Source organism: Equus przewalskii, chromosome X (genome assembly GCF_037783145.1).
Source record: "Equus przewalskii isolate Varuska chromosome X, EquPr2, whole genome shotgun sequence".
NCBI lineage: Eukaryota > Metazoa > Chordata > Mammalia > Perissodactyla > Equidae > Equus > Equus przewalskii.
Window position 1 is genome coordinate 108,980,688 of NC_091863.1, and position 112,429 is coordinate 109,093,116.

The 112,429-nt window shown below is 40.9% G+C and overlaps 2 protein-coding genes across 7 annotated transcripts; one reads left to right on the forward strand and one right to left on the reverse strand.

Annotated features, from left to right (window-relative positions):
- Window positions 1–14,681: 14,681 nt before the first annotated feature.
- Window positions 14,682–25,727, reverse strand: MMGT1 (membrane magnesium transporter 1). Its single transcript, XM_008508922.2, has 4 exons — window positions 25,282–25,727; window positions 21,419–21,471; window positions 19,386–19,489; window positions 14,682–17,748 (listed from the first exon to the last, which is right to left on the reverse strand). Exons 1-4 carry the CDS (start codon window positions 25,358–25,360, stop codon window positions 17,589–17,591), a joined length of 396 nt encoding a protein of 131 aa, XP_008507144.1. The 5' UTR covers window positions 25,361–25,727; the 3' UTR covers window positions 14,682–17,588.
- On the forward strand, window positions 25,564–95,363 carry SLC9A6 (solute carrier family 9 member A6). Of its 6 annotated transcripts, XM_070604829.1 has the most exons (19): window positions 25,564–25,795; window positions 25,910–26,037; window positions 26,422–26,584; window positions 35,068–35,292; window positions 44,734–44,933; window positions 46,328–46,405; window positions 46,692–46,768; window positions 47,075–47,187; window positions 49,444–49,549; window positions 56,142–56,277; window positions 57,805–57,916; window positions 58,208–58,296; window positions 60,819–60,932; window positions 66,533–66,644; window positions 67,584–67,737; window positions 73,353–73,383; window positions 75,658–75,737; window positions 88,734–88,839; window positions 92,669–95,363. In XM_070604829.1, exons 4-19 carry the CDS (start codon window positions 35,124–35,126, stop codon window positions 92,939–92,941), a joined length of 1,950 nt encoding a protein of 649 aa, XP_070460930.1. In that variant the 5' UTR covers window positions 25,564–25,795; window positions 25,910–26,037; window positions 26,422–26,584; window positions 35,068–35,123; the 3' UTR covers window positions 92,942–95,363. The 6 variants fall into 6 exon arrangements, with proteins under 6 accessions (XP_070460930.1, XP_070460929.1, XP_070460931.1 ...); XM_070604828.1 differs by having other exon boundaries at window positions 25,743–26,037; XM_070604830.1 differs by lacking the exon at window positions 25,910–26,037 and having other exon boundaries at window positions 25,754–25,795.
- Window positions 95,364–112,429: the final 17,066 nt, after the last annotated feature.

Below are 112,429 nucleotides of genomic sequence, written 5' to 3' on the forward strand. Positions count from 1 at the left end.
CTGGAGGGGAGATGGCCAGAGGTACGAGTGCATACCCATGCATCGGCAGTGTCTGACTCATTGGCTGCAAGGTCAGGGACTTTGAGGGTATGCAATTGAAAATTAGTGACAACGAGGTCTGGGGAAGAGGTATGTGACAGATCTATCTCAGTAGACATACAATGTGAAGATGTTCGTGTCTTATGAGAGTTCTCAGCAAAGAATAACCTCAGCAGAGCAGTATTTTAATAATCTAATGAATAAAGTATGCATTGTCTAGATATCAATCAGCCTCTTTCCCCAGCAGTCGTGTCATAATCTAGTGGGCTCAAGAACTAAGTGGCCATGTGGCAGGGATGGAGGTTATGCTCAGCAACATGGACTTCCACTCACCAAGGCTGATCTCACCACCATCACTGCTGAGTGCACAATCTGCCAGAAGCAGAGAGCAACACTGAGCCCCAACATAGCACCAGTCTCTAGACTGATCAGTCAGCTACCAGATGGCAGGTGATTACATTGAATTCCTTCCATAAAGGAAGAGCTAGTACTTTGTTCTTATCCAAAGAGACACTCTGGATAGGGATTTTCCTTCCCACCTGTTGGGCTTTTGAGAAACCAATATTCATAGACTGGAAAAATGCCTTACTCGCCATCATGGTATTTCAAACAGGATCACTTCTAAACAAGCAACTCATTTCACAGGAAATGAATGCAATAGAGCAATGTTCATGGAATTTACTGGTCAAATTACATTTCCCCTCATCCTGAAGAGGAATGACCTTTAGAAGACTCACGTTTCTAGCTAGGTGGCAATAACTCGAGGGGCTGGGGAACAGCCTCTAGGAGATAGTAATTCTCTAAGCAGTCATATGCATAAATACATGGTGCTGTTTCTTCCATCGCATGGATTCACGGGTCCTGCAATCAAGATAAGGAAATGGGAGTGTCTCCCCTCACTATTACCCCTAGCGATACAATAGAACATTTTTGCTTCTTATCCCCATAATTTAATGTTCTTCTGGACTAGAGATCTTAGTTCCAATGAAAGAAATGCTTTTTCTGGGGGATACAACAATGACTCCATTGAATGAGAAGTTAAGACTTCCAGCTGGCCACTTTGGACTCCCATCCCTCTCAATCAACAGGCGAAGAAGGGCTGTACTGTACTGGCTGGGTGACTGAACCTGAATATCAAGGGCAAATTGAATTCCTACTACAAAAAGGGCTATGGAGGAGTACGTCCTGTACGTCTACAGAGCTTCTTGGTACTCCCATGTTTTGCAATTAAAGTCAATGGATAGTGTCTGTATATCAAATCACCATGATGTACACTTTAAAAATCTCACAATTTTATTTGTCAATGAAGCTGAAAAAAAGCCAATGGATAATTATAATAACCTAATTGAGGCAGAACATCAAATGGTCAAATCATTCAAGAATGAAGATTTGAGTCATCCTCCCAGGCAAAGAACCATGAAGAGCTAAGGTTCTGGCTGAGGACAAAGGTAGTAATGTAACCTGCTGCAGAAACCAGGACTGTAATAGTATTTAGCCTGATGAGTTAATAACATACCCCTCCTCACGTGGGAAAACAAATAAGAAAGCAAACTATATTTTCAAAGGAAATTCTTAGGGCCAAAGCCAGATTTTACTGACAGAGAATCATAACATTAAAAAGCTCTACTTCCTTTCCTTAACCTCTGGAAGGCAATTCCCTTGAGTGCCATATTCTAGGAAACTACAGCAATATCCAGCGCCATTCTACAGCATAGCAAACTTGTCCTTGTTTCTCACGGATAGTTGTGATAACAGGATTAACTTTTTTATGTAATTAACTTTGTTGTGAGGATGGTGGGAATTTATTTTTTCTAGTACCTTCTCAAGGTCCTGAGTCTTCTTTTAAGCCTGAAAATAAAAAGACATTTCATTAACCAAAAGATGGCTAAAGCACCTATGTTGTGCAAGACATTGTGAGAGATACAAAAAGGAATTTATAATATACATGGGATCATAAAGTGAATCCTCACTGAAAATTGGAGGATACAAGATCAACACAAAAAAATCAGTTGTGTTTCTATATACTAACAATGAACAATCTAAAATGGAAATTAAGAAAGTAATTCCAACTAAATTAGTATCAAAAAGAATAAAATAGAAATAACCCTAACAAAGAAGGTGAAAGATTTGTATACTGAAAACTACAAAACATTGCTGAAAGAAATTAAAGAAGACACAAATAAATGGAAAGACATCCCATGTTCATGGATTGGAATATTTAATATTGTTAAGATGCCCATACTATTCAAGGCAATCTATAATGCAATCCCTATCAAAATTCCAATGGCATTTTTTGCAGAAATAGAAAAATTCATCCTAAAATTCATATAGATTCCCAAGGGACACCAGATAGCCAAAACAATTTGAAAAAGAAGAAAAAAATTGGAAGACTCATATTTTTTATTTCAAAACATATTAAAAAGCTGCAGTAATTAAAACAGTATGGTACTGGCATAAAGACAAACAAATAGACCAATGGAATAGAATAGAGATCCTAGAAATAAACCCTTATGTATAGAGTCAAATACTCTTCTGCAAGGGTGCCAAGACTACTCAATGGGGAAAGGAGTCTCTTGAAAATATGGTGTTGGGAAAACTGGATATCCACATGAAAAAGAATGAAGCTGAACACTTCATCTTACACCATAAACACAAATTAAGTCAAAATGGATTAGAGACCTAAATGTAAAACCTAAAACTATAAAACTCCTAGAAGAAAACATAGGGACAAAGCTTCCTGACATTGGACTTGGTAATAATTTCTTGGATATGACACCAAAAGCACAGGCAGCAAAAACAAAAAGAGACATATGCTGTGTGTAGAGAAAGTTTCTGCAGGGGAGGGAGTTCATAAGTTCAGCTTTTGACACATGGAAAGGGTTGAATTTTAAATTTAAATCAATAAAACTTAAAATTAAATTTAATCATTTAAAATTAAATCATTTAAAATTAAATCAATAAATTTAAATTCTCTTAGACACACAAGTGGCGATACCATGCATGCATTTGAACTTGAGTCTGGAGTTCAGAAGCAAGTTGTAGTCTAGGTATAAGTCTGGGAGTTGTTGAAATACACATCGTATTTAAAGCTCCAAGACTATGTGGGATCATCTAGAGAGGGAAGGTACTCAAGAGGAGAAGGTCCAGGATCCAGATTAGGGGACCTACAATATTTAGTGGTAGGAATGAAAAGAAACAACCAGAAAAGGAGAATAAAAAGGAGTGCCAGTAAGCAGGGGAGAAATCAGGGAAACGTGGTTTCTAGAAACCCAGGAAGGTTTCCATGGAAGAGTGAGTGAACAACTGTGTCAAATATTGCTGAGAAGTTAAAGGCAACAAGTAGCAGACACTGGGGACTTGACAAAGACAGTTTCAGTAGAGTAGAGGAGGCAGAAACCAGACTGTACTGGGTTAGAGGATGAACAGGAGGTGATGATATGCAGAGAGGGAGTGGAGACCCATCCTCTTGTTAAGCCCGTCATCTCCTATTGCCTCAGGAACCTGCTTCATCCTTCTAACTCTTGCAGCAACTGAAAATGGTTGCACCTCATTAGATTCTTTCCCTTCCACTTGCCAAAATGCTCATATCTCTCTGTTCCTCAAAGACATAATTATCACCTTCCTCCCTATTTCATTAACAGCAAGGCCATACTCTACCTTTTCTTAGATATGGAAAGATGTTGGGTTCTCTAGGACTTTTCACTTTGTTTTCAGACCCTGCAGCAAACTCATCTGCTTCATCAGTCCTCATTCGCTGAAAAAAATCAATCAACATATTCCATTAATGCTAAAAATGCAATCATCACAAAACTGGAAAGTCTTCACATGTGTATACAATCATGCACTTGCATCAATATAAGTTTTAATCATGGGGCAAAAATTTACCATCCCCCAAGAACCACTCTGTTCTCAGAAACGCAACTTCATTTTAATCCAGTCTATGTGAAACAAGGAGGAAGTTAAAGTACAAGGTGTTGTCCAAAGCCAAACGTGGTACCACCATGATTAATCAGAATGTTTGAGGAAGGAGAGGCTCGCATCAACCCAAAGGGGACAAACGCAGTTATCCACGGAAGAAGTACAATCCATTCTGCATCAGCCCTTTTCAGGGGAAATCATTCTTTTTTTTTTTTTTTTTTTTTTTTGCCCTTTTATGCTTTAAATTCATCATTAACTTTTTTTTTTAAGATTGGAACCTGAGCTAACATCTGTTGCCAATCCTCTTTTTTTTCCTTCTTCTTTTTCTCCCCAAAGCCCCCTGGTACATAGTTGTATACTCTAGTTGTGAGTGGCTCTGGTTGTGCTATGTGGGACGCCGCCTCAGCATGGCCTGATGAGTGGTGCCATGTCCTCGCCCAGGATCCAAACCTTCAAAACCCTGGGCTGCCAAAGTGGAGCATGTGAACTTGATTACTTGGCCACAGGGCCGGCCCCACCTCATTAGCAAATATTGATTACCCTTTACCCAATGGTACACATAGATGTTGAAGGGTAGGGTAGTTTGAAAATGTAAGTCCTCTCACTCCCAAACACAGAGAGATTCAAATATGTCCACCTACGTGCTGGGTGGAGGGGGTACTTTTCAATGTTGGGGATGAGGGCCAGAAGTATAGAAAGTCATCTTTAAGCTGTTATCATCCAAGGATAAGCAAAGACTATGCCCTCCATTATTTGAATAGAATCATGATAAACAATTTTCCATACCATTTCCATTTCCTATAATAGAAAAGCACAAAGAGAGTAAAACACTTCATTGAGCATTTACCACCTGCCAGGTACTATTCTGAATGCTTTACAGGTGTTAGCTCACTTAATTCTCTGCAGAGCCCTGTGAGTTAGGTGTGATTATCATCCTCATTGTTATAAACGAGGAAACCAAGGCACAGAAAGAGTAAGGAAAACTCTCATTAATTGAGGATTGGGGTGAGGTGGACTACCATTAAGCCTAGTTCTGTTGGACAAGGATTACTGCATGTTCTGTGCCTTAATACCAATGGTGTCTTCCATGAGTGGAGATATAACGTGTCTCCCCATCCCTGCCAGGGCGGAGATAGAGCCCCAAAAAAGAGCCACCCTTCAGGGCTTAGAAAGAACACACAAGGAAAAGTACCACTCGCAGGTCCGAGTTACAGCACCCAAGTAAGTGCCCCCACCAGGACTGGGACACAGCACCCAAGGAAAGCCCCCATACTGCAAAGCTGAGATAGGGTGCCCAAGGGAAATTCCCCTCCCCCCAGTGCTGACAGAAACACCCAAGAAAGAATGCTGCACCTGGGCTGAAATAGAATACCCAATGAGAAGTCCTCTCCAGGGCTTAGAGAGCTTAAGAGGAAAATCCCTCCCTCCAAAAGGACGGAAGTCCGCATCTTGTTGGAGAGGCCCAGCTGTGACTCAATGTATGGCAGAGAATTTTTGTGGTGCCAGAAACCCAGCCTCTAGAATTAGAGATGTAGTGCCCCAGGAAGAATCCCTTTGTCTAGGACTGAGATCAAACACTCAAGAGAAAAGCCCCTCCTTTAACACAGCTAAGATAGAGGGCCCTAGGAGGGCTCCTCCCCATCTCCACAGGGCTGGGACAGGGCACTCAAGTAAAAGCACTCACCCACCCACCCCCAGCTAAAACACAGCATCCAAGGAAGAGGCCCTATCCCAGGGCTAATCTATAGCCCCCAAGGAAGAGTCCGTCCCACAGGGCTGAGACACAGAATCTAAGAAACAGCCCCAAACCCAAGGGCTGAGATGGAGCAATCAAGGAAGAGACTCCCCACTGCATGGCTGATGAGCAAGCAAGGAAAGCCCCTTCTCCCCAACAGAGCTGCGATAGGGAGCGCCCACAGGCAAGTCCTCCCCTAGTACTGAGATAACCACCCAAGGAAGAGATCCTCCTCAATGGACTGAGATAGTGCACCCACGGAAAGTCCCCTCCTCAACACAGCTGAGAGAGAGCGCCCAAAGGAATGTTCTCCCCGTGCCGAGACAGTCACCCAAGGAAGAGTCCCCCACATGGCTGAGGCATGACACCCCAGGAAGAGTTCCCCCTCCCAGGGCTGAGATAGGTCACCCAAGGAACAGTACCACCCCCACGACCGAGAACACCCAAGGAAGAGTTTCCTTCCAGGGTGGAGATAAAGTACCCAAGGTAAAGCATCCCCACCCCAAGGGGTGAAATCCTGACCTTATTGGAGATGACTAGAAGCAACTCAGAGAATGGCAGTAAAGTTGCTGTGGTGCCACATCAGTAGAACTTTCCAGAAACCTGCCCTCTGAAAGTTGCCGGAAATATGCCTTTGGGGTATCTGGGAATGTTGTACACAGGAAAGTGTCTCACCAGAAGCAGTCTGATGTATTACTTCCCAACAGGGGTTCAAGGGAAGCTGCTGGCTATAGAGTGCTGCTGGCCACACTGCCCCGTACCAGCCAGGTGCCGGAGAAGGCTGTGTGCGGTGCAGAGCCCCGTGCTAGAGAAGCCTCCTGCTTCTCTGTCCTAGCAACGCAGAGCCAGGAGGCAAAACTCTTCCCCTGCAATGTCTCCGGCGCCCTCTACAGACAAACTTCAGTGACAACTGCCACAGGAAAAAAAAAGAAAGGAACCAGAACCATTTTCACAGATCAGGACAAACAGGTGAATCTGAAGCTGAGAGGCAATAAATAAACAACCAGCACACTGTATAAACAAATAAAAGAGGAAAGTCATACAATCATCCTAATGGATGCAGAAAATATGTGATAAAATGCAACAACTATTCATGGGGGCAAAATTAAAAGCATTTCTTATGGTCCAGAAAAAGAGACGATTGATAGATGATACAGATAGATCATAGATAGACGGATAGATAGATAGATCGTAGAATAAATCTTTTCCAGCACAAGGTAAACTATTGTTGAATCTGGTGAAAGAGTTAATGGTAGTTCTTTCTACCACTTTTGTAAACTTTCTGTAAATTTTACCAGAATAAAGTTACAAAAAGTAAGAAAACAAAAAAAAATTATTTGTTAAGAAGTGAATCTCCCACAAATCTACAGTGCATATTATTCCTAGTGGTGACAAATTAGAAGTATTGGAAGTATTCTTCGTAAGATCAAGAACAATAAAAGATGTCCACTATCACCACTTCTATTCAACACGGCACTACAAGAATCCTTAGCTTGTACCCTAAGACAATAAAAGATAAGTTATTTGGCCAAACTAAAGACTCAAAGCAATCTATAGACAAAGAGTTTAACAAGGAGGCTAGGTATAAAATCAACACATAAAAGTTAATTATATTCCTATATAACAGCAACAAGAAATTTAGGAAATGTAAGTTTTTAAGCTATTATTAAAATTAGCAAAACTATATAAGGAATAAATATGTAAATATATATATAGGAATATATATTGTATACATGGAACACATTTACAGAATATATATGATACATATATACATGGAGAGAGAGAGTGCATGGAATGAACATAACTGTGTAAAACAAATATGCAGACAATTATAAAATTTTATTGAAAGACATCAGAGAAGACTTACACAGAGCACTACACCACACATAGGAAGACTCGGTGTCTGCTTCCACCAGCTCTCAATTTAATGTATGAATCTAGCACAATTACAATCAAAATCCCAACAGGGTTTTTCAGGGAACTTGATAAGCTGATTCTGAAATTTATATGGAAAAGTAAATGCCCAAGAATAGCCAAGACAAACGTGAAAAAGAACAAACTGGGGGATGTGCCTTATTATCAAGACTTATTACTAACCTTTAGTAACAAAGACAGCGTGACACAGAGGCAGAGGTACACAAATTGAACAATGATACGGAATAGCAGAGCCCAGAAATAGTCCCATGAATATATGGAAATCTGATACATTTCAGAGGGTCATTGTAGATCACTAGGGAAAGAAGAGACTTTCTTTTTGCAGTGTATGGCCCTGGGACAATTGGCAATCTACATGAGAAACAATGCAATTAGATCTCTTCCTCACACCATATTAAAAAAACATTTCAGATTAAGTACTTAAATGTGAAATTAAAAATTAAGACTTTAGAAAAAAATATACAAGAGTATCTTTAAGATTTCAAAATAGGAAAAGATTTCTTAAAGAGGACACAAAAAATGCTAAAGATAACAGAAAAAGTTGATGCAATAGTAACGGTAATACTCTCATTTTTAAGTTTGATAGTAAGTTTACACATGTCCCTTTTAAGTTTCGTCTTACATATATGCTCCATATATTTTTGTATGGACCAAATATTACATTGTAAAACACTTGACTGCAAAAAGAAAGGTAGATAAATTATGGCAGAGAAAGAGGTCAGTATCATTAATAATCATGGAAGAAATAAGCCCAACTTTTAGCAGAATTCTAGTCTTACTAGTGAACCTGTGATTTAAAGAAATTATTATAAAAGCAAGGTTAACATTAAAGGAAATCATAAAAACAAAAAAAAAATCCTAGCAAGCTGTTATTTTTAATGAATGCTTGTTTCATCCGATGAATGCAAAGATGGGTCAACATTCGAAAATCTAGTCTTATAATTCACCATTTTAATAGGTAAAAAAAAATGATTATCTCAATAGATACCAAAAATGCATTTGACAAAATTCAAGATTCATTCCTGAATTTTAAAAACGATAACAAAGAGTAAGATACAAGGTTAATATACAAAAGTCAATTGCTTTCCTAAATACCAATGACAAACGGAATTTGAAATTTAAAAAAACAGTACCATTTACAATAGCACCAAAATGATGAAATACATATAAATCAAACAAAATATGCACAGGATCTCTATGTGGAAAACTACAAGATCTATATAAATGTAGAGATAGCCCATGTTCACAAATTGGAAGATTCAGTATTAACAGGTCAATTCTTCCCAATGTGATCTGTAGATTCAAAGCAATCCAAATCAAAATCCCAGTAAGTTATATTGTAGATATCGACAAACTGATTCTAAAGATTATAGGGAAAGATGAAAGACCCTGAATAGCCACCGCAACACTAAAAAACAAGAACAAAGATGGAAGATTCACACTACCCAATTCCAAGACTTAGTATAAAGCTGCCGTAATCAAGACAGTGTGGGACTGGCAAAGGAGTAGACATGTAGATCAATGGAATAGAGTAGACAGCCCAGAAATAGACCCAAACATAAACAGTCAACTGATTTTCGACAAGGGAGCAAAGGCAATTCAATGGAGAAAGCATAGTCTTCTCAACAAAGGGTGTTGGAGCAATTGTATGTCCACATCAAAAAAAATGAACCTAGACACACATCTTATATCTTTCACAAAAATCAACTCAAAATGGATCATAGTCCTAAATGTAAAATGAAAAATGATAAAACTTCTATAAGAAAACATAGGAGAAAATCTAGATGACCTCAGACTTGAAAATGAGCTTTTAAATTCAATACTAAAAGCATGATCCATGAAAGAGAAAATTGATAAGTTGGACTTTATTAAAATTAAAAACTTCTCTGTGATAGACACTTATATGAATAAAAAGACAAAACACAGACTGAGAGAAAGTATTTGCAAAGCACACAACTGTAAAGGACTTGTATTTCAAATATACAAAGAACTCTTAAAACTCAACAATAAGAAAACAACTCAATTCGAAAATGCGCAAAAGATCTTAAAGATTATTTCACCAAAGGTGAAATACAGATGACAAATAAGCATATGAAAAGATGTTCAAAATCATTTGTCATCAGGGAACCAAAAATTAAAGTAATAAGATATCACTACTACCAGAATAGCTAAAATTGGGACCTATTAGAATAGCTAAAATTGGGGCCAGCCCCATGGCCAAGTGGTAAAGTTTGCGCACTCCACTTTGGTGGCCTGGGGTTTGCTGGTTTGGATCCCGGGCACGGACCTACACACTGCTCTTCAAGCCATGCTGTGGCAACATCTCACACAGCAGAACCAGAATAGCTAATATCTAGGATATACAACTATGTACTGGGGCTTTGGGGAGAAAAAAAAAGAGGAAGATTAGCAACAGATGTTAGCTCAGGGTCACTCTTCCTCACCAGAAAAAAAAAAAAAAGAAGAAGAAGAATAGCTAAAATTTAAAACCTTATAATGCCAGTTGCTTGTGAGGATGCAGGGCAACAGGAGCCCTCATTCATTGCTGATGGGAATGCAAAATGGTACAACCACTTTGGAAGACAGCTTGGCAATTTCTTACAAAGCTGAACATAATCTATAATCTATGAACATAAGTAATTATGCACCTTGATATTTATCCAAGTAATCTGAAAAATTATGTCCACACAAAAACTTGCATGTGAGTGTTTAGAGCAGCTTCATTCGTAATTGTCAAAAACTGGAGATGTCCTTCAATAGGTGATAGACAAACAAATTGGACTATCCATACAATGGATTATTATTCAGAGATTTAAAAAATGAGTGACCAAGCCACAGAGAGACATGGCGGAACCTTCAATGCATATTTCTAACTGAAAGAAGCCAGTCTAAAAAGGCCACATACTGTACGATTCCAACTATATGGCATTCTGGAAAAGGGAAAACTATGGAGATAGTAAAAAGATCAGTGGTTAACAGGTGCTCAGGGGAACGGGAGAGAGGGCTGAACAGGTGAAGCACAAGGGATTTTTAGGGCTGTGAAATTATTCTATATGATAATGCAATTATGGATACATAACATTACAGATTTGTCAAAACGTATTGAACTTTAGGGCACAAAGAGTGAACCTTAATGTACACAAATTTTTAAAAAACCATTTAGGAGGTCAGGGGACTCCCAGGATAGAATGCAGACTGTGACAAAACAATCTAATCGTATTACAAATTTATGAAACAAACGTACTGAAGAGGGGTGGAGGGAGGTGCTGACCTAAGTAACTTTGGAAATGAGTGGAGTCTGTAAAACCAATGGCAAGAACCCTAAATAATCACTGTGCTCTAGGTGGAAAAGTCGTTTCCCATGGGAACACGGGTTCACAATTCTGAAACCACTTTACAAGTATACTGGAAGTAAACAATTCAAGTAAGTGGGTAGCAGATGGTGGGGACCAAGTTTCTCAGCATTGGAGTGGGAATTTACAGAGAAGCAAGGGGACGAGTTTAGAATGATTTACATAGTGACAGATCAAACATCGGTATGAACTCATGTTTCATTTAATAGAAATATAGATGTTACATACAGAAATGTTTAAACACATGAGCATATGCACACGCTAACATACACACATATATTCCCTTCCTCTGTCAGCTGAAAGGGCCTTGAAGCAAGGACACCTCAGTAACACTGAGCACAACTAGGGCTCAGATCTTGGTTTTTAATACCATTCTTCAATAAAAGGAACCAGGTTCCTTAGCGAAAAGGCTGATTCTAGGACTGGAGAAGGAAATATACAGGATGAGCCTGGAATATCTTGTAGCGCCAGAAAGTAAGTGCTCAAGACAATATCCACAATAATGGGAGTATGTCAAAGGGACACAGGAGTCAAATTAAAGAGCTACCAATGTCCAAAACTAGAACAATCTCAACAACAAAATTAAGTAGTATTTCATGATAACTCAAATTATAAAATAAATATCCATGAGCCCAAATGCATATAAATAAAGGATTGAATAAACTAATAAATGGGGGAGAAGAATCACATCCTGTGGAGAATAATTCCAAATAATTGATGGAGATACTCCATCCTCAAGGAGGTGGAGCATGACTCCCCACTCCCTGAATGTGGGTTGTGCATAGTTACCACCTTCCAAAGAGTGCAATATGGAAGCGGGGAGAAAGAGTAAGTTTACATTGGAGAAACCTGACAAACACTTCAGCCAGGTGATCAACATGAACATCGACAGTGGTAAGTCGTGTTAAGAAATATGTACCCTTGATATAATAATAATGGTATACGTAACACTTCAGTCTAATAATGAGAAAAACATCAGACAAATCCCAATAAAGGAACATTCTAAACAATACCTGACCAGTACTTCTCAAAACTGTCAAGGTCAGCAAACAAGGAAAGTCTAAGAAACTGCCACAGCCAAGAGGAGCCTAAGAAGACATGACGACTAAATGTAATGCGGTGTCCTGGATGGGATCCTGGAACACAAAATGGATATTAGGTAAAAACTAAGAAAATCCAAATATTAACTATAGTTAATCATAATGGATCAATATTGGTTCGTTGATTGTATCAAATGTATCATGCTAACGTGCTCGTAACAGGGGAGGGTAAGTGCAGGGTATGTGGGGACTCTGTACAATCTTCCTAATTTTTCTATAAATCCAAAACAGTTCTAAAAAAGTTTATTTAGAAAATACTATTTTTAACAAGAGGTAGAAGGACCGTTTAAGAGAAATTAGAGAGACACACTAACCAATGTAATTTGTGAACCTTGGTGGCGGCAGCTATAAAAGTCATTTTGGGGCCACATGGGGAAATCTGAATATTAAATAATATTGGATGGCTCATCATTTTCTTAGGTGTGAGAATGGTATTGTGGTTAAATGGAAGAACGTCCTCACTCTTACTAGGAGAGGCACACTGACATATTTAGGGATGTCACGATGTCACGAAGTGTGATGATGAAGTCTGCAACTTACCACAAATGATTAAGGAGGGGGGGGAAGCGCATTTGGAGAGAAGAAAAACAAAAACGGCAAATGTTAGAAATAATGAATCTAAATGAAAAGTATATTGATGTTCATCATACTATTCTTTCACATTTTGTATAAGTTTGAAATTTTTCAAAATAAAATTCTAGGAAAAAGATCAATAGGATTTTAGAATTGGACAAAATGATACTAAAGTTCATCTGTAAAGATAAACATGTAAGAACAACTAGGAAAAAATCCTGAAAATAGTAATAATGAGGTACGGACTAGCGAGGTCAAATACGAAAATGTATAACAACTTAATTAAAAGACTAGTAATTTTTGCAACAGACTGCAGAGCTCAGAAACCGATATAACTATATATGGAAATTCAGTGTATGAATGAGGATGGCTTTTCAAATCAGTGTGGGAAAATAGTTAATAAATGGGGTTGGGATAACCAGATAGCTTATTTGGGGGAGAAATACGTGGAATCCTTACCTCAGTCCTTCTACCTAAATAAATTCCAAATGAATCAAAGATTTAAGGTTAAAAAAAAAAAACTTAAAAGTACTGGAAAAATACATTAAATTTATTCTTAAACATAAAGAAGGCCTTTCTAAGCAAGGCACAAACCCCAGAAGCCATAAGGACTGATAAGTTAACTCCATAAATAAATAAAATGCAAGAAAATATCATTAAACATATGACAATGCACCAATTTTCTTAGCTTACAAACAGCTCATACAAATCAATAAAAAACAAATCATCTAATAGAAAACAGAACATGACCACACAGTTCACAGAAAATGAAATATAAGTAACCAATAAACATGAAAATGTGTTCCATCTCCTTCATTAAAATGCATTATAGCTTCATTTAGATGCAAGATACTATGTATTCACTTTCAGACGATCAAATTTTAAAAATCTAGTACCCAGGGTTGGCACGGGCCTCATAAATAATTATTCTTATACATTATTTGTGGAAGTATAATGGGCAAAGATTTCTGGAGAACAATCTGGCAACAACCACTGAACTGAAAATGAAAAACACCATTTGACCCAGGGTTCTATTGCTAGGCATTACCCCTGTCAGTATAATCTCATTACATGTACAAGTATGCTCACTGCAGTATGGTTTAGTAATAGTAAAATACTGGAAACCATCTGAAAGCCCATCAATGTTCGAACAGTTATAACACATTTGTACATTGGAATACCACACAGTCATCAAAAAGACTGAGGCATTTCTGCATATACTGATAACAGAAAAATCTTATAAGACACAGGTAGCAAAAAAAGCAAGGTACAGAAGAGTGTATACAGTCTGATTCCATTAATGTAAAACTTTTTTAAGTATATATTTGCTGGCAAATAACTTTTTTCCTGAAAGAATGTACAAGACACCTTAAGCTGGTTACGTTCGGAGAGAGGTGTTAGGAGGAGGAGGGAAGGAGGCAAGTGTTAACTTCAAGCCTTTCTGTACCGTCTGACATTTTTTGCCAAGTGCATATATTATCTTTCTTTTTTCCTTTTAAAAGAATACTTGATTAGTAGGTTATTTTGAGACAATCCTAGGTAGATTAGAATACTGGCAGTGCTATTTTTCAAAATACTGCAGATAAGTGCCAAGTTTTGTGATCAGAACTACCCCTTGGATTGTCTTTAGACTTTACACTTGCCCCCTGACGCTTTAATCATGATTTCCTGTTAAGTATCAAGTGACATTTTGTAATGGTAGTTGGGCTATCTAACAAATTTGTGATGGAATGATTAAACACTGCTACTCGAGGACTGAAATTCTTATACCCGAAAGGGTATTTGATAATTTATAAAATGAGCTTACACATTCTGTTTCAACTCTAAAAAAACATAAAACTGCAATAAGACTTTACATGTACCATAAAAAGTAAAGTATCCATTGAATTTAGTAAAACAGCATCACACTGGAAAAAAATACAGTCATAAAATTAACACTTACATTTTTCTGGGGATAGAGAAGCAGAAGAAAATGAGATTAAAAGTAAAAAAAAAAAACAAAAAACAAAAAGAAAAACCACTTCCAAATACAGGGTGAGACAATCATTTATTTATTGGACAGGGCAAGGTCATTTAAAGAGAGGAAACATATCCAAAAGAATGTGTTTAGCTTGGTGTTACAGGCATCGATGCTCACAACGAACAACACTACTCAATACATCATGGAAACAGGCCACATACAACCAGGAAGATGCTGCCATGCCACTCAAAAAGAAGCCACAATGCTTGGGAAACAATCATCAGGGAGTTACAGAGCATCATCATCTCCAATTCGCCGATCTGCATTTTCTGTGGCTGGGCCATTAGCCCATAGCATTTGGCTGGTTCCCTGGTTTTTAAGAAGTGAGTATTCCTATATCATAGAGAGCCTTCAATAGTAACACACTTCTGAATGTCACTGAAATCACAGTCAACTGCAGGCTTAACTAGCTCAAATCACTACATTTTTGGACTACACTAGGTAGTCATGGACTGTCTCACAGCATTATAAATAAAATTCTGAACTTAATCCATTTAGCACTGTTACGATACACCCAAATCATCTTTAGTCCTATGGTACATACTTGAAAAAAGAGAGCAGAAATTCACTGGAGGAAATTAAAGAAGAAATTTGGGAAGCTCACCTGGCCCGAGGTATACAAGCTGCTAACAAAGTTAGACATGCCTGAAAACTGTTATGTCAATTATTTGCCAAATTATTTGTCATTAGTTGTAGCAGGTCTTTCCTGACTGGGCAAAGATTTCAATACCTATTCTAGAGACTAGCCAAAATATTCTAAGTAGAAGTACATCACAAATGCTTGGTCATGAGGAAATCCTATTCGGCACAAGATTGACTGAGAAACCTGTTAGGTATCTCACCCTCCCTCCTCACATCCACTGCCTTTACCAACCACTGCCTTTCACAGCAAGCCCAGTTTCCAAGACGCAAAGTTCTCACTCCACATAAAACAAAACCATATTTGGGAAGCCAGTCCCAAAAGACCAGATATTGTACAAATTCATTCACATTAAATAACCAGAATAGGCAATCTATAGAGAGAGAACATAGATTAGTGGTTGCCCGGGGCTGGGAGGCACTATGGGGGAAATGAGAGGTGACAGCTAAAGGGTACAGGGTTTCTTTTGGGAGTGAAGGAAATGTTCTAAAATTGACTGTGGTCATGGTTGCACAACTTTGTGAACATACAGCAAAATCGCTAAATTGTACCCTTTAAATGGGTGAATTTTAAGTTATGTGAATTTTATCTCAAATAAATTTGTCAGAAAAACATATCAGGAAAGGAAGATAGCCCCAAAAGAGAAGAAAACAAGAGGCTCTTGCAAGTCACGTCAGACCTGAGGAAACACTAGAGAAGCCTGACGTAAGGAGCTTGATTCTTGCACAATATTTTGATTTAATTATCACCACTTTAACCCGTGAGTTCACATTTTTAACTTATTTCTACGTTATTTTAGGTTATCAGCAGATTTCTAACTCTGTTCTCTTAGAAAGCAGGCAGAGTCAGTATTCCACACACAGACTGGGTTGGCAAACAAAGCAAAACTGAACGACAATAAAAAGCCAATGACAAAACCACCTCGTGCTTTGGGGCTGTGTGTTAGAAGGCAGAAGAGAAGAGCTGAGGTTCATTCCTAATGGAAAAAATGCCATCAAGCGTAAGAGCATCTTATGACTCTTGCCTAAAACACATTTCCTTTTGAAATCTGCATACAGTTATTCCCTTTACACCTATTGTCATACCTGTACAATTCAACAAAAGCAATGTTCTCCACAAAGAAATGTTAAGCTTCCTGCAGATCAAAAAGCAGCCAAATTTCCCCAAAATTACTGTTTCTAAAAAAATCCTACTCTGTACCCCATCCTCACCTTCAGCAACATACAATGAAGATGGAAAACTCTAAGCCTGCTACAAATCAGAAGCTATGAAACAATTTCTTAACTGACCTTTTTAAAAACTTAAAGATATTAGTTCCAAATATATAGAACATATTTGGCCCAATTCCTTTGAAGTCTACCTTTAATAAGAAGTTTCCTTCATTTTTACTAATTCACTAGTTTAGTGTGCAATGAAATAACAGAGTTATTTTTGAATAAGTTAAACTGGCTAATGACATGGAATCAGTTGTCCTCAGTGATTACTATTTTTTTACACAGGCAAGATAATCAAATCACGATGGTCTTTTTGGTCTATCTTCAACTATTCTTATACTACAAAATCAATTAGGGAAATTTCTGACAGATAAATGAAGAGAACACAAGTAGCTTTACAACAAGTTGAGTTTGTTAAATATATTTGTTATGACAAAGAAGTTCTGACACAAAAATTGCTCACTGCACACAGAACCCCAGAGAAGTGATGAAACAAGACAGCTGATGTTAGAAGGTGTATGGGAGCAGAACGGGCTGAGAAGGCATGGGTACATTAAAAACTGGCCAGTACCTGCTGAAGCAGAGTCACTTTTTAGGGGGCGTAAGAAAAACTAAGTCACCATTTTAGTCTCCTTAGAGAAGTGCATTTGTTGTTAAGAACTGAAGGTCATTTTACTATCGTTCGTGCTGCAAAATGCAGTAGTCACACTATTTCCAAAAGAATCCTAAAAACTGTAGTGCAAAAGAAATCTAAGAAAATAAATAATTACGAAACCATCAACATTTTTCCAAGAAATGTGTTCAAAACAGTGACTTTTACAAAAGATGTGAATTTGTTTTAAATGAAAAAAAGAACTCTCTCTTTGAAAGATCAAAGACTCATTTCACAGATAACTTATACCGCATTAATGACTTGATTAACAGTGTACAAACAAGGGCCATAGACTTTTGTTAATTAGGTCTGAAAGATCAATATAAATACTGATAGGGGAGTGTTTTATACCCCAAACTCCAATATTCCAGCTCTGTGTCCTGTCCTATTATTATAATTTGTAAAAATCTTAACGACGCAGTGATTCAAGTTTTCGTAACTTCAACGATGTGTTAGAGGACAATGCATCTTGGTTTGAAGAATTTGTTGTATCCGAAGGCCGGAACAGTACTCGACCACGATGATTAAATACATAAAATGATGGGTGATTCCTTAACGTGTCAAATGTCCTTAAAAGAAAAAAAGCATCAGTTTTAGATAAACCTTTATAAAAGTGTATGTGACAACAAGCAGGCTTCTAAACAATTATGAATTTGCTATGGGTTATATTTTAAACTAAGTTTAAATCCATGAAATCAGCCTATCAATGGCATTTATACTCTATCTCATTTTTTTTCCTGTACAAGGAAAGTAAGAAACCTGGAAAAGCAACAAAAGCCCTCGAATTTTTTTTATGCAGCCATTCCTTCCAGGATGTCTATGACTAATAACACAAATAATTGCTCAACTTTAATCACCTCTGTAAATCTAACACTAGCCCAGGTCAGTCTTTTAAAAAAACAGTACACAGATGGCACTTTTGATCAGTCTCATTTGGCCCTCACTATTCAAGCCATATGATCATTTCAGAGATCTGTTTTCCAAGAATCTTTCAAGTATAGCAAAAAATTTCTTTTGGCCCTTCTGTACCTGCTGTTGTCCAAACTCACATATTTTGCTACCACCTACTAAATTCATATATTTTGCTACCACCTACTTCATCCCATTCTGTTTTACTTGCTTCTTTCCTGGCCCCTTGCCTGCGATTCCTAGTAGACTCTTTGTAAGAACAGCAGTGGGTGGTGATAGTAGAGTATCCGCTCTTCTATTCCAGGAAGATACATGTAGTCTAAAAAAAGTGCACAAACACCTAAGTGTATGGCTTTTAGTGTTGGTTTGTTTTTAAATATTATTTTCCTGGGGAAAAAAAAGAACTCTTCCTTTAATAAAAACTCAAACCTCAAAGTCAGCCTACCTAAAAATCCAAGGATAGCCCCACATAAAACAGGAAGCCTGAGATATGACTATTTAAAACGTAAACTAAAAAGTAGAAGTAAAAAAGGGGTGAGTTTCCTCTAAAACGTAAAAGTTTACTGGGACTCCTTCTAGGGAAATATTGCAAAGGGTTAAAATATTCAGGATCAAGAAGGTGGGTAAAGTCCAAAGATGGAATTGAACAAAGTTAAACATGATTTTATGAAAGTAAGAAATATGGAAAAGAAAAGTGAGTAAAGCTCATGAAAATAGCTTAGAAGACGTATAGGAGACATAAGCAGAATAACAAATATACATTAATCCAGGGATAGAAAAGGGCCGGAGAGCAGAGTTTGTTACAGACTAGGTTCAAGCAATAGAGGAAACAGAAAACCCCTTTTTCTTTCAAAGACTAAGCTGGGACAAGAGGATAAAAAGAAGAAAAAGGAAGGGAGGGAGGGAGGGAGGAAGAGCTGGAAGGAAGGAGGGAAGGAAGGAGAGGGAAGCAAAGAGACAGGACGGAGGGAGTGAGGAAGGAAGGGAAAATTTCTAAGGTAACATCTTCCTATATATCTATTTCCATCCATCTGTCCCTCCAACCAACCAACAAATAATTTTAAGCAACCATAACATAACATCTTATCCTAATATCAATAATCTGTCGTTCAACTTCCATTTTTCCTATTATATCAAACACTGCCTCAATATTTTTATCACATTAGTCATACAAACTGCATAATCAAGACATAAAAACAAAACCAACTTTCATGTACCAGAAAATATACATTTTAAATTACGTAAATGAAGCAAAACCCCTATGAAATTAAATGCCTATGAAAAGGGAAAGACTTACTTATTTTTTAGTTCTGAAGTGGCATCCATGTCTTTAAACTCCCCTGCAATATGAACTATACCATAACAGGTAACTGCAAAGGCCAGAAGTGTCTGAAGAACTATCTGTGAGTATAAAGATTCAGATTACTACACAACATACAAATATTGTAAAAATTTGCAATTTTCTCTCCATCTCTTTTTAGCCTCTAACAGGTATTTCTCCCAGATCCTATCAAGGAATCACTTCTCACTTCAAATGATTTGGACTTGGACACAATACAATCTTCTATAAATTCTGTGGATCAACTGTAAAAATACTTTTGGGTTTTGCTCAAATAGCAAAAACAGGTACTGAGCCATTCAGAACTCAGTTATCAACTATTACCTGCTTCCAAGAGCAACCAAGAATTGTTCAATGTATTATTGTTAAATATCATAGAGTATAGAAAGAACACCCCTTACCCACCACTCAGCTCAAGAAAGAGAACATTATCAGTACCTTTCAAGTCCCATGTGTCCCTTTCCAATTATATTCTTCACCCTCCCTCTCAACATTAACTCTTGTCCTGAATTGTGTATTAATCAGTTCCTTGCTTTTCTTTATAATTTTACCAGCTATGTATGTACCTCTAAAACATATATTGTTTACTTCTTCCCTTTTGAACTCTTTTGTGAGATTCATCCCTGTTGTGGTATATAGTTGTAGTCCATTCATTTTCATTGTGTTTTGTATTTCATTATATGAAAATACCACAAGGTATCCATTCCGCTGTTGATGGCTATGTGGGCTGTTTCCTGTTTGTTACTTTTACGATGTCAATATGGATATCCTTGTGTATGTGTCCTGGTGCACAGGAGTAGGATTACTGGAGGAGAGCACACACACATTCAACTTTACTAGGTAAGACCAAACTGCTTTCCAAAAACATTGTGCAAGCAAAAACTTGCAATGTTTGCTATTAACCAACATGGGATTACAGGCATATTTTATTTTCTTGATTGTGACTTTCTGTATTTTTCAAATCTTCCCATTTCTAAACAGAAGGAAGTTATTTTTAAATAGATATAAATGAATTTGTGTGTGTATGTATGTACCACAAAGCAAAGGTGATGAGAAAATGAGTTAATAGCCACATCTACCATATTTTTAATTATAGACAACTAAAGTCAAAATTAGCCACAAGCTATTACTCTAACTTTCTAAATTAAAACCTAATGTCATATGTTATACCAGTTTACATTCCTACCACCAGTGTACCAAGACCTATTTCATACAATGCAATCACAGGCACCATTAATAAGAACGTCATAAATCCATGAGTGTCACGAAATATGTCAAGATAAATTGCTAAGTAATAAAAAAGCTAATTATAAAACTATATACACATGCATAACTTTTTAAAGAAAAACTCAGTGTTTCAATTACGTAAAAGCATGAATAAAGATAATGTTGTTTATGCACAGGAAGAAAACTGAACCAATGATATACCCCAACCTGGTGGGAGTAGACTTGCTGAGCAATGGGGTCAGTTTTTTTTTTTTCTTAACTGTATTTTACTCTTTAGACTTACTGTTTGATTGTTCTTTTAAAGTAGAACTTACTACTTTTGTAATTTAAAGTTCAATAAAGATAAAAATTGTGAATGAAGCTCACATATCATTTTAGCTTAAAAAAACACCTCCTTGTTTTTCTTTAGTTTTACCATCTGTGTATATGTCCCTAAACAATGTTTTGTTAGTTTTGCTTGTTTTTATACTTTAAATATAAAAGGAACTTTTCTAAAAAACGAAGTCAAATAATCAACTTTTTATGTCCATCTTAGACTATGGAAGGAGTAACTTCTAGAAAGACTATTTAAACTACAGTTCTAGAAGCCAAACAGATAAATCTTTTGTTTCCAAATTCTGGGGTTTTACAATGAGCGACAAAAGGTAGAGAACAGATATTATTTCATATCTGGAAGATTTTTAAGAGAATAAAACCCTGTAAAACATAAGCTATGTGGCAAATTTTTTAAAGACATTTTAATGGAATATAAATGACCAACTTACATCTATTGGCAGTGATTCATCTTCCTTTTCTGTTAATCGCATATAAGAACGATCTATAAACCAGAAGCATACCATTAAGGAAATTGTAGCCCATTTTTCTTTCTTAAAATGCAAGCAAATCAAAATACCAAAGAAGCAGCTGACTTATATGCTACATAAAGTAATGCTAATCCCGGATTCCTCAAAAACCTCTATCTTCTAAGGCAGTCAACCTGATCTTGAACTATTTTATTTACATCATGACTGTTTTGTCGCTTTATAAAACAGGAGAAGAGTGAAAGGTGAGCAAGTATGAGGAAGAAATGCCTAAACATAATTTTTCTTTCATTACCACAGGAAAACTAGAATCCTCTGAAATTCTTTCACTAACCGGTCAATCACAACTTTAAAAATTAATAAGTCTACAGAAAATCTCAACCCTGAAATAGCACCATCATCACATAGTATGGACAAAGTAATATTGGTATAGAAATGTTTTTCCTGAGAGAATATGCTGGGGCAGAGGTGGAATAGGAGAAATTCCCGGGCATCAATTTCTGCTTCTATGATTTAATTATAATTCTGCTGCTGCCTTAGCCTCGGGAGGCAGCAAGGTATGAAGGAAAAGGATCAGGATCTGGAAGCTGAAAAGCCTAGATCATAATACCAGCTCTTGAATGTACTGTAATTGACTATATCTCATTCAATGTAAGACACTCTCATGGATTGTAACATGTATCTCAATTTCAGAGTGTTAAAATGTAGCAGGGGGTGTACGTCTCAGAATCAAAGAAATATAGTATCTTTTCACTGCCTAAGTTTCTGCAACAGTAAAATAGGAATAATGTGAGGATGAAAGAGATACATGATAGGCACTCTGCCATAACTAAGGTCACCACGGCAAAGATGAGCGCGCCACAGCACCACAGTATCTGCTGCCACAATCTGACGTGACACAGCCTCAAAGGTAAATACTGGTCTCTTTCCATCTTGAACGTTATAAAGAGGTCCACTACAGTGACAAATGCCACAAGGCATTCTCATCTCATGGGGAACATACAAACACAAAATCCTAATTCCAGAGGAACCTCACACAATCTCTATGTAATAATGTACTGTGGACTAAGAAACCCAAATTGTTGTGAGTGAACGTGTAGTGACTCTTAAAAGAGAATGTGTTTAGAAACACTTCTGAAGTTTTACCTTACAGGATTTAGCATAAGGACAGGTGTAAAAGAAAAATCAAACCAATACCAAAAATAGGTTTTGGCTAACTTCCCACTGCCTGTTCACTTCCCAGCTAGCTTTCTTCTTTGCACGAAGCCTAATCTCACTCTAACACTACCTTTAACCAGGCATTTCCTCTGTAAGACGAAGGGGTTGGACTTCAACAACCTCCTGCGCTTGGCCTGTAAAAATTTACAGCTGAAGCCTATTGTAGAAAATGACAAAGGATTTCACAGTATCCTAAGTTCCCCTAGGGCAGTGCTTCTCAAAGGGATGTAAATAGAATCACCTGGGGATCTTATTAAAATGCAGATTCGGATTCAATAGATCTGGGGCAGGGCCTGAGTTTCTGCATTTCTAACAAGCTCCCAGGTGATTCCCACGATAGTGGTCTGTTGACCACACTTGAGCAGCAAGGCTCTAGGATACTTTCCTTAACTCCTTGCCCCCGGAAAAAAGACTGGCCCCCGTCTCCATTTATCTCTACACATTTTAGAAATAGCATCTAGATCACTTTAAGTGTTTATTTCTGGATCCACTTGTTTCTCCACTCGACTTTGAACTCCCTCAGGGCATCATTGTACCTCTGGCACCTAAGCACAGCGCAATTTCAAACAATTACTCAAGACTGAATTTTATAAAGCAGTGTAGCACACAGGTTCTAGAGTCAAACTGCCTGTCTTTGAATCCTGGCCCCACCATTTATCATCTGTAATTTTGTGCAGATTTCCCAGCTGTGTCAGTGTCAATTTCTTCATCTTTCAAAGGCGATAATGACAATAATAGCTACCTTACAGGGCTTTCGGTATGACTGAATTATATGCTACATGTAAAGTGCTTACTTCAGTGCCTGGCAACGTGGTAAGCACTTAATTATGTCAGCTATTATTATTATTATCATTAAAGATTGGAGCTTTGGAGAAACTGTCACAGAACAGAGGAGACAGGGGAAACATGACAACGAAATGTAATGTGATACCATGGATTGATTCCTGGAACAGAAAGAAGACATTCATGGAAAAACTGGTGAGATCCAAATAAAAGCTAGCTTTAATAGTAATATACCAATGTCAGTTTCTTAGTTGTGACAATATAACAGGGTAATGTAAGATGTTACCAAGAAGGGAAACTAGGTGAGGGGTATACCGTAACTCTTCTGTACTATCTTTGCAACTTTTCTGTAAATCTAAAATTTCAAATAAAGAAATGTATTTTAAAAATAAAGCTGAATTTCTGTCAGGCAAATGTCATAATACATGTTTGTAAAAAGTAGTTAAAATAACTGGATCATTTTAATTACATATAATAAATGGAACAAAAGCTTTTATCTTAAAAATAATTAGAACTTTGAAAGAATTCACATTTTATTTTCTACTTTATTTCTATTTACTAGTTTTAGTAATCTAGCAAATAAAAGGCATGAAGTTCAACTTTGAATTCATCTCCTTCATTCAACAAATTTATTGAGTACCTACTGTGGGGAACATCGTGCTAGGCACTGAGATTACAGCAATGAACAAAATATACACTGCCCCTGTCCTCATGGGCTCTATAGGCTAGGACAGGGGTCAGCAAACTTTTCCTGTAAAGGGCCAGATAATAAATATTTTAGACTTTGCAGGCCTAGATACTCTATCACAACTATTCAACCCCGCCCTTAGGAAGCAGCCCTACAATACCTAAATGAATGGGTGTGGCCGTGCACCAATAAAACTTCATTGATGCACATTGAAACTTGGAATTTATATAACTGTCATGGATCATAAAAATGATATTATTTTGCTCTTTCCCCCAACAATTACAAATGTAAAAACATTCTCAGCTCACTACAAAAACAAGAGGGAGGCTGCATTTTGCCCACATGCCAGAGTTTGCTGACCCCTGGTCCAGGAGAGAAGGAAGATCTCAAAACAGATCAGCTGTCTCAAGACTGCACTGCATCCTCCGCTGGACTCCAAGTTTCTTCTTGACGATACATCCGATTGTATTTGTATAATAAAGTACTTTTACTTTTTTTTCATTTAAACTTCCCAATCACTCTGTGACACAGAAAGGGCAGGAATTAAAATCCACCTCAATGAAGACTCAGAGAAGGGACGTGACTTGCCCAAGGTCACACAGATTTAGCGGTAAAGCAAGTTTTTACGAACCAGCCCTCCAGACTTCCAGACCAATGCTCTTTCCTCTGTACCACAGTGCCTCCCTGACGCAAACGGTCACTTAACTTAGTCTCTGCCTGAACAGCCCAGGAATGCCCAAGATGTTGTCCATCTAGTTGTCATGGGACCATGAGCATCCGAGGTTCTCAATCTGACACTTTGCCTGATCAGCCCCACGCTGGATCTGACATCACTTGTCCAGCATTCCCAGACAGACTCCCTCTCTGCGCATCCTGCAGCCCGCCCGTCCCGCTCGGAGCCCTCTCCCAGACACCCCCCTTCGAACCCGGCTGCAATCTCAGGTGTCCCCACTCTCCGCAAACTCAGAATCCGAGCCTTCCATCGGAGAGCTCCATGCCGCTTCTCGTAGTCACCCCAAACTGTAAGGTGTCAAATGACCGTTCCTGGGACACTCGATCTGACAGTCCCACAGGGGTGCGCCCACACACCGCCCCCGGAGTCCCTCACGGGACCGGACCCAAGCCCCCGGGCACTTACGCTGCGCGGCGGAAAAGGCCGCGTGGGCTAGGGCAAAGAGGCCGATGCCCACCAGCCCCTTCCACAGCGACGGCGCCATGATTCCGGCGGAGCAGCAGCCCAACAAAAGCAGCGAAGGGCGGCAGAGCTGTTCCTTCCTCCACCGGCTGGCGTCCGCGCAGCGCAGAAAGATGACGTCACTGAAGCCCTGGGCGCGAAGCGCCTCAGAGGTGGAAAAACCGAGGAGCCGTGAGAAAGCGGAAACAGGAATGCCGGGAAGAAGGGGAAAGCGACAAGGAATAAGGTCCGCGAGTGTCCACGAGCCAAACCTGCGCCGCGCTGCCTCCCTGCGCGAGGCGGAGCTGAGCGGAGGGCGTCAAAGAAGAGGCGAAAAGCTGCCCGGCTGGGAAGCGGAGAGGAAGGGCGCCAGCAAATGAGCGCGGGCCGCGGGGCAAGGGGCGGGGCCTGCAGGGAGGCGGGGCGGGGCCTGCGAGAGGCCCGGGTGAGGCTGCGGAACCGGGGACTACAGGCGCTGGTTAGAGGCTGTTGGTGCTGGGTCTCTATCCGCAGCAGGGGGGTTTTTTTTGTTTGTTTTGCTTTTCCCTCAAGCTGTGTCCTTTGTTTCCTGTTGGCCTTTGCTGTGCTTCAGCCCTGTAGGAACCGGCACTGCGGAAGGAGGCAAGGGTGTGGAAGCGAGGAGGCGGGTGGAGTGTAAAGGGAAACAACCCGGGATTTGGAGCCCCAAACACGTTGGCATGCGGGGGATGCTCAGTAAAAGTCAGTTCCCTTCTCCTTACTTTCAAAAGATCTTTGAGAAAGATTCGTGTCCAAAGGGGTGTAGCGCGGCAGGAGTTTTTTGTCATGAAGGGAACCAGTTTACATTAGGTAGAAGTGAAATGGGAGGAATGTAAGAATGCTGACAATGCAGGCCCATCTTGTCTCTATCTCTATCTCTGATCAGAATAAAATGTACTCTCCTTTCTCGATTCCTGTTTGTCTTCATCCCCTAAAATGTAGACATTCGATAGTGAGGTTATCCCCTTGACCTCTTTTCATTCTGCTCTCCTTTGGCGAGCTCACCTATTCATTCCCACCGCTTCAGCCATCGTCGATATCCAGTGATTCCAAATAGACATCTCTATCTCAAATGTTTCTCCTTAGCTCCAGACCGGCCTTTCCGACTGCCTGCCGGTCATTTATTTCTATCCTGCGGCACTTCAAACTTAATATGGCCAAACGGGATTCATCCTCTTTTCCAAACTCTGCGCTGGTTCCTCAAGTGCCCCCGACTGATCGCACAGTTTTGTAAACTGCATATCACAAGGTAAATGCAAAGTATGATCGTCATTCTTTCCACTCAACCTTATCAGAAGTCTACGTTTTATCTGCATCACTTTGCACACTCTCACTTGCTCAAAGATAACTCTCTTGACCACCCCTTTTAAATGTGCAATCTTCCCATTCCTGATCACCTCAGTCTGCTTTATTTTTATATAAGCTTCTAACATACTCTATAATTTAATTATGTATTATATTTGTTGTGTTGTTATTGTTTACTGTCTCTTTCCCCCCAATGAAATGTAAGTTCCAAGAGGACAGAGGTTTCTGTCTATGCCTAGAACAGTGCCTGTCACATGGTAGGCATTCAATAAATTTTGTTGAGTGATGCGTGAATGATGGGAAAGAATGACGGAGGGATGTATCCTTGTTTGAAAGCATCTCTATAGAGAGTCCTTTCATTATTTTGAATTGGGCTCAAAAATCCCTGTGGACTTGTATGCACTCTTAAATTTTGATAATACTTTGATTGATGATAAACATTTTCTGATATACTTGAGCTTCCTCAAAGCCAAAAAAAATCTAGAAAATAAAGAAAGCATCCAAGAGTCATCAGATTTCCTCAACTTTACCTATATAGTTTTTGTCCTGGATCCCATTTTCCAAACCTTTCATTGTGGTCATTATTTTTCTCTGGGCTCTCTCCAATTTCTTCACCTCTAAGCCAAGATTTGACACAGTACTTGTTCAATGTCAAATACAGTATAATATATTCCTTACGAATGTAGTCCTATTTATAAACCTCACAATCAGGAAGAACCAGGAAATATTCTCTCTGTACCTGACAGGAAAGTACTTCCTTCTCCACCCCTGGAAGGTGACAAGATAGAAAAGATAGTTGACCTCCAAAAATCTTAAAACTTTGTTTTAGCTTTGATAATGGTCAAATTGAAATTAGCCTTTTCAGGTACCCTATTAAGTTGTCTCTTCTAATATTAATTTATCTGAAGCAGGAAATGATTAGGAAGTTTCTTAAAGGAGTTGAGATCTGGTTCCTTTCTTTTGAAAAGATGAAGCTATTGAGCCAGCCCTGATGGCCTAGTGGATAAAGTTTGGCAGGCTCCACTTTGGTGGCCTGTCTTTGGTTCCCGGGTGTGGAACCACACCACTCATCTGTCAGTAGCCATGCTGTGGCCACGGCTCACATAGAAGAGCTAGAAGGACTTACAACTGGAATATACAACTATGTACTGGGACTTTGGGGAGGAAAAATAAAAGAAGAAGATTGGCAACAGATGTTAGCTCAGGGAAAATCTTTCCCAGCAAATAATGATAATAATAATAATAATAATAATAATAATAATAACCTTGCCAATTTCAAAAGAAAAAAAGGATGAGGTTATAGAAAAAAGAGGAGCTAGTAAGGAATCTGGTATTTATATAAACCACCAATGTGTTATCCTAGTCTTCAGGGAAGTGACCAGTGTCTAGGCATTGAATTTTGTTTTCTCCATTACCCTGTTAAAATGCATTCCCCATTCTCTTCTTTTGAATCTCTTACCCAAGTACTGAGTGCAAAAGAAATTAGTCTAGTTTCACATTTTCTGGAAATAAATGGTTATCTCATATTCATGGAGTGGGATTTTAATTGTCTTATCTGTGGATTCCAACTTGAAGGGAAGCTAAGGTATTCATAGTCACAGTTATCAAGGACTGTATCATTCAAACATGTCCTTGGGTCCGCTCGTACAGTGTTCTCTAGGTTGGAGTTAATCCCAAAGGTGCAAGGTACAGCTAGTGGCAGCACTGTTTTCATGAGCTCTTCGAACAAAAGTCAAACCTCATGAGAAAGAGCATTTAAATTCCTAGGTGACCCCAGAAGTACCTTTAGTTTTCCCAAAGAAACAGCCATTTTCCGTATGCGCAGTGAATAAATGATGTGGATGTTATTAAAGCTGGGGATAGCGATCTCTAAAGTGTTTCCTACCAAGATGCTATTTATGAAGACTCATCACCTTTCCCTGGGATAGTCCGTTGAATAGAGAAAGCACAGCAATCCCCGGATTGTTTTAAAGTTAATTAGCTTTGTTACATGCCACCCAACCAGACGAGTAACTTCACACACCACTCATCCGTGTCTCCATTGCCCATGTAGATTCTCCCTCTAGCTAGCACACTCTGTTCTTTTCTACCTAGTTCAAAACACCACTTTCCCTAGGAATACGTTCCTGACTATCATAGATACCGAGGTGTATATCTATTGTAGGTACTAAACCTTTCTTCAAGCTATTTATATTTATTACAACCTCCCTGGCTAACAAATTCAAGAAGTTTACTACTTTCTCGGTAAACTAGCATTTTCAATATTTATATTGAAATTGCACCCTCTTTATTTTTTTCTTTACAAAAGTGACGTGTACTCAGTGTAAGAAATTCAAACAAAACAATGTATTCCTCTTAAAGCATTAAGTGGTGCCTTGGTAGTTCGAGTTTTGAACCTTAGTAAACAATACTGTGGTTACTTGATTCATATCTTTAAGATTTGTTTGCTGGGAGTTTTATACTTCTTAAAAGCATATGCTGTAGAATCAAATTGGATTTCAATCCTGGATTCTCCTTCACTCCTTCTGGGAGATTGGACAAGTTACTTAGCTTTACTGTGCTTCAGTTTCCTCATCGGTAAAGTGGGGATGATAATAGTATTTACCTGATAAGATTGTTGTCAGGATTGAGTGAGATGATGCGTATAAGTTGTTTAGAATAATCTCACAGATCGTGAGCACTCAATATATGTTAGCTGCTATTACTATTGTTGTTGCTGCTGGTGTTGACTCTTCTAGCTATTTTTTTTCAGACTGGAGAGGTTCTTTATGCACTTAGTCTTTCCTGAAACATCAGTTGCTTCTCCCCTATGATTATTTTAATTGCTCTTCTCTGGACCATTTCCAGATGTACTAATATCTCTCTCGGGGTTTCATTACCACATTGGCACATAGTATCCTAGGTTACTTGTCTGAGGTTAATACAGTTATTCATTTCAAATAGCATTGATACTGTAAATGACACCAAAAATCTTATTTGCTTTTTCAGCACATTGGACTGGTATGTTCATGAAACAAACTGAAAACTAACTGATAGTTATAACCAACTCTTTCTTCTACTCCTTGAATATAGACATTCCCTATACTATTGCCCTAAGATTAGGTCTCTTTCTACCCTTTCTTCTTTGGAGAACACATGAACTTCCACAGCTTCAGTACTGTGCATACAGTGGACCCTCTGTATTGGTGGGTTTTGCATCTGCAGATTCAATCAACCACAGGTCGAAAGACCTACGATGGTCGCATCTATACTGCAGATGCGTAGACCTTTTTTTCTTCTCATTTTATTCCCTAAACAATACAGTATAACAACTATTTACATTGTATTGGGTATTATAAGTAACCTAGAGATGATTTAAAGTATACAGGAGGATGTGCATAGCTTATATGCAATTACTATGACATTTTATATAAGGGACTTGAACATCTGCAGATTTTGGTATCTGAGGAGGTCCTGGAACCAATCCCCCATGGATACTGAGGGATGACTGTATAGCTTGCCGATCTATCACTGGTCTTGACTTCACTCCTGAACTCCAGACCCAAGCTTCTAACTGCCTATTTTGATACCTCCACTTGGATATCTCACCAGTCCCTTAAATCCAACCTGCCCAGAGCCAAGCTCTACCTTCTGACTCCCACTGTTTTTCCTTTTTTTTTCTTTTTTTTTGGAAGATTAGCCCTGAGCTAACATCTGCTGCCAATCCTCCTCTTTTTGCTGAGGAAGACTGGCCCTGAGTTAACATCGGTGCCCATCTTCCTCTACTTTATATGTGGGACGCCTGCCACAGCATGGCTTGACAAGCGGTGTGTAGGTCCACACCCGGGATCCGGGCCACCGAAGCAGAACATGCAAACTTAACGGCTGCACCACCGGGCCAGCCCCCTGGCTCCCAGTTTAATGCCATTAGCCATCCTACGTTTTCCAGATATCTGGGTTCAAAGCCTTGGAGTAATCTTTCAATCCTTCTTCCTCAGTGCTCCCCCTCCACCCATCTGATCAATTGCCAAGACAGATTAATCCTACCTCTGCCTTGGCTCTTGCATCCAGCCTCCCATTTCCGTTCCTCCTGTATCTGATGAGTTAAGGCCTCACTACTTTTCAAACCTCTTAACTGATCTCTCCTACTGCCCATCTCTCTGCATTTCATTCACTCTGCCCCTCCCCCCACTTCTGCTGCCAAACTAATATTGGGGAGATTTAGATCAGGGAAATGAATGTTAGAATTTTCTGCAGCATGAGGACCTTCCACAAGATGGCCTCACCTTAGCTTTTCAGCCTTTCCCCCAATACATGAATTGATTAATTCAGTGTTTATCAGGCACCTCCAAGGAACCAAGGACTGTGCTAAGCACTGGATGAAACTTTTCTACACTTTTCAATGATCAACTATTTACTGAGCACTTACTATATATCCAGTACTGTAAAGTTCTCTTTCAGTTTATGTTTGAACTGAATCTAATGAATTTAATGTCATCTGTGAATTTAATTTAATGTCATCTGTGAACATGGAGATTTCCTTTGTACTCCGTTAAATTTGAGACATTTATGGATGCTCAGATAAGTTTTATTGAGTACCTATTTTGGTTAGGCTTTGTGCTAGCTGCTGTCAGTAAAGAAATGAGTAACATCTGGTTCCTGCCCTCAAGGTAAACATGTCAATCATACATGATAATACTTCAGGAGGGCTAAGAGAGAGATTTGCCCAGGGGCCTGCGGGAGCCCGTACAAGGAGCCCCTAACGCAACCTGAGGGCATCCTGGAAGGCTTGATGACCTTTAAACTGAGTTTTGTCAGAGAAGTTGAAGTTAGTTAGGTCAAGAAAGGGTTGGAGGACTACCCAAGCCGAGGGAACACGTGGAAAGGCACCTACGTGTATGAAACCACATGAAGTATTCAGGAAACTACAAGGAGTTCACAATGGCTGAAGCAAAATATCTTTTGGGGAGAAGGACAGGATATAGGGTGGAGAAGCAGTCTGGAGTCAGGAAATGTAGAGCATCATATGCCAGGCTAAGGAGCCAGAACTGAAGGCAATGAAGCCACTGGAGGGTTTGGAGCAGGGCTGTGACATATGTAATCAGATTTGTGCTTCAGAAAGACCCCTCTGGTAGAAGTGTAGAGGAATGACTGGCGGAGACCAAGTCAGCAAACTTTCCCTGCAAAGGAGCAGACAGTACCTTGTTGAGGCTTCGCAGGCTCTAGTGTCCTTCGCAACTCCATTCAACTCTGCCTTGTAGTGCAAAAGCCGCCACAGACAGTAAATAAACAATTGGACATGGCCGTGGCCAATAAACCTTTATTGATGGACACTAAAATGAAAATTTCGCGTAATTTTCATGTGTCACAAAATATTGTTCTTCTTTTGATTTTTTCCAACCATTAAAAAATGTAAAAGGCATTCTTAGTTTCAGGTTACACAAAAACGCAGCAGGCTGGATTTGGTCAGCTGTACTCTGCTAACCCCCGGACTCGCAGATGGGAATGCAGACAACGTAGACAACTCTTGAGAAGCTCGTCTCTGGAGGGGAGGGGAGAAATAGTGCAATGTTTGAGAGGGGTGTAGACGAAGGGCTGTTTCTCAGAAGACACCTGAAAGTGGTTTTAGAGAGTGGAAAGAAATAGTGGAGAAGGAGCCATTGAAGATGGTGGAGGGAGATAGTTGTTGGAGTAGATCCTGGAAGAGGCAGGAAGGAGGTGATGGAACGCAGAGTACAGATTGAGGTATAAGTTTCATAAGAGAGGAGGAAACACCTCTTCCAGTGAGGCTGGAGGGGAAGAAGAAAGGATGGACACTGATGGGATATTAAGTAGGTTGCAGGGTAAGGAAACTGAGGACTATTTTCTTGAGGATCTTGCTTTTCCCAGTGAAAATGGAGGCAAGGATTGAATTCCATGTGACTTGTCTGAGCATGGAAGCCACCCAGGACGATGGTGAGGCTGGGATGAAGGGGGGGAGTGGAGGATGGGAGAAGAGAGGAAGCTGTGAAGCAAATGCCCAAGTCCTCCGTGCATGTGTGGGAGTAACCAGGAAGTCACTAGATGCCAAGGAAAAGAGAGGGTGAGTTGTGTATGTGTGTGTATGTAGGACAGTGGAGTGGTGATGAAATAGCCTCCACTTGAAACAGCTTCAGAGCATGTGATGTCCTGGGCGAGATTCAGGTACTGGTAAAAGGAGGAGACAGAGGGGGCATCAATGTAGCAACTGAGAGGGTTGGGTAGTTTGTTCATAATGGAGGGCATTCCAGAAAGCACATGACAAGGATTGGCAGGGAGGGCAGTGGTGGGAGGAGAAACTGGGAGGCGAGAGTCAGAAGCATAGAGCAGTGTTGGGTTGAGAGAGAAGTACATTCCTAGCGGAGCCGAAGGCTCATGGGGATTGGCCCCCTTGGTAAAGTTATTGCCATCTCAAGATTCCTCCTGGAACTCTGATATAAAGAGGTTGCGGGGGGCGGGGTTGGCATACTAAATTGCTGGGGCCATATAAACAGAGGTAGAGTCTGGGGCTTGAAGACATTTGCTAACTGTGGTGCAATCTGTGCCCTTGTTTTTTTCAAGTTCCAAACACAAGGAGAATGAAAAATGGGTTTGTCCTGAGGGAAAACAGCCTTGGATTAGGTGGTTAGGCCTAAGGAAGCAGGTAAATTCATTCGCTAGGTCTTCTGGGGTGACCAAGATAGGTCTGGGGAGAGGGCCGTGGTGAGACTGGGAAGGACTGTAACCTGGGTTTCTTGCCTCTGCAAAGCCCAGCCCTGTGTGAACAGGGCAGTATGGTTAGGCTGGAGTCAGGGGACAGGGGACAGGCAACCATAGGGTTTCTCGGGAAGGCACAGACAGACTCAGACACTAAGAGGAGAAAATGAGCTTACAGTCACTGGGACAGTTCCTGACCCAACAGGGACAGAATTTGGCGTTGAACCCCATTCTAGCGCTTTTTTTTTTTTTTTTTTTTTTTTTTTTTAGCTCAACATCCTCGCAGAGCTTGAAGAGCTGGTTAGTGGGAGAGAATCCACACTGGCACAGCCTGGAGTTGTCTGCATGTTGTCTTTGCAAGGAAGTTATGTGGCCCTGAGATGAAAACATTTGAGAATCAGGAATTCTAGGCAGGATGATAAGAATTGGATTCATACCATTGGCAAGTGCCATTGATGGTATGAAAAATTTGCGAAAGAATACGTGTTTGTAGGGGGGAAATGAACTCATTTTAAAACACTTTCGTTTTTGAGATTGGTAGGCAGCCTCAACAGGATCTGTTCAGCATCTATCAGGTAGAGGCCTGAAGGGAGGGTGGCAGGTCAGGGCTTGGAATTTGTAGTTCATCCATGCGGAGGTAGAAATGAAAGCCTAGAGAAAACAAAGCCCACACAGCCTAAGGAGTGGTCTGAGAAGGACGAGAAAATAGGAATCCACTGTTTTCAAAGGGGTGAGAACTGTGAAAATTCTGGTGTGGAAGATTGAGAGGCTGAGAACAGAGAAATACTCTTTGAGGAAGAGAGAAAAGAGATGGTGTCAAAGGTGAATTCTGAGCTGGGGAAATTTGCTTTAAGACAGCAGGAAAATGGAGCGAGAGGAGAGGGAGAGACCCATCACACCACAGAAGATTTCTTCTTCAGGAAGGGAGAGGAGTGTTTGGAGCACGGGTAAATTTAAGCACAAACCAATTGAATCGTCTCTGCGAGACTGATGAGTTTCTCTCTACAGGTTCCTGACGTGAGAGATGACTTATATCAGGTGTTTACATGTAAAGAAAACCGAACATACAGACACATGCATAATCTTTGCCTTTGAGTCAATTCTTTTATGAACTACTACAGCGTTGTTTCCCAATGAGGACAGAAGAAGGAAAATCCACTTTAAATTACAGAGAGGAAGATTTAGGCCCCTCCCAAGGAGACAACTTCTTATCCTGTTAAGAGACGCTGGGGGACGATATTGAGATGGGTTATGAAAGATCCATTCCCCTGAGCGCTCTAAGAATAGGATCAAAGGAGACAGAGCGCAATCTGCCTCTGCTTGATTACGCCAGTCGAGGCTTCTTTTCTAGAAGACTAGTCTAGATTCGACGGCCTTTCATTCCCAGGCAGCGCCCGAGCGTGCGCGTCCGGGGCGGGGAGGAGCTGGAGTGGCGGGGGAGAGAAGGGCAAAGGCACGGGCCGAACGGGCTAGGAGTGTCGCGTCCCCTTTAAGGGCGGCGGCGGCGGCAGCGGGGGCCGCGCGCGCTCCGACGGCCTTCTGGGGCCCCGCCCCTTTCCCGTGAGCCCTCGGGGAGTGGTCCGACCGCGGGCGGCTGCGGGTGAGGAGCGGGGCGCGGGGTGGGGGGAGTCATGGCTCGGCGCGGCTGGCTGCGGGCGCCCCTCCGCCGCGCTGTGGGCGGCGGCGGCCCCCGGGCCCGCCGGCTCATGCGGCCGCTCTGGTTGCTCCTCGCAGTGGGCGTCTTTGGCTGGGCCGGGGCTTTGGACGGCGCTGGCGGAGCGGCGAGAGCCATGGACGAAGAGATCGTGTCCGAGAAGCAGGCGGAGGAGAGCCACCGGCAGGACAGCGCCAACCTGCTCATCTTCATCCTGCTGCTCACCCTCACCATTCTCACGATCTGGCTCTTCAAGCACCGCCGGGCCCGCTTCCTGCACGAAACTGGCCTGGCGATGATTTATGGCAAGTGCCTCAACCCCCTGTCCGCCCCTGGCGCTCCCCCTTCTCTGCCTGCCGGCTGCTGGGCCTCCCCTCCTGGCCCTGCTCGGCCTACGTTCGACTCCCCTTCTGATTCCTTCCATCTTCTGCCTCGCCTCGTCCCCCATTCCCATTTCTCTGCTTCACTCCCCTTTTTTTTGCTACGCCCCCCGTTTCTCTGCCTCGCCCCATTTCTTCCTCAACCCCCATTTCCTCTGCTTCTTCACACCTTTTTTCCCTCCGACCCCACCCCCTTTTTCTTCTGCACTCCCTCCTCCTCTGCCTCCCAAGCTCGGGACCGGGACTGAGGATGGGAAGGGAGTGGGTGCGGTGTCTCGGATTGGGCTAGGGGCTGGGGGAGGGGAAGACAGCACAGCGATCCATTTCTCTGGGGTGTCCGTTTGTTTAAGGTCCATTGAAGCTGCAGTAGTATCTCTACTGCTCAGAATCTGGCGTTCTTTTGGAGCCAGAGGCCACCTTTACCCATCACCCAGCTCTTGCTACGCCCTGTCCTTCGAGGTTGAGAATGAAAACCTTACTCCAGTGGAGCCCAAGTACAAACCTGAAGGCGAAAGAAGCTAAAGAAGGCTTAGGGCATTTTTAATGACGTCCTGGTTTATTGTACTATGCTTGTAATATCTGACAGGGATACGTGTGGTTGACCCTTCTAATTCAGGCGTACCGAAACGAGGACAAGGAAGAGTTAAGGATCTCCCAGCAGTGTGTTGTACTATACGCTGATCAGTTCAGCCAAACAGTAATTACGAACACCACCACGCATATGCAGTATGGGTGACTTGCTGGTGGCAGCAGGTTATTGACGGATCGCTGAGTCGATGGCTTCAGTTTTTATGTCTTAGGTGTGCTTTCTTTCTGAGGTTTCTTATTTATTTATTTTGATTTCTTGGTCTTGAGGAGAGAAGGGCAAATCAAACCATGGGCTCAGAGGCGTTTTGGACTGCCCTGGGGCCTCATGAGAGGAAAAGATGCATATTGCTGACTGTCTTAATCTAAGATGACTGTGAGGGTATAGATGGCTGAAGAGATGAGGGCGGACACACAGTCCTTTCTGTGCAGTACATGAGGGAAGAGTATCTTCATTTGGAACAGGCTTAAACTGATGAGCTGTTGGGCCTTAATTTCTCAGACTTGGAAGGTAGAAGAAGCCTTGACACAAAAAGGCGTTTCTCCATGCACACCCTGCCCCCCTTTCCAGTAAATACAAATATCTGGAATGAGCATCGCAAGGGTAGTGAGGAAAGGTAGTTGTGTGCATCAGGAAGATGCATGAACTCAGGCTTATTTTTTCATTTGTAAAGTATTGAAATTCTAAGCCTCCGTGCAAAATCTCTCTACTCCCTAGGATTCTTAGCTTTTAGACGTATTAGGTGGTTTTCATATTTCATGTTTTTTTGCATTTTGTTTGCAGCATCCCTTAAGCTAAATTGGCCACATAAGGTATACAGCTCTATATAATTTCTCTGTATAAGTGTGTGATTTATTTACTATCCTCAACAGACATTTGCTAACCAGCCTACTATGTGTTATGCACACAAAATACGAAGAAATATTAGATCCCCACCTTCAAGGAACTTATCCTTCTTGAGTAGACAGCAAATAATGGCATCTTAAATTCAGTTAAATGCCAAGTGAGTATTATGAGTATTATGGTGTTAAAATGAGGAAACGATCACAGAAACTGCTTTCCTATATATATGGAGAGAGTATGATGTAGTGGTTAAAGGTGCAAGGCTTTAGACCAGAGGTCTGCAATTTTTTTCTGTAAAGGGCTGGACAGTAAATATTGTTGACTTTGTGGGTCACATAGGTCTGTGTGTCTCTGTTGCATTTTCTTCTTTGTTTTTCCTTTTGCCAAACCTTTAAAAATGTAAAAACGGTTCTTAGCTCCTGGGCCATACAAAAATAGACTGCCACCAAAGTTTGCCAACCCCTGCTTAAAGTCATACCTGGTTTGCTGTCCCTCTGTGCCAGTAGCTCTGTGATCTTAGGCAAGTCCCTTACCCTCCTACACTGTCATATATAAATTGGGAACAATGATAGTAGGATTATTGTGAGGAAGAAATGTTTTTAACTTAGTACCTGACATCTAAAGTAAATGCTTAATAAACGATAGCTATGATACGATTATTATTGCTGTTATAACTGCATTGTCTCAGGTTAGGCTTGGAACAGTTGTTTTAATTGCTCAGTCTTGTAACTTGAGAAGCAAACTAGTATTTTTTAAAAAACCATATGGAGACTTAGAGTTGCCCTGAAAATATTTGCTCTTTAGTAGCTGATATCATTAACCTCATCTAACTCTTGGGCTGAAGTAGAAAAGTGGGATTCCTAATTGCATTTCCTGACGTTTCTAAGTTAATAAAAAGTGATGGAGTACCTTGGTGTTAGTATTTTGTGAAGGAAAAACAGGGCATCTCTTGTGGAATATAAAATGGAGGAGTGTTACCTGGGGGCCACATCTGGCACTGATTTGCCACAACTTGGCGTTCTTTAACCTGTTCCATTTTCTCAGTATGGGCCATTGAGACTGGATGAACAGCCTCCTAACTCACTCTCCAGTCCAGTTTGCAAATAGATGGGACTAGGTCAAAGGGTTTTATTTTTTCCTTTTTCTCCCCAAAGCCCCCTGGTACATAGTTGTATATTCTTTGTTGTGGGTCCTTCTAGTTGTGGCATGTGGGACGCTGCCTCAGCGTGGTTTGATGAGCAGTGCCATGTCTGCGCCCAGGATTCGAACCAACGAAACACTGGGCCGCCTGCGAACTTAACCACTCAGCCACGGGGCCAGCCCCAAGTCTTTCCTTAATCTTTTTGAGAAGCAAGGGTAAAAAAGAAAAAGAAAAAAAGATTAAATTGCCAATGTGGTCAGTTTCTGGATTGTAATATAGCCTAATTGCTTCAGTTACAAACACAGTGTCAAAGCCCCCAAGCGTTCTTTTCATTGGGCTAGCTTGCTTAAGAAGCTTAAAAATGAGTCACCATTAGTAAAAATCGTCAGGGTAGTTAGTTAAGTCTGAAGAGTGATCACTCACTGCAGCGTGCTTACAGATGGTATAAAAAGCAAAAGGGAAGAAACACTTGTTTTACCTTAAATTTACAGCATCCAGAGTCCTGGGCTTAACTAATGTGATTCATCAATAAATATTTATTAAGCATCTTTGATGTGAGAGATATGATGGGAAATACAGATGTGAGTCATCATCCCTGCCCACGAAGCATCTGCAATCCGGGGACTTAATAGGTGGTGTTTCTTGAGCATTATAATGTGTTAGACACTTCTAGGTGCTCTAAAGTATCATTTCATTTAAACCTTATAACAACCCTGTGAGATGGGTACGATTATCTTTCCCATTTTACAGATGAGGAAATTGGGGTACAGGAAGGTTAAATGACCTGCCTGAAGTCGCATAACTTGTAAGTATTGAGCCAGGATTCAAACCCAGTCAGTCTGGCTCAAAAGCCCCATTCCTCTTAGCCCCTAACCATTTTGCGTCATGTTGAAAAGATTTAACAATAAAGATAAAACGGGCTGATATTATCATCACTACATATGACGAAACTGAAGTTCAGTGAGAGGTTATCTGCCCTAAGATCCCAGACTAGAACTTCATGGAACCAGAATTCATACACCTATCTGACTTCCAGACTTGTGCTTTTCCTCCTTCACTATACTGTAATCAATGTCATAAGATCAGATATGTCAAGAGGCAATACTTCAAGTTGTGGGGCTTTTGAGGGGGTTGCAAGAGAAGGCTTTGGGAGAATGGAGAATAGATGAAGGGGAACCACTGGAGAAGCAGTCAGTGGTGACGTGACAGTGAGGAGATGAGTAGAAAACTATAGAGGCGTTGGAAATAGAAAACCCAGATTCCAGTCCTGGTTTCATCACTTAGTGCCAAATAATGTTGGTCAAATCATTTATCCCCATTTTATAGATGAGGAAATAATGACTGAGAGATTTATAATAGTATCTATTTGATGAGGTTATAAGGATCAAATAATATATGCAGACACAATTAGGATGGAGATTGGTTCCAGGTCCTAGGTAAAAGGATTTCCTTGGAAAAGAGGTTTATCTTTCCTGAGAGAGGGGCTAAGGAAAAGTGAGCTTACATTGAGATGGAGAGGCTTGGAATTCAGGCACCTTACATCAAATGGCATCCAGCTTCTCAGAAAAGTAGGCATTGAGATTGAGGACTTGAGAAGGAGGATAAAGGATGGAAGAGCTGCCTTAGAGAATGTGCGAGGAGACAAAAAGATGAATAAACACATGTAAAACTAACTAGAGTTCAGCAAAAGCCTTGACTTTTTTGGGTATCTTGAGGTTGAATTAGCTTTTTAAGACAGAATCTAACAGCGTTCTTTGAGAAGTAGATACATCTTATATACATATACACACACACACATATATATAAATATATACGTACACAAGTATACTTTTTAATTTGTAGAAATTTTATCAGTTTTGGTCACACTTAACACCTCAGTGGTATTCCTTCCATATTTTTGACTATCAGAGGTTTCTAATGTGGTAAGCTGGAAGAATGGGCTGAAATCCATGAGAAAACCAATTTCCACTGTGAGCCTCATACAATGGTGGGACCTTAGGTGACACTGAGTTCTTTACCCCTGGGAGTGTTTCTAGAGCAAGAGGGTCAGGAAAGTGTAAGGGGATTGGGAACTCTTTGTTTTGTGGAAGATATTTCTTTGTGGTTGTATTTTTTGTTGCCTGTTTGGTAATTTTAAATTTTATGATATCAGTATTCTCTGTGCCTCTCTCTATGTAGGAGGTTAGAAGTTTCTGCCTTATCCCCTTAACAAAGCACTCTTTTTGTGTATTTTCTCTTTACTGAGAAGTGCTTTAACTCCATGATTAGGATTTGACCTTTCACACAACCCAAATTAACTTGATCTGTCAACTTTATTCAGATAATTTCCAACTTTTCAGATGTTTGATGCTGTGATAAAAGGATCCTGATTTCTTCCAACCTAAGTCATTATTCTCCTTGCTGCTATTTTAACTGCTGAGGTGTGTGTTTGAAATCTGTCCAAGTGCTGAGCCCTCGTCAGGGCACCCAGTGATGTTTCAGCATCGGGTCAGGTGCAGTAGAACCAGTGGGTACTGTTCCTACACAGTCAGGCTTGGGGACACGGAAGAATTTCTGTTGCTATTTCTAACTATTTGTAGCAGCTTAACTGTGATTTTTGCACATAAATATATGGGAACAACTTTTACCGAGCCTCTTAATTAGGAGATCTTACGGAGTAGTAGAGAAAAGAGCTGTTTCTGTATCATATGGGCTGGATGACTGTGCATCTGTAGCCTTTTCTCTTCCAAGTTATGTTTATCAAACAATTGATACCCAGCTATCACTTTTTTATTGTGATTTTTGGAGGTGAGATATTTTCAAAGTGTATCTTTCATTTATTTTATTATTTTTTAAGATCTTTAAATAAATTTATACCCCTTTCACCCATTTCTCCCAACTCCCACCCCCCGCCTCTAGCAACCACCAGTCTGCTCTCTCTATCTATGAGCTTGTGGGCTTTTGTTTTTGTTTTATTTAGATTCCACATATAAGAGGGATCATACGGTATCTGCCTTTCTCTGTCTGTTATTTCACTTAGCATACTGCCCTCGAGGTCCATCCATGTTGTTGCAAATGGCAAGATTTCGTTCTTTTTTTACGGCTGAATAATTCATTGTGTATATAATACCACAATTTCTTTATCCATTCATCTATCAATGGACACTTAGGTTGTTTCCTTACCTTGGCTATTGTAAATAATGCTGCAGTGAACATGGAGGTGCAGATATCTTTTCAAGTTACTGTTTTCGTTTTCTTCCAATAAATATGCAGAAGTGGAATTGGTGGATCATATGATAATACTATTTTTGATTTTCTTTTTTAAAGATTGGCACCTGAGCTAACATCTGTTGTCAATCTTCTTTTTTTTCCCTCTTCTTCTCCCCAAAGCCCCCCAGTACATAGTTGCATATTCTAGTTGTGAGTGCCTCTGGTTGTGGCATGTGGGATGCCGCCTCAGCATGGCCTGATGTGCGGTGCCATGGCCGCGCCAGGACCCGAACCGGTGAAACACTGGGCTGCCAAAGCAGAGTGCATGAACTTAACCACTCGGCCATGGGCCCAGCCCCCGTATTTTTGATTTTTTGAGGAACCTCCATACTGTTTTCCGTAGTGGCTGCACCAATTTATGTTCCCACCAACAGTGCACAAGGGTTCCCTTTTCTCCACGTGCTCACCAACACTTATCTCTTGTCTTCTTGATAATGGCCGTTGTAACAGGTGTGAGGTGATATCTCATTGTGGTTTTCATTTGCATTTCCCTGATGACTAGTGATGTTAAGCACCTTCTCGTGTCCCTGTTGGCCATCTGTATGTCTTTGGGAAAATGTCTATGCAGATCTTCTGCCCGTTTTTTTAATTGGATTATTTGTTTTTTTCTGTTGAGTTGTCTAAGTTCTTTATATATTTTGGATATTATTTTCTCTTTCCCTTATTTTAAATCTGAACTTTTGTTAAAACTTTTTAAAAAGTTGATGTCATACTGTTTACCAGTTACTCATTGCTGCTCACTTTAAAAAAATATGTGTGACTATAAATTGATTAGAAGGATTCCTCATCTCCACTCCGTTACCCCTTCCCAACCAACTACTCCTCTTACGCCCCCCCATTCCTCTTTCATCACTTCCCACTCTACTCTGGCTTCTGCCCCCACTGCTCCACTGGAATTGCTCTTACCAAGGCCACTTATGACCTTCTTATTGCCAAACCTAATGGACAATTTTTAATGCCTGTATTCCTTGACTTTGTTGTAGCATGTGCTAGTTTTCATCACTTCCGCCTCTTTTCTTCCTGCTCCTGTGGCTTTTCCTCCTTAGACTCCTTCATCAGCTCCTCCTCCTCTACTTAATGTTGGCCCCTTAATGTTCGCTATTAAATATTGAGATAAAACTCCAGACATATATCCATAGTCCTCTTCCCATTTTATTTGCTCCCCAGGTAATCTCATCCACATCTGACTTCAGCCATCTTATGCCTGCCAAGTGTTTATCTCCAGTTGAGACCCATCCCCCCCCCCCCCCGCCCCGGCCCTCTTTGAGTTCCAGATCCCACATACTCAACTATGCATGTGTCGAAAGTACATCAAACTCAGCATGTCCAAAACTGGACTGTGCATTTTCCCTGGCAGATCTGTTCCCTGTATCACTGAATGGCCCTGCTACCCACCTGGTTGTTCAAGCCAGCTTACCCACTGAGTTGCTGCGTCGGTTTAGACTTCTTGTAGTCTTTCATCTCCCTTCCTCCCAGTCTACTCAGTCACCATATCCTTCTGAAAGATAATAGCTTCTAAAAATCCTTCTCTTTCCCTGTCTCTACTCTCTTAGATTAGGTCCTGAGCTCTTAATGCCTGGATGACTGCTGTGGCCTTCTCTCTGGCCTTTTCGAACCTCTGTTGTCTAGACCAGTCTTTCTAAAATAGAACTCTGATGTCAAGCCCCTGCTTATAACCCTTCTATGACTTCTTTTTGCTTTCGGGATAAAGTCTAACACCTTTCCCCAACGTGCAGGGTCTTTTAAGATTCAGCTCCTGCTGACCTTTTCACACCCCAACTCTGGTCGCTTTATAACCCAGCCATACTGAAGGACTTGGGATTCCTGAATGGGCTGTGTTCCCTCCCTCCTCCTTGACTGGATATGTACTACTATTCCTCCTGCCTGGAAAACCTTTTCTTGTACTTTATTACCTGCTTAGGTAACACCTCTGGAAAGACTTCCCTAGTGTCCCACTCCCTCAGGCTTCGTTAGGTATCTCTTTTCTGTTTTTAGAACACCTTGTATACATATAGATCATATTATAATTGTTTCTACAGTCTGTTTTCGCTAACTGGACTGAGAGCTACTTTAAGGAGGGCTCTTGTTTTCCTCTCTGAACCCTGGGAGCCTACATAGCATAATACGCCATTCACATATATTAAAACAATGGCTGGCTGGGTAGAGTGAAGGGAGACAGGCAGGTAAAATGTAACTATTAATAGTGATAGAACGTTCCAGAACTTTGAGTTCAATTTCCAGTTGAGGTATATCTATACAATGAGATATTATTTGACCATAAAAAGAAATGAAGTTCTGATACATACTACAACATGGATAAACCTTGAAAAAATTATGCTAAGTGAAAGAAGCCAGACATAGAAGGTCGCATATTGTAGGATTCTATTTATACGAAATGTCCAGAATAGGCAAATCTATATATAGATAAAGTAGATTAGTGGTTGCCAGAGGCTGGAAGAAATGGAGAGTGACTGCTAATAGGTATGGAGTTTCTTTTTTGAGCGATGAAAATGTTTTGGAATTAGATAGTAGTGATCAATATACAACTTCATGAATATACTAAAAGCCGCTGAATTGTACAGTTTAAATGGTAAAATTTGTATTATGTGAATATCTCAATAAATCTGTTTTTAAACAATTTGATCAGTGTAGGTTTATAGTACCTAGAACATTGTGCATATTTGAATATCAGTATGATGATCTGGGTAAAATCCTAGCAATATGTTGATATTATAGTGCCAGATTCAAGACTTCTATTCCATGTTTTGATTTTGAAGCCTGTACAATCATGCACCGCATAATGATGTTTCAGGCAAGGACAGACCGCATATTCGACAGTGGTCCCATAAGATGAGTACCATACAGCCTAGATGTATAGTAGGCTATACTATCTAGGTGTGTGTAAGTACACACTATGATGTTCACACAACAAGGAAATCTCCTGATGACGCATTCCTCAGCACATATCCCTGTTGTTAAGCAATGCATGACTGTATTTTAAAATTAAAATCTGATCCTTTAGCAGTAGAAGAACTCAATCAGTCTACAAGTATTGTTGACTTTCCAGTTTGTTAAATGGCTATTATTGGGCCAGCCATGTGCTTTAGGAATAACTTGAGAAACGTATTTGTTTAATCTTGTGAATTAGTAGATGGGAGTGGTAAACACATTTCTAACATGATTACACTGTTGGGTGGGGACACCTTGGAGCATATTCTGTGTGCAGATGATTTGGAGGTATTTCCTCATTTTGTTCCCTACCTAATCACTTATTTACATCTTGATCTAGAAATGCAGTGTTACGTGCTGTTTACCCTAGGGAATGTTTTTCCCTCTTGTCCCAGTGGATTATATGAATATTGGACTCTTAGGTTTGTGAATTTAGTAATACTTTAAAATGTAACTGCACTTGGTCTAAAAATTGGTTCTGAACCACAGGGGCTATGGTAAGAGATTTTCTGCTGTCAGTCCAAAGGTATGTGTAGGGTACAAAAGAAGTAGTCTCCCTCCGAAAGAAGAGCTTATATTGTTCTTTTATTATTTCCAGGTCTCTTGGTGGGCCTTGTGCTTCGATATGGGATTCATGTTCCAAGCGATGTAAATAATGTGACCCTGAGCTGTGAAGTGCAGTCAAGCCCAACTACCTTATTGGTAAATGTTAGTGGAAAATTTTATGAGTATACGCTGAAAGGAGAGATTAGTTCACATGAACTCAATAACGTTCAAGATAATGAAATGCTTAGAAAGGTAAGTTCTTAGTTAAAGGGAATCTCTGTACTTTTAAAAAAGTGTATAACTAGCAACAGAGTGACTCAGGAGAAAAATAAATAGTGAATTTTTAATGATATTTAAAATAATCAGTCTTTTAAAATGGAATAAAACCTCAATTAATGAATGTAATGTAATGCCAAGGAAATGGACCTGTCTGTACATTTCCTTTTCTGATTGAGGCTAAGTACTATAACCTTTTTTGTTTCACTCTGTGATGTTGACAGTTCTAATAAATGGTGACCAGTATTGAGTTCAGCAGAATTTATAAGCATTTCTTTGAATTTGCGGATGGTCCTCAGAGTTTTATATACTTCAGCACATTGAGTTTATTTGATAAAACCTAGAATAGTCCATTAATATTTCTTTGAATTCTTTCTTACTTTGATGGTATTTTATACTGAGCACAATTTAACCTTTCTTTGAGTCAGAATCTGGCATAACTTCAGGGGCCTCAATCTGAATATCAGTTATTGTCCTATGCTGTGCCTAAAGCTATATGTAGGAGGTTGGGTTGCAGTCTGTCTGGCTCCCAGACCTTCCTGGAGCTGTTTTCTCCTGCCCCCTCATAGTTTCTATCATGAATCTTCTCAGGGCCTCTTTGCTCATGTCTCTGTTTTTGCCCTCCCTTGGCTGTTTGCCTCCACTTCTGGCTTCTACATTGGCATGACTTGGCTTTTATACCTACTTGGTTAAAGATGGTGTTCCTGACCATCTTAAATTTTCATATGAACTTAAAGTTCACTTTGCAGCAAGAATTCTTTCCACCCTTGGAAAATTCCAGTTCCTTAAAAGTTCTAGTACGTGAAATTTTAGCATGGGTATGTGTGTAGCTGCTTTGTGTTCATGTCAAATCCTACTACAGCCTTCTGAACAGAAGGGGGCATCTGTATTATTATAGGGAATCAGTGTTAAAAGAAGTGGGCTGTCATGACTCGAAATATGACTTGTCCAGAAACTTTTTACCATAGTATTATGTTGTATACCTTTAGAGATGTTACCTATGCAAGAGATCTGTTTCCTTTTGCCAACAATAAAGATGTACCGCCAAATTTTGTGTTCCCAGTTTTGGGTCTCTTTTATTTAGAGCTCGGATATGTTCATGCTTTCTCCTATTTTTAAGATTTTTGGTATGATAGTATTTGAACACACTTTGCACAGCTGTGACTTGACTGATTGCTCCAACACTGTCTCCTTGTCGTTGGTTGAGAAGTGGAACAACAGCTATCCCATATGAAATATTTTTCAGTTACCACAGTAATATTCTTGCCTTTTACCAGTTTAACATTTAATCTTTTTTCTTTTTGAGAATTGGTAATGTAATATGAGGTCTTCTAAGGGAATTCATCTAAGAGAACTCTTTATTTTAACAGGTTACTTTTGATCCGGAAGTGTTTTTCAACATATTACTTCCTCCTATCATATTTTATGCAGGATATAGTCTGAAAAGAGTAAGTGCTTTTGTATTTCATATGCTTTGAACCACCTTAAACTCCATGGGCTTTATCGTCTTTGACACTTCAAAAACAGGCAGTTCTTTCCAAGTTTCCCTCCCTTCTCCTTGCCTTATCCTTTTTAGATGCTGAAATTTATGCCTGTACAAAAAGTCTTCCTCTTACTTATTTCCTTTAATGAATAATGCATTTAATATTAGCATAGCACACCAGAATAGAAAACCTTTTCTTTTTCAGATAATTGGTAAGTATTCTAACACAGTGTAACTTTTTTTTTTGTCAGAGACATTTCTTTCGAAACCTTGGGTCTATCCTAGCATATGCTTTTCTTGGAACTGCAATTTCTTGTTTTGTAATTGGGTAAGTATTTGAAGCTTAAAACACTTTTTAACCTTCAAATTATAATTTTAAAGTAATGCATATTTGATTTATGCAGTATTGTATTCCTGAATGTGTCTAAGGACTTTTGCAGTAAGATGTATTGACATAGATAATAAGTTGTTTGAGTTTTCCTTAAGGCCAAGGTGTTACTATAATTAAATGACATGAATTAAATTTGGGATTAGTCATGAGTACTACAGTAGACCCATCTTCTTATTCTTACTTTATTCTAACTTCTTTAACAGTTGACGTTTTTTCTCAAGTAGAAATGTGTTCATTGAACAGGTCAATAATGTACGGCTGTGTAACACTGATGAAAGTAACTGGACAACTTGCAGGAGATTTTTACTTTACAGATTGCCTGCTCTTTGGTGCCATCGTTTCGGCAACTGATCCAGGTATGTTTTCCATGAGCGTGAAGCTTAAGCACTTCAGGAAGTGTTTTGCTGTCAAAGCACATGTGGGTAATTCTTCCTTTGAGGGGTGGAATTCATGATTAGGTATCTCCCATAGTACTATACTTTCCAATTGTGGGGAAAAAACCAAAATTCATGGTTCCTTTTGACTTAAGCACAGATTTATTTGATTTTCTTTTGTTTTAGCATATTTGCCTATTACCGGTCCACAATTTGATGCTGTTTAGACAAGGGCTGTAAGATATTTTCTTTAGGAATTCAGGTTGGTGTCTATCCCTAGTAACTGGGTATAGGAGAAGATGAGCTAGCTTAAACTGCGTAATAATTATACACATCCTTTCAAGCTTCCAGAAAACCAATTGCTTAAAAATCTTCTGTTCACCTTCAGCTGTCTGCATTTAAGAGTAAGAAAAAAGTTTTTAAATGATTGTCAGAAGGCAGTTGTGCTACTACAAGTGTGACTTTGGGTCATTGGGGGTTTAATATACATTAAAGAATTGTTTTCATAAAATTGGGTTTATGGTTATAAAATAGTTTTGATAGAGCACAGCTGGAGAATGAATTTAACTGTACACGTTAGGTTGTCATTTTCCTGCTACTGTGTTACTGAGCTTCACAGCTACACCCAGACGAGGAATTTAGAGACTATGTGGGCCGAAGACGTAGGAATGGGAACAGAGGCTGCAGTTTTTGAACTGAGGATGCAAGTTTTCTTTTACTAGACTTCAGGACCTTGGTAGAAGTTTGTTCTGTTTTACCTTTGACCTTGTAAGTTAATCATCATCTTGAATTGTCATCCAACACAAGTAAAGATAGGATCTTCCAGTTATCTCTGAATTCCTTTGTAAACTCTGATGACACAGGACATCATAGGAAGTAGGAAAATCTGTTCTGTACTCTGTAAGAGATGATTTTAAAAGCTAGAGGGCATTCCAGGGGCATTTGTGTAGTTGAGCATCTTTAAAACTGAAAATCAAATCGCTCCCTTAAAGACAATCAAGGCTGCCCCCTATTGTTGGTAGCTGCTCCCATTGTCGACATGAAGATAGGATGGCTTTTGCAAGGAGCCGGTGGTCTGTTTTCCCTGTCCTCTCACTAGAAGCAAGCTCCTCGACTTTTCAAAACCTGTGAGAAATCTAAGCAATCCAATTGGCTACGTTACTTCAGTCTTCTGATTTTATTTGGGCAGGCGTATTGCCTGAATGGCTCAAGCAAAACTGTTTTGCTTATATAAAAGTTGGACAGTTATATTTCTTCTGAATTATGTAGGCATTTGCTCCTATAATATTTCTCTTATTTTACAATTGTTCACTTGGTAGAAGGGTGAGCATAGGTTCTCTTTTCAAAGTGCTGCAGCATTGTTCCTGCTCTCGTTTTCTCTTGGTAAGCTTTGGTATCAGTATATTTCGGATGAAATGCTTTGCAGTAGAAACTATATCTTATAAAATGCACATTTCCTCTTATTTTGATTGGCATTTGAAGAGGCTCTCCCATCTCTAGTTATGATACTTTTTCATGTCTGCTTGGGTTTATTTAGCAAGTGAGCTGTATGTGACTCAGCAATTAAAGTTATAATGCAACTTCAATCTCATCTGATTTTCTAAGAATTCTCACATAATTGTTTCCTAAAAAAGGGGTTTTTTCTTCTTCTCAAGCTGTAATAACCTGATAGTTGGCTTCTAATTGAGTTAAATATAGCAGCTGTAATTCTGGTCATAAATTTTATCCCAACCGAAAACCAACCTTGTGTTTTCATTTCCTACTCTTTGCTAAACCGGTGTGCTTTGAAATTTGCTGGTCAAATAGAAGTGAACGCTCCTTCTTCCTTGTAAGACTCCAAGGAAACGATGAAGTTTACAGCAGGAAATGCTTTTCATAATATTCGTCATCAAAGATTAATGATCACCTGGTCTATAAGAAATTTGGAACATTTTCTTTATGGAAAAGAAATGTACAAGACAATTATTAGCATTTGTGTGAAGAATGTAGGCCAGCTCAGTCCTTCTAGGTTGTTTTCGACAGTTTGTAAGAGAGAGAAAGGCGATATTGCAGGTACACAATTAGGGAAAAGGAAAATATTGACATAAAATTACTGAATCTTTAATATGGTAAGAGCCTGTTTATCAGGATTGAATTCTAAGAGGAAGAAATGATTTTTTAAATAGCTATTATAATCATCTGTGAAGGGGAATATATTTGTAATGTCTAAATATTCCTCTGACTCTTTCTACTTGCTAGTGACCGTTCTGGCCATATTCCACGAGCTTCAAGTTGATGTTGAACTCTATGCCCTTCTTTTTGGTGAAAGTGTCCTCAACGATGCTGTTGCCATAGTGCTGTCTTCGTAAGTGTTTGTTTTCTTATTATATTCTGTCTATCGAATGTTAGGGTATTAGGAACTAGGAGTCACTTATTGAGTGAAGTGCATTATGAATGGAAATATTTGAAAGGATGAGGCATTTTTTCCCTCTTGAAGAAATACATACTTGTAGATAACATGGAAAATGCACAAGAGAAAAAGGAAGAAAAAAAGGTTATGTACTCCCAACACCTAAAGACAATTACTGTAAATATTCTAAAACATTTTCTTTTACTCTTTTTTTCTGTGCATGATATTTTTACATAGTTGTGATTGTAGTGTATATATATAATTTTATATTCTGTTTTAACACTATAACATGAAACATTTTATTTTTTTAATTAAATTAAATTTTTTTTTTCCTTTTTCTCCCAAAGCCCCCTGGTACCTAGTGGTGTATTTTTAGTTGTGGGTCCTCCTAGTTGTGGCATGTGGGATGCTGCCTCAGCATGGCTTGATGAGCGGTGCCGTGTCCGCACCCAGGATCCCAACTGGCGAAACCCTGGGCTGCTGAAGCGGAGTGCGCAAACTTAACCACTCAGCCACAGGGCTGGCCCCCAAATTAAATGTTTTGAATAGGTAATGTACTCACATGGTTCAAAAACAAACTATATAGAAAGGTATATGTTGAAAAGTTGTATTCTTACTCCTGGCCTCATTCACCTGTACCCCGAGCCCCTTATAGGTAATCATTTTTATTAGTTTCTTGTGTATCCCAGAATTTCTTTATTCATATGCAAGCACACATATGAATAAATATTCTTATTTGCCTCTCATTTCTTATTTTAAAAGTAGCGTGGGGCTGGCCCCGTGGCCGAGTGGTTAAGTTTTCGCGCTCTGCCGCGGTGGCCCAGGGTTTTGCCAGTTCAGATCCTGGACGTGGATATGGCACCGCTCATCAGGCCATGCTGAGGTGGCGTCCCACATGCCACAACTAGAAGGACCCACAACTAAGAATATACAACTATGTACTGGGGAGCTTTGGGGAGAAAAAGGAAAAATAAAATCTTTAAAAGTAGCATGATATATATGTTCTGTACCAAGCTTTCTCTCACATAACTGTGTTCTGGAGATCTTTCTATATCAAAACAGTTTTCTCATTCTTTGTTTGTAGCTGTATAGTAGTCTATGTGCTATACTATAAACAGTACTATGGTGTATTTACTCAGTTTTCTATTGCTGGAAACAAAGGGTTTTCAATCCTTCGCTATCCTGAATAATGCTGCAGTGATTAACCTTGAACTTACCTGTTTTGTACATGCATAGCTATATTGGTAGGATAAATTTCCAGAAGTGAGTTTCTTGGGTTAAAGGGCAAATACATTTGTAATTTTGTTAGACATTGCTAAATTGCCTAGCAGAGAGATTATGCCATTTTCCACTTTAACCACTAAATTATGGGAGTGCCTGTTTCCTCATAGTTTCACCAACAGAATATTTGTCAGACTTTTGTATTTTCTCCAATTTGATGATTGAGAAATATCTCATTATAGTTTAATTTGTATTTCTCTTATTTGACATAATCATTTCAGAAACATTTTTTAATTTTTGGAAGTGTTAATACACGTTTTAAAGACAATTAGCAAATGAGCCATAGTTTAATCTAATTATAGAAATTGCTATACATGTTATTAGAATGTGTTTGCAGGTGAAAGAATGAGTCTGAACCTCTAAAGAACTCAATCCTGCCAACTCATTCCTACTAAGCAAATATCTAACCCTATAGACAGTTGCCTTTACTCCATACCAGAACTTTCTATGAGAGAGAAGTAAAAGCCGTTTATATTTTCTCTTTATTTTTATTTCTCTCCTAAATTTCCATTTTATTAACTACAAAAGAGTAATCAGTCACTGACTCTAGTTTACATAGCTTGATTGCTGCCATTGCCTTACTGCATAGTGGAGAATTACCTTTTCTGAGATATAACACTAATCCCTTAAATGTTGTGTATAATGATATGCAAAAGGTCAAATCCTTTTTTGTGAATGCAATGTATGTAAATTCCACTCCTCTCCTCTATTTATTGCCAGAATATTTTGCAGCTGTCCACAACTAATACAAATATAATTTAAAAAATAAAACCTAAAGTGTCTAATATTGATACTGAATGTGTACACCTTCAATGACAATAGGTGTGTAAAATAAAAGTTTTATATTATTTCAAAGAAGGTAGAAACAGATAGTGTGTTTGTAACTTATGTGTTACAAAAAAATGACACTCCAAAGATTGTTGAAGCTTTCAGTACATAGGAACCTGCGAGAGCACCAGTGCTACCAGATGAAGAGAATAAGATACAGGCAGTTCCTTTTAGCCTCAATTCCCCATCCTAGATCATTATCCTGGTGCTTAATCATCTTACTACTGAGTGTTCCTTCTTCATTGCCCTAATGGATCAAGGGTCAGAAAAATCTCTGTTGTGGTCCTATTGTAAACTATTGTGCCCTATGCCTTTGAGCTTTGGGGTGTACATATCGTTGTTGGTGAAGAATAAATTTGTCATAAAGAGAATGCCTTTTCCATAACACTGCTCACAAAGAGCTGTGCTTGTCCTGCTATTGTAGCCTTTCTCAAATAGGGTTCTGTGAGAGCATTCAGCCTTATAGAGAATGATTCGAGTGATTCTTTTCTCAGTTCTGAGGAAGGTTCAGAGCTAGTACCATTCTAGACTTAGATAAGTTAATTCATGACATAGTCTGGTGGAACCCTAGTCGAGAAGGGCTGTATCTGAGAGTATCGTATCAGGGAGCTTGTTAGCGTCTTAATGGAGTTGAACAAATGGGTTCCTACCCAAACACTGAAGGAAAACTAGTTGTGTTACTGGCTATGGGAGGTTACTAGCTGGAAGGCTTGACAAGATGTTTGTCATCATCTTTCATTTGATAGAAATAGTCTACTTTGTGTTGAGTTCTGTTAGCTTGATGATTTTCTAATGTGTATATTCTATAAAAGTAGCCTTGCATGGAGGGAGGACCCCTTTCTGAAGGAGTTCTGTTTGGCAATTAACAGGTTAAGGCAACCCTTCTTGAAATTTATGTTGGAAGTTGTTTTTCTTTGTATTTTGACCTGTTAGATTAACGCTACTTGCTTTTGTTAACACTTTTAATCTGGTGAGAGTGAAGTGAAGCTGGTTCCCTTATATGTCGCTGTAGGAGGTAGATGTGTATGTACTGCTATAGTGTAGTCTGTATGTCTAGATGGAGATAAATTCTAAGTTGTATAGTATTCCGCTGAATGGATATACCATTAGCCTGGAGACCTGTATGTATACTAGTTTAAAGTATGTTTTTTGGGTTGATTTACATTTTATAAAAGGAGAAGTACAGTGAGTAAACAAACATGACAAACTGTTTAACTTTACTAGTTACCAGAGATATACATGTTAAAATAAATGACCAATTTTACCTATTCAGTTAACAAGAAAAAATTGTTAATGAAAAGAGTTAACTGCTGGTAATGGTCCATGCAGTGATTCTTGATGGGGGTAATTTTGCCCCCACTTCCAGGGGATATTTGGCAATGTCTGGGGACGTTTTGGTTGTCACGAATGGGAGGAGGTTGCTACTGATATCTGGTGGGTAGAGGCCAGGGGTGCTGCTAAGTATCCTTCAGTACACAGGACAGCACCCATCACTCAACAGATAATTATCTGGCCCCAAATATCAATAATGCCGGGTAAGCAAAATTAGTGTTTCTTGATCCCTGGTGTGATAAAACTACATTACTCGTACATTCTTGTTAACAGATTGGTATCACCAGCTTTTTTGTATTTTATCTTTTGTCATTATTTATGATAATAAAATTAATACGTTTGTAACAGAAATTCAAAGTATTTGACTTAGAAAGTAGAAAATTCCTAAAATTTCAGCTGTCAAAAATAACCACTGTTAAGATTTTTATCCAGACTTTTTCCATTAATATTCCACATATTAACATATATATAAATCTATTAATAATTTTTTTTGAGGAAGATTAGCCCTGAGCTAACATCTGCTGCCAATCTTCCTCTTTTTGCTGAGGAAGACTGTGTAGTAATAATTTTTTAAACAAAAAATGGCCTAGTACTATACATACATTTCTCTAACTTGTTTTTCTCACTTGGACATTGTGCTAGATTAATACTTCTGTTTTCCCATTGTATGGATGCACTGCAGATTTACCTCTCCAACTCCTTTTTGATTAATATTTTCTAATATTGTATTATTGTCACGAGCACTGCAGTGAACATATTTACGTGTAAATCTCTGTGAATCCTTGAGAGTATTTCTGTAGGATGTTATTTAGAAGTAGAATTTCTAGACCAATAGATATGATCACTAAAAAAATGAGAGATACAGTTATATTTCCCTCTGAAAATGTAATACAGATGTATTTGAAAGCAGTTGCACAACATGTAAAAAAGCCATGGGTATAGTAATACCCTGTTTCTAGGAATGTAGCACAAGGAAATAGTCCGAAATTTGTAAAAGGCACAAATGTATTCTTTCACACTATTATTTGTAGTAACAAAAATATTAGAAGCCACTTTTAAATGTCTAACAGTGGGGAAATGTTAAATAAATTATGTTATATCCATTTGGACCATTTTTGAAGTCTTTAAAAGCCACAGTTAGAGAGGCTATAACAATTTTTATGTCATTGTTAGTTGAAGAAGCAGAATTTAAAAGCATGTGTTCATTATCGTTACAACTAAACATGAAATAGCATGCATGCAACAAAAAGAAGGGAAAGAAATACAGAAGGAAAGTAAGATAGACCTGTCAGGGTAGTGGAATGGTGGGGTGATTTTTCCCCCTAAATTGTACACTGTGTCACTTCCAGGATTTAAAAAAACATTCGTAAAAATGTTGCTGCCTCAAGATAAAATGTTGATGGATGTGAAAGAGTTAAGATTTCAATCCAAAGGCCAAGATTTTACTAAAAAGAAGAAAACAAACCTCTCATCTGTTCTCAGCCCACAGTGCTTTTCATGTGTTCTTGTGCATCTTAGGGATTAAAGAGTAAAATAACGATTAATGTGAATCTTGAATTTATGTGAACTAATCCAGAGAAAGCAGCCTCAGGAGGCGTGGCGTAGATATTTTGTTCCAGCCAGCATTTTGAAAACTGTGACGAGGGAGAAAAAAGCTTGTTGTAGCCATATCCTTTCTTTCTCCAGCCAGGTGCTATGTATTAATGTAATTAATGCCATCAGATCTCATTTACTGTGGTAGGTAGGGAAGATATGTATAGGTAAGATAGCATGAAATGAAAGGCCATTTCATATTTATTAAAACAATATCAAATCTAATGATATTGTCCCCAAGTGATCTGGTCACTTTGAACATTTAAACACAAATATTTAAAATTTTCAATTCAGATTGAATCTCAGAAATTTCTAGATGCCATTACCAGAATTAATGTTAGTGCTATACTTCCGTAAAACACATAAAATTAGGAAATTTTAGTTTGGTCTTAGATTTTGTTTTTGCTTTTTTTTTTTCTTAACTTAACTGAGGAGTTATGAAAAGAACTTGGCGTGCATGATATAGCAAGCCCATTTTTTAACCTTGGACCAGAAAAATCATTGCAGTAACCACAGGGAGAATTCATTATATTCTTGAGAATGTGTTTTTTTCTCCTTTTCTTTCACATGACTTGTATGATGTCTTTGAGTCTGGACTTTTCATAAAAACACTGGTACCTCAATTAACTGAGATGAGAACTGATGGTAGTAACGGTAGGTCCTCCTGCCAGAGACCTGCTGACAACAGTGATTTTCTCAGCTGTTTCTATTTTCTGGGGTGACTGTTTTAAAAGAAACACTTTTAGACTAGCTTTGGACTGTGCGTTCAAGATGGAGAGTGTCTCCTGTAACTGCCTGTGTTGGCCTCTCAAAGAGTGACTTTCTTTCAGAAGTGTGAGGTGGAGGATCCAACTGGGTATGCTAAAAGTACTGTTGAGTGGATTCTAATTCCTTGGAAGGCCTTTCAAGCCCTTTTTCCTATAAAAGTCCATTTCAGGGAGTGAATAGATATCAGGCATTGGGCCCATTCTGGTATTCTAAAGGTTGAAAAGGTGCTTCAGTCATCTTTTTTCCCATAGGAAAGACAAAATGTGACCAGGTTGAGTACTGAACAGTCTTCTTTGTGTTCTCATGCCTCCGCTGGAAATAAGTGGAATTTGTCATTAGTTTGTTCACATTAGTGTGTTAGGGCTTTCAGGCACTCAGTACTAGTAAACCTTAAACAGAGTCACAGAAGAATGGTAGTGCCCAGCATCTTGAGGCTAGAGGAAAAGGCTCGCTATACCTTTCACGTAGAGAGCCTTAAAATGGTCTGCCTCCTGAAACTGCCATTTAAGTAAAAGCTGAATTTCCTTGCTAGCTGGATCCACCGCAGGGTGTTTTGGTAATCTTTTGTCCTTGTTTTGGCAATCGGAATCAAGAATTTTTGGATTTCTCCCCTCCTGTGATTTCATCTTTCAGGCTTTACACGGGATAACATTTTTATGTATGTATGTACTTTTAAGTTATTTTTCAGATAATGTTTTTAAAGTAAAAGTTGCTTCCAGGAGTAAGAACAGTCTCTCTTTTGTAGCTCAATAGTAGCATACCAGCCAGCTGGAGACAACAGTCACACCTTTGATGTCACAGCCATGTTCAAGTCCATTGGGATTTTCCTTGGGATCTTCAGTGGATCTTTTGCAATGGGTGCTGCTACTGGAGTGGTGACAGCTTTAATATCCTTTTATTGTATTTATCTTTTCTTGTTAACCTAAAAGAGTAGTCGAATGCTGTGTTCTGTGCTCTCTCCTGGTTCCATAATTGGCATTGTGTTATAATTATGAGCCTTATAACCAAGTATTTTGTTTGCAAATATTAGGCAGTCATCTTTACCAATAAATAAATAAAAGAATTTCAATGTTTTGTGTAGGGCTTCATGCCCTCAAATTTTCGCTACAAAAGTCTAATTAGACACAGAGACGCTTTTGGGGTGGATTTTAAGGTTGTAGAGTGAATTGATGTCATGGTAGCTATATTCCAAAGAGCCTCCGGGTGTTCTCCACCGCCACTCAGGCCAGCAGTCTTTTGCTCTTTGTTTAAGGGGACGAAGAGGACATGTACAGCCATGGTGCTAATTGAACATCATCTCAGCTCCCACCGATTTTAGCCTTCTTCTCTAGAGTCCTAAGCACTGCCACTAATTTGCTGTTAGAAATATTGGGCAAGTCATTCTTGTAGTCATTCAGAAAACAGTTTTTGCTTGCCTGCTACATGCCAGATGCTATGCTGTGGGTATCACAGATAAACAAGGCAGACATGGCCTCTGCCTTCCTTGAGCTTCTGGTGTGAAAGCGTTGACGCATCACTTGGGGGCCTCAGTGAAGGCAGGTGGAGGGCAGGAGCAGCAGGGAAGATGAGTGGGACTAGATGATCTCTACAGAACTTGCAGCTTGCAAACTTCTCAGATACTTTCTTATAAAACAAATACTCTTTCAAGAATCTACAGGCTTGCTGTACCTCAGCTTCATGCTACAAGAGACTTGTCTTATGGCTTTTTTTCGGGTGAACTGTGGCATAAAGGGGCAGTAAAAAGAGTTCTGAAGAAGAAGCCAGGACAGATAGTATCTCTTCTCCAGTGCAAGTTCCTTGAGGGTCGGAAGTATATCTTATTCATCCTTTTATTGTAGTACACATTTGTTGGTTCCAGCCTGAGATCTGTCACAGCTTGACACAGGCCATTCCACTGTCAACTAACAAATATTTTTTAGACTAGTATAAATGAGTGACATGCCTCCATTTCTTCATCATGGAATGCTGTACATCACAGAGATGTTAGAGAATCAAATACGCGTGAAATCGCATGGAAATGACATTTATAATAAATGTAAATTACTATAATTATGGAAGCTGTCTTGCTTTGAGTCGCAAATTAATGGTCAGAGTTGCCATGTTATGTATCTGATCTGTTGCTCTTGTCTCTGCCTGTCCTTTACTGTGTGGTTTCTGGCAAAGCATGTGATACCCAGAAAACAGTTGGGTTGACTAAGCTGTAAGACTTCCTCACAGAAGGCAAGGCTGCTTACTCCTCAGTATGATGCTCATTTTAACCATTTCTTCACTTTGGTGCCTCCTTATTTTGTGACTTTTTTTTGTTAAACTGGAGAACCCTTCTTTTGCTTTTGCGGTTGCCTTGTTTTGACTATTATTTTTTCTAATCACTCTTCTGTATTACGAGATCTTGTTATCAGCCTTGACAGTCTTACGTGACAAAGTTCACCAAATTACGGGAGTTCCAGTTGTTGGAGACCGGCTTGTTCTTCTTGATGTCCTGGAGTACCTTCCTCTTGGCTGAAGCGTGGGGTTTCACGGGTAGGTTACTTTCTCTTTTAGATCTCTTTTGATCACAGGGAATGACTTTGCCAGTCGATGACAAGTGGACCAACTCTTCTAGTATTTGAGCACATTTGTTAGGGTTGGGATTTGTGCTGTCACTTTAGAATGTAATAAAGCTTTTCAGTGGAAGTGGTTCCTCTCAACAAAGTAAGTCACAACTGAACATTTCAACACTGAGCACATAACCTACTTCTGCACAATAAGAGCCTCGGTATAAAAGTCGGAAACTCCCCTTTGATGTCAACTTGGAACTTGTTGTCTTTATAGGTGTGGTTGCAGTGTTGTTTTGTGGCATCACACAGGCCCATTATACATACAATAATTTGTCCACGGAGTCTCAGCATAGAACTAAACAGGTAAGAGAAACTTTATAAGTTTGTGAATAAACTTTTCCTTCTTAACAGTGAAACTGAAATCGTTTTTTACTGGAAAATAATCTTCGATCTGTTCAAAACAGTGTCTACTCATTTCAGCTCCTCTTCCTTTGACTCTAGAAACAGATGGGATCGGCAGATTGAAGGGTGACAGCTTTTGGGGGAGCGATAGGTCAGCAGAATGGCCAGGGCCTATTTTTATTGTGGCTCCAGGGGTCAGTCAGCTTCCTTTCCTTCTTTCCCTAATCTAATGACTTTTAAGAGGAATGTTTTAGAAGCTCACTCTGGTCTGACTAGAAACACTGCCGTGTGATTTAGATAAGATTAACTGCTGATCTGACTAGATCTACTGCTGGCTCATACAGAGAAGGTTAACTCCCTTCCATCTTCCTTCAGGCACTTGGAGCTGCTATATTTCTAGGAATGTCAACCACATCAGTGGTTGGGCTTCTCATGGTACTGAATGATCAGTTGTGCAGGGTACCTGAAGGAAATTATAAAGCAAATAGGCACGGCATTTTCTAGTCTTAGACTGTATATGGAACAAATACATGAGCAGTGTGCATACTTGATTATGATCATATTGAGAAATAGAAGCTTTGAGTTTTGCCAAATGATTAGAACGTAGATTAGCCTGGAAAGGACTCATGATAAAGCAGCAGCAAAGGTACTTTTTCTTGTCTTTTTCCTGGAGCCACCCATTTAGCGTATGGCCAATGCTCTTTCCCAACCGCTCAAAAGAGATTAGGCTTTTTCCCCCCAAGCACATGCATTGGGGTTACAGATCCCTTTCACAGACTAATTCAGTGCAATAAGTGTAGAGAAGAAAATCAGCTGAAGGGTTTGGCATTTTTCTAGGCAGTGGGGTGGGGAATAAAAGAAAAAAAAGGTAAGAGCTCCCAGTCTTGTTGCAGGAAAGCATGGAGCGAGGGTTGACAAATGAAGGCCAGGCCTCCCTGTGAGGGGTGCAAGCTGAGGATGTTTGTACGTTGATAAATGGTTGGAAAACAATCAAAAAAAGAATATTTTGTGACACATGGAAGTTATGTGAAATTCAGATTTCAGTGTCCATCAGTAAAGGTGTATTGGCACACAACCACACCCAGTTTTTCATGTTCAATCTATGGCTGCTTTTGTGCTACATTGGCCAGGTTGAGTGGTTATGACAGGGACCACGTGGCTGCAAAGCCTCAAATATTTGCTCTCTGGCCCTTCACAGGAAAAGTTTGCTGACCTCTGGGCTTGTGGATTAAAGTGGGCCCCCTGGCATCCCTGTATCGTTCGTTCCAAATCCTGGTTCTACTACTTGCTGGCTCTGTGACCGGGGGCAGGTTATATAACTTCTCTGTGCTTCAGTTTTGCCAACTTTAAAATGAAGATAATAATAGTAGCTACCTCACGGGGTTGTTGTGAGATTAAAGTGAGATAATGCATGTAAAGTCCTTAGCATAGTTTTGGGCATGTAGTAAAAACTGGATAAAGTTTAGCAATTATCATTAAACAAGTCATAATAATAGTATATTAAATCATTTAAGGTAAATTAAATATATACTTATTTACATGAATTTTGTTCCCATTTCTCAGTAATAAGGCAACCCCAGTTTAGAAAGATTAACGAACTTGCCCGAAGCCACACAGCTAGCAAGTGGAGAAGGCAGGATTCAAAGCCAAGGCATTCTGACTCCTGAGCCCATGTTGTGACTTAACCACTAGCCTCTTTTGCGGGGCAGAGAGCTCATGTTAAAGAGCAGTGGTAGGTAACTATGATGGACAGAGGGATGCCGGGTTATAGAGGGCCTTGAATTCATTCCTTCAGCAAGGCTTGGATCCCTGCTCCGTTAGTAACACTTGAAGAGGCAGTGACTTAGTGACATGAACAGGTGGAGGGTGGGCAGGCAGCAGGGGACGCTAGAGCATGAGGCTATAATGCGTAAGCCGTTACTCCCTAACGAAGGCTGAGACCCACGTAAGAAGTGAAAGCGCTATGGCAAGGCAGTGATATGAGAATTGTCACGAAGCATTCTATGCCAGGATAAGAGAATTTGAACTGGATCTTACAGCCTGTAGAGAGGGAAGTGTCTTGAAACTACCATATTTAGAGAGAGTCATTGGGTGGTGGTGTGGAAGATGAGGGTGGCAGGGATACAATGAGGGTCCTTTTGCAGCATCATGGGTGGCAAGTGATGAAAGCTAGACTAAGACAGTGGCAGGGACAACGAGGAACATTCCAAAAGAAAACTTGACAGAGTTTGGAGGAGAAGGAGCAGAATGACTGAATATGCGGCCTGGAGAAGGGAAGCTGATTAGGGGAAGTGGGGGCAACATTTCTGGCTTTTTTTGTGGGACTAGAAATGTCATCTCTATTTGCTCCCCTGTGAATCACTTGTTTTTGGGAACGTACATGAACTTTACATGTTTGAAGTATCTCTTTTATTTTCTTAGTAATGCTCATGTTTTCAAATTGTGTGACTTTACTGGACTAACCTCTTCAAATTTCGTTTCAGTTGTTTGAGCTTCTCAATTTCTTGGCAGAGAATTTCATCTTCTCCTACATGGGATTGACACTGTTCACCTTCCAGAACCATGTCTTTAACCCGACATTTGTAGTAGGAGCATTTGTATCCTTTATTATATGTTCTGTGTTGAAAAGTTCTTTTTATTGAGATTTTTCACATTTTTTTGGAGGTGTGGTTGATAAGAATACATTTAAATATGTAGAATTTTCCTCTGAGTAAAACAAATAAGGATTTCAACTCTTTTATCTATTCTGTTTTCATTTTTTTCATTGCACAAATAATCCTGACAGAGTAAAATGACAGGAAAAAAGTCTTCTACCATTCTGCCAACCCAAAAGATAAGATTGTTTGTCCTCCATTACTAAAGGGAAGAAAGAGAGAGTGGATACTGGGGAAGAGTTTGCAGTCCATGTCACAGGACGGTGGTTGAAAGATGATGAAAGGCTGAAGGAGGGTGCATTTCTCTCTCTCTGTCTCAGTGTCTCTCTCCTTGAGTTGAAACTCCAGTTAAAAGGGAGAAGCTGAGTACATGAAAGAGAGCGATCAGTAGTGCCAGCCTCATGTGAAGGCAGGAGATGACATCCAAAGCATGCGGGGAGGGACTGGCCTTCAGTGGGAGGAGGCACAGCTGCACCATTGTTCCAAGAGAGGATAGGGTATATAGAGGTGAAGGGACGTTTGCAAGATGGCGTTCCTCTCTGATAACTTCTATTTTTATCTGCAAAGTTGGAGGTGAGATGTTTGCTCAGAGTGAGATAGGAGCTGGTGGCCTATCAGTTAGCTATTGTGGAACAGGTTACTCTAAAATTTAACAGCTTAAGACAACAGACATGTAGCATCTCACACAGATTCTGAGGGTCAGGAATCCAGAAACAGTTTAGCTGGATGGTTCTGGCTCCAGAATCTCTCTTGAGGTTGCAGTCATGCTCTGGGCTCGGACTGTACTCTCTTGAGACTTGGCTGGGACTGGAGGATCCACCCTATGCTTCTCACGTGGCTGTTAGCTGGAGGCTTTAGTTTTTCTCCATGTGGACCTGTCCACAGGGCAGTTCACAGCATAGCTTCCTCCAGAGGGAGTGAGCTGAGAGAGCACCAAAATGGAATCCAAAGTGCCTTTTATAACCTAATCTTGGATGTGACATACCATCATCCCTTCTGCTGTATTCTCTTGGTCACACAGATGGACCGTGGTACAGCGTGAGCAGGGACTACACAAAAATGTGAATACTAGGGGGCAGGGATCATTGAGAACCATCTTGGAGGCTGGCTTCTACAGGTGAGAGGAGTTTTGAGGAGAAGGTTTGGAGACAGTTGTTGTAGAGAGTGGGAGAGTGAGTTGACCAAAGAAAAGCGGTAGGATTGCTGAGCAGTATTAGGGAGCCATTTGAGTCTGAGGAGTAGGTATTAATAGCAGAATCAGTCTGCCCTATTGTATGACTTCGTTCAGGAGTACTTAGCTGTAAGCATGAAGAAAAGAGAGAGGGTCTGTCTGGGTTTGGGGTTTTGTCAAGTGGGTGCAGTGAAAACACAGACGGGGCAAGTGAATGTAGGGTATTGGGAAGAGTATTACTAAGACGTGGCTAAGGAGGGAGGTGAAGGGGCCAGCCCGGTGGCGTAGCGGTTAAGTTTGCACATTCCGCTTCTCGGCGGCCCGGGGTTCACCAGTTCAGATCCCAGGTGCAGACTTGGCAACACTTGGCACGCTAGGCTATGGTAGGCATCCCACATATAAAGTAGAGGAAGATGGGCATGGATGCTAGCTCAGGGCCACGCTTCCTCGGCAAAAAGAGGAGGACTGGCAGTAGGTAGCTCAGGGCTAATCTTCAAAAAAAAAAAAAAAGAAGAAGGGAAGTGAAGAAGGGGAGGACTGTTTGAGGGAAAAGTAGAGGGGTCTTTGGACTGGAGGCTCCGTGAGGTAGAAGAATGATCAGAGTGGCTGGATGAACGCGAAACATGCAAGGAGAGATTGTGGTCAGAAAGAGAGATGTCTGAATTAGTGATTTTCAAAAGAAATAGTTAGAAAACCACCTCAGAAGGAGGATTCTGCCAAAGAGATTAGCAGAAATATTTTTAAATTAAAACTCTAAGTAGGATCTCTGTTAGAAAGTGAGGTATTACTGAAATGCCGTTCTACAGAGTCTTAGTCTTCTGGGGATGGACTTCAGGCAAAAAGATAAAGCCCGATTAATAAGAGAACCTTAGCTGGAAAACTCCCATGCGATCAGGAACTTCATATCCTGCTAGTCTTTGAGAAGTTTTTGAGCAGTTGAGTGGCTTGATCAACTATTCTTATCCAGAAACAAGGCTAAATATTCTCTGTGGGTTTCTGAGTCTGGTAGGAATTGATATTCCTCAATACAAAATCCTACCGTGAAAATTGACTCTTACCAGGAGAGCGTTGTTCTCTTGCTGGCTACAATAGTTAGGATATAGGTTTGGTTTCAGGTGACAATGACCCTAATTAACCAAAATTTAAACAAGATAAAAGTTTCTTTCTTTCTCACGTAGGAGTCTGAACTGGTGTGGCAACTCTGCTCCACAAAGTCATGAGGGACCCAAGCAGCCTTCTTACAACCCTCCCTAGAGAGTTTCCCTTGTCGTTAGGGTCCACGGTGGCTCACCCCCATGTCTCCCAATTCCCTTTAAATACATGACCCAGAATATGCACGCATCACTTCCACTTAACATCCATGGGTTACACCTACCCACCAGGGAGGCTGAGAATTCTGTTCTTTATCTAGGTGGCTGTGTACTCAAATGAAAACTGGAGGTAAGAGGGAGGAGTGACCGCTGCTGTAGAGTAAGGGAAGAACAGATGTGGATATAACTAGCAGTCGCTGCCACATCAGCCCACATGTTTTGTTTTTCTTTTTTTTTTTTCGGGGAATCACTATTTTTAATGACCTTTATATTCTAAAGTAGTTTTAGATTTACAGAAAAATTGTGAAGATAACACAGAAAGTTCTCATGTACCCCACACCCAGTTTCCCCTATTAACATCTTACATTAGCATGGTACACTTGTCACAATTAATGAGCCGACATTGATACATGATTATTAACTGAAGTTCATCCTTTATTCAGATCCCTGGAGTTTTTCCCTAATGTCCTTTTTCTGGTCCAGCATCCTACCCAGGGTACCATATTTCATTTAGATGTCATGCCTCCTTAGGTTCCAGCTGGCTGTGGCAGTTTCTCACGTGTTCCTTGTTTCTGATGACCCTTGACAGTTTCGAGGGGGTACTGGTCAGGTATTTTGCAGAATGTCCCACAATTGGAATTTGTCTGATGTTTTCCCCCTGATTAGGCTGGGGTTGTGCGTTCACTGGGAGGAAGACCACAGGAGTAAGTTGCCGTTCTCATCACTTCTTATCAAGGGTGCATACTTATTAGGAAGATAAGCCCTGAGCTGACATCTGCCAACCCTCCTCTTTTTCTGAGGAAGACTGGCCCTGAGTTAACATCCGTGTCCATCTTCCTCTACTTTATATGTGGGATGCCTACCACAGCATGGCTTGCCACGAGGTGCCATGTCTGCACCTGGGATCCGAACCGGCGAACCCCGGGGCACTTAAGTGGAACATGCGCACTTAACCGCTGTGCCACTGGGCCAGCCCCCCCCCTTTTTTTTTTAATTGGCAACAGATGTTAGCTCGGGTGCCAATTTTTATTCATTTATTTATTTTTTTCTGCTTTTTATCCCCAAAACCCCCCAGTACATAGTTGTGTATTTTTAGTTGTGGGTCCTTCTAGTTGTGGCATGTGGGATGCCGCCCCAGGATGGCCTAGTGAGCCGTGCCATGTCTGTGCCCAGGATCCGAACTGGCAAAACCCTTGGCCACTGAAGCGGAGCGTGCGAACTTAAGCACTCAGCCACGGGGCTGGCCCCCTGTTGATGTTAGTCTTAATCACTTAGCCAAGATAGTGATTTGTCAGGTTGCTCCATTGTAAAGTTACTCATTTTTCCCTTTTCCTGTATTGTGCCGCTTGGAAGAGAGTCACTGCAGGGAGCCTGCACTTAGGGAGTGGGGAGTTAGGTTCCATCTCCTCGAGGACAGAGTTTCTATAAAATTATTTGGAATTCTTTGCACAGGAGAGTTCTCTATTTTCCCCCACTTATTGTTTTGACCTGTCACTTATTTGTATCAGTATGGACTCGTTGATCCTTATTTTATACTTTGGGTTATAATACATACTACTTTTTAAATTTTTTTGCTCAAACCATTCCAGCTTTGGCCGTTGGAAGCTCTTTCAGTGGGCTCCTCTGTCCCTTTGACGTACCCCTGTCATTGTGTTTTTTAAATTTTTTTGAGCACTTCCTTACTTTCTGGAGTTATAAGATACTTCAGGCTCATCTTGTATATTTTCTGCCCCAGCCCTAGAATCAACCATCTCCCCAAGGAGCCCTGGTTCCTTTTATTGGGGGATGGTATTAGCAACCAAAATCTGGGCTCTAGTTTTGCTCAGTGCTACTAGAGTGTCCTTGCTTCTAGGCCCTCTTAGCTGACAGAGCAAGGAAATATATATATGTATATATTAGTTCCTGTATTGTGTGTGTGTGTATATATATATGTATACATACACATACAAAAATAAACATTTGTATATGTAACTACCTGTATCTCTGTTAAGCTAAAGATGAGTTCACATGGATGTCTCCAACTCTAATCCATTACCACATGGATCATTTAAGCTTCCTCCCCTTGCTGATTTGTGAACTCCCATTCCAACGTGAGAAACCTGACTTCCACCACCCACCATCCATTTACTTAATTGTTCATTCCCAGAATACACAGTGGTATCAGAATTGTTAACCAGTATTCCCTTAGGAAACAACTTTATCAACACGCATATAGTGCTTATGCGCAGTTCCTTTTCCCTTTTGTCTTACAGACTGCACCCATTTCCGAAGTTACTTAAGACAACACTGGTTCCCCCACCTTGTTTTGTTTTTAATCTTAGATTTTACTTTATGTTTATTCCTTTCAGAAAATGGGGTGGGGACTATATTGTAACCCCTGAAAGAAAAACTGTCTTTGTAAAGCAGGAGTCTCCATAGACAGCAAACTGGAGAAAAAGACACTGAAAGTGGTTTCTAGTTGAATCCATCCTGAATTCCTGTGAAACCTGCCCTTTGAAGCAAGGTGGAAGTCTTGCCTCGGGGGAACACGTGGGGCTAGCAGGAACTTCAGCCGTCAGAGGTGTTGGAGCTGCCCTTTTCTTTGTTCTGAGGAAGCAAGGGCAAGTTTAGCCAGTGTTACTCTTCCTCCTGCCAACGCTGACAATTAAAATGAATTAACCTATCATGTTAATAATCTTCAGATTATACCAAAGAAGCTCTGCTGTTAGACGTGTTTCTGTTCATCTAATGAATTTCCTGTATGTTATACCTGCACTGTCCAATTTGGTAGCAACTAATCACATGTGATTATTTAAATTTACATTAATTAAAATGAAATAAAATGACAATTTCAATTTCTCAGTCACTGGCTGCATTTCAGGTACTCACCATGTTGGACAGTGCAGATATAGAACATTTCCATCATTGCAGAAAGTTCCATTGGACAGTGCTGTGTCAGACAGAGGAATCAAAAGCCTGTGTGTTAGAAGCTGAGCTATCTAAGATAGTTTTTCACCATCTTGAATGTATAGTCTAAATAATGTTAATAATAAGAATTATCCTTAACCTATTAATAATTTTAGATTGCTATTTTCTTGGGAAGAGCTGCCAATATTTACCCCCTGTCCCTCTTACTTAATTTGGGTAGAAGAAGTAAGATTGGATCAAATTTTCAGCACATGATGATGTTTGCTGGTAAGTTAGAACGTTTCCTCTCTTGCCCACTCCAAGAAACCACTCACAACACGTGCCAACTTGATTTTAAGTGGAAGTGATATGCTGGTAATATAAGACTCCTTACACGTTGTACTTGCAGGTTCCAATAGAAAACTTTTTATAGTGTCCCATTCCCTTCTGTGGGAATATTTTCATGTTCTGGTTCCGAATTCCTGGTTCAGGAATATGTCACACATGGTGGAGAAGGTAAAGATTAATGCATTTTCACACACACAAAAAAACCTGTATGTGAATATTTCTGGCGATTCTATTCCTAATTGCCAAAACCCAGAAACAGCCCAATTGTCTGTCTTCCAGTGGGTGACTGAATAGCAAACTGTGGTACATCCATGCCATGGAATTCTGCTTAGCACTAAAAAGAACAAATTATTGATACACACAGCAACATGGATGAACCTCAGACCCATTGTGCTGAGTGCAAGAAGCCAGTCTCAAAAGCTTACTTACTGTGTGATTCCATTTATGTGATGCTATCAAAAAGTCAAAAGCATAGTGATGGAGAATAGTAGTTGCCAAGGGGTTGGCAGGCTGACGGAGAGGTTGGACTAAAAAGAGGTACCACAAAGGAATTTGGTGGGAGCAATAAAACTGTTCTGTGTCTTGGTTGTGGTAGTGGTCACACACCTCTACATTTATCAAAACTCATGGAACTGTACACCAAAAAGAGTGAATTTCATTGTATGTAAATTTAAAAATAAATTTCAAAAAATTGTCATAAGATCAGTGCGTGTCAGTATCACCTACTAATTCTTATTCGTATATGCTTATGTATGTTAGTATATTTTGTGTATTTGTTCATGTGCTTCTGAGTTCTCAGAATGTGCCTTATTTCTCTGGATTTATGAAGCGCACATTGGTAATGAGGTATTAAAGAAATACTCTTTCATTCCCTTGTAGGCCTTCGCGGTGCGATGGCATTTGCCTTGGCCATTCGAGACACTGCCACTTACGCGCGGCAAATGATGTTCAGCACCACACTGCTGATTGTGTTTTTTACTGTGTGGGTATTTGGTGGTGGCACCACTGCCATGCTGTCATGCTTGCATATAAGGTAAGTAGTGACTGGTGACCTCACTTTAGTGTTACAATTCAAGTTATTTTTGTTTTAATCGGGAGAAAATTTTAAGCTTTGACAAATCTGCAATGTTTCATTTTTTCCTTTTAAAAAGTATAACATACAGAAAAAATGGAAAATATGCAAAAGAAAAATAAAAACCATTGTTAACACTTTGAGGGATGTCTTTTCAGCCCTCTTGCTACGCATTGTATATATTTTTAACAAAAAAGGACAATACTACAGGTATTCTTGTAAACTAATTTTTAAGTGTAATATAGTATGGACATTTTTGTTGGTAAATATCATTTTTTAATGGCTGCATATATCATAATTTATTTAACCAAATCCCTACCCTTGGACTTTCGTGTTGTTTCTAGGATTTTGCTGTTACCATTAACAATTGAAGATTTTGCTATTACTATTACAGTTAGCATTGTGAACATTCGTAAGTGCATACGCTGCTGTGCACTTGTTTGATTATTTCCTTAGGATGCATTCCTGGAAGTATAATTGCTTGGTCAAAGGATATGCATATATTTAAGGCTTTTGATTCCTATCACCAGATCAGATCAAAAATTTTCGTCTATCTGCAGCATACGAGACAGTCCAGTTTATCCCACCCCTAATCAATACTAGATTTTATCATTCTTTCTCATCTTTATGATCAGCCTTGTTTCTGACCCGACAATCCAAGGCCGAGATTGTGAGGTCGTGGTCTTAAATGCACACTAGTTGATGTATTCAATTGAAAAGCTTCCTTGTATCTCAAGAGTTCTACATTTGTTTCCATGGATACAGCAGCCTATGTTGCTAAAGCCTTTGTAGATTTTACCTCTGTTTGGCTGAAACTTCATAGACCTTAAGAACTACTGAGCTTCCAGAATATGTAGGGTTTATTAGAGAAAACAGTATTTCACATCTTATAGAATCTGTTCTCCATTTTTCTCATTCTATTATGCCTTTCTTTTAACATTCTAAGACCAGCCAGCCCTAAATCACTCTTTGAATGTTGTTGTTATTTCTTTCTCTCTTTGCTATTCAAATCCCTTTCTTAAATTTCCATGCTGTTACTGTATATAATTGAAAATACACAAAAATAATGTTCTCATAACCCTGGTTATGACTTCAGGGAGGACCTGGCATTTGTTAAGTACCTACTGTGTGCTGGGTGTTGTGTTAAGTGGGTTTTACATATTTATCTAATCACAGTAGCTCTATTTTACAAGTGAGGAAATAGGGGCTTCAAAACGTTCTAAGTTGCTCAAGGTCACACGAACAGTTCAGTGGTGGACGGAGGAGCCTCTGATCTCACTGAATTCCTCCTAGACTGTGCTGCATCAAGAAATGGGGGGGCGGGATTTTGGAAGGATTGAACTCCTTCCTTTTCTTAAGACTTGTAAATGAAGACTCCTCCTTGTTCTACTAAGAACAAAATTAAATGTAAGATAATTTAGGAAAAATAATCCTCTTAAGTGGAGTCTCAGTTTTTGTTTCGTTTTTTGTTTTTGTTTTTTTTTTCCTTTTTCTCCCCAAAGCCCCCCGGTACATAGTTGTATATATTTTAGATGTGGGTCCTTCTAGTTGTAGCATGTGGGACGCTGCCTCAGCGTGGTTTGATGAGCAGTGCCATGTCCGCGCCCAGGATTCAAACCAACGAAACACTGGGCCGCCTGCAGCGGAGCGCGCGAACTTAACCACTCGGCCACGGGGCCAGCCCCGAGTCTCAGTTTTTAAAAAGGATCAATTCTCTTCCCTGCTGCCCTCCACACAAACCAAACCAAATACCCACACCTACCCCCCCGCAAAAAAACCCCCACCTCTTCGCATAAACTTGATCCACCTTACCAGCTTTGCAAGCCCTTTGGCCCCCTCTTGCCTGCCCTGTAGCATGGTTTGGCATTTAATTGTATATATTACTTTACAGTCTTAGGTTAATTCCTGTTGTTTTTGTTGTTATTTGAGGGTTTGGGGGCCTCTTTGCAAATGGAGACTGGAATTTAAGTTTCTCTTCCCTCCCCCCAAATTTGTCTAGTACAGTTTTGAGGATGCTGATAAGTCCTTGAAGTTTAAGATTCATGCAGACTTAGACTTGACCTTACATTCTTGCTTCTTCATTTACTAATTCTGTGATCTTGGGCAAGGTCCTTAATTTTTTTAAGCCTCACTTTCCTCATTTGTAGTGTGCATTTGATCGTACCTCCCTCCTAGGGTTGTTGTAAAGATTCAGTGAGCTAATGTCTGTAAAGCTCTTAGCACAGTGTTTCAAATGTGCCTTTTATTCTTTCCTTTGATAAATACTGATGGAGCACCCACCAGGTGCCAGGCACTGTTTTAAGCTCTAACTTAGTGGTTCTCAACTGGGGGTGATTTTCCCCCCTGCCAAGGGACATTTGGCAATGTCTGGAGACATTTTTGATTGTCACAGTCAACGAGAGGAGGCTGCTACTGGCATTGAGTTGATAGAGGCCAAGGATACTGCTAAACATCCTACAGTGCACAGAGCAGCCCCCCACCCCCTGCAACAGTGAGTGATCTGGGCCAATATGTTAGTAATGCGAAGGTTCAGAGAGCCTGCTATAGAGAGGTGCGGTAGTGGTAACGAGATAGAAAAGATCCCTGGAGGAGACAGACAATAAACTAGTAAACAAATGAAGATGACAATTTTAGATGATAGGAAATGCTCTGATGACAAACAAGGTACCATGGTGGTGACTGAAGATAGAGTGTATTTTATAGATGGAGGTCAGGAAAGGTCTCTCTGAGGTTACATTTGAGCTCAGTCTACCTGAATGACAAGATATCGCCAGTTAAACAGTAAGCAGGAAAAAGAGCGGTCCAGGCAGAGGGGAAAGCCAGTGCAAAGGCCCTGAGGCAGGAACAAACTTAGCCTGTTTAGTAGACAGAATAATGCCCATGTAGCTGGAAAATAGTGGTGGAAGGATAGGTAGGAAATGAGGTGGGCAAGATCCTATGGGACAGCAGTTGACAAACGCGTCCTGTAAAGGGCCAGATAGTAAATATGTTATGCTTCAAAGGCCATGTGGTCTCTGTCTCAACTACTCCACTGTAGTGTGAAAGCTCCCATAGGCAATACGTAAATCAGTTGGTGTGGCTGTGTTCCAACAAGGCTTTATTCACAAAAACAGGAGATGCCCTGGGTGTGGCTTGTGGGCTGTAGTTTGTGGACCCCTGCTATCGGGTCTTGTAGGACATGGTGAGGAGTTTGGGTCTTAAAATCCAGTTGGAAATCTTGTAGGCTTTTAAATCCAGGGAGTGACGCCATCTATTTTACAGTGTAAATGGATCACTCCAGCTGTTGTGCGGACAACGGATCCTCAGTGAGTTAGAGCCAGCCAGCTATTCCTATGTCCTTTCGCATAGTTTGTGACAGTCACATTTGGCTCCCTCTCATTTACCACACAGACTTTGCACTTCTCCGTCTCCAAGCCTTTGCTCGTAACGTTCCTGCCTAAAATTCTCTTTCCCTCCCAGGAAGTGACACAGCTCAAATGCCACTCCTTTGCCCTCTGCTTTTGATCAGAACCACTCTTCTGTTTGCCTAACGTCGGGTGTCTCTACTCAACCCTTATTTCAGTTAGCCCTGTCATAATAATGTTGTGCTAAGAGCTGCCATTTAGCGAGTGTTTATGATGGATCAGATAGTCTCTTAAAATCTTCAGATGCATTTTCTCATTTAATCCTTCCAAGCAACTGTGTGGTGGCTGTTTTCCCACTGATACAATTACAGTTCATAGGGCTGCGTAACTTGACTAAGTTCACACAGCTAGAAAGGCGCTGAGGTCAGATTGGCACCCAGCTCTCTCTGATTGCAGTCCTTGGGGGTTATGCTGTAGTTGTGTCTGTCTTCCCCGCTGGGCTCTGAGCTCCTAGAGTACAGGGCCGTATCTAACTCATGTCTATAGCCTGTGCCTAGCACAGTGCCTGGCAGATAATAAGTGCTCTATAAAGGTTTTAGCACATGGAATTGGCTTCCCATAATGTTCCGTGTGAGTATTACAAATGTGCTATCCCCGAGACCACTAGATGTCACTTTAGATGCACAAAAGCGATTAGAGTTTAATATGGCTAAGAAGATAGCAAACAGCTTCTGGTCGTTTTAACAAAGAAGAAATGAGGCTTTCTTTGAATTATGAATCTGGTCAAGGCCATCTGTTTTCAAGTACTTGACCGTGATTCACTTGCCTTCCAGATGAGGTCTTGCATCATTTTTCGTCCCTTCGGTGTTATTCGTATTCTGGGATGCTACTGCTGCAGCTTCTCACACTGCTCTGTTTTCTGTGCTGTCTGTAGTAGTGACCTTGATCGATAGACATTTGAGCACCTATTGTGTGTCAGGTACTGTGCTAGACTCTGGGGATACAGAGATGACTTGAGACGTGGCCTTTACCCTCAAGGAGCTCATAGTCTATTTAGGGAGACTGACAGGTAAATAACTATACTGTGCTAAGTATTAGAATAGAGGACTCTAGAAAGTGCTGTAAAAGCACAGAGGAAAAAAGGATTCTGCCTGAAGGAGTCATAGACTGGTTCATTTGGAACTCAAACAAGGAGTAGGGAAAAATGAGGGACAGTGCATTTCAGATAGAGGGAACAACATGACAAAGGCTCGGAGGCTCCGGAGAGGACAGGGATTTGGGGAGAGGAGTGGTCCAGTGCGGCTAATGTAGGGCATGTGGAAGAGAGTGAGGGGACGGGTAGGTTGGAGTGGTGGGGGCTGCTAGTTTGTAGAGAGTCTTGAAAGTCGCACAAAAGACTTTAGACTTGACCCTCTGTGTCATAAGCCGCTCTCCAAGTCTTTGGTCAAGGGAATAACCCAGTCAGTTCTGTGCTTTTGACAGTTAACTCTAGGGGAGAGCCTGGCAGCTGGGAAACCTTATAGCCAGTTGCTACAGACCGCAGTGAGTCAGAACGAGGCCTGAGCTTGAGCAGTTGGAATGGAAAAGAGAGAAAATCTGAGACAGTTTAGAGAAAGAATTAACAGAGTTGGTGAGTACTCGTGTTGAGGAGATAGGAGTCAAAGAGGATTTCTTCGTAATGAAGCTGTTCCCTGTGGTACGGAAAGCAGGAAGTTTAAGCAGATAAAAAAGAATTCTGAAGAATCAAGGCTAATGGCTATCTACTAGCCTGTGAGAAAAATATGTAATTGGACCCTCTCTTCAGTCATCATAACAGAATGTTGCCAGGAGAGCCGAGAGGTCCGAACACAAGCAGCTCCCTCCTGGAACTGCATGGGGCCAGGCTTGTTTTTGGAATTACCCAGTAATTCTTATTCAGCAACGGGCGCAATGCTCCTTTCTCGGACTCTGCTTACAGTGTACTTGGAGTCGGAGAAGAAACGCTGTTTTTCTGAAACTGATCAATGGCATTGCAGGAAGAGAATCAGGAGACTCTGCTTGCCTCAGGAGCCAAGCTGTTGCTAAGGAAAGTGACAGGAGCCAAAAATCTACATCAACAACCACAGAGAAGCGACAAAATGTTAACAATTCCTAGCTTCTGTGTTCAGCAAAGTCGCTGCCTGACAATGTACATGTGACTAGACCATGTTTTTGGCTTCAAGATCTCATTTGCCTTTTGTGTTTCTCCTTTAGGGTTGGTGTTGATTCAGACCAAGAACATTTGGTAAATATGCATTCGTGTTGTCTCTGGCATTTCTGTCGAATGTGCAGTTGTTTGGAAAGAAAACAATCTACTATAGACTTCGTGCCACTATTATTTAGATCCCGTCCTATTTGCATCGCTGTTAACTGACGTCATTCCTGGCTTTTCTCACTACTTGATAGAGACAAAACCAAATTTTAGACAGTGTGTGGTTATCAAGGGTAACAGCTCTCATATCTGTCCACCAGCCTGGGCTTTGGCCACAGAGGCGAGCAGTCCCTTAAGCACTCCTGGGTTTTCAAGTGACTGCTCTGGCACAGGGAGCCTTTTTCCACTTGGGTTTGCGCATGAAGCCTTGTCTCTGATGTAAGTCCCACTCCAGCTGCTCTTCCTGTGTAACTTTCAAATTGGATGAGCAGCAGCTGCCCTTGAGAACTGCCTAGAAGCTTTGGAATCTTCAGCCAGTCCTCCCCGCTTGTTCAGGAGAGTGCACTTTCTTAAGCCGTGCCTCAGCCTTGCCTCATTTCCTTGCTGTTTCCTTGTGTCACCTTCCCGATTGTTCCTCAGAACCCGAGTCTGGTAGACTGAGTGCAGAGTAACCCAGTGCCTTCTCTAGACTGAGCACTCTTTTCTGGTATTTTCCATCCGCTTTTTAACGGTTTTGAGCACCATGAATATGTGACTGTCCTAGACAATATATGGGAAATCACAGAAATTAGGTTTTTGAAGATGCAAACTATCTATTTCAAAACACAATTCTTTGTCTTGTCTGAAACAAACCCTGGTCAATTTGTCTTCAGGGTGTGGTTCAAAAAAAATCAGATTCATTCCCTAAATGCTGATTTTGTTTGCTGTTGAGTGATGAGCATACATGTGATACAGTAAGTGCTTGCTGCTTTTATGGTCAGAACCTTAACATATAATTCCGTGGGCTTGAAATACATGTAAAAATCAGGCTGGATAAATTCCCATGATGCTGAGCTGCTGGGGTAGTTTCCAAGCGGTCCTAGCGCCTCAGCGCCTCCACCCCCATGTCCAAACAAGAAGAAAGTTCTCGCCCAGCTCAGCAGACAAATGCTCGATCGCCGTCTGCATAAATCTCAACCTGCTGTGTTACCTCTGTCACCACGGAGGAGAAAGAGAAGTGCAGTGACAGGGAGAGAGCCAGGTGGGTGACTGCCGGCTGTGACAGAGAGAAAAAAATACCGTTTTTCCCTTGCCCTCGAAACCCTATGGATGTCTTGGTTTGTTATATTACTGACTCAATATTTTGAGCGTTCGCTGGGAAGCAGACAGGAACATTATAATAAGTATGGAGTGTGTGGGGGTTGGGTGTATAGGTGTTTATGTGGTGAGGAGATCAGGAGATTTATAGATTAATTGCTCTTCAAAAAGTAGAGAGACAAACCTATGCCTACTGATGTGAAGGGCAATAGCGGTGTTTTTTGGTTCTCGGAAGCCCATACGGCATTCTCAAACATTTTTATATTGTGTCTGTTTTGATACACATTGAGAGGGAGATTCATTTATTATGAGGCTCAGGAAGGAACCAAAACCCGGAATCTAAACTCTGTGCTCCTTAAAAGTCATGGAGCCACAGAACATTCTTGCTAGAAAGGGCCTTTGAGATTCTCTAGCCCTCACATGGTATACATGAAGAAGTTCCAGCCCAGAGAGGAAAAGGGACGTGCCCAATCAGTTCATGTCAGAGCTGAGACAAACCAGATCGCCTAAGTGCCCCACTACTGACCGCACCATATTACAAAGAAGGACCCAGTTTATGTTTTTGGAAGCTATTTTTGAAGAGGCCCACTTGCTATGTTAGTTTTCCCTCCTAGCCAGTCAGACGTACTATGGAATTTCCCTACTTGCTTTCATTTTGCTAGTGTTCTAAGAACATAGTAGCAACTTTGAAAATACCAGTTGCTTAGTTTGAGACCTACGGCAAATCCCAAATATAGGGATATCCATGTGATATTTTCTACTTAAGGTGCAATTCACATTGTGAGTGTAAGTCTTTCAGATTTAGGGGCTGAATTATTCCATATTGATTTTTTAAATAACAGTAGACTCATAAATCAGCAAGCACCCTGAGTAATAGAGGTGTTCAGAAAAACATTTCAATTTCTTATTCCAAACCTGTACTATACAAGCTATTAAGTTTCTAATGTTACCCGTATTGGAGAGTATCTCATATGTAGTAGGCTCTATTTCCGATTCTACAAAGAAATGACTCTTAAGTAAATGTGTTTTGATCTTTGTGTATATATTGATTTCTTTATTATCTGTTTGCAGGGTATTCCTGAAAATGAGCGAAGAACTACCAAAGCAGAGAGTGCCTGGCTCTTCCGGATATGGTACAACTTTGATCATAAGTATCCTTAGTTGAGAAAAAAAAATGGTAGTATGAACATGGACACTTAGAATTTAATGGAGCAACTGTTTTGACCACTCCCTTCCTGAAGTGGCTTATAAAACCTATGTTTGGTCTTCCCTTTCCCCTTCAGAGTAGTGGAGAAGGTTATTAAAGGAAACCCACACAAAGGAATTCCTCTGAAAACCCGTGGAATCAGTAGGGAGCAGTGATTGCAGAAGCTGACTGTTTGGAGGGACTCAGGAGCCCTTACGATAGACTGTCTTTGATATGTAGGTTTATTTATTGAGCAAACTTTAATATTTATTGTCCTTTAGCTAATTTAGTGGATCCTGCAGAAGATATTTGTTGGTTCTTGTCAGTGTACTTGCTAGGGTAAAAGAGGAAAGGCTGCCTTAGGAAGAAGCATGGGAATGAGATAAAAACACAGTCCCGGTAGATACTGCCCTAGTCAGTGATAGGCCTCTTTTCTCTGACCTTCCCAAAGACTGGGAGGTTCTCATCTGCGTTCAAATGCTGGTGTTTCCTTCTTTGCCAAGTTCCCTTCTTGTCCTATTATAACAGTCTTCATCATAGCTATACTTTGGGTCATGTTATAGCCTATAACCTGTTTGAGTCATGTCTTTTAAACAACATTTTGTCACTCACTATTCATTAAAATGAATTTCTTATTTGAAAATAGAACTAGAAAAAGGGACTGTGGAATTCTTTGGGGCTGACACTTATCAGTAAAAGAATCAAAACCTGGTTCATAGTCCACTGAAGCACATTTGGGACAACTGTAAAAATCTTTCCTTGCTTTCAACCTTCTGATCAAAGCCTTGTATATTTAAGAAAAATGCGCTTGACACTTATCATTAGAAGCTGCTGTTTACTGTATTCTGTTTGTTAGATTTTTTACGTTCACTTTTTGTAAGTACTCAGATTAAATTACTGTATGGAAACAAGAATGCAAGCATATCTATGATATTAAGACTCCCATTAGAGAGATCCTGGCTCTTTAAAATTGTTTAATGATTATGTCATTACTTTTGGCTCTAGTATCAGCATTTTGGGTATAAGCCACTCCCATATCTCTTGGGGCTTTTTCATCCCTCTGATTTAGCAAACATTGTTTGGTGTTTCTTGCATAAATTATGTTGTACATTTTCTGCCCAATATACAAAACAATTAAATGATGCTAATGTAGAGAAAGAGTAGAATGATAGCTTATTTTTCTGTATATTCTTATACAAGCAAACACCAAGACTTGTTTGACTCAGTCCTACCCTGATAAGTACTACTAGACTAAGACTTGGTCATTTTAGTACCTAGTACCCTAGTAGATGAATCATTCCTCATTCTAGATTTCAGTTCCTTTGTGTAGCCAGACTGCTTGTTTCTTATAATTGAGATATAAGCTAAATAGAGTAATGTGCATAGATCTTAAAGGTACAGCTTGATGAATTTTGACCTGTGTATACACCTGTGTGCCTGCCACCCATATACAGACATAGAACATTTCCAGCACCCTAGAAGGTACCCTGTGTTCTCTTGCAGTCAGTAATAGCTTCCCCTCCCCCTCCCAAAAGGGCAACCACTGTTCTGATTTCTAGCAATATGGATTAGTTTTACCCGTTTTTGATCTTCATATAAATGGAACGATATATTATTTTATGTCTTGCTTCTTTCATTCAACATTGTGTAGTTTATCCATATTGTTCCCTGTACCAGTAATTATTTTTCATTGCTGTGTAGTGTTCCATAGTATGAATACATAGTACAGGGTTTGTTTTTTTTCCTCAACCATTCTACTGTTGATAAACATTTGGGTTGTTTCCAGCTTTTGACTATTGGAAGTGAAGCTAAACATTTGTGTATACATCTTTTGGTGGACATCGCACTCATTTCTCTTGGGTATATACCTAAGAGTGGAATTTAGGGCAAATATATGTTTAGCTTGAGTAGATATTGCCAAACAGTTTTCCAGAGTGGTTGTAACTGATTTACACCCCCACCAGCAAGTTGAGGGAGTTCCAGTTGTTGCACGTCTCCACCAAAACTTGGTATTTGTCTGCCTTTTAAATTTTAGCCATTTCACGGGGCTGGCCCTGTTGCCGAGTGGTTAAGTTTGTGCACTTTGCTACGGTGGCCCAGGGTTTCGCCGGTTCAAATCCTGGGCGCGGACATGTCACCACTCATAAGGCCATGCTGAGGTGGCATCCCACATGCCACAACGGGAAGGACCCACAACTAAAAATACACAACTATGTACCGGGGGGCTTTGGGGAGAAAAATGAAAAATAAAATCTTTAAATTTTAGCCATTTCAGTGGGTATGTAGTGATATCTCATGTAGTTTAACTGTCATCTCTCTGATGACCAGTGAGGTTAAGCATCCTTTCATATGTTTATTGGCCATTTGGATATCCTCTTTTATGAAGTGTGTCTGTTCAGTTCTTTTGGCCATCATTTAATTGACTTGTCTTTTTCTTTTCTTTTTTATTGCAGTAACTTTGGTTTATAGCATTATATGAATTTCAGGTGTTCATCATTTTATTTCGATTCCTGTGTGATTACCTCATGCTCACCGCCCAAAGACTAATTACCATCCATCATCACCCACATGTGCCTAATCACCCCTTTCACCCTGCTCCCCCAACCTTCCCCTCCAGTAACCACCAATCCAATCTCTGTCTCTGTGTGATTGTTTGTTGTTTTTATCTTCTATTTATGAGTGAGATCATACAGTATTTGACTTTCTCCCTCTGACTTATTTCACTTAGCATAATACCTTCAAGGTCCATGCATGTTGAAACAAATGGCTGGATTTCATCCTTTTTTTTTTTTTTAAAGATTTCATTTTTTTCCTTTTTCTCCCCAAAGCCCCCTGGTACATAGTTGTATATTCTTACTTGTGGGTCCTTCTAGTTGTGGCATGTGGGACGCTGCCTCAGCGTGGCTTGATGAGCAGTGCCATGTCCGCACCCAGGACTTGAACCGACGAAACACTGGGCCGCCTGCAGCGGAGCGCGCGAACCCAACCACTCGGCCACGGGGCCAGCCCCCGGTTTTCATCCTTTCTTAAGGCTGAGTAGTATTCCATTGTGTATATATACCACATCTTCTTTATCCATTTGTCCCTTTATGGGTACTTGGGTTGCTTCCAGGTCTTGGCTATTGTGAACAATGCTGCGATCAACATAGGGGTGTATGTATCTTTACACATTCGTCTTTTCATGTTCTTTGGATAAATACCCAGCAGTAGAATAGCTGGATCATATGGTAGTTCTATTCTTAATTTTTTGAGGAATCTCCGTACTGCTTTCCATAGTAGCTGCACCAGTTTGCACTCCCACCAGCAGTGTATGAGAGTTCCCTTCTCTCTACATCCTCTCCAACACTTCTTGTTTCCTGTCTTGTTAATTATAACCATTCTGACAGGAGTGAGGTGATATTTCATTGTAGTTTTGATTTGCATTTCCCTGATAGTTAACAATGTTGAAGATCCTTTCATGTGCCTGTTGGCCATCTGTATATCTTCTTTGGAGAAATGTCTGTTCAGATCTTTTGCCCATTTTTTAAATTGGGTTGTTAGTTTTTTTGTTGTTGAAATGTATGAGTTCTTTATATATTTTGGATATTAACCCCTTATCAGATATATGGTTTGCAAATATTTTCTCCTAGTTGTTAGGTTGTCTTTTTGTTTTGTTGATGGTTTCCTTTGCTGTGCAGAAGATTTTTAGTTTGATGTAGTCCCATTTGTTTATTTTTTCTATTGTTTCCCTTGCCCAGACATCGTACTTGAAAATATGCTGTTCAGACCGATGTCAAAGAGCGTACTGCCTGTGTTTTCTTCTAGAAGTTTCATGGTTTCAGGTCTTACATTCAAGTCTTTAATCCATTATGAGTTAATTTTTGTGTATGGTGTAAGATAATGGTCTACTTTCTTTCTTTTGCATGTGGCTGCCCAGTTTTCTGAACACCATTTATTGAATAGACTTTCCTTTCTCCTTGTGTGCTCTTGGCTCCCTTGTTGAAAATTAGCTGTCCATAGATATGTGGGTTTATTTCTGGGCTCTCGATTCTGATCCATTGATCTGTGTGTCTGTTTTTATGCCAGTACCATGCTGTTTGGTGACTATAGCTTTGTAGCATATTTTGAAATCAGGGAGTGGGATGCCTCAGCTTTGTTCTTTTTTCAGGGTTCCTTTGGCTATTTGGGGTCTTTTGTTGTTCCATATATATTTTAGGGTTCTTTGTTCGATTTCTGTGAAAAATGTTGTTGAAACTTTGATAGGGATTGCATTGAATCTGTAGATTGCTTTAGAAAGTATGGACATTTAAACTATGGTAATTCTTCCAATTGAAGAGCATGGACTATCTTTACCTTTCTTTGTGTCTTCAATTTCTTTCAACAATGTTTTATAATTTTCATTGTACAGATCTTTCACCTCTTTGGTTAAGTTTATTCCTAGGTATTTTATTCTTTTTGTTGCAATTGTAAATGGGATTCTATTCTTAATTTCTGTTTCTACTACTTCGTTGTTAGTGTAGAAACACAACTGATTTTTTTTTTTAAAGATTGGCACCTGAGCTAACAACTGTTGCCAATCTTCTTTTTTTTTCTGCTTTATCTTCCCAAACCCCCCTGTAGATAGTTGTATATCTTAGTTGCAGGTCCTTCTAGTTGTGACATGTGGGCCGCCGCCTCAACGTAGCCTGACGAGCGGTGCCATGTCCGCGCCCAGGATCCGAACCCTGGGCTGCCGCAGCAGAGCGCACAAACTTAACCACTCAGCCACGGAGCCGGCCCCAAAACACAACTGATTTTTGTATGTTAATTTTGTCTCCTGCAACTTTACTGTATTCATTTATTATCTCTAAAAGTTTTTTTGGTGGATTCTTTAGGGTTTTCATATATATAAAGTCATGTCATCTGCAAATAGTGACAATTTCACTTCTTCCTTTCAGTGTGGATCCCTTTTATTTCTATTTCTTGCCTGATTGCTCTGGCTAGGACTTCCAATACAGTGTTAAATAAGAGTGGGCAAAGTGTGCATCCTTGTCTGGTTCCTGTTCTTAGAGGGATAGCTTTCAGTTTTTCTCCATTGAGAATGATATTAGCTATGGGTTTGTCATATGGCCTTTATTATGTTAAAATACTTTCCTCCTATACCCATTGTATTCAGAGTTTTTATCAGAAATGGATGCTGTATCTTGTCAAATGCTTTCTCTGCATCTATTGAGATGGTCATGTGATTTTTATTCTTCATTTTGTTAATGTGGTGTATCATGTTGATTGATTTGTGGATATTGAAGCATCCCTGCGTCCCTGGAATGAATCCCACTTGATCATGGTGTATGATCTTTTTAATGTATTGCTGTGTTTGATTTGCTAGTATTCTGTTGAAGTTTTTGCATCAATGTTCATCAGTGATGTTGGCCTGTAATGTTCTTTTTTTGTGTTGTCTCTGTCTGGTTTTGGTATCAGGGTGGTGTTGGCTTTGTAGAAGGAGTTAGGAAGCTTCCCCCCCTCTTCAATTTTTTGGAAGAGTTTGAAAAGGGTAGATATTAAATCTTCTTTGCATGTTTGGTAGAATTCACCTGGGAAGCCATCTGGTCCTGGACTTTTATTTTTTGGGAGGTTTTTGATTGTTCTTTCAATCTCCTTACTGCTGATTGGTCTATTCCAATTGTGTATTTCTTCTTGATTTAATTTTGGACAGTTGTATGATTCTAAGAATTTATCCATTTCTTCTAGATTATGCAATTTGTTGACATATAGCTTTTCATAGTATTCTCATAATCTTTTGTATTTCTGAGGTGTCTGTTGTAATTTCTCCACTTTCATTTCTGATTTTATTTATTTGAGACTTCTTTTTTTTTGAGATTTTATTTTTCCTTTTTCTCCCCAAAGCCCCCCAGTACATAGTTGTATATTCTTCGTTGTGGGTCCTTCTAGTTGTGGCATGTGGGACGCTTCCTCGGCGTGGTTTGATGAGTAATGCCATGTCCGCGCCCAGGACTCGAACCAACGAAACACTGGGCCGCCTGCAACAGAGCGTGCGAACTTAACCACTCGGCCACGGGGCCAGCCCCAAGAATTCTCCCTTTTTTTCTTGGTGAGTCTAGCAAAAGGTTTGTCAATTTTGTTTATCTTTGCAAAGAACCAGCTCTTGGTTTCATTGATTTTTTCCTATTGTTTTTTTAGTCTCTATTTCATTTATTTCTGCTCCGATTTTTATTATTTCCTTCCTTCTACTGATTTTGGGCTTTGTTCTTCTTTTTCCAGTTCCTTTAGGTGCACTGTTAGGTTGTTCGTTTGAGATTTTTCTTGTTTGTTGAGGTAGGCCTGTATTGTTATAAACTTCCCTCTTAGAACCAGCCACTTTTGCCGTATCCCATCAGTTTTGGCATGTTGTATTTTTATTTTCCTTTATCTCCAGGTATGGTTTGATTTCTCCTTTGATTTCTTCATTGACCCAATCGTCGTTCAGTAGCATTTTGTTTAATCTCCACATATTTGTGGCTTTTCTGATTTTCTTCCTGTAGTTGATTTCTAGTTTCCTACATTTGTGGTCAGAAAAGTTGTTTAGTATTATTTCAGTTTTCTTAAATTTATTGAGACTTGTTTTGTGGCCTAATATGTGATCCATCCTGGAGAATATTCCAAGTGGCATTTGAAAAGAATGTGTATTCTGTGGTTTTTGGATGGAATGTTCTGTATATATCTACTAAGTCCATCTGGTATGTTGTGTTGTTTAAGGTCGATGTTTCCTTATTGATCTTCTGTTTGGATGATCTATGCATTGGTGTAAGTGGAGTGTTAAAGTCCCCTACTGTTATTGTGTTACTATCTGTTTCTCCTTTTATGTCTGTTAGTAATTGCTTTATATATTTAGGTGCTCCTATGTTGGGTGCATAGCTATTCACAAATGTTTTCCTCTTTTTGGATTGTTCCCTTTATCAGTATGTAGTGCCCTTACTTGTCTCTCGCTACAGTTTTTATTTTAACATCTATTTTGTCTGATATAAGGATTGCTACCCCAGCTTTCTTTTCATTGCCATTTGCATGGAGTATCTTTTTCCATCCCTTCACTTTCAGTTTGTGTCTTTAGGTCTGAAGTGTGTCTCTTGTACGCAGCATATATATGGGTCTTGTTTTTTTTGCAGTCAGCCACCTTATACCTTTTGATTGGAGCATTTAGTCCATTGACATTTAAAGTAGCTATTCATAAGTGTGTACATAATTATTGCCATTTTGTTACTTTTTTTCTGGGTGTTTTATTAATTCTTCTCTGTTCCTTTCTTCTTCTCCTGCTCTCTTCCCTTGTGCTTTGATGGTTTTCTTTAGTATTATTTTTGGGTTCCTTTCTCTTAATTTTTTGTGTATTATAGGTTTCTGGTTTGTGATTATGATGAGGTTCATTTATAATAACCTACGTATGTAGCAATCTATATTCAGTTGATGGTCTCTTTAATTTGACCTTTTCTAAAAGCTCTACACTTTTACCCTTCTCCTCCCACATTTTATGTTTTTGATATCATTTCCAGCCTTTTTTGTGTGTGTATCCATTACCCTCTTATCATGGAAATAGGTAATTTTAGTACTTTTGTCTTTTGACCTTTATATTATCTTCATGGGTGGTTGATCTGCTAACTTTACTGTATATTTGCCTTTATCAGTGATTTTATTGCCTTATTTGGGATGATTTTCTTATTGTAATTTGTGGTCTTCTCTTTCCCACTTAAGTCCCTTTAGCATTTCTGTAAAACTGGTTTCTTGGTGATAAACTCCTTTAATTTTTGCTTGTCTGGGAAACTCTTTATCTCTCCTTCCATTCTGAATGATAATCTTGCCAGTAGAGTATTCTTGGCGGCTGTAGGTTTTTTCCTTTCAGCACTTTAAATGTATCATGCCACTCCCTTCTAGCCTGTAAGGTTTCTGCGGAGAAGTCAGCTGATAGCCTTACGGGATTTCCTTTGTATGTCACTTATTGCCTTTCTCTTGCAGCTTTTAGGATTCTCTCTTTATCTTTACTTTTGGACATTTTAATTATAATGTGTCTTGGTGTGGGCCTCTTTGGGTTTATCTTGTTTGCTGCTCTCTGTGCTTCCTGTACTTGGATGTTTGTTTCCTTCCTTAGGTTAGGAAAGTTTTCAGCTATTATTTCTTCAAATAGATTCTCTGCTCCTTTGTCTCTCTCTTCTCCTTCTGGGACAGCCATAACATGAATGTTAGTGTGCTTGATGTTGTCGCAGACTACCCTCAGACTGTTCTCATCCTTTTTAGTTCTTTTTTCTTTTATCTGTTCAGCTTGGGTAATTTCCTCTAGTCTTTCGTCCAGCTTGCTGATCTATTATTCTGTATCATCTACTCTGCTGTTGAGTCCCTCTAGTGAATTTTTCATTTCCAGTATTGTATTCTTCATTTCCGATTGGTTCTTTTTTATATTTTCCAGTTATTTGTTGACATTCTCACTGTGTTCATCCATTCTTCTCCCAAGATCAGTGAGCATCTTTATGACTTTTTGTTTGAACTCTTTGTCGAGTAGATTGTTTATTTCTGTTTCATTTAGTTCTTTTCCTGGGGTTTTGTCCTGTTCTCTTACTTAGAACCTATTTCTTTGCCTCCTCATTTTGCTTCTTTCTCTGTGTTTATATCTGTGTATTAGGTAGGTCAGCTATGTCTCCCAATCTTGGAGACGTGGCCTTATGTACGAGATGCCTTATGAGGCCTAGCAGTGTGCTTCCCTCTCATAACCAGTTCCATATGTTCCAGGAGTGTCCCCTGTTTGGGCTACACGTGTCCTTCTGTTGTGGCGGGGTTGCTCTTGCTGCAGGTGCACAGGGAGTCTAGGCTGTCACCCAGCCAGCTGGTTGTAATGCTCAGCTGAGAGTTCCTGCTCTGGACCCTTCAGTCACTTTGTTGGGCGTGGGAAGCACCAGCACAGTTGGCTACAAGGTCTAATAGCACGTTCCTGTTGCAGTATTTCTGTTGATTAGGCCCCCAGCCTGGCTGGTTGCTAGGCTCAGGGGCTTACATTTGTTGTAGGCCTCAGGCCTGCAATGCTATTGAGCTCTCTTACAATTGCAGCTGAGTGGGGCTGTCCCCAGGCAAGGGAGCACCCAATTGTTTCATGCTTTAGAAAGTGGGGATGATCCCATATGTAGCTGTTTGAGAAGCACAAGTCTGTAGCTGTCAAGCCCCACCGCTGACAGGGCCACATGCACCATCAACACAGTCCTGCCCCATGCTCGTGCCCTGAGCCCTTGAAGCAGACCCAATCCCCCCACTGAAGAATTCTCACACACTCTACCAGTGCCCCACACACTACACCTGCACCTCTCACATGCCCTCCCCTACAGAGGCAGACCCACTTGCCTGCCTGCAGAGGATCCAAACACCCAGTCTAATGAGGCTGACAAGTTGCCTGAAGGTGGGGCTGTTGGGTGGAGCCAGTCCCTAGGGTGGGCTGCCTGCCCTTGTTCAGCTGGATTAAATCGGTGCTCTAGGGGGTGGGGCAGACCCTGGGCTAACAGGCCAGGGGAAGAACTCCAATGGTGTCTGCCAGCATCTGTGTCTGCACACCTGTACTAGCTGACAATAATGGCTGCCACCAATGTCTCAGTCCCTGGAGGATTCTCACCTCTTACCGAGATGCCAGAGCCTATGAGGTGAGTCTCTTTTCACCAAAGGACTGTGCACCTTACTTTCTGGTGATTGTAGGTTGCTTTCTGAAATGGATGAATTTGTGCATGGACCCTGTAAGAGCTGGCTTTATTTCCCCTTATGTCCAATAGCTTTTCTGGGGGTATCCCCCATTGTAGTTAATAGCCAGCAAAGCCAGATATTATGACACTCGTCTCAGTTGTGCTGAGTCCAAAGGAAGCTTATAGCAGTAACGTTACCCCGCTCAGGTCCCCCATTCCCTCCAGGGAAGGCTGTCTACCTTAGGATTGCTCCTGGCCAGCCATGAAGTGCTGTGGCTTGTGACAGTGGCTTTTTTCCTCTCCAGAAAGAAATTTCTGCCTCTTCCACCTCAATCAGGACTGTCCCTTGTTGGCAGGGGTTCTTTTTATCCAGTTTTCAGTTCTCTTTTAGGGGTAATTGTTCCCAGAGTAGTTGTAAATTGGTTGTGTCCGTGGGAGGAGGTGAGTTCAGAGTCCACCTACGCCACATTCTTGACGTGTCTCTTATCTTTTTCTTAGCAACTTATAGTTCTTTCTATATTCCTGAATTCAGTTTTTTCTGATTTTTCTGGTGTTATGTATTATGTATTGTGACTATCTTCTCCTAATCTGTAGTTCACCATTTAGTTTTCATAATCCTGTCTTTTGAGGAACAGAACTTCTTCATTTTAATAAGGTTTCTTTATTAATCTTTTCTTTTATGGTTAGCGCTTTTTGTGTCTTAAATCTTTTATATCCAAAGTCATGAAAATATTTTCCTGCATTTTCTTCTAAAAGTGTGGGTTTTTTTAGATGTCATATTTAAGTCTTCAATCCATCACAAATTAATTTTTGTGTATGGTGTGAGGTACGGTTCAAGACTTACTTTTTTCCGTACGAGTATTCAACTGACAGCACCATTTATTGAAAATACCATCCTTAGCCCACTGATTTACAGTGGAGCTTTGGTGTAAATCACTTGGCTATATAAGTGGGGGTTTGTTTCTGGACTCTCTTTTCTATTTGTCTATTTTTACATAAATACAACACCCTCCTAATGATTGTACTTTGTAATAAGTTTTGCTATTCAATAGGGGAAATCCTACGGTTTTTTTATTCTTTAGTATTTCCTTGACTGTTTTATGTCCATTGCACTTTCATCTAAATTTTAGAAACAGCTTGTCATTTTCTATACATACACACATATACTCACACACACACACGCACACAACCCACTGGCAGTTTTATTAGGTCTGTATTAGATCTACAGATGAATTTTAAGAGAACTGACATCTTAACAATATTGAGTCTTCTGATTCATGAATATAGTATGTAACTCCATTTATTTTGATCTTTGATTTCTTCATTAATGTTTTGTAGTTTTCAGTGACAAGTCTTGCACATCTTTCATTTATTTATCCCTAAGTACTTGATATTTTTGATGCTATTGCAAATGGTATTTATTTTCTACTTGTTTACTCTTAATATATAGACAATTGCATTTTTATATATTGACCGTGTATCCAGCAATCTTGTTAAGTTCACTTACTATTTCTAATAATTTGTAGATTATTTTTTATTTTCTATACAGAAAATCAAGTGAATAATAACATTTTATTTTTTCTTTTCCAATACCTTACATTTCTTTTTCATGTCTTATTACACTGCCTGGACCACTCCAGTGCAATGTTGAATATAAGTGATGATAGTGGGCATTCTTGTCTTATTCCTGACCTCGGGGGAAGTTTTTCAATATTTCACCATTAAGTATGATGTTAGCTGTAAGTTTTTGAGATATCCTTTATAAAGGTAAGAATATTCCCTTCTATTTCTAGTCTACTGAGAGTTTTTATCATGAACAGGTATTGAATGTTATCAGATGCTTTGCATCAATTAAGATGTTCATATGTTTATTTTTTTCTCCTGTAATCTGTTGTTATGCTGATTTTCATTGATTGATTGTTAAACCAATCTTGTGTCACTGGAACAAATACAACTTGGTCATGATGTTTTATCCTTTGTGTACATCACTGGATTTAACTCGCTAATATTTTGTGTCTGATTTTTGAGTCTATTTTCATGAGAGATTTGGTTTGTGATTTTTTTTTCCTTGTAATGTCCTTGTCAAGTTTCTGTAACAAGATTATGCTGGCTTTATAAAATTCACGGGGAAAAATTTTTGTATTTTCTGGAGGATTGGTATTATTTCTTCCTTATATGCTGGGAAGATTTACCAGCAAAGCCACGTGTGCCTAGAGTGTTTTGTATAAGGAGGTTTTTAATTTCCTTAATAGATATAAGACTATTCAGATTTTTCTTTCTTTTCTCTTGTCAATATTTGGTAAGTTTTGGTTTTTAAGGAATTTGTTCTTATAGAGTTAAACATCAAGACTTGCTAGCCTCAGTACTGTGATATCAAGTACCACTAGACTAAGACCTGGTAGTTTCCAGGTTTTCAGTCGTTTTGTGTGGCCAGATATTTTATAAAGTATATAAGTGAATTTATATAGAGGACTTTAATCTTTACTTAGAATTTATAAATATGGGAATTCAAGACATTTTCTCTGACTTCTTCATTTTTAATTGAGAACAATCTTTGGTTGTAATTTTAGAAAATAGAGGATGTGTATACTTGTCTTTCTTCCTTTCTCTACTTTTTCTTGTGATTCTTTTTTCCTTCCAAGTATCATATATATTAGCACATCTGTTTTTATTTTTGTTTTTTGGAGAATAAATGAATATTGAAATGAGAGTCTATGATAGAGGAACTGATGACACATAATTTTTAAAAATGTTTTTAGACTTGAATTTCCTTTGATGCTCAAGTTTCAGTTCATTCAAGAGACCAGCTGAATCCACAATAAATGATTGAAACCATCTCTGTTACTGTATTCTACTACTGGAATATTTAATCTCTTTTTCTGACTTTTGTCATTCTTTACTTTCTTCCATATATCCTTCAGTGCTAAACTGAGAGTGATTTTGTCTTCCTTTTGGTTTTAGTAAAATCAGAAAGGCAATATGATGTAGCGGAAAGGGCATAGGATTTGGAATCAAACCAGTCTGGGTTCGAGTATTGGTCCTCCATTTACTTCATTGTATGACTTCAGGTGGATCATTGACTTCTCTGAGCCTCAGCTACCATATCTGCGAAATAGAGATGATAATAAAATCTCCATTTGCTATCTCACTTACGTAACATGGTGATAAAATGAGACAACATACGTGAACGCCCTTTGCTGTCCTCTGAAGTGGTAGGTACACTGTGACAGTGGGTGTTCTCAAATAAATTGTTCTTTTAAATTTGTGAAGAAAGGAATGCAGCTCTTCCTTAACCAGCACAGCTATCTGAAGCCCCTGCTGACGCACAGTGGGCCTCCTCTTACGACAACACTCCCTGCCTGCTGTGGACCCATTGCGAGATGCCTAACCAGCCCCCAGGCTTACGAAGTAAGTTGGTTTTATCCAAAACCTAAATTCTTCATTAAGTTAAATTTATCTGCTCTGTGGATGGGCTACTGGTTTGCTTTGGTTTGCTTTGGTTTTACTTGCCTTTAAGGTATAAAATCCATGAGAGGGACTATAAGCACATTTTGCTCAGCCAGAAAATATATTGAAATCTATAAATATAATTCACAGCCTTTGAAATATCATTTGAAAACAGATATAGAATCATACCTCATCTTACTGTCAGTGATTTTAGTAGATAATTCTGTTTCCCTGCTGGTTTTCATTTATTTGCAGTCATGTGGCCTCAGCTCAGTACAAATGCCTATGTTTTAATCTATAAAGTAGAGTTGTCACAGTCATGTTAAGAAGATTAATAGTGCCCCTGAAGTGCAACAGATGGTCTTTTATTTCATGCCTACCAACTTTTGGATATTAGGGAAAGTTTACCTACGTGGGTTCCACACTGCTGAGAGGCGTGAGCATACTGAGATATAATCTAGGTTCCATATTTTTTCCTTAGCTGCCAACACAGGATTAGTGATCCGGCAAGTATTGCAACAAAGAAAGAAATGACAAAAGCCAACCTGCCTTTATTTATTTATTTATTTATTTTTAAAGATTTTATTTTTTCCTTTTTTCTCCCCAAAGCCCCCCAGTACATAGTTGTGTATTCTTCGTTGTGGGTTCTTCTAGTTGTGGCATGTGGGACGCTGCCTCAGCGTGGTCTGATGAGCAGTGCCATGTCCGCGCCCAGGATTCGAACTAACGAAACACTGGGCCGCCTGCAGCGGAGCACGCGAACTTAACCACTCGGCCACGGGGCCAGCCCCCAACCTGCCTTTATTTTAAAAGATGAACTTTTCATTTTTCAAGTTCTTCTTTTTAAAATCTTTGCTTCTAACTCAGCCTTTCAAAAATAATCTGTGGCATCAAATAAAGTGCTCATGTCAACAAAACCCACCAATCTTGACTACTCTGACACAACACCTTGAGAAGAGAAACGAGGCTGTGGTGAAGCAGTACAGACATGCGCCTCCCAGTCCCCTGTGACCTGCAATGTCGTGTGTTAGAGCAGATCCCACAGAGACTGGATGGAGAAGAGTAGACCTAGTTGGAGTGGCACCGGGATCGGGGAGGAATGCCTGCAGCTTTGGGTTACGTTGAGTCGGTGCACGTTTCTGGCAGATTGTACTGGTGGAGTGGGAGGGACAGCCCGTGTTCTCTTGTCTTTCCCTCCCGCATTGCCCAGGCTCCCCTCAAGCACAGTCGCCATTCCTTCTGTGCCGTGTGCCCATGTGGCTCTGTGCAGAGGGCTTTGGCTCTTAGATTCCAGAGACCCATTCACCAGCATCAAGAGCCAACAGTTCCACAACGGCTGTGTGTGTCCTGTGGAATATAGCAAAAAACAACATTGTTGTGTTAGTTTCTCAGGGCTGCCATAACAAAGTACCACAAACGGAGTGGCGGAACAACAGAAATGTATTGTCCCACAGTTTTGGAGGCTAGAAGTCTAAGGTCAGGGTGTGGGCAGGGTGGGTTCCTGCTGAGGGCTGTGAGAGAGAATCTGTCCCATGCCTTTCTCCAGCTTCTGGTGGTTTGCTGGCCATCTTTGGTATTCCTTGGCTTGCAGAAGCATCACACACATCTCTGTCTTCATCTTCACTTGGTGTTCTACCTGTGTGTGTGTGTGTGTGTGTGTGTGTGTGTCTGTGTCTGTGTCTGTCTCCACGTTTCCTCTTTTTATAAGGACACCCACCAGTTATGTTGGATCAGGGCCCACATTAATGGCCTCATCGTAACTTGATCATCTACAGAGACCCGTTTCCATGAGGTCACATTCCCAGGTGCTGGGGGTTAGGATTTCAACCTCTTTTGGGGGGATGCAATGTAACCTGTAACGACCATAAGACTTAACTTTTTAATGTTATTTTTTGTTGTCATTAACTGTTTTTTTAGTTAGAAAAGGAACATGCTTGTGGCCAGATATTGAAACAGTATGGAATGTACAAAGTGAAAAATAAAAGCCGCCCCCCTTCTCCCCCACATGCCCCGGAGGCAGTCTTTGTGAAGCGCTTAGTGCAGATTGTCTTACCCAAGTGAGCTCATAATAAGTGTATTGTTCTGCTACTTGCTTTTTTCACTCAGTGATGCATCATGGATAGCTTTCTGTGCGTACAGGAGGTCCGTTACCTGCTCTTTATTCGAGGCTGCATAGTGTGGCTATGCCGAGAGTGATTTCATCAATCTCCTATGGATAGAACTTTAAGTTGTTTCCTTTGCTTTTTTATTACAAACAGTGTTTACAGTGAATATCCTTGTACATATAAATTTACCCAAGTATATAAAGGTAAACAGAAGAGATTTTAAAGATTAAATTGGTGGGGCAAAAGGCATATGCATTTTGAATTTGCTAGATATTGCCCCAAACCTCAAACTTAATAAAGACATTAGAAGGTGCTGAAGAGCTCCTGCTGATGCGTGAAGGTGCCAAGAGTTCTGGTGTGAGTGTTGCTGAATTCAGTGATGGACGCTCGTCAGACTTAGTGTTAGAGCTAGATTGGGCAGGAAGGGATCATGGCTGGTTGGTGGAATGGGTTTGTTTGCTTTTTAATTCACATGTCTTTGTCTTTGAGTATTTAGGCAAATTTCTAGCAAGAGAAAATTTTTTATTATGTTTGTCTAATACTCTCTTGAATCTATTTAACTTAGACAGATCTTAAATTTTCAAACATCCAGGATAGGAGAGCTGGATGTAAGATGTTTCTATTGGCTCTACTTCCCTCAGGGAGTATTCGTCAACAGACTTTTTTGCTGCATCAATATGAGTGTTTGCAATGATTTTTACTCTTTACGTTAGAAAAAACGACTTTCTGATTTTTAAAAGTAACATGTACTCATTACCATAAAATTTCAGATAATACAGAAACCTAAAAAAATAAAAATCACTAGCAATCCTATCATGCAGAGCTCATTATCATCATTTTGTTAAATACCCTTCCAGACTTTTCTGTGCACATGTACATTTTTTACTTACCAAAATGGCACTATATATGCTTGACTTTTTTCTTTTTTGTAGAACTTTATTTAATTGTACTCTTTTTGACCGCAAAGTTTCCGTTAGAACCAAAGGTTAGTGAGTTGAGAGACAAGTATGCGATGAGGATTGAATATAGTTGGGTGATACTGTATTTCTAGGCACTGTTAATACAAAAATTAAAGCTTCGTTTATACAAATCCATTCAGTAATCAGTTGAATCTTGGTGAATACTCTCTGTGTGTCCCAAACTGCTAAGTGGTTGGGCTGCAGCAAAGCAGGGACTGAGGGTCTAGCGGGAGATGGTGTGTGGACCAGACCAGTACGCATGCAGGTATGATACAAAGGAAAGTGCCACTCCAGGAGAGGGATAAGTACAGGATGCGAGGGGAGAACACAGTGGGGACATGTAAGCTAGCCTTGGAAGATCAAGGAAAACTTCCGGGAGAAAATGACTTTTGAGCTGAGACCTCAGTGATAAGTAGGGTCTGGTCACATGAAGGAGGGCAGAGGGCGCAGGAGGTACGAGAAAGCAGGAGAGATTTGGACAACCGTCAGCAGTGCAGTCCGGCGGGCCCACGGTGGGGCTGTGGGTGGCAAGAGCAGATGGTGGCGTTAGATGAAGCCCCGAGTCACATGGTGTCTTCTGAGCAGAGGAAAGGACTTTAGACTTGATCCTGAGGGCAGCAGGCTACCCCTGAAGGGTTTTAAATAGGGAATCCTTGACATTTTCCCTGTCAGAAATGTTTCTTGAATTTCCCAACAATTCTTAAAACTTATTTTATTTGCATTTAGAACCAGGAGCAATTGAAAGATGACGACTCCGATCTTATTCTCAATGACGGCGATATTAGTTTGACGTATGGGGATTCTACTGTGAACACTGAATCAGCAGCATCCGGTGCCCCTAGGAGATTTATAGGAAACAGTTCTGAAGACGCCTTGGATCGGGAGCTTGCATTTGGGGACCACGAACTGGTCATTCGGGGAACACGCCTGGTTCTTCCTATGGATGATTCTGAACCCCCGTTAAATTTGTTAGATAATACGAGACACAGTCCAGCCTAAGCTTACTAATACTTAGTGATTTGTAAAATTTGCACATGTGATTGTGAAGAAATTCGTACTACCTAAAAAGTCCCAGTGCATGTCTCTGAATGTTTAAGCTGTATAAATGCTATTTATATGGCATCGAAAGAATATAAATATCCTGTACAAGGCAGATTGTGAGCAAACTATCCTTTTCTGTTTTATTGGCTGCACTATGTAGACTGGATCTGTTTTAGAAAGTTAATTTCACAGTGATGTTGTGTATTCCGTTAGCTTTATGTCTCAGTTAAAGTACAAAAAGTGACAGATTTACTCTTTCTTATATTTACCTGACACTTAACCAGAGTACCAAGTTCTTGTGATGTGAATTCATTTTGGTTTGTGGGAGGGGAGGGAGAGGAAAGAAGGAGTGTTATTTCTGGGGGAGCCCAGGGAGGAGAGGTTTCTTTGTTGGGAAACTTGTGTTGATCATTGCTGCCTTTGTTGTGACCTTTTTCTTTCCTTTTTCTCTGGCGGCCTGTTATGGCGCAAGAGGCTGATGGCATTCAGATCTTGCCCCATTCAGGTTGGGGAGTGAAGTGCGGGGGCCCTTTTCCCCCTTGCTGGGAAAGGACAGATTCGTTGAGTACAGTACACTGCTGTTCCGAAAAGAAGGCTGCAAATGATTTCCAAGACTTTGTTTCTTTTCTTCCAGACCGAGACCGCAGACGGAGTCGCATCCAGCCAGCTTAGCCAAAGTACAGGTGTAGATAGTCCTGGGCATTTGACTTCAATTTGGAGGGACTGGGGCGGGCGGAGAGGGGCAGAGGGCAGGAGGGGAGGAAAGAGAATGGTGGTTTCGGAGATCTCTCTTCCCAAATATGTAAATATTCTGTACCAGATAAGTTTAAATAAGAAATTCAATTGCTGCTTACTTTTTGATTATGTACTTTATCTGTATAGCAAGCTTTGTGGTCAGAAGTTTTTATATCGATTTAAATCGCTGCTCTTTAGCAGCCAAACAGGAGCAAAATGTAAAACTTTTGAACTTACTGTGTCTAATTGTCATTCGTTAGTCTATAGTTGATGTTAAAAGTTAATTTATGAATCCATGTTTGTTCCACACTACACCAAAGTCAGGCGTAAGAGAACTACAATGCTCTGGAGAGCTCGTTGCAAAGGCGGGCCTCCTTTGTGTGCACTGGGTGTAGTTGTCTTCATTTTCTTGTTACTTTTTAACGTGAAATACCTAAGCTGCCATGTGTGTTTTGTTTTACGGTTTTCAAGGAAGAGTACATAACAGTTTCCTGTTTCACATTCAGAGTATGAAAGTGGATGCTATTTGGCAATGCTGAAAATACCTAAAGGTGCATGGACACTTGGAAGGGGGATGCCTTCTGACCGATTCTGACCTGTTAATGTTTCAGAAGGAAAATAGAAACTTTTGTGGGTTTTCTCCCCTCAGGTCTGAGTAGCATTGCCTTAAATCTTACCCAATTCGAAAATTGATTTGTTTACATGATGTTCAAATTTTCCAATGAAAAATATCTTTCCAAACGAAATATGAGCTTATTCCCCCAAAGGTATCTGTGCTGTTGTCAACACTCCTTGAGGTTTTTAAGGGAATTCTGCTGTCGTCCCCTTGAGTGGCAGCTCTAACTGTCGGCGTAGCCATTTGTTCTGTAGTGGTAGTGACTTTCCTGCTATGCAGGAACCCCGTGAAGTGTCCATTTTATATGGTGTGTGCCTCTTCATGCAGTCAGTAATTTCTTGTTAATGTATGTTTGAGGGGCTTTGAACTTCAGTGTCGTTTACCCCCGGAGTTATTCAAGTTGTAAAAGGTTATACAAGAAATTAACAACTACTTTTTTTATTCTGTCAGGTTACTGAGCTCACTTTATGAAAATGGCTGTAAATACTTAGCATGCCCGATTCAGTAACTCGTCCGTTTCAGCATGCATAAGACTTTTTCTTAGGGAAACTGATAAAGCTTGAGTCAACTCAATCTGCCTTCGTACTTTATCAAAGGGGAACCAAGCCTGCTGTGCTTACATCAGCATCTGGAAGATTCTCCTCTCCTCTCATCTGTGTGCACATCTCCAAGCGAAGAGGAAAAAACAAACTCTGCTCATCCATCTGTTGGTTTTCGCCACCTGAGTGAACGTGGATGCAGTACAGTCTGAGTTACCATCTTGCACAAGTAGAACTGCTCTCGAACTTGCTTTTCTGTTCTTTGTGGACCCTACCCATTTGAATGACTTGAACGTTGCATCTTTTAAAGTTATTTTTTAAGGTTCCTTGGCATTTTATCCTAGTTGTCCGTGTTTGGCAATGTGCTGTTGAAGTGATAGACTTTTAATCTTTATGTATTTTTTGTTTTCCCTTGGAGTACTTGGACAGATGTTATAGTGGTTTCTTTTAGGAAAATCTGTCATTAAAAAAATTATAGCCTTGCAAATAACCACTCACTGTATTTGAGTCACAGTTTATTCTAATGAGAAGGAAAGAGTGCTGACTTCATTCATTTTTCCACCTATATACCTACTGGGAACGGGGGAAGAGTGATGTTTAAAAAAGAAGCAGAAACCTAACAACGTAACTGACAGGGTGGCAATTTTTTGGTGCTCATGTGTAAGGCTGGGTTATTTGCTTGTGGTTACAATTGGACCATTTAAGAAATACGACTCATAGCAGTCAAATTCTGTTAAATTGATTTGTAGCCTGTTAGCTTAGTAACGGATAATGTCATGAAAATGTTCATTCTGTTATTTGGGGAGAGTAAATGCTGTGAGCACTTAGGGAGAAAGGCAGTTCCAAGTTTGGTTGAAAGCATGATCACGCAAACAGGCCTTCTTCCAAGTGAAAGAGAAGTCTTTCTTTCTGTACATGAACAGTTTTGTAGGTTAGAGTTTGCTGACAGCAACTTTGTCTAGTTGAGCAGTGGCACCGCCCACACTCTGTGTGGTGTTGCCTCGCACTCTAGCTTCCTGGTTCCTGGTCCCGTGAGAGACACAGGTGGTGGGCCTGCACAACACAGGCTCTTTTCTTGGACAAACTGATGTTTTCTAATTCACAGATAAAACCCTGCATTAGATTTGAGCAAGTCCGTTTGTGAACCTGACTCAGTGCAGGAGTGTAAGGAGATGAAAGGATAGATATTTTGATTCACTCATAAGGTCCTGTATAGGGAGTACCCCACACAGATGGCGCAGTAGAGGTATGAGGCTGGACATAAATTGGAAATGATAAGGATAGTAGTTTCCTTTTTTTGAGCCCCTCTTTGATACAGACAATGTATGTATGAGGTAATTTCTAATCTGCATTTTAATTTAATCTTAATCATGCTGTGAGGGTGCATTCTATTATTCTCACTTCACAGTGAGAAAACTGCTATTAAGTGACAGAGGCAGGACTCCAATCCGGTCTTGACTCTGGAGTCTAGATTGTTAACCACCACTCTGCTGGCCCCGGTGGCTTGCTGAGCCATCTTGAGTATAACTAGAAGGATGAGGGAGGAAGTTGCAGACTTCTGTCCTGCACACAACCTGCTTGTCGTCAGACCAGGGAAGGGCAGGAAGTCTCAGCTCTGTCCCTCCATTTGTTGCACCGTTGGCTGCCAGACACGGGTTCCCCGGGTTGGGAAGTTTCTCGAATTCTTAGTGAAGTGCCCTCCTGTGTCTCTTTGAGCCCACGGGCAAGGCAGCCTAGCTAGCACCATGCCTTCACACTCCATCTTCCAACATTTTTAGTAAGGGGCCTGTCTTTATGGCAGAGCTTGTCCCAGGCAATGGCTCTGTGCCCACGTGGTTTGGTTCAGTAGAAACAACCCAGGCTTTGAAGTTACACAGAGCTGGGTTCAAATCCAGGCTCTGCTACTTGCTTATTGTGTAATGTAAGCCAGTTACTTGACTTTGTTGAGCCTTCCCACTTTCTTAGCTGTGAAGTTAATTCACTCAAGAAATGAATTTGAGCGCTTGCTTCGTGCCACACCCAGTGGATATAGCAGCAGGCAGCAACATCCCCTGCTCTCAGAGCGTGTTCTATGGGAGAAGCTGACAGCTGTCTCGTGGGGTGGTTAGGAACCACTTGTGCAACAAAGACTGCCTTCTGATAGGGGAATATCTACCTTTAATAATCAGCAATGACATCAAATACAATAATCATAAGGGCTACGATGGAAAGGTACGGGAGGCTGTGGGAGAGGCCTGCAATCTGGTGGTAGGGAGTAGGGAAGGTTTTCCTGACCAAGTGATATCTAAGCTTAGACCTCGAGAGAAAGCAGAGGGTCAACCAGGTGAAGAGGGGTGAGGATGAGGAGCATTCCAAGCAGAGTGGGTGGTGACAGCTCTCCACTTATAATCGATCTTCCATATAGCATTCGTTCAATCAAATAGTTACTGAGTGACATACCATGTACTGTGCTACATTCGTAGAGTGAGGAATGAAGTGGATGCTGGCTACCCTCTCAGCTCTTCCACATCAGTGGGGAAGACAGTAACTACCCAACAATCCCGACAAGGAGCACTTGAACCCAAACCTACCCCTGCAACTTCCTCCCCTTCGGCCCTCTCCCACCATACCGCTAAGGCAAGTGCACGCCCCTCTTCTGGGTTGCAGCCTGCAGATGTTTAAAAAGAAGAGCTGGTATGTCTTCCCTGTGTCTTTCCATTCCCAGGCTAAACGACTCCCTTCCCCTCCTGTCTCCCAGACATGCACCAGAAGTCCATTGTTCTAGACATCTTTATGAATGTGCCTGAGACCACACTGGCTTTTTGTGGCCACATCCCAGTCATCTTAAAGTGGGCTGACTGTCACCAGAAAGTCTGGGCTGGCCCCCTGCCCTGACAGTGCTTACATTGCAGTCGGGGAAGGCCACCCATCAATAAGCAAATACACAAATAAAATAAGTAGAGCCTGGGATAAGTGACAAGTTGGGAATGCGGTAGAGGGTAATGGATGTGAGGAGGCGGGGGGAGGGATGTGGGAGGACTACTCGGGAGGCCTCTCTCAGGAGGTAGCATTGAAACCAAGGCTTGAAGGAGTCAGCCAGGCAGAGAACAGGGAGCGTGCTGGGAAGACCTGGTTTCGCGAAGATGCTCAACGAATGTTGAAAAGGAGTGAAACGTCCTCCTGACCTTTATTGATCTGGATTTGGAAGGCCAGCATGGCAGAGTAGGAGAAGTGACAGGCTGGAGTCCTAGCCCTGCCTGCCCCTGGCCACTCTTGAAAAGCCACTGAAACCTCTCTGAGCCTGTTTCTTCCTTTGTAAAATGATGACAGTTCACGGACTCGGTAAACATTTACTGAGCTACTGGTATGTGCCAGCACTGTGGTAGGTACTAGATTATGATTCCAGCCCCAAGTAGCTGCCAGGCCTGTTCAGGGGGATCAGATGAAGTGACGTGCATTGAAACATTTTGACCGGGATTCAGAAGGCTCTTGAAACTGAAGTGGAGGATTGCATAAGGTTTTGCTGATGAGGTGCTATACGAACAAAATATGGAAGACTCTTTGCAGACCATGCTTCTACTCTGCTGTCCTTCGGAATCTCCAGTTCAGCCAGTTGGAGGTGTCCCAAGCGGTTGCCACGGTGAAGACTGGAGTCTGAGAACTGACTTAGCTGGGGCTGTCATGGCTGGACCTGAACGCCAAGAGACCTGACAGTTTCTGGCCAAGTCCGTCTGCCAACTGAAAGAACCCCTCTCGTTTCCCATGCACCCGGACTGCAATTGCAGCCTGGGAGTCCCGCCCTCGGTGTCCCGCTCGGACACTAGGTCTGCTCATTTGCCGCTTGGTGCTGTCTGATGGGCACTGGGTCCCACTAAAGAGACACAGCTTAGTTGTGCAAGTTGTTTCTTCGGCAATGATGGAAAAATGCATTGAAGACTCTGTGAGCGCTTCTTGGAAACAAGGTTTAATTTCTCCAGATTTGTTGGAACTGGAGTGGTTCAGTGTGTTTAAATACTAATCCTACAAAAATTGCTTGGGAAGTATTCAATTCTTGGTTGCTTTGGGAGTCACGAGGCTTTATTGCATGAGTTTTTCCTTTTGTTCATTTGAATTTCCTATACAGCTGTGTTCCCATGTGGACTAGGCAAAAAGCATGTGAGCTGTTTGTCATCTGAAAAATCTGGAAGACTTCTGTCAGATAATGGAACATGCCTGTTTTTTCAATCTTAGAGCTGGTTTAGTGTGAGAAAGCAGGGTAATGGCAATTGGACCCCCTGATTGTGCTACAAAATTGTTTGTTTAATACTTTCTTGAAACCTCAACAATCAAAGCTCTATTTTATTTTTTTTTTAAAGATTTTATTTTTCCTTTTTCTCCCCAAAGCCCCTCTGTACATAGTTGTGTATTTTTAGTTGTGGGTCCTTCCAGTTGTGCCTTGTGGGACGCCACCCCAGCATGGCTTGATGAGCGGGGCCATGTCCGTGCCCAGGATCCAAACCCATGAAACCTGGGGCCACCGAAGCAGAAAGCTCCATTTTCTAAGGTGAACAAAGAAGTTGATATTTAAGCATTCCAGCCAACCAATATTTCACTTACTAACTTCCAGTCAACATGGGCTGAGCCCTGGCCCAGGCACTGGGGACACAGAGGTGACTAAATCGTCGTTTTAGTCTAAAGGCGACTGCAGCCAATTAGGTAAAAGCATTACATTTGTGTGAAAAGCGTTAGAAAAGGGTTGCTGTATGGAATTCAGGTCCTGACCTGTTGCTGCTTACGGTGGGCAGAATAATGGTCCCTAAAGATGTCATGCCCTAATTCCTGGAACCTATGAATATGTTAGGTTACATGGCAAGGGAGAATTAAGGTTGTAGATGGAATTAAGGTTGCTAATCAGTTGACCTTGAGATGGGGAGATTATTCTGGATTATCCAGGTGGGCCCAATTTAATCTCATGGGCCCTCAAAATTGGAGAACCTTTCCTGGCAGTGTTCAGAGAAGGAGACGTGATGACAGAAGCAGGGTCAGAGAGACGCTACGTTGCTGACTTTGAAGAAAGGAAGGCAGTGTCTAGAAGCAAGAGAAGGCAAGGAAACGGATTCTCGCCTAGAGCCTCCAGAAGGGACACAGCCCTGTGGACACCTTGATTTAGCCCCGTGAAATCGTGTCAGACTTCTGACCTACGCAACCATAAGAGGACAAGGGGTGTTGCCTTAAGCCACTAAGTTTATGGTAATTTGTTACGGCAGCAATAGGTAACTAACACACTGCCTTTGAGGGAGAGGGGTTGTCTCTGTTACTATTTGGTTTTGAATGGCTGCTCTGTGCAAGACACTGTGCATGGTACTGCGGATACAGAACTGAACAAGATCCAGAGTCCACAGTCCAGTGGGGAAGATTAGCAAGTATACAAACAATATGGCACCATGATGGAGGAAAGTCCAGATGATAAACGTGCAGCTGGGAGAAAGATCGGGAGGCTGAGGAAGGCCCTGCCATTGCTGTGACTTTAGCCTAGCTTGAACTAACACTTCCACATTAGTCACTGGTGTAAGGAATTTTCCCAGGCCACCAGGCCCAATAGATTACAGGCCGTGGCAGTGTATGGAAGATATGATCATAGTTGAGTTCTAGAAAGATCACTCTCATTGTGGCTGCAGTGGGAAGGATGGATTATCCAGACAGGGGCAAGAGTGGACACAGAGATGATGGTTAGAAGATGGGGCCAGGTGAGAAAGATCGTGGCCAGGACTAGAGAAATGTGAGTGGGGATGAAGAGGAGGAAACAGGTGCAGGAGACATTTAGTCAGTAGACTCAAGAGGACTTAGAGACGGAATGTAGTGAATGAGTGACAGGGCGAAGTTCACAAACAATCTGGGTTGGGCAAGTGGGTGGTGGAGTGGTAGTAACTACAATTTTAGAAAATACCTTTTATGACAAAGAAGTTGAGATGTAGGATTAAAGGTACGAATCTAAATTTGCCTCTGGATCCCTTAGGTAAGGGAAGATGGAGCCCAATCAGAAAAAGAGAGGTGGGAGAAAGGACCCAAACAAGAAAGTTGGGAGAGGATGCAAGTTTGAAAAACACCAGGACTGACTTGTAATCCATTCTCCCATTATAACCTAAGAACATCTGGAGCTTTCTGCTATGGGTGGTGTCTGGGGAAAATAATTACTTAAACCAAAGTACAATAGATGGAGGAAAAAATAAATTATTTTCCCTCCTTACAAGAAGCAGACAGCTTCCGAAGTTCTCAGGGAATGATGGGTGGTGTTATTAGGAAACTTTTAAAAGTGCGTCACTCTGGATTTTGGTGTATCCTCCACTGGTCTGGCCAGAAGAATGAAAATATATGTTGTGGGCTCTCTAAAATGCAGTTCTTAGCATTTTCTAGGAGGGTCAAGGGCCAAGAAATGAGTACTGGATCTGGAAAGGAAGCCGCGGCTAGCGGGCCAGACCCTTCCTGGTTCTGTGGAGGTTTATATGCAAGCAAGGAGATTGGTTCACTTTGCACTTCTCCCCAAAGGCTGTTGCAAGAGTTCTCTAGCAAATCCAGTCCAGCGTCCACAGCCGTCTGGTATGCTGTTCTCAAACGCTGTGCCATCAGCTTGCTGAAACAGTCAGGGCCTGAGCTGCAGTCTTTGTGGAAGTTTAAGCCAAATAGCAACAGTTGGGACAGTGTTCGTCAAATATGCAGGGATTCAAACTTTTTAAAAATTGATTTTTGCCTCAATAGAAGGAAATCAGCAATTGACAGTATAACTGACAAAAGAAACCATAGAGGCCTGTATTCAGATGAAGGAAACATCTGGTTTGTGTTTTCTTAATTTTTATTAATTCATCTGAGGCGTGAGTCATCAGCTCACCCAGCCAATGTTTCCAAAATGAAGTCTTCGTTGCCTCTGGAGTCATTGGAAAAAGTCACTTCAGAATTACCTTGAGAGAAAGATGATCCAGAGAGAGGCGTCATTTTTTAAAAGTGTCATGTTGGTCCTGATAGGTATTTCCTAAAATTGCTTTTATATTAGCCCATGATTACATTCTTTCTTCAACAGGATTTTATTTCTCCACCCATAAATTGTAGGACTCTTGTGCTAACCCAAAGATGTATATTCGACTCAGAACCTCACGAAGTATACCCTTCACCTATAAAGAAAATTTTGCTGGCTCACCCTCGTCTTTCCCAATAGCAGGTGGGGTTAGATGTGTAGCCTCTGAGAACACTAAGGAAGAAGAAAAGTCTCCTCTTCATCTCCCCAAGGTTTTCTTGCACCAACACCAATCTTGCCCTACAAAGGGGGCTCAGGTGGACACACCAGTGAGAGAGGAACATTACTTACTGGGGCTAGACCCTACCACCACTTGGGTTAGTGATTCTGTCTTCTCACCCACTCCTCTTGACCAACATCACATTTTCAAGATAGCTGGTCAGAGTTCACAGTTGGCTTATGGTTACCGTCCAGGACAAAGCTGGCTGGTCTGTGTAAAGATGGAGCCAGCAACTTTGCTCTCATTACACTGAGCTCTGCTCTGCCTGACTCATTGGTAGGGATGTCAGTAGTGGGATTCAAACCTCTCCCTTTCAGGGGAGACCAATTACTTGATTCTACTAATCATTCATTCTTTCAACAAGCTTTGCCTGAGTGCCTACCCTGGGTACTGGGACTTCAGAGGTGACTAAGGCACGGTTCCTGCCCTCAAGGGACTCGTAGTCTAGTGGTAGAGACAGACTTGGAATTAGATGAATTTTTATTCTATGATTTCTGAAGAAGGTGATGTTGAATTGAGCCTCAAAGGGTAAGTTAGATATATAATCCTGAAGCACGGGAAACACATCTAGACTAGGGAGTGGATGAGATCATCAAGAGAAAGTATGTAATAGAAAGAGTCCTAGAAAAAGATACCCAAAAAAAACCCAAACCGAACCAAAACAAGCAAAACCAGTGACATTTAAAGGGAAAGTAGAATAACAGAAGACGGAGAAAGAATCACTAGAGAGATTGGTGGGAACAAGAAGAGTAGTGTTACAGGTATGAAGGGAGAAAAAGAGTCTTCATAAGGAAGGGATGGTCAATAACGTCAAAATCAGTGAAGAGATCAAGTAATACGAAGACAGAAGAGCAACCACTGGACCCAGGAATATGCAGACATCACTGACCAATGGTGACAGTAGGGGCTGGCAAAAGTAGGTTTCGGGGAGACCTTTTGAGTGCTTGGCTATGGGAGGTGAGGGAGAATGGGGTGTTAAGAATGACAGGTTTCTGGACTGTGACTGGTGAGTGGTGGTTCCATTCACCAAGGTGTGGAACCCAGGCAGAGCAGGTCAGGGAGAGGGGGCTAGGGAAAGAGTTCAGGTTCGGACACATTGAGCATGAGCTACTTGTGCGATATCCAAGTGGAGACGTCCAGCAGGCCGCTGGCTAGATGAGTCTACAGCTCAAAATTTGTAATTTGTAAGGAAAATAGACTAACATGGTCATTTGTTTTTCGGTAGAGAGCTCCATGCCATATTTTCATTATGCCCTTTACCAGGATCGATCATTTAGATATTCTAATTTTCAGTATTTCTCTGTGATTCTCAACTGATTTTATTTGAACCAGGAGCATCTGTACAAGTAGTTTCCGTACCTGCATTTGGAGCCACTTCTCAGGAGAAACAGGAGAATTTACAGGTAAATTAAAAAGTAACTGGAACAGCTCTTCTCTCTGTATTGAGCCAGTTGCCCAAGTTCTTCCCATTAACACTGATGTCTTATAGAACTTTCTTTTGTTGTTGTTAACCCAGAGAAGAGACAAAAGGGTAGCTTCAGATCCTCCCTCAATGATACAGCATCTAATGTCAGTACTTACGATCATGATCGGATTCTATATTAAATAAAGCACAAAGCAATCTCAAATATTTAAATTCTGTGACTGAATTTGAAAAACAATGTCTACCCTGGTAATTCAGGATGGGAATTATAGCACCTATCCTTACGTAGGAAGGAGAAACTGTGTTTAGGCATCTCTCTTTCCTTCTACGGATAGTCTTAATTTCTTGCCAGCTTCTGGCTCACATAGTTTCCTACTCTAAGACAGTCTTTGTGTTGTGTCCCTTGCAGTAAGTGAAAACCCCAATCTTCATAAAGAAAATGATGCCACTGGCTTGCCCTTGATTCCCCATCAGATTGAATTTAGATATGATACTGACAAGAGCAACAGGAAAAATGATCAATTTGTGATGTGTGTGGTCCAAGGGGGATTATTTTGACAGTCTGTGCTAACCGTACATGCAATGTTTCCAATAAAAAGTTTTATTAGGTGTTGTCACAGATGTAAATGTTTCATAAAGATATCACTCCAGTTGTAAATCATATACTTGAATTCATGCTAAAGTCACCTCATTAAATACCAAGAAAAACTACATCCTTCACATAAATCCTGGTCTCAAATGACTTCTAAAAAAGGAGCAAAGAACAAAACTCAAGCCCCAGCCATCTAAGGCTGAACTTGGAGAGACTGACAGGAGTATGAAAATTTCCTTTATCTGTTTATTTAATCTTCCTCTTGAGGTTATACATTCCAAAATTTTCATTATCTTCCTAGGTCCGTTGGATTCTCCAGAGATAACAGAACCGGAGAAATGATCCAGACTCTAACTTTAAAAAAAACAACTCTGATTTATTGAGGAACAATTTATATACAGTAAAATCTATCCTTTTTAGTGTACGGTTCTGTGAATTTGGGAAAACACATACGGTCATGCAGCTAACACTACAATCAAGATACAGAACATTTTCATCACTCCAGAAAATTCCCCTGTGTCCCTTCCCCAGGCTCCTGGCAACCACTGACCTGTTTTCTGTCTCTATAGTTTTGCCTTTTCCAGAATGTCACATTTTGCCACCTCTTCACTTTTAAAATTAACATTCTTTTCCAGATAATAAAGATTAATACATGACCATTGTGAGAAAATGAAACTATTTAACTAAGAAACAAGAAGAATAAAGATGTTTCCCAAAGGTAACCATCGTTAACGTTGTTTTGATGGGTGTCCTTCAGTCTTTTTACTATCTGTGCATATGCACTCCCACATACAGAAACAAAATGTATAAAATTGGGATCCAACTATATACAGGATTTTGAATTTGGGTTTTGTATTTTGTAACTTAATATTGTGAGCATTTTCTTAAGGATCAACTCTTTCTTGAGGATGGCAGGCAGGAGCCGAATCAGCAGGCTCAGGGACGGATGAGAAATAGGAGATCACAGGGACCCGGAGAACCAGCTCCAGGCTGCCTTTGCAGGCCCTGTGCCCTCGGCCTTCGCTTCCTGGGCCGCTGAGTTCCACTTGTTTTCATCAAAGCCTCTTTTTTGTTGTTGTTGCTGGCTTTTGCTCAGACTAGAACAAACACACTCCCAGGATGAGCTCAGTGCCCACTCTCTGGGCCCCAACAGCACCCTGTGCTCCTCTCCTGCGAGAACTTTCCACAGCACGTTGGAATCGCTCGTTCATTTTGTCCATCTCCCCCACTAGACAGTGAGCCCCTCTGGCGCAGGAACCCTTGTCTTCTTTGTCTCATTTTTCGGATGCCTATGGCATATCACTCAGCAAAGTGTAGACGCTTGCTAAGACTGTAATGAATGAAGAAATGAATAAACCAAGATGAAACAGTCCCTTTATTGAACCGGTTGCTGCCTATCATTTTTTTTTTTGAAGATCAAGTAATTTTTTAAAAAATTATTTTATGGAGGTCACATTGGTTTATAACGTTGTGTAACTTCAGGTATACATTATTATATCAGCTTCTGCATAGACTGCGTCGTGCTCGCCACCAATAGTCTGGTTTTTATCTGTCACCATACATATGTGCCCCTTTACCCCTTTCACCCTCCCCCCACCCCCTTCCCCTCTGGTAACTGCTAATCTGTTTTCCTTATCTATATGTTTATCTTCCACATATGTGCTACTTTTTTTTCTCTTCTGCTTTACCCTCATAAGAAGAAGGGAAAAAATACCTTTTGGGGCATTATTTTTGGTGGCCATGACAGAAGGGGTGGATTTTGCTTTCAAAGGTCTTGGCGTTTCTGACTCATAGCTCCGCAGCCTGGCAAGCTAGCCAGCAAACTGCTGTTCACATTGCTGTGGCATGCCTCATGCATTGCCCTGTGGAGCCAGGCCAATGTTGTATTGTCAAGGAGATGAAAAATGCAGAAGATGAACCTGGCAGGGAGGAAGAAAGAGGCAGGCTGCTCAGAGTGGTTGTTGATGGGCACACAGCCCTGTGAGGGATTGGTTCACGCTTCTCGAAGACCAGGTCAGCTCTCGCCCTGCCTGCCCTAACGGGGGTTGGGAAAAAACTGAAAAGATGTGAGTTTAAGGCTAGGATAAGGTGAGAAGACTGAGGAGGAGGGAAGGCAGAAGTCAGAGTTAAGACTGCTCTCATCTTCCCTTTTGATCCTAAATCATTTGACATTTGTCACATGGACTAATGTTAGCAATAATAGTTGCCACTTATTGAGTACCTGATAAGGGCTGGGGCCAGGGTTAAGCGTTTCAGACACATTGCCTTGTTGAATCCTCACAAGAGCCCTCAAACCTAGCACTCTTATCATCCCTTTTTTACAGATAAGCAAGAAATTGAGGCTCAGAGAGGTTTAGTGCAGGTCCAAGGTCACACAGCTCCTTAGCACAGTGCCTGGGCTATACAGTGAACACTCTATCAATAGTAGCTGTGATGGATATTGTCACTATTATTAACCATAAAAAATGGCTGATTCCATGGGCTCAGAGGCCCAAAGCAGGCTCAGAGATGCAGACTCCCATAGGCCTCGGGGAGCTTAGAGAAGCCTACTCAACGGGCACGAGGTCCCCTGACTTGCCTTTCTGCCTCTTCAACACTCGGGAAGGTGGCTCCTTGGGTGGTGGGAAAAATGATGCCCTACTTGTGTTTGGCTCCTTCTTGCTTCCCACAAATGCCCTTAACATTTTCCATTTTCTGAGCACTTTTGTGAACCAGCTATGATGTGGTTGACAGTATTTGTAGTGGGAGCCAAGTCAAGCCTTCCTCTGGAGGAAAGCTGGAAGCCCTGAAGGGTCTTGTCAGTGCTCACGTAGCCCACAGGCCCCTTCTCAGTGTCGCCCGAGGCCGAGGCTTTCCCGGCAGGCAGCTGCCGAGCACAGTGTGCTCATTGATCCCTGCACGGTTGCTCTGGGTGGGGAACCCGACACCGTATCAGCCTGGCTTGGCCTTGCTGGGCCTTTCTCCAGGGAGGCCTCTGCTGGAGCCTCTGATCCGCCCGTGATGCTCTCTGCGGTTTAAAGACTGCTGTGGACTGCTCAAGACGATTTCCCTTGCTATGTTTTCTGCTGCTTTTCTTCTGGGACCCAGGAGAACTTTGAAACTTAAAATTACCCGTGTGCCAGGAATCCCCACAGCCTCCTTGTGAGGGGTAGATGAGCACCATATGCTGTTTTTATAAAAATAAATGGCTTCCCCCCATGAAGCACATGGGACTGAATCCCTGGCTAACCCCTCTTTTACCTTAGCAGCTGGAGCAATGGCCCTCTGGATGAGGATGCGTGCGCAGACAGCAACTTGGCTCAAAAAAGCCCCAAGAAGTTTGTTTGTGTGAGAGCTGCGTCTCCTAGGGAAGCAGGTGGTGGGCAGGCCAGCAGCCTCCTGAGGGATCAGCTGAAGAAGGCGAGAGAAGGAGGCAAACAGGTAGTGCTGTCCAATGACCTTCTGCCTCCCCGAACAGTGTTACAGAGGGGCCCTCTCATGCTAATGACCCCCTCACAAACACATCATGAGCCCTAGGGATTGGGGAGAGGAAGATCACTTTCCTTGGGCTTCAAACACCATGGGGCTTAGCTTAGGCAATAGTTGTCCATTCATTCATTCATTTTTCAAGCAATTATTGAGTACCTACTACATGTACATCTTGACAGTGCAAAGTCCAGCTCCAACCATTTATCCCCAGTGATGACCCAACCAGGATACTGGGCCAAACTAAAAGTTTGGAAGTGAGGCGGGCTGAAACCCGACTGCCTGGGCAGCTAGTGAGTGAAAGTATCAGTTGCTGCATTTCAATGGGGCTTCATTCATTTATTCATTCAGCAAAGAATTCATGAGTGCCTGCTGTGTGCCAGACATCGTGCTAGACACTAGGGCTATCGGAAGGGTGGATCCCAGCTCGAATTAAAGGGAATTTTAGATCACCGTAGCTAACATTTATTGAGTGCTTACTGTGTGTGTCAACAACTGTACTGAGAGCTAGTTCCTTATGCCTTATCCCTTTGAATCCTCATTCCAGACCTGGTAGGGAGGTCCACACAGACGGGGAAAGTGAGGCTCAGAGATTTTACTGACTTGCTCAAGGTCACCTAGCCAAAAAGTGGTGTAAATAAGCTTGAAAAATCCAAGTGAGTCCAAAGGCCTGAGGCTGTGCCCTTTGGGCCTTACTGCCTACTGCAAGGGTCAGTCAGCTGCAACCCGCAGTCCAAATCTGGCCTGCTGCCTGTTTTTATACTGCCTGAGAGCTAAGAATGGCCTTTACATTTTGAAATGGTTGGAAAAAAAAACAAAAGAAGAATATATCGTGACAGGTAAAAATTATGTGAGATTCAAATTTCAGTGTCCATCAATAAAGTTTTATTGAGACACAGCTGCACTCATTCATAGACGTATGATCTGAGGCTTCTCCACTACGACAGAGCTGAGGCGTCTGACAGAGGCCTTATGGCCGAAAAAGTCAAAAATGCTATCTAGCTCTTTCCAGGAAGAGCTTGCTGACCCCCTGGCCTTGTGAGTCACTGGCAGAGAAGGAAGCGGGTCTCAGCCCATGTCTGAACTCAGGTGGTTTCCAGAGTCCTGTCCTCCTGTCCGGGCCTCTTTCCTAGCAACTCAGGGAGATCTCCAGGGAGCCTCAAGCGAGCATTTCCATGATGGCCACCTTTGAGTTATTTTCAGCACTTCTATCAAGAGTCTTCGAAGCCGGAGATGTTTAGGGTGGTATTAGGTTTTTCCTCAAATGTTTAGATGAAAATGTAGACAGCAGATCTGGGGTTATTTGTGAACAAAGCCCTGAAAGCAATCCTGTTGGTCTTTGCGGAGAGGTGCCAAATTATCTCAGGCTCCACTGGGAGCTGCCTGCAGGGCCTTATATGGGCAGAATCTCCGCACCCGGGCTTGTCTCACTCTGCAGTCAGATCCACTTTTAAGGTTATGTGTGAACATTTCTGGTCTTTCCATTTGCTCAAGCTGTGGGGAATTTAGCTTCTGCTGCCCTTGAAGGAAACATGAATGCTGTCAACTTCTGCACACATCTTATTTGTACAGGAAGGATGATAATTGCCTTCCTTTTGGCATTTGTCTCCCTTTACATTTGTCTGTTGGTGGAGGGAAGCATTTTTGTAAGCACTGGGGTGGGGGAAATGTGGCTTCATTCTCCGAGTTGTTTCCCGAGATTAGCGAGCGTGTTGGAAGAGATGTTGATAAAGAGAACATTTACAGTATGCCTAGAGCCAAGGGGTCCTGTGCGAGGCATTGCAAGTGTGTTAGTTCCTCAGCCCCCACAGCATTCATTCGTTTAACAGATACTTATTTATTGAATGCCTGCTGAAGGCCACGTCCTGTGCTAGGCCAGGGCTACAACAGTGGGTGAGGCAGACACTCCCTGTCCTCATGGAGCTAACCCTCTAGTGGGAGAGGCAGATGAGAACCAAGTCAAGAAATATTGTAAATCATTACAGATGGTGACAAGTGGTAGAAAGCAAAAGAACAGTGTGCCAAGACAGAGTAATGGGGAGACCTACTCGAGACTGGGGAGTGAGAGAAAGCCTCTTAGAAAAGGAGACATTGAAGATGAGACCTGAAGGAGCTGGCTGGGAGACTCTCGGCCGTTGGACTGGAAGTCTTGGTGTCTGAGAGTTTAGTTAAGAAAGTTAAGGAATTAGAAATTTAACTTTTATTTCCTTATGCAAAACGGACCTTTTTAGAAGTTGTTAAATATTGTGCTAATATAAGGCAATTCAAGATCTGAAGCACCTGGCTCAGAGGATTTCTATTTTACTTTCTTGTAATATATGGAACATGCAATGCTTTCCAAGTTCCAAGGATAAGTCTTTGTCTAAAATTCGCCCTGACTTGCCGTTTACCTCGCTGCTAAAGAACAGTGAGCGACCCAACCACGAACCCACCTGAAATGAGGTATAGATTTATGCTCAGATATCTTTGCTGCCAGTTAGTTGTGCCCCAAGAAAGGATATAAAAAGATCCAGAACACCTGTCTCCCTTAAATCAGATGTCCAGTCCTCTGAGAACCCCCACCTCTGAAGCCGGGATACCCAGATCTGCTAGCTATGTGAATAATGTAAAAATTTCACCGACGACTGAAAACCACGTGGTTATGAGTGAATTCTGTGTAACAAAGTTTTGAGACAGAATAAGTGGGCAACATAATAACAACCTGACTGGCTTTTAGGTCTCTTGATGTCTGAAAAAATCTTATTTTACAAGAAATAAAAATTGAGCCAATGCTAGGGAAAATTAAAAAAAAAAGAAAGTTAATGAAAAAGCTATGCCGGTGACTCAGTTGACTGGAGCCTCTCGCAGAGGAACCCAGGGCTACAGATGATTGTGTTCTACAGACCTTAACCTGGAGCCCTAACTTAAGCTAGCCCTAGAAATATAGCTCCGGTTCAGAAGAGAACCCCTGGGCGAGTAAGGTGCCCCCACTGTTGGACATCCAATCCCACTGGTGTTTATCGAGCTCTTCCCACAAATCCAACACTAACTAGGCTCTGGGGACCCCGAGGCAAATCGGACAGCAAGGAGCTCACACTCAAGTGGAGAAATCGTCATATAATCAAATAAATGACTCTACAGCGTGGAAAGTATAACAGGAGAAATATGTACAAATCCCAAGATAGCACAGAAGAGGAGGTGCTGAACACATTTCGGAGGGTCAGGGAACAGCCAACGGAGGCTGAATTTTGAAGGGCTAGAACGGCCTTCTAGAACAAGGAATCCCAATGAGGAAAGGCCAAGAGGCATGAAGCCGCATGCTCCTGGGCCTTTGGGGACACAGAAGTCGTTAAGTTATATATTCGTGAGCCTGGAATACAAGATAGAGAGTAGTGGGTGTTGAAGTTGGATGTTTCCCTGCGGCCGGGTCACGGGAGGGCTTTCGAATAAGTGTTGGGGATTTGAGCTGCTCCGAAGGTATGTAAACACAAGAAACTGATCTCCCCCATCGATTTGCCTTGATAAGGCCCCTCTTGTTACCAAATCCCACTGGTTTAGCCTCGATTTTCTAGGAAGCCATGGTATTTCAAAGAAACTGCCTGATCCTTTTCTAGACAAATTTCATGCTTTGGGAAGTAGCTTTTTTCCCCTAAGTACTTTATACTTTTCTTACAACTTTTCAAAGCATCTACCATATGGTATTTCTCCCAAGTGAGAGATGATTACCCTTTTATTTGGGGGAGCTGAAATGAAGTCATCCTCCGTTGCAGTGACAGCTGCACGCGGAGATGTGCTCTCCGGGGCAGCGGGCCTGCCATCTGAGCCCGGGCCCAGTGCGCCTTCCCCGGGAGTGACTGTCCCTGCTCAGCCGCCCATTGCTGCCTGCCCTTTTTCCTTGTTTCCCATTATATAAGAGCATTTTTGCAGAGATGAGCTCTGGGTTTGTTCTGAATATTTTAGGTGTCAAACATCCTGTTTTTCTCTGAGTAATGTGACCCTGTCAATGACCCGCTGCATTTCAGAGTGACATCATGGGATTAAACTGAGAACGGTTGAAGAGAAGCGATTATAGGAGCCTCGGGACCTCAGCTTGTCCCTTTACCTTTCAGCAAGTTGTTTGGAGATGCTGAACAAGAAGTCTGCAGATGAGGGTCCGCTTTGCAGAGAGCAGAGGTTGCAACCGCTGGCCTGCCGACCAAGTCCAGCCCACAGAGCAAAGGCGGTGGGGCTGCTTTTGCAAATAAAGTTTTATTGGCACACAGCCACGCTCATTGGTTTGCATATCATTAACGGCTGCTTTTGCACTACAAAGGCAGAGTTGAGCCTATGTGACAGAGCCCATCTGGCCCACGAAGCTGGGAATATCTACTATCTGGCCCTTGGAGAAAAAATTTGCCAAGCCACACACTGAAGCCTTCGCCCCTCCCCCATGGAAGAGAGCATGTGAATTAGTGGCATCCTCGTCCTCTTCCCCTCCTCCGCAAAGGCACAGCACAACAAAAAAGTAGAGATTGATTTTTAACAAGCATATCAGAGCTTTCATATTTATTAAATGACATCAGGACTTTTACATTTATTAAATGAGTGTTTCCCTTCCAAGACGCTCCCTTGGGAGATTGCGCACTTATTCCGATGCTGTTGCCAGTGTGCTGGACCTCAAGGCGGCCGCTCTTTAGAGCCAAGTTGTGTGACACCTGAGAAAATTCCCTTCACCTTCTTTTTGGACCCAAAGTGGTGCGGCCGTGTGGGAACATCTGCCTCGTGGCCGTGGATCAAATGTTAGCCAATTTTTTAAAAAAATCAATCTAGCCCTCAGGCTATCCCCAGGAATGGCTGCAGGTTCACAGGTT

What these genes read in the sequence shown, in the direction of transcription:
- MMGT1 (XM_008508922.2), bottom strand. Translation starts at nt 25,360, where the DNA reads ATGGCGCCGTCGCTGTGGAAGGGGCTGGTGGGCATCGGCCTCTTTGCC. An exon ending in GGCCTTTTCCGCCGCGCAGC is followed by an intron (nt 21,472 to 25,281) that starts GTAAGTGCCCGG and finishes TCTGGTTTATAG; the next exon opens with ATCGTTCTTATATGCGATTA. An exon ending in ATGAATCACTGCCAATAGAT is followed by an intron (nt 19,490 to 21,418) that starts GTAAGTTGGTCA and finishes TTATACTCACAG; the next exon opens with ATAGTTCTTCAGACACTTCT.
- SLC9A6 (XM_070604824.1), top strand. Translation starts at nt 34,965, where the DNA reads ATGGCTCGGCGCGGCTGGCTGCGGGCGCCCCTCCGCCGCGCTGTGGGC. An exon ending in CATTTGTAGTAGGAGCATTT is followed by an intron (nt 60,933 to 66,532) that starts GTATCCTTTATT and finishes TAATAATTTTAG; the next exon opens with ATTGCTATTTTCTTGGGAAG. An exon ending in CTGTCATGCTTGCATATAAG is followed by an intron (nt 67,738 to 73,352) that starts GTAAGTAGTGAC and finishes TTTCTCCTTTAG; the next exon opens with GGTTGGTGTTGATTCAGACC.